We start from the raw sequence: 129,932 nt of genomic DNA on the forward strand, positions 1-129,932 counted from the left end.
TTTACTCATAAGTGTCAGATGTAGAGTGATACCCTAGTTGGATTACTAGTGTTAGCTCAACACTTCTTTCTATCAATTCAATCACTTCTCATTAGAAACCTAAACAAAATGAAACCTCACCTGCATTTCAGATGACAATATTTCTTGTTCCATAGCAATTTTATAATAATAGTCACTAGGATGTGTGAGTAACTGATTATATATTCTTCTCTTTTCAGCATACGTTTTCTTCGACATTATTTCACCATTGTATATGTTTATGCCACGATCTAAAAGGCGATTCATGCATGATTTTTTATCTGCCTGTAAAAATATGATCCTGCAAAAACACAGGATATCTAGATAAAATTAGATTTGATACATCAATATTTTGTAATTGTAATTTGGCTTTAAACTATTGAAATCATTAAAATAAATTGTTGAATTCAGGATCAAAACTGAACTGAATCAGCAGATTCTTAAAATTAACATTTTTAAATTTCTTAAAGTAATAATTTTCCCTTAATCCTAGTTAACATGAAAATAAAAAGGAAATCTCCCAAGTTAACAAGAATTTTTTTGTAAAGCATGCAATTAAAAAAAAAAAGTACTAACAATATTTCATTTATGTCAAATGAATAAGAATCTTTTTTAATGTTTCATTTTCTGCAATTTAAATTATGAAGCATAATAAACAAAAACAAAAAAAACATTTATGTCAACTAGTAGAGATTCAATTTAGTATAAATGTGCAAGATTAAAAGATTTTAGTTATCATGAAAATAAAATGAGAAACATAAGGCTTAAATTCAAGAAGGAAATACAGCATTATACAGTAACATGGGAATTTTTAAAAGCCTTGAATCTAGAGCAGCAAAAATGAAGATGTATGAAAGAGGCGAGACCAGTTCAAAAATATGAAACTGATTATGGCAGATAAAGAAAGCATGAGATTTGAGAGGAAGGTATTGTGAAGAATATTTGGGCCAGTGAAGGTTAATGAAGAGTGTAAACCTTAATCAATGGTAGGAACACAATCTCAAAGAATCAGATGGATGGGGTATTGTATGTAGAGTTGGAAATTCAACAATGTCAAAGATATTACTAAAATACTTAATACAAGGAAAAAAGAGACTGATCAAGGAAGTGGTAGGAGGATGAGGATCTGGTTTTGATGAGGTACTAGTAAATAAAAAAGATCTGTTGATAGAAAAACCTGGAGGAGCCAAAACTCCTCCAAATGGTGTTAACATCAACATATAAATAAAAATTGTTTGTCTATACTATACAAGTTTTATTATACTTTTAGTTAGTAACTAATTGCACATAGTTATTTATTAATTATTAATCAGTAATCAAAACCAGAAATAAATTTCCATTACTGTAGTAATGAAAACTAAAATAAACTAGTCTTCATTCTATTTTGAGAATGAAATTGAAAGTAACTTCACATTGAATCAAACACTAGGATTTGGTCAGCATATGGTTTGTTTTTGGGTTAGTATCACAATATTTAAGTCCTTTTCATTGTTGTCATTCTGTTCTCAAAGAAGCTAGATATATACGTGAACTGATAGATGAGACATCTCATAAATATGAAGAACAATTTTACTACATGCATTGTAGTATATTGGCTAGCCCAGTCCAACAAACACCCAAATTACAAATGGGTTATTTTTGTTATCCACTGTCCTAAATTAAGTGAATTTTCTTAACAAAAGATTATTGCTAAAGAAATTAATCATTTGATAAAGGAGAAAAAGATTATTCATTAAAATTACTAAACTATTTATAAACTATTTCAAGGGGGACAATAAGTTGATAATTGCAGCATGTTTTTCACTAGGGTAATGAAGTGAGTAGTTTTATTTAGTAATTGTAAAATGCTTTTATGTAATTAAATGTTTATCATGCTTTTCAACAATTTGATGGAAAATTCTTCTGCAATTGAGAACCTATGTTTTTAAAACATCTTAGAACAATTATGATCTATACTTATTTTTAAAGTTGAAAGATTTTTTTACATGACTTTTTTTTCTCTCTTAAATACACATTTACTAACTAATACACGCATTCAAAACATATAGATATGTTTGATATACATATTTAGTGATATAAGAATTTGTCAGTATGGATAATCTGTTTCACTATTTGCATAAAGCACTAACATTTTATTCTGTGAATTGTAACCAGAAAATTGACCAAATATCTTATTTGTAACAAAATGAACTGAAGAGAGAGATCACTTCATTTTTTAAAAATCAGCAGTAAAATGAAGAGGAATCCCAGAAATATTGATTATAGGCTTAACAGATGGATAGTGTATCTTTAATCATAAGGTGCTTTATTTTGAAGTCAAGTAATTTATACTTCTTGAAACTAATAACTACAATAACAACTGTTCATAATAATAACTGACTACAATAATAACTGTTCATACCATTATTAATTGCAGTTTTTTTTTTTGTAATATTTATAAATTTATAAAATTTTAGACATAATACGTATAGGAGTTTCCATAGTACCAAGTGTTTTGAAATCAGTTTCATCAAAGATAAATTGTTAAAGTTTAGACAGATGATGCAAGTACCTATTAGGAGGTGTTTCAATAGTTTCAAGTGCTTTGAAATCAGTTTCATCATTGGGAAATCCCGTTAACACCCATCCATGTCTCATACAATCACTCTCTAATAAACGATCCTGAATAAAAAAAAAATAATTTAAATTTTGCAGTTTCAAAAGCTACAAAAGTACTGAATACTTTATAACTAATATTGTATCTTCTACATCATGTGAAGCATTTTCAGATAAGAATTTGCTTGAAATCACATCAATTTAAGATAAGACATATAAGATCAAGTTCATTAGATCTACAAAAACATAACCTGGCAAGAGCAGAACCTTATGATTTAGATAATAATGGGCGAGAACTTAAACCAAACCACTACAGACTCAGTTGAGACATATTAGCATTTTATAAATGAAATTAAAAAATCAAAAAAATTAAATTAAATTCTGTATTTACCATTAACAAGAGTAAATATTTACAATGTTTATACAAAGATGTTCTAAGAAAGGACCCTGGAAGTTTTGTACTCTAGTGATCCAAATGAGAGTTACCCAAAACAAAAATGTTGCAAATACCAACAATTTCTCAATGAATGTTGTTTCTTTTAACGATCTATTAACTGAGCATAGAATTCTTTAAAAGCTGTCAATATTGTCAGTTCGTCACAAAATATTGGCCCCACTATAGCATTTCAGAAACAGTAAACAAGACATAAAATATAGCATCAGGTTAATCTGTTCATTGAAAATGTTTTCGAGAATTCAATTGCAACAGTTAAAACATTTTGGTTTGCACCATTTTTTTGGACCAGCAGAATTTCTTTATATACTGGCTATGGCCTATTGTTTGTGCTGCTCTTTGCTGGGATATTGGCATTTGGAAATTTTCCTGGGAATATTTGATGTTTTTCTGAATGGATCCAGAACATGCATATGCTTCTACTATGAAAACTCTTTCCTTGATCAAATAGGAATTTCAGAAAAAGACAACTGCAAGAACAAAACTATGATGCACTGCAGCATGAACAGTTAACAACTGAGAACAATAGACAAGAGAAGTAACATAAATAACCATTCATGGTACTAGTAATAGCAGCAATAGTAGCACCGTTAAAGATGGCACTCAAATAACTGCAGTTTGAGCTGGCTTGTTTTGGTTTTAAGTTGCTCTCCCATATAATGGTGTTCGATCTGCAGTCCATTCTAGCCTTACTATTGAAAGTGACAACATTTTTCACAGCCTTCTTCAGTGAGGTAAAAATATATTTAACCATTAGGCATGCCAAACCCAATAAAATACTAGATTGATGTTCAAACTCTACTCTGTTCAGTTTCCTCTGTTTCTAATAAGAGTCAGATCGTATATGTCTGATTTTCTAGTGAACATCATTTATTCTTGGACAAAGCAACTGTAACTGGTGCCTGTGTACCTTGCATATGTTACTAATAAATAAGCCATAAGATAACTGCAAACAAATAAAAAAATTTAGTAGAAAAATTGCACAAAATTTTTAAAAGCTATATGAGAAGCTATTTCTAAAGTAAAGACAATTTCATTGTAAAAAGATTTATTCCAAAAACTTTATACCTTTTATTTCTCTTCAACTGCATACCTTACACTACTTCTCTATATAATTGCCACATGAATTAAGACATTATTGTAGCCATACACCAGCTTCAATATATCCTTGTCATATTCTTCTGTCGCCAGTCCATTTAGCCACTGATTAACAGCATTTTTAAGTTCATCATCACCTGCGAATTGCTTGCTACTCAAAAATTCTTTCAGTTTCTCAAACAAATGGTAATCAGAAGAAGGTCTGGACTATATGATGGGTGATTGTAAATTTTTCCTCCTCAAATGTTCTCAGTAAATCACATGTCAGACCCACAACATGTGGATGTACATTATCATGCAGCAGAAGATGTAGTCTGTCTGTCAGCCATCCATATCGCTGATTTTGAATGGCACACCTTAATTTACTTGGAGTTTCACAGTAGCTAATGCATTTTTAGTGGTTCGACGTGGCATGAAATCAGTCAGCAGTACGTCAAACTGATCCCAAAAGGTTGTGGCCATCATTTTATATCCCTGTGGCTTGACCTTTGTCGGTCTGTTTGGTAATTGAAGATAACACCATTCACTTGTTTTCTCTCTGGTGTGTAATATAAGATATCCTTGTTTCATCATCGGTAACAATTGAATTATAAAGAACTCATCACCTTTTTCTGTGTGGTGGATCAAAAATTCCAAAGCACTTACCGTTAAGACGTGCTGCACCCAATGTGCACAAACCTTTCTGAAGCCTAAATGGTCAAACAATGTGACCAATAACAGCTCTTGAAACATCAGGAAAAAGAAGGGCCAAGTCAGAAATCATTGGGTGACTATCTTTTCTGATTTTATCAACAATGCATTTCAACAAGTCCTCAGTGATTATTGAGCGCCTCCCTGAACGTTTTTCATCATGCACATTAATTCTGTTATTTCTAAACCTTTCACACCATTTTGGACATTTCTTTCACTTATTACATTATCACCATACACAGCAACCAATTTCATTAAGCCTATGAATTTCAGCCGGCTTAATGTTTTAATAGTTTAAAAAACATATGACTCTCCGTGTATGTAACTTTGATTTTCCTATTCATTTTATAATGTAATAATTCACATGTAATCAAAGATACTACAATGCAATAACTTACAGACAACAATGCTGTGTACATTGCTAGTGTGGCCATAAACGACATTGGTTCACCAACCTTAAGGAGAAATTTCCCAGTGGTCTTTACTTTAGATATCCCTCGTATATTATTGAAAAATAATAGTAAAAAATCTCATTCAGGGGCAAAGGATCTTGACTTTGGGGGTGTGACTGAATCCTTTTTAATCCTGATTGCTAGGCTAGCAGTAACTTAGCTATTGGAAGGACCTCTGTAACTAATAGGTTTAAGGTTAGGATCCAAACCAAGAAGTACTTTACACAACTTTCTGTTCTCCAAGTTAAGGGGGGCTTCAGAGCAGTGTGTTTTCTAGTGGGGGAAGAAACAAAGAAGTTATGACATCAATTATTAAACAGAAGTCAGCAAGAAATAGAATGAAGATAAAAAGAGGTCTAAAATAAGGGGCATGCCTGCAAGCAGGAAAATTTGTTGGATGTAAAACTGGACACTAAGAAAAAAATAAAGGCTGGAGGCATTTTTACATTGATAATTAAGGAAGTTATGTTTTTTTTTTATGTAATGTATTTTTTTTTTTTAATAACAATACATTTTAACAAAAATGATGCACTGTAACTTTGTTAACTATAACTGAAATTGTTAGGTAAATTTTTGCAATTTGACTGTTGGTATTAAAACTACAAAACTGGAGGAATATACTCTGATTTCAAGGTAAAAAAATGTATTGAACAATATCATTAAAAGTTTTATGTCTTGAATTGCCAAAGAGAAAAAAAATATATTGTATGTTTGATTGCAATTACAAAAACCTTGAACTTGCCATTAGAAAAAAATGCACACCCAAGTAATTTTAACATTTAAATTAATTTTAAAGACAGCAGAAAAGGCCTACTTAAATTTGATTACTATCTACTTGAATATTTTATACTGATAATGCACTGAATAACAGAACAAAATAGAATGTTTTAACATTTAAAAAAGAAGACAAATATAAAGAAAAAAGCTAACTTAGGTATAGTTTGTACTAGAATTAGACACATTTATAACATAAGAGGAAATACAGAAAAACTAGCTCAGCAATACAGTAGTAATGAGTAGACAATGAGCTTAACCTATTGCTTTTAGATTATACATTGTGTATCACAAAGCTCTCCTGGGACTTTGTGCTTCGTCCTAAAGTGCTTCATTTATGAGTTAAATGGAGAGTTAAAAGGCTAGAGAATGATTTCGCTTGAATTTCAGCTACCTGGGTGAAATAAGGTCATACTAAAATTTGTAGGTCGTTAATTAAGGGGCAGAATTAGTGATTCCTTACAGTTTCAAACATGAAAAATTGAATAAAATAGGTCCCAGAATCGTATCTGCAATAGCCTTTGATAAATGTAGAAAGAAAACCATTTAATAGGGGTAAAAAGTTTTTATGTTTGTTGTACAGTAACTTCATTAAACTGGTAATAAACACATAAAACTCTTAAACAAAACTTGTAGAGAATTTAATTCTTTATAAAACTGTGTAAGGTAAGTTTAATATAACAAAGTTAGAAAAATTTGAATTTTATTTAGAAACTGTGTAAAATACAAAGTGTAAATACATACCAGTTTATAATAAATGTTCAAAAATGAGCCTGCTATTTTCAACATATTTCTTGGCACACTTCTGTATTGCTGCTGTTGCTCATTTAGTTGTTCAGGGCTGTCCATAAGTTGCTCAGACGCATCCATTATGCAGACAATTTCTCAAGAGAATGTATCTTTGTTGTTTAATAATGTTCATCCCCCAGAAGCAAAAAATCTAAAGGAGTTATATCAGGTAATCTTGGTGGCCAGGAAATGCATTCCACAGGGAAATGATGATTAGTGAGTGGAAACGGCACAAGAAAAGTGTGGAGGAGCATCCTCTTGCTGGAAGTATACTTTGCATCTCGGGCTAGAGGAGAATCTTCAAATAGCTGTGACAATTATTGAAGAAAATACAAGTAGACCTAACCATTAAAGTGGCCAGGTAATATAAAGGTCCAAACAGCTGATAGTTTGGGTATCTGGAATCATACGATTTGGAAGATGGAAGATTTGAAAGATTCTAATGCAGTAGCTGTAGCATTACCATTAGAGAGATCCAAAATGAATATCTCATCAGTGTATTTCTCTGTTATAAATAAGTACAGCATTACTTCAATGGCAAACTGATAAAACTAAAATAAAACACAATAAAACTAAAATTCACACAATACCTTCACTAATGACAGCACATTTCACAGTACCCAATATACTTAATGTACCTTATGGAATGATTTAAACACTAATACAGTACTGGGCATTGTTGATAAGCTGTTGTTCTATTTCCAAATTTGAAATAATGATTTTTCAAATAATTTATATTTCTGTCATTAATAAAAAAATTATTATCTACTAATTTAATTTATGCAATTATAAACATAGATTATAAAAATCTATGTTTTAAGCTAATAAATATTTTTTACCTCCAGTACACTTAATCCTAAATTTATGTCAATATTACCAGCTGAAACTCTAATCCTTTCAGCCAAATTTTTGTCCATAGAGCTAACACCTTGTAACAGTGTCCAGAAGTGAACTGAAAAAAAAGAAGATACTTCCAATTTTCCACTATATTTTTTAAATATTTTATATTAAAATACATGTTACAGTAACAACAACAAAAGATAAAGAAAATATTAATGTAATTTTAAGAAAGGATTTTAAAGATTCTCAATAGTAATTTTTAATAAATATTAAATGTTAGGGATGTAGGATGTAGAGGGTATACTGAAATGAAACTACTAGCACTAGATAGGGAATCTTGGAGAGCTGCATCAAACCAGTCAAATGGCTGAAGACAAAAAAAAAAAAATTAAATGACATAGAATTAATAAGAATTTCACACTGCACAACACTATGTAGAAATCTTTAATAATAAAGTTTTATGTACACTGTATGTCTGAGAATTATAACCCTGGACAAATATACATTGTGGACTTATTTTGAACATTTATATAGTCGAACCTATATATAACAAAATCGAGAATCCCAGGAAAAATTTGTTAAATAGGGTAGCGTTAACTTTATGTAATAAATTAACATTATCCACTTTGTGTATAACGCTATCTTTTCCAAAACACTAAGGCACTTCCATTTTGACATTGTATACAGCACACCAAAGCAACAGTACAATACTGTATAATGCGAGTAATGTAATCAAAAGACAGACCCAACTGAATTAATCCCAGGAAACATTATTGCTGAACTGTGTACATGAACTGAAAAAATGTCTTTTAAGAATTATATTTGTTATGTCTACATACTGTAGATAAATGAATAAAAGTTTGCCTAGTAATTTTAGTAGTCTTGTGTTAGTTAATGGATTTCAGGAAATTCCGCTATTTTAACGTACAGGCAGACAGCAACTGCAGAACACATGTTTAAATCCTTTATTAAAATTTTACAGTTAATGGTTTATAATAAGAAAATCTTGGGAATTTTTGCTTTACCAGTTTAATAAAATAACCTGTCATTCTGTTATAATGTCATTATTTTTAAAAAACATTTCGTAAAAATTACTGTATGTAATAAGCATACTGTATTATGTTAAGCAGTATGTCACAATTTTGTTATTCAAATGTATGAATATGTTAAATAGAGGTAAGTGTATATATATATATATATATATATATATATATATATATATAATGTCACAGTACAGTAAAAAATTTGTAATATTGAGGTTTGTTATAGAGGTTATACTGTATTAATGAATTATTTATCTAGTGGACAAATATATTCAATATAATATACTCAAACACATTCTATGTTACTCTTCTTTCTCATGAACTTGAGTTATTAACCAGCTTTTCAATATTTACAATAAAAGTAAAAATTCATACACTATTAAAAAAAATGGCCCAACTAGTATTGCAATTTCATCCTATAACAAAATGATAATTCTCCTTATACTGAAAACCACATTCCTGACTTGTGAATTGTGATAACTTGCATATTCATTTGAAAATAACCCTGGAAAACATGCTAATAAAGCAAACCAGGTAGTATATACTATTTCATGTCTCCAGCCATAATTCATTCACAAAAGCTGGTCGAAATAGTTTTATATTCAAGTCTTTTTTAACATGAACATGCATGGTTGATCGAGGTATATTAAATTTGACTGCTTGTTTACATATATATTTAATTGGAGACTGCTTAATCGAATTGGCAATGATGATAAATTTCCTAATTGCCCTTTTCCTAAAGCTATGGTTTCTCATGACAAACAACATCTCTTAGCTGACAAACAGTTATGTAGTCCTCTTTATTAACAAAAAATACTGTCAGCATGAACTAAATGCTGCTGAGAAAATGAATCACAACACGCTCCAGCTCATGCATCACAACTTATCCAAAGATTCTTTCAAAACACACAATTAAACAACTTCAGTATTCTCCTTACTAGACGTAACTCCCTGTGATTTTTGGTTCTTAAGTTTAAAACATATGGTGTTCACTAAAAATGAATTTGAAAAATGCTTCCAACTCAGAAATCATTACTGGGATAAGTATATTAGAAGGAGCCTACTTTGAAGGGGACATGCAAGTCATTTATTATTAGTCATTATTATTATTTTTGTTTTAATAAGCCAAGGTAGGATAATTTTGATCAACCCACCGGGTTGGTCTAGTGGTGAACGCGTCTTCCCAAATCAGCTGATTTGGAAGCCGAGAGTTACAGCGTTCGTCCTAGTAAAGCCAGTTATTTTTACACGGATTTGAATACTAGATCGTGGATACCGGTGTTCTTTGGTGGTTGGGTTTCAATTAACCACACATCTCAGGAATGGTCGAACTGAGAATGAACAAGACTACACTTCATTTACACTCATACATATCATCCTCATTCATCCTCTGAAGAATTATCTAAACGGTAGTTACCGGAGGCTAAAGAGGAAAAAGAAAGAAAAGGATAATTTTGATCACTCTCTTGAACAAAAAGCTCTTGTAAATTGTAAACTTAACTGCTCTACCTTCATAAGATCTGTCCTGGATAAATAAGAAAAATCTTTAAAAATACTATCAATATATTAAATGTACTATGTAAGAACAGAACCATCATTTAACAAGATTCTCATGTACAACAATCGCAAAATCAACATTCAAAACCTAGGTGTTTTAGACATGCATATTCTATTCTTAACGCACTTGAATGTTATGAAATATATGAACATAAAAAAGACACAGTATTACACTAAATAAACAGATAGTTTCAAATTTAATACACTTTTTAACCACACCCTAAGTAAATGTATTTTTGATTATCAAGTAAGTGATCACATCGACAGATGCCACAAAGAAAAATAGCAATACCAATGAAACAAGATGGTTTTAAGGGCAACTTAAAGTTTATACATATGTCTTACCTATTAACTTAAAGAAGATTGGTTTAATTTATCATTAAAGATTAATAGTTTCTTATCTTCATCACTGATTATCATGGACAAAAAAGTACAGGAAAAAATGTTTTCACCAATTCAAACTGAAATAAATGAAAAAATTTGAACAAAACATTGAACATAGCAATAATGCTTATTAGGTTGAACTGCAACATTAGTGTATAATACATCATTCCTTATTTTTAATCGCAAATAAAAAGTATTAAAATCATTGCATAATATTTACCATGAACAAGTTTAAATCGTTTGCTGAGCATGCTGGCAATAGTCCTTCTTTTCGAACCTCTTGTGCCAATTAATACAATTCTAAAAAGCATTGGAAGTCCAATAATTGGTAATTTATTTAATGCTACTTTACAATCGCTTACAATTCTTTCTAATGGTCTTCCTCGAATTATTATTGTCTGTAAAAATAAAAGTTCATTATATATGCCATTAAATTAAAATAGATGTGTAGATTTCTGTAACATTAAGACACCAAATCGCATTAAAAAAAAAAAAATTAATTTAAGCAATTTATGTGAATTATAATAATTTATATAATGTTAAGATATATTAATTTCAGGAAAGTATTACTATTGGCTAGTGTTCCTGTTATTATAACTCTTATTATTAACAATATTAAGTGGTTTCAATTCAGTTTCGTTCAGTTTAGACTAGGGGATGCTTATAAAAATTTACATAATATAAATGCATGCAAATGTAATTTAAAAAACAGAGTGTAGAAAATAATTATTTTAATCATTATAATTTGTCTGACAAATTACAAGTGATCACACTGTAGAGACATGTGAAGATAAAAGCAACAAATGACAATTATAATAAAAACTATAATATTTTTTAATAATTTAAACATAGTAGCCCCCCCTCTATTTTATTAATCATCAGTATTAAATAAATGACCACTAAATAAAATAAAGTGACTGAACAGAGCGCTCAAAAAGGAGATATGTAATTTGATCTTTAGATCTTGAGCCTTGATTTTTATTTATACCAAGGAGGTTCCTGCTACACTTTTTAGGAATATTTTTGTCACTAAAATAATGAAAAAAGTTCCTATAGACATGTTCCAATAATGATTTGTTTTTGAGTAGTGGTCAATCAAAAATTTTCCTCATATTTTTGGGCCAAATGTAAAAAAACAAGTACTGCTACAAGTGATTTTATTTTACGAGTCAATAAATATAGATTTAGTTATTAATCCTTTATGAAAGCAAACTTTATAAAGTAACTTTCAAATTTACTGACTTAAAATTTTATGCATGTCAACTAACACCTGTAACATTTGTTAATCTTTACTCTCACTAATTTTTATTAAAGATTATACTTTATTATCTGTTCTGGTGTTTAGTTCATTTAGTTTTTAAAGAGTATTAGAAAAAATCTAATTTAATCATTACATAAATGCTCCTTCATGTCACAATGAGAGACCTTAATGTATCCTTTTCATAAATGTTATCTTTTGAATATTCCATGAACTGATATAAAGTCAGTATATTCATTATCATTATGTTTGTATCTTGCATTAAGTATGTCTTTATTCTTAATACTGTAAGTCTTTTCCTTTAAATGAAAATTTATTTTTTTCTTTTTGCAACACAAATACTCATAATTTGAATATAATGATGTCTAATAATAAAAATGATTGTTTTCTCAAAGCTATTTTCTCCTCTTATTGTATTTTACTAACCATTTCTTATAATTAGCCTATATTAAAAGGGATGGCATGTTTTATAAATACATAGTAATTTTACAAAATTGTAATTTTCCTATGACTTTCCCATCTTAATAGTAAGGATAATACAGGTCATAAAAAAATACATTATATTTAAGGCATGAATTAAAAACAAAAAAAATAAGTAATATTTTACATAACTTTTTACAGTTTTGTTATATAATCAATAAATTTCAATATGTTCGCTCTTCATCACTCAGTAAATATCCATCTACATTATATTTCTGTTAAGATAATGTAACAGCTAGAAAAACTTGAATCAGATAAAAATAAGTAATTTTGAATTTGCGGGTAGATACTGATGATAGATATTGGGTTCAACAGTTTCCTTATAATGTACACACAAGCATGATATAAAAATCATCTGAGTAAAAATAAGAGTTGCTCTTCAATTGAATTCTTTACTCAGTCAACAAACAAGTCTGGAAATGACAAAGTTATAAATGCAATAGTTATAAATATAGCTGTATTGTAGACAAAAGAAAAGTAGAATGTAAATTAATCTGTACACAGATTAATTAAAGTAACTTTTAATTAGTTACTTTAAAAGTAACTAATTGGAAAAAAAAATATACCTGTACAATTTGTGAATATCTAGTAATTGATATATCCTACTTTATTCTTAATCATTTCATGTATACAATTTGGCACAATGAACAAGTGTACTACTTGCTTTTTTGATTTCATCATGAAATCATACTAATATTGTTACTTTTATGGTTTAAATTAAACTATATTAAATTTTTATGGTTCAATTCATTTTTGAGGCTTTTTTTTACTACTGTCCAAAGCTTTTTAATTGGGTTTAAGTCTAGGGAGTTGCTTGGCCACATGCAAAACCACAGGAACACCTTCAGAATCTTGATATATCCATCACTTTTCAACATACCATCTACTGGAAGTAATGGACAAGGGCTTTCATCAAATGTGAAACAACTCCAAAACTTATCTTCTGGGGATATTAACTGATTTTGTTGGATATGAGCCGGTGATGTATTTTCATCTGATGCTTTTCTAATGTATGGAACCTTTTGCCCCTGAAGATAAAATGTGACATCAGAAAACAACATTTTTCCAGTCTCCTATGGTTCAGTTAGCATATGATTTGGTCCACAAGAGCCTTGTTTTTATACATTGCTGGTGTTATAAGCTACTTTTTAGCTGGCCATTGCGCTTTTCACCCAGTTGTTAGAAGGTAACATCTAGCAGATCATGTTAAATCTGTCCCAGTGGCTGCTAATAATTTTTGATCAAGTTTATTTTTTCTTACTAATAACAGATCCTGTGTTTGAGTACTTTTTCTACATTTGCCTTTCCATTGAACTGAAAAGGAAACAAGTTCCTTAAACTGTTTTAAAATAGGATTCACTGTCCCTAGTCCAAGACCATACTCACAAACTATTTGTGATAGTGTAATATTAGCATGCTCAGAAAGAAAAATAATTTTCGAACACTTTGTAGGAGTGATGTCCATTATTATATACTCAAGACACAAACAAAAATACGAAAAGATAATTTTGTAATAAAAGATTAAATAAACTTGAAAACTGCAAAATAACCATAGAACAATACTTGCATATTATTCAGAATCCTTAAAGAATAGGTGAGGTCAAGCAGTGTAGCCACAACATAGAAAAAACAAACATTCTGATTAACTTATGTGTTACTGTATTTATGAAGTAGAATGTTGTCAAAAAAGTACAGAAACAAGGTAAACCAAGAGGCATTAAAATAGATATTGTTGTTACAATAGTTTGTGAAGGGTTCCAAAATTGAAGCTTATAAGAAATTATGACATTTGGTAATAAATAGCACTGAATACAATATTTTAAACCACACTCTTCAATAAGCAGCTGGGGAGAAAGATAGAGTAGAAGTTGCTCCAAAGAGCATTCTTTTACTGCCAAGAAAATCCTCCAAGGAGAGTATGATTGAAGGAGTGAAGGTGAACAGGAAGAACAACGACAATGATCTCTAGGAAGTGAAGAAACAGAAATCTGTAAGACCTCCACAAAAAGTAATGTAGCGGCAGCAGCAGCACAGTATGAAACAAGTAATCTTTTTTTATAATAAATTTGATCCATAGAAATAGTGTTAAAAATATTTTTTATAAACTATATAAATTTAATATTATGAACATTATTTACCAACAGTGAACTTTTATATAATGCTCTCAAATCATTGGACTTTCGTTTATAATCAATCATCATCGATTGAAACTTTTCATACGACCAATTTGTTTTATTCCATAAACCATCAACAGTATCTGTAAAATAATTATTTTTCCAAAGAGAATAATTTTATTTCTACAAAAAAAGAATACGTAACATTACAAATTAATGATAATTCTATATTGTAACGTATTTCAGTGATCACACATTGTTTTTGGAATAGCTCAAAGTTCTATACTAGGTTCTATTTTTTTTTAATCTACATGTAATAACATAACTGATTCAATAACTACCACATGTTTAACTATTCAGTGGCAGCAATGTTCTTCAAAGAAATAATGATCCTCTTAATTATTACACTTGCAACAATTGACCATAACAAACCAATTTACAAGGGTCATTCAATAATTAAACAGACAAATAGCTATTTTTTTGTCTACTTTTCTACGTAATCCCCATCAACTTCTCGGCACTTGTCCCATATTTTTACAACTCTTCTTATCTTCTTATCCCCTCAGCAAAGAAATCCTTATATTGATTGAAGTCAGTTTTGTACTTTTTTCTTTACCTCTTCGTTGTCATTGAACCTGATACCATACATAGTTTCTTTCATTGGATTAAACATATAAAAATCTGAAGGGGTAAGGTCAGGGCTGTAAGGAGGATGAGGTAGGAACTCCCAACTCAGTTCACCAATAGTTTCCAGCATCAGTTGTGCCATTTGAGGTCAAGCACTGTCTTGAAGAAGAAGCACACTTTTCCTCTGCCATCCTGGACATTTACATTTCCTCTTCAATGTGGGTTTGCCTTTGTTCTCAATCACGGTTGAGTAGTATAGGCTGTTGATAGTATATTGTTCCTCCAAATTATCATAGAAAATCAGACCGTGGGTTCTCCAAAAGATGGTTAACATGACCTTACCAGCCAATGGTTGTATTTTAAATTACTTACAGACAAGTGTTTCAGCTACATGCTTTGATGCTTGGACTCCAGCTCAAATGATGTTCATCAAAAATTCAAATCCTGTCCAAAAATGCATCACTTTATTATCGAAACGATTTTTGAGTTTGATGCACATGCGAAATCTCTCAGCTTTGTGATGAATGGTAGTAAGCTCTCTGGAAACCCACCTTGCACAAAGTCTTACAGTAGTTTAGTTTGTTTTGATAGATGGAATAGGTTGTGCCAATACTTACTCAACATTTTTCAGCAATTTGTTCAAATGTAAGTTATCAGTCTTCTTGGATAAGTGAATCAATACAGGAATCTAACACCAAGGTTGACAATGTTACCAGATGCCTGGAATGGTGCTTGTCGGTTATGCTTTTGCAGCCACTTTAAACTTTTACACTGATGCATAAAAACTTGCACAGTTCATGCAACTACTGTCATATTGTTTGTTCATCTGTGATAGTATTTCGACGGTTGTACACTTTCCAAAAGTAAAAATCGGGTCACTGAATGCTGTTCTTCAAAAGTACTTTTTCAAGCAGACATGCCATCGTAGCTAAGACTTTTGAGGTTATGTTTATGTAAATATTAATCGAAAAGTTGGCTAACAATACTCTTTGCAAGGTTGCCAACTAACACTTTTAAACATTTTCAATTCACTAAGAGTTTCCTTTCTAAAAATATTTGTTTAATTATTGAATGACCCTCATATACGTCAATGCCTTAGAAGGTGAAATCACAATAAAACTATAAACTGGCAACTATAATGTTAATAATGAACAAAAAATAAATTTTTTTGCATTATTTTTGACAAAACTTATACTGGGACTTAAGTTACATCAGAAAAATTGCTTTGTGCAAAGATTTATTTATAATCAAATATTTAGCTCATTATGTCCATTGTGGCAGGAGCTCCTATATAGTGTTTCAGTATTTTTATATAGGATAGCAAGTAATAAATGAAAGAGAATACATTTATGGAATCCCATTCCTTTTCAGAAAATAAATTTCACTGGACAATTCAAGGATGAATTGTTCATTATCTTGCAGAAACCACTTTCTAAGATTAATAAACACTTCCTGGGGATTTACTTATAAAGAAGCTTTTTACTGTCGTTATTTACATTTATTTCTTTAAAATATGTCCCAGCAAAGGTCAAAATTATAATAAATAAAAAATCAACAGATATCAACAATAAATCAACAAGTCACAGAATCAAGATTTTTGACAATAAACATATACAATATAATAAGTCCTAAGTCAAATTTCTTATCAACAAAGCTTCTTTTTTAACACTGGTATCTAATAAGTATCAGCATCTAATAAAATAAATGTAATAAATTACATTAACATGTAACAATGTACATTTTTTTCAGTATTATCTGTATTTGTTACTTATAAAACTTATAGTATAAGCTTTGATTAGTTGAGCTTCAATAATATATTTTTTTTATTTTCGTACCACCATTCAGTTGATAGGTCTGATACTATTCTCCACTTCATATTCTACAATCTTTCAACCTCAACAATACCTACTTCTATATCCTATATCAGCTAGTATCTATTTTTAAAGATTTCTATTTAAGATTTTAGCTTCTGAAAAACTATTATCATATCAATTAAATCTAAATGTCCACCATACTAGCTCATTTGCTTACAAACTTTTGTACACTTCTCTCCCCTTCTGTTCATCTTAAGACTTTTTAATTTCCAGTTTTATTGACCCACCTAATTAGCAACATTACATTTTTAGAGCCTTTTTATTTCCTTTGCTGAATTCAACTATCCATATTTCATTACGATGGTCTTTACACTGATATTTCAATTTTGATGTTCTGTTTGCAAAAGGTTCATTCCTGTAAACATTTTCTTTTATGTAACCCTAAAGAAAGGGATTTAGATGGTCATAATCCGTGAGAAAAAACTTGCACAAGATGTACTGTGTACAATCTTGTTTGTACAAAACTGTGTGTACTGTTGTACAATCTTGTTGCAGCTAGCTGTCATCTGCCTTTGCTTTTAGTTACAGCAAGTCAGTGGAAAGAGGTGTGATGAAGTTACTGGGCTGACTGTTTTGCAAATAAACTACCATGCATTAACGAACACTGTATATTGCTGTGAAGGTTATCAATGGTGTCAGTTGCCATGAACTCATCCAGTGTTGGTTTCACTTTGGGAATACCAGGTTAATGTGCGAATATCTCATGACTTCTGGCGATGAACCAATATATCTACTGGACAGTGTAATATCAGCTGGTCAGTCATATTCACATTGAAAATATACATTGTGCAGTATTAGTCACAAATTTTTATATGTAATTACTTTTTTTTCCTATCTTCTGTGAATCTAATGAAGGTGAATTCTCTACAGGGTCATTCTCTGTAGTTCTGGTTACACAGTCATTTATGCGAGACCATATATCATCACTAAAATAAACAACTAAACACACGAATACTGGTAAGAACAAAATGCATGAAATGTTGGCAAGAAGTTGTCAACTACTTTCACAAAATCAAACAATATTAAAGAAATTATATTTAAAGCAAAAAGTAACTGAAAATTAAAAAAGAAATAAATAGGGCTAATTTTTCTAATTATTGTGGTAAAGGGGAAAATATAACCTTTCAGCTTTATAAGCTATCTATTTCTATTTTAACTATCCTATCTACCTTGTTATTCCTGTTCTAAACATCTAACTTTTGGTACCTAATACATTCATCAAGTATTTGAAAAAAAATTACATTGCACAAACTAATAATGTTAAGCTTAAACATTATGTAAATACACATACAGGCCTAAACATTCACGTTCACATTTTCATGAGTTCATAAAATGTTCATGAAATTTTCTGAAGATCAAATTTTATTGGTTGACAAAAAGCTGTTTATTCCACATTCTTTGTATTTAAAAAAATCAAAATATTTGCGTTCTCAAAAATATTTGTTAAATAATTTATAAATTCATAAGTAGACTGCTTTAAAAGGGATGAAGATTAAACATAAACAGCCAATTAAAAACTTCATTCAGTCTTCAAATGATTGATAAAGTAGAGAAAATTGAAAATTTATTATTGTTTTTTACTTACAGTCTTTTGGATCAAAAACAAATTCTAAGGTATGTGTTGGAAGGACACCACACCTCTGTAATGCCTTCGCTTCAGTCCCTGTACTTGGAAAACCTGTAATGAATTTATAATTAAATATTAACTATACTAGTTAAAACAAAGTTTTATTTATATTCAACATTTAAAATAGTACTGCACTATTAGATCTGGTTTACAAAACAGATTTGATATTCTTCACATCTGGCCAGATGTTTAAAGCATGAGCATCCCAGTCAGACAGGAGGATTTCCTTCCATATAAATTAAACAATTACAATGCTCAGTATCCAACAGAGTTCCAAATTAAACCTTTCTTTCTAATGTACTGACCAAGAATATGCAATGCATTTCAGGCATGTTAGTGAAAGATGGGTATGAAATATACATTGAAATAACAGATTAACAAATAATTATCCTGCTAAAAAAAATGTACTGACAACTATCAAAAAATTATTATTATTATCTCAACATAAGTGACAATTTTTTTCTACAATACTCAAGCTGATATTAATCACAGAGCTTGATATTAATCACAGAGTGGGCTTGCAGGAGTGGGATATGCGAGTATTAATAACTTTCTTTTTATAAAGACTGAATCATATTGATATTAGTTGTTGAATTGCTTTAAATAAGTGAAGTTATATGCTTGTAAATATGAAGATGTATGGAAAAACAAACCCAATCTTGTAATTACAGTAACATTAACTCAAAATATTCTTGATCAGTGTTTAAACTTTTGACTGTGATGTTATAATTTCAACAAGCAAATAAAGAACTTATGACGATGTCACACACAGACCTCTTTGCTCAAACATAATATGAAGTTTTTTTTAATGAATCATACACAAAATGATATTTCTAAATGATTTTAAAAAAATAATAAGTTAGTTACCAATACTTAAATCTCAAATAATCTCTTTTTTAATTGTATTATTCTTTAAACTTTTTGTTCTTTACTTTTACACAATATTACATTTTACACTATTATTTATAAATTATATCTTTGACTATACTATTCTTACACACTATTTTCTTCTGGTAATACAACCTCAAATAGTCAATCCATTCAAAGTGTTCCAGAAAAAAATAATTGGTTGCTTGATCACAATCTCAATAAAAATTCATAATTTGGGGGTGCATTGATAGTTAAAGTATTTTTTTTTTAATTTTTATTGTACCAGGTTAAGAAATGAAGGCCATTTTTGTTCTAAGCCTCATGATCTCTTTCACATTCAGCATCTACAATATTATAAATTACTCAGCACTGAGTTGTCCTAGGCTTTTCAAATCAACTTCATTGTGTTGAGTATATTCTATATATTCTAGACTACAAATTAAAGCCCTGTTTATGTACCTAATATTATTTTGTTCTGTACGCTTTGTAGCCCAAAGTTATCAAATGTGAATGAACAAAATTTAATTTTTGTAGGATAAATTTTTCAAAGAAGGAATAATTTCTCAGCCTCAATTTTTTCTGTGAATTTTTTTACAAGAGTATAGTAGTTACTTTATATGAAATATCGATAATGAGTAGCTTATCCTTTAAAAAAATTCAGAGTTTGCTAAAATGTCAGAACACATCATCATGATCTGTTACTGAATTTCATCAAGTTGCAAAGTAGTGCCACTGACACTTCAAAATAAGCACATAATTGCAAGTATTTATGATGGCCAGTGGTGAATTACAGTGAATAACATGATGATGATTGAACCAAGATGGGTATGTTATATTTTATCATGCACCAGGACCAAGAACTACATTCCAAAAGAATGAAAAGGCCCAAGTTTAGGTGCCAATCAAAAATATATTGAAGGAGCCAATTTCCCTGAAATTCACCACCATGTCTGGGTGCACTTTTAACATCACACCCAAACTTTGTGAAGAAATTTCACATCTGTTAAATCAACATTAAAGTAAAAACTGATTACAGGTGAGAAGACATTTTATAGTTTCAGTTTATTAATTGTTAAATTTAGTGTTAAAGTAGTCCAGGAAATCAATTTCTTACACTTTACCTGTCTGCTGTTTGAATCCAGTTTTGATGATTTCATTATGGCCTTTAATTTACAATTATATAACACTGCAAACATATTTATCACACATAATTTAACACCTATAGTACAGCTATCAAAAATAGTTATCTTAGGCTGATAAATGTTTAAATACATGTGTTATTGTACTCTTATGCCCACATATCCTGGATATGGAAATCAAGCATTTTTTGCTTGAATTAAACATTTATTTCGAGTTGAATCTTCAAGTTAAAATTTATACTGGAGTTTGATACTGTAGAGACCTTAAATGTGTACAATTCTTACAATTTTATCTGGTCCCCTAACAGGCATTGCAGCTGAAAAATTGAAAAAAACATTAATTTAAAAGGATGAAATTTTTAAAGGGTAAAATATTCACCACTGATTTTTTTACACTTAAAAGCACAGAAAAAATTGAGGCTGAAAAACTGTTCCTTCTTTGAGAGAATTCCCTACAAAAATAGAATTTTGTTCTTTCGCATTTGATAATTTTGGGCTACAAAGCGTATATGAACAAAATCATATTATGTATGTAAATAGGGCTTTAATTTGTAGGCCAGAATATACTGAACACAATGCAGTTTATTTGAAGGACAACCCAGGGCTGAGTAATTAAGAAAATCATTGAGATCCCTGCAAACAAAAAAAATAGTGTAAGGCTTAAAACAAAAATGGCCATCATTTTCGAACCGGATAGTAAAGTTTTTTTACAAAAACACAAGTAATAGTTTAAATAATAAATTTAATTACCAACAAGAATCCAGCCCTTTGTTTGGCACACTTTACTGATGTATTTTGATGTTGCTTTGGCCAAATATTCAGGATTATAAAATGGTTCTATATCATTCTGTAACAGTTAAATAAACATTGTAATTTATTATAGATTTAAAAGATTTTACTTCCAAATATAAACAATGTATTGCAAAATCTTTTATAGAACATAACTGTAATTTAATGTAAGTGAACTAATGAGTAATATCATCATAAGTACTTGACCTGTTAATACATACACTAAAAAATTACAACTAAAAAAAGTTAACTGTCAATAAAAAAATTGTTTCTTACAGAAGGTGCATGTAAATTTATTTACAAATTTTATTAGTACTAAATTAGTACTAGATCTCACTTAGAGAGAATTTGTTCATAAGCCCTGGATTAAAAGAATCTCTAAAGATTACTCATTATTAGACAAATAAAAATGCAGAGCCTGAAATTAGATAAGAAAAGTAAGTTATATTCATGATATTTCAGCTTTGCCTTTTTGTTTATCATATCACTGAGAACAGATTTGAAGACATTAAAATAAAAATATTTGAAGAATCTTTCTTTTTAATTCCAGCTTACTAAGTGAAATCTTAAGTAAAGTATGACTGTAGATTACCTATACTGATCATTAACTAACAGTATTACTATTAATTAAAATAAAATATGAACAGCATTTTTTTTACCTTTGGAACAGAATATTTTGAAACAACCTCTGATAATGTGATTACTTGGATATCAATTTCCTTTGCTAAACAATTACTAAGCTGTTCAAGAGCTGTAAATCATAAAAAAAAAGTATGAATGACTGCATTTTATTCAGTAATGAGTAACACTCATTGTTGTCTGTTATTAGGAAACTGACAATTCATCAGTTGTAATATCAGCAAAGCTTAATTGTTCACTTTCTGCAACAAAAATCATTCTTAACTTCTCAAAGTTGTGAAATCCTTGGCTTAGGAAGATGGAAAAGATCTTAGAAAATTTGTGGATATTACTCAAATAATTTTAATAGTAAATAAAAAATGTATTCCATTGAATTTATTTTGGACCTGGGTGGTCCAAGATAAAGCAAACCAGACATGTAAGGAGAAACTGAAAAACATTAGTTATTTGACATAGCAATAACAAATTGAATGTCATGTAGCGAGCTGTGATGGACACTGACCTTGAGCAGAGAGAGGAGAAGAGCAGAGAGAGGAGAAAAGCACAGGAGGAAGAACACTACCTATATCTGTGAAGGATATAAGTCGTATACTCCCTCCCACGCCACCAACACTGCTGCCACCACCCCCACCCACCCGCACAACCCCACTCCTCTCCCCATCCCTCACTCCTCTCACACACACACACACACACGCACGCACACACACACACACACACACACACACACACACACACACACACACACACACACACACACACACACACACACACACACACACACACACACACACATGCACACACACGTGCACACACATGTGCACATACACGCACATGCGCACGTGCACGCACGCACACACCTACACACGCACACACCTACACACACACACCTACACACACACAATATATATGCCAGCATACACAACATGCCAGTACAACCTAAGGACCTGAACCTGAAACCGTACAAGATCAAGGCATAGTGTTAAAGCCTACAGACCATGATAAATGTGTGTTACTGTATGAATCAAAAGTGCTTTACTTGACCCAAACCTCTACTTCATGACTGATGTGTGGTTTCATGTCAGTGGCTACATTCCTTCACCAAATTCTTGATCTTGTTCTGTTGAAAACCAACGACAAATATTCAAGCTACTGTTGATGATGGACTGGAATGTAGTGTGCTGTGCTGAGGACAAGAATCATTGGATCCATTTTCTTCAGAGACACAGTGAACTCAGTGTATTACATTACTGATCTTCCAGCCCTAGGTAGATTTTGTTAGAAGCAATGCAACTGGTAAAAGGAGGCTGAAAACAAGCTTTTTTTGCCGCACTATCTGCGCACTCATTGCCTGAAATTCTTTTATGACTGCGAATCCAGTAGAAGTTCACTTTGCATTACATCTAGTCATTTGCAAAATTAAATATTGAATCTCAAACAACAGGGTGTCTGGAGTATAAATCACTAATTGCCTGTAAGGAACTCATGGAATCTGAGCAAACAAGAACATGTCAAAATTTTGGACTAACCAAATGTAAGATCTTATTAATGAAATACACAGTTCTACAATGAAAATACTGGCGATGCTGGGAAGGCCAAACATGAATGTTCTGTTGACAACCACAACCAATAAAATTAACACTTCAATTATCAGTTTCTAACATCAGGATTCATGCTATTTATACCATAAAATTTATTTTGCAAGATAACTGAATTTGCATTCTTTTTATTGTGCTGATAAAAATCAAAGCAGTAATTAACAAGAGAAGGGTGTCAAGGAGAGCATCTGTAAAGACTGGAAAACATAATTGTATATTTAGAGATGAGAAAAGCCTTGAGCTCTGATGCCTAGTGGAGCAGTAGATGATGGCCATTCCTGGTATCCGATTATCATGCTGGTTCAAGAATAACACATCAAAGGTTGGACAAGTGTCTGGCAACAACTGATGCCAGACCGACATTTCATGTATTAACAGCAGGATGATGCAACAGATCACAGTACATGCTTCCTTGGAAGCAGTGCACTCAGTTTACACACCTGACAGGACTGTCTCGAAGGATCTATGGCCTCCATGGTCACCTGATCTATCCAGTTGGGGAGTTTTATTTGTGAGCAAACTTGAATGGCAAGGTTTACAAGAACAACTCTAAACTCTTGATGCACAGGAACAGAATATGTGCAATGCCATCATCGACAACCAGTGGGGCAAGTTACAGCAAGTCACACTGAACGTGAATCATGGGATCAAACTGTGCCTGGGCCATCGTGGCCAGCATTTCTAGCAGTATCTGTAGAGACAGAGGAAACCACCAGTTAAGTAGGTATTTGTCTTTCATTTAATTGTGTATCACCTTACAGTTTGTGTTCTTTGCTTGCTTTGAGTTTGGTTTATTTTGGGCCACTCTGTACTACTGCTGTAGATATTGAAAGAAATAACATATCACTTCTATACACTTCTATAAGTGTATAGAAGTTAAAATTAATTTTTTTTTTTGCTCTTACTAGCCTGAAATTTGAAATAGTTACATTACAAAATAATCTACATATTAAAAACATGATGTATTCCAGTAGCACAGATGTTACTTTGATTCATTCCTCCTAAACAGGGGGCTGATAGTTTGAGGTGCAATCAAATCAGTTACATTTTTCTCTCCAGCCTCTAGTTTATTGTAGGATTACATCTAGCATTTAAAAAAAATAATCTTTTTTTAATATCAAATAATGATTGTAGCAATAGGACTTGACAAATACATTAGTAGTGTCAAATTCAAATGAACTGCCAGTTTCCTCCTACTCAGTGTACTTATTTTTCATGAAAACTAACAATGCCACTACTACTTTAGTGTGTAAACATTTAATTATTAATGTAATGATTTAATATTCAAAAAAAGTTTGAAACTTGTGATTTATTTTACATTAAGTAGACAACATTAACAAGTACATTCAATTAAAATCATTTTATCGCTTAACGTAAAAATAAAGCATATTTTAACACTACTTTTCTATAAACTATTTTATAAATATTCATAAACTTAAATTTTAAACAGCATATTACGTTTTGATGTTTTAAATAAATGAATTCTTGTTACAATGAGCAGGAATATCACATGATTGATAAGAACTATCATACAATAGTATCAAATCATTTCAACAATTCTCCTCTGCTTAGTAAATATATTCTTTCACATTTTAAAACGCTCACATAATATGTTTTTCACATTAAAGGTCTTGTCTGATTTTTCCTATTACACAGGCTTCATTCATAAGATCAATTGGGGAAAAACAGGTCTGCGCTGATGGTGTTATCTTTTTAAGTTTCAGTACTCATAAATACTTGGTCATGACATGCACAATTATTACAAGTTAAATGTATTAATTTACATTCATTAAAAACGATTAAACTTTTTTAAAAGTTATTAGGTCATACTTATGTTAAGTAAATTTAATTGTATAAAATTACCCACACAACTTAATTTATACTGACACCTTGTATTTCAATCTATTAGTATTGATCTCTAAGTTATTAAGGAACAAAAGAAGTTTAAGGAGTTCAAAACTGAGTCTGACAATAATTTGAAATGCACAATCCATGGACTGTGAATTCAAATCAAATCAAATACACTTGCACTATTTAAGGGGGTTCGCACCGTCCTACCTATCTTCCCAATGTTAAATTTGCTAAAATTCCAGTACACTTTTCTCAAAAACTACAGTAGGTATTAACATAATTATTTTTAAATTTTATTCCTTGTTATGTTTATCTATACACAGCTATGGAGTTACTTTTTGATATTTTTAAAACATGAAATTATTATTATGAACTTTTTTCAGTGTTTAAAAAATTACACTTTTTTTAACAAGTTAGAAAATTAGTCTGTACAATTGGTAAATATTTTATTAGAAATCTGGCTCCATAGCTGTTAAGATCACTGTTTTCTGAGAAAATTAAAATAAATCATTGAGATATCTTCTGGGGGCTGAGAAAAGGGTACCAAAAATATTAAAACACATGATTTTCAAATAATTGATGTTCAAGTTTTCAACCTACCTGATAACTAAATTCAGAGAGCACCAACATTATAAGATGTTTTATTTGCATCCTCTTCTTGCTCATATTTATCTTCCAGTCAATGTCTTGCTTGTTGAATACTAATCTTTTTTTTTATTTCAAGGACTGAACTCTCTGCTTTCTTGATCTGTACTTCATCAAATGATGTTAACATGTTATGCAGTTTCTCCCCAGCCACCAATCCCAATGTTTCTAGTATAAAACATTTTATGATGTTCCTCATACTATATGAACCATACAGCTTCATAGATACCTAAGTCTAGTCAATTCTTTACCATAAAAATATTTTTTGAGATCCTTGTCTAAATAATTATTATTGAGAGACTAGCTCGCATTTTGTGTTCCACCATGAAGACACCGTTTTAGCAGCAAAAGGTTTGCTAAATCTTGGAATATATGTTTTATCAATCATAATTTTAGTAGACAAAATGAATGTGTTGACCATGATCACACCTGTTCTCCACTAGACACAGTTTGTAGATATTTGCACCAAGTAATAATGCACAAACCAGATACAGTGTAGTGTTGCTGAATCCCAAAAGAAAATATTCAGCCCATATGGCATCTGAGATTATTTCATCTGAGATTATTTATCCCAAAAGAAAATATTCAGCCCATATGCCATATGAGATTATTTCTTCATATCAAAAACTTTATTTTTCTTTCTCATAGAAAGAAAAGAGAAAAGCAAATAAACCATTGGACCAATCTTTAACCTTGAGAAAATATGAATAAATTGCTTTTTGTTTCATCCTTCCAGAACCAATAGTATTTTCTACTTACGATTTTTTTCCTAAAATCACAAAAACTTATGTGCACACCGTTACAAAAATGGCCGCCACAGGTAAACTGCTTAAATAAAAGATTTTAAAAAACATCGTTTTAGGGTCCTGAAACATGTAGGAAACAGGTGGGTAATTTTCAATTTTTTTTTTTACTTTATCAAGCAACTAGCTTATGTTTTTTTTGGAACACTTCAAATGGACGGACCCTATTATATTTATACTACAAGTAAGACCCCATTTCTTTTGTCTTCAAAAACGTTCAATGGGCTATTAGAAATTTTACATACACTAATTTCAGAAACAAGTTGTAATTGATAATTTATGTTAACTATGTCATAAATATAAATTTATCATACTGGGGCAAAAACTGCACTTTTTTTGTAAACACTAAATTCACTGCTACAACTTTATAAGAATATTACAATCACTTATCAGGAGTACTGCAAACGTTTATTACTTCTTCCAGAATCGTCCACAATTTCTATAGCAACTTTTTGTTTCCTTAAGCTTTTACCTATATTTTTATGTTTCTGTTGAATCCTTTTACCCTAGGAATTTTTGAATAGTAAAAAGCTAAAACTTATTACAAAGATTTATTGCGAAACAAAATTAAACTTTACATCACAAATCAACATTAATGCAATTCGTCACAGGTTATTAAACATACATGCAGAATAATGCAGTCAAATAATTACAAAAAATATGCAGTGAAGTGTATCATGTACAATACCTAGAAACACAAAATAAAAAACGTTTTCCAAATATCATAAATTTATATCATTTTAAACAGAAAATGCACGAGAATTTGAAAATGCAAAAAAATCTATATTTTTTTTAATTTTTTCGGTGCAAACCCCTTTAAATGCGGAACCAGAAACAACTTTTATGATTTAAAAAAAAGCAAATTCTATTACATCAAACTACTAATATCAATGCAGGTAATTTTCTTTAGTAGATTGTTTATCATACTGTATTAAACTGTAATACAAGATTTAATTATGTTAAAAATGAACTAAAAGAAGGACTTCTCCACTCCGAATAAATCATCCTGATTGAATTAAAATTTCCTTGATTGATTTTAATTTCCTTTCAGATCTGGAAAAAATTTTTCTGGAGCCCTGTATGTTTCCTTGAACTTATTAACTTAATAAATGAAGTCTGTATTAATTAGCAGTTATTTAAAAATTGATTATAAGTAAAATAAGGCCAGTTTATTCCACTTCGACAATCGCTAAGTAATGAAAAGCACAATAGATACTTTATGCAAATGGCCAAAATTAACATGTAAATTAATTAGTAAATAGTGTAGTGAAACTGACATTACATAAACACTGTGTACTTTTTGAATTTTCAATTTTTTCTTCCAAATCAGTGGGTATTTGCAGAGAAATTATTAATATAATATAACCTACGGTCAAGGTTAGCGAGCACAGGTGATATTTGGTTATTTATAATTATAAGTATTATGCTTATGTTTGACCTCATTCAGGTACACTTGAAAGGCCTATATTTTAATAAAATCAATGAGTAAAATAAAAAAAAAATGTTAGCTTACGAAATGAGCTATTAGATTAAATTAAATTTTTATAAGATTATATTTATAATTTCTCTGCAAATGCCTCCAACTACTCACAGATTTGGAAGAAATCAGTGAAAAAATTGAGCCAAACACTCTATTGAATACATAGAATTACTGATACTGGATTACTAGCATCAACTTAATAGCATTTAACAATCAGCAAAAAATTCATCTAACAATCCACTTTGCTACAGAATGTGATTAACTGACTTAAATTAGTTGCAGCAGTACTGTATTATACTACAATAGCAAGCACTACACAGTTGGGCATTATAGGAAAAAAGTTCTATCATTTGCTTAAGCTAAAATTTGAAACCACCATGTATGTTTTAACCTATATGTGGAGGTGCAATTAACATAACTTTTCTTGGAATAGTTTTCACATTTACATGATTATTCAGCAATTCATTTTTCAAAAATGTTATTGTATCAGCAGGGCGTTCTTTTAATAAAGCGACACACAAATCCTGAAAAATAATACACAACTCGTTAAAGAACACACAATATTCTTTACATATGAGGAAGGCTCAGAAAGTTCTCGGCATGACAAAGAAAATAAATAATTTTTCAGAAATTTTTTTATTTATCAGTTTATTCACCTTGCAATCCGACACTTTAGACCAAGAACTTTCAAACTTTTTAATATCCTCAGTATAATGCGATTTGTCAACCTCTGCAAAATAAGCAGTTATTTCAGCTTTGACCGCATAATTTGAAATAAATCTTGCTATTCCTACTGATTTGAAAGAGGAAGTATTTGCTGGGAGCCAAATGCGGTGCATATGGAAGCAATTTAAAGCATAGGTAATGGATTTTTCAAAAACCCAAGAAGTATGTGCAGGCGTATTATGGTGGTGAAAGAGCACTTTCTCTTTACTCAGATGTGGATGTTTAGACTGAATACTATTTCCCTTCAGTGGTCCAGAAGTGAAGTGTAATACCTTTCAGTGAAAGTTCTGCCATCAGATATTCTATGAGCACCACACCATGAGAATCACCCAAAAATGATGACCATGATTTTTCTGCAGATGGAACCGTTTTGCCTTTTTCGGCACAGTTTCACCTGCTCTCACCCATTTTTTGTTCTCTGGCATGTAATGGTAACCATATTTAATCTATTATTACAAAACGTCAAAGAAACTCTGTGGAATTGCGTTTAAATAAGTCTTAATACCCTTAAGAAGTTCTGACTGTTCAAATGCGGTACCCATTGAGCTTGAAGCTTTTCTATTCCCAAAACTTAGTGTAAAATGTAATGAACACAGTCTATCAAGACAACAAGTTTGCATACCTTCATTCGGCAATCATTTAATACAGCATTGTGGACTTTTTTTATGATTTTGTCAATCATAGCAATTTTTGGGCATTCTGGGAATACATCATTATATGCATGTATAACTAACTATATTTAAATTAAGTAGCTCCATTTTACTGTCGAAAACGAAGGGCAAGAATCCTTTAAAGTCATATATAACTCTGTATGTTTGTCAGAGTTAAACCCTACTTAACAAAGTACATTAAAACTGATTGATCTTCGATTTTACCTATTTTTCAGGAAAATGTAAAAACTAGTTAGCTTTACTTGATCCTCACAACCAAGCAATTAAATGCTCGCATCTGAAACTTCACAACATGCTATATAAAGGATCATATTTGACAAATATAATAATAATAAGGTAATACTTATGCCACATCTCTGTCATGCCGAGAATTTTCCAAACGACTCTGGAATTACAAAAATTTTTAAACAACACAATGAAATGACAGTTCACTTTCACACAGTAGCATCTTAAGATACTCATTTTAACTACTACCATGTTAGGAAGATATTTTCTGTTCTTAACATAAACTCTGCTTCTTTAGAGTTGGTGTCATGTTATTTTTAAAAAAAATTAAAAATAAATAAAAATTAGATGTAATACAAACTGTCAAATGAAGCAATTTTATGTTTACATATACAGTTGAGATGGTTCTCCAACTTTATATTTCAAGATACTTCAGTTGATATATACAGTCAGTGTTATGTATTTAAGGTTCTATGACCAAAATGTACAACTCTCATGAGACAAGTCACAATAAAAATGACATAGTAATGCTCAAAACAACAATCCTTTGCTACACTTACCAAGGAGGAGTTGTGTAGTTTCCTATTGCCTTTTCTACTTTACTATTGCTCATCAGCATACCAAGTCCACTGAATTCCAGGTTTAATTCAGTAGTATAACTGACACCTTCACCCAGTTCACAGGGATAGGTTAAACACTATCATTCTCAATGAAAATAATTCAAAAGCTCTTATATCTCAGATGCTTTACTTACTAGTATATCACAGCCATAAGAAAGATTGTGGTACAAAGTGTAAAGGAATTAACATAAGCTTTCTGTCAATAAACGTCACATTATTGTCCCTACTCAATATGAGAGTAATGAGAGTAATTACTCATTACTCCCCAATGAGTAATAATAACTCATTAGGGAAATTGTTAGAGAAATCCATGAATTTTTAACCTAATATCAAGACTACTTAATCTAGATAACACCTCCCAAAAAATATTATACAAAAGTAATTTATTTAAAAAAATTTTGTTAACTACAATTAAGGCCAGTTTGCTGCTTCAGTCATTATTTTTATCTAAGTTGAAAATTTGTATAATCTTGTTTTATTATAAAGACAATAAATTTTATCATTTATGACAATATTCTGAAAAAAAATTGCTGAAAAAAATTTCAGCATGTATGACAAGTAGTAACGTGAGCATGATGAGAAATAAGAAAGACTCATGTCATTTGAAGGTGTTTACGAATATAATAAAATGTTTTTCACACACAAATGGATGTTGCAATACTTTATTTACACAAAATAAAAAAAGATCAACTAAAATAAATAGTTCATTATACTAACATAAAAAGATCCAGGGAAAAATAGCTCAAAGATTAAAAATATGCGTGCAGCCTTTACGTCAAAAATGAGTTTCGTGTGAACTCTGCTAATGAGGTCTTACAGGAGATGTGAGTTATTTTACAATGAATTTGATTTTAAATTCATTTAGTGTGGAAGCAAGACAAAATATATTTGTAAATTTTTTTATGAATTATTCGTTTAGGTTTTTGATCTTTAATACATTATTTTTTGTATCCTATTATTGCTGTTAGTTTTTTCTGTATCCAGTAATTTATAAATTTCATTAAGGTTCATATAAACTGGTACAAATCACAAATTATCAAGAGTAAAATCATATAAAATGTGTACTCTGTACAGTGTTCCTTTTTATTGAGTACTTTGTTTTACTTTTTTGGAATTACTGATTTTAAGAATGAATCAAACCAGGCCTGGTGCACATTTTTCTAACTTTCCTATTGTATGTTTCACCAATAAAAACTTCATTAATAATGTAAATAAAATGAATTGCAGGATCTAACTTTTTGTGAACATATTTTATAACACAAAGCAATTTCCATGAAAAAATTACAAAAGCTTGTAAACAGAACAAATAGATATGGTATTTATCGTTATGAGATAAAATTTGAATCAAAATGTTTTGGCAATTATTAAGAAAGATGACGCACATTCAAAAGCCTTGGCATAGGCGATTGTTTTTATCACTTCATTTCAAAATATAAAAAAGGGTTACTCCAATGTAGTTTTAGACATATAGAAAACTTATAATGAAAAATCAAAAAAATATTTATTCCTGTAAAGGCGAGGGTAATGTTTTCAATCTGTATCAATACTCTTCTTGTTTAACTTTTTCTCTTTTAAAATACATAATTTTATTATTCGTTCTTAAAAATATTTCACTGAAATTTGTATAGATAGATGTCAGTTATTGATACATAGTAATGAAATTTTAACATGATTTAAGTCTTAACTCCGTAATTGGAAGGCTAGTAAATAATTGTATACTGTAAATTATTTGGTTCAAAAATATCGTATATTACACTTGTACAATACTAATTACAAAATTTTTAGTGAGGCTAGTAACTAATGAGGGACTTAACTCGGGAGAAAAATCAGATTGTCGCTTTTTTGATGTTATGTCATTTCAATTAGATTAAAGTTTATAAAAATATAGTAATTTGATTCTAATTTTTGTGTCAATTAATTTTATTCTGTTTTAAGACATTAAGAAAAATTAAAAAGAAATCCAAAATCATTATTAATATTATTATAGCAAAAAGATGGTAAAATTTAAAAATTATGATAGAGTGATGTTTTTCCTTGTTTAGTGATTATTACCATGATCATAACATATGCCATCAATGCCTTTTGAATAATTCTTTCTAAATAAGATATATATATATATATATATATATATATATAAATAATAAAAAGTCATAATATTTTTAAGTAAAATATGTCTTTTTATTATATTTAATTCTAACCAATCAAGAGGAAAATTAACTTGATTACCAATTTTTTAAATACTTTTTTCCCATCAAGTTTAAGTTATTTTAACATTTTCATTTCAAACGGAACTAATCTATGTAAACGTTAATCTAGCACTACATCAAAAAAGTGAAACTATCTGTAAAAATATCATGCTCTATTAAATATCGTAATCAATAAAACAAAATAACACTTACATAAAATAAATCATAAATTCTATGAGTTTCTAAATATGGTACAAATTTTGATGGAAATTTTAATGGTCTCATTGTAGCATCAATAGCTCCAGTCATGACTACTTTTTATTGAACTTTTAAAAATACTCAATTATACCTATGACAAAAAAAATCTATAAAAAAAGGGCAAAGAAAATACCAGCTCACAAAAAAAAATTCTGTCAACAATTACTAAAATTGTATATTATACGGTGCTAAAAAGATAAATCAGCAAGTAAACAGCTGACTGATGAAATAGTTTCTTTTTCTTGAAAACTGAAATTATTATCTTCTTCATAAGAACACCAATATTTGCATTTATTTTGTGAATTAAAATATCGCATTATATTTTAACCTATATGTCTGCATTCATTTATGCAAAATTAGTGAAAAGTTAGGAACACACATCCACCTTTTTTTTCTCGTTCTCGAGAAATTAAAAATACGTTACACTAAAAATAAAAATCACTGTTCATAACTATAACACAAGAATATAAGAAGCAGATTCCCGATTTGTATGATGCCTACTACAGTACAGCCCCGATATAACGCCGCTCGATGTACCGCGGTTATAGAATTCGGTGTGCCTGAAGGCACTATACGTGTTTTGGGTGAAAGAAGAAGGTAAATTGCGTTCTTTTATTGATTCGGTAGATGAAACAGTCTGACTTGATCGCTAAAAGGTTATACTCGTATGCCAGCCCACGTTGCTTCAAACACGTTAATATGAATTCATCAGCGGTTATTTTTAAAAACAGTAAAAATGCTTTGAAAACGTGTAATTTTTTTTAATGTTGTTTAACGACAAATTTGAGCCTTGTGTTAAAAATTATTTAGGAGTTCGAAAATTGGAAGAAAAAGCTTTATTACTTCTTGACAATTGCCCTGCTCGTCCGCTTACTGACTTGCTGAAATCTAAAGATGGAAAAATAAACGCAATGTTTTAACCCAAGAACACCACATCTTTGATGCAAGCATTAGACTAAGGAGTTATTCGGGCATTTAAAGCTTATTACCGACGAGAGCTACTGACCGCTATCGTTAACTCAGAATTACATGTAACAGAACTTCTTAAAACTGTGTCATTAAAAAGTGCTATGTACAGCGCTGGAACAGCATGGAGTAACGTAAATCCTATTACAGTTAAATATTGTCGGTCGGTATTGTCACAGAGTAATACAGAAGACGTTGAAACAGGAAATGTTAATATTTTTACTGACGAACACGCACTGGAATTGTCCAATTCAACCGGGCACGAATTGTCTGTAAGTGAACTCAATGAGTGGGTTCAAGAAGACAATCAAAACCTTTGTCCATTACATGACCGACAAGAAATTGTAAACTCCGTTCTACAACCTGATGATAATTTGTCGGAGGAAGAAGGGAAAGGTGTTACAGAGGTCGCTGTTACGGAGAGGTTTACACCCTCAATAAAAGACATTCTGGAAAATATAAATAGTGTAATAACATGGATGGAGCAACAAAGTGACATTGATGATTGTTATTTATTGCAGTTACAAAATGTAAAGTCATATTCAACCGCGAAAAAAAAAATCTTATTTAAAAAAATTATTTACATTCAGAGGAAAAATGTCGTATCTTACGCAGTTAACTTGTTTCTACCAACATGGTAGAAACCCAAGAACAGTACAATAAGTACACATTGTACTGTATTGGCTTTTTCTATTAAACCATTATTGCTTGATTTTTGCTATTTTTTTAATTGACCGCCTTGAGATTTAAAATTTATTTCTCGAAATAACGCGGTTAGCGTATAACGCGGGTGTCACTTAGTCCCCCGGTAATAGCGTTAGCGGGGTTACACTGTGTTATTTATGTATTACAATAACACCATGTAACCATTGAACAGTTTATCGTAGATGTTGGAATGTACCTATGACATGCAGCGTTAACACTAATTGTTAACACATAAATACGTATAAGGTTTTCATTAAATTTGGAGAATCAAGATAAATTTCCAATACTTTCTACGAGTTGCTCATAACGGGTAGAACTGAAGATAACGAAGTAAACAACAAGCAACATATATACCAGTCCCTCCAATATCAAAGCGACTATTCCAGGATGCCTTAATATGTGGCCTATAAGTCTGTCTCTTCTTTTAACTATATTTTTCCAAATGCTTTCTCCATCAATTTGCCGCAATATCTCTTCATTTTACACTTTATCCATCCATCTGATTTTTAACATTCGCATATAGCTCCACATTTCAAAAGCTTCTAATATTTTCTTCTCAGATACTCCGATCGTCCAAGTTTCACTTGCATATAGCTATGCTCCAAACATATGTATATGTTTGGAGCATAGTTATATGTGTATGGAGCATAAATATAATTTAAACCTCAGATTTAAATTAATTTTTGATGTGAGTAAATCATATTTTTGACTGAAAGCTTGTTTCGCCTGCGTTATTCGGCATTTTATATCGTTCCTGCTTCGTTCATCTTTAGTAAATTCTACTTCCCAAACAACAGAATTCTTCTACATCCATAATCGTTTCTCTTTCAATTTTTATATTCAGTTGTCCAACATTATTTCTTCTAGATTTCATTACTTTCGTTTTGTTCTTGTGTATTTTCATGTGTTCTTGTGTGTCCTTGTCGGACTTCCTTTCTTATTACGGCCTATTTCTTATGTTATTTGAATTTATTTTAATTGAATTTTTGTTCAATTATTACTGTTGCCCTTTAGTTCCTGTAAATGTTAGCAATTCCATTCCACGTTATCAAATGCCTTTTGTAAGTCTATAAGTGCAATGTATGTCGGTTTGTTTTTCTTTAATCTTTCTTCTACTATTAATGTGAAATAAACAATTATAATTAATAACACATCATTGTTCCTGAGGATGGATTAATAATCCGAAAGTGCTCGAACAATACTATTAAAGATTGTTGGTAAGTGGAAACTATTATATAAACAATAACACTTTTTTGAAGTCTGACGGAACTTCTCCTTTTTCGTAAATATTACACACCAGTTTGTATAATCTATCAATCGCTTTCTCATCTATACTGCACAGTAATTCTGCAGGTATCCCGTCTATCCCAGGAGCCTTTCTGCCATTCAAATCTTTTAATGATCTATTAAATTCAGATCCCAGTATTGTATCTCCCTTATTATCCTCTTTGACTTTCTCTTCTTCCTCTATAACACCAGCTTCTAATTCATTTCTTCCGTATAACTCTTCAATATATTCCACCCACCTATCGACCTTTTCTTTCTTATTATAAATCTGTGTACCATCTTTATTCAATACATTAGATTTTAATTTATGTACCACAAAATTCTCCATAATTTTCCTGTTGCTCCGTATATTTTACCAATGATCATTTCTCTTTCCACTTCTGAACACTTTTCCTTAATTCATTCTTCTTTCACTAATTTGCACTTCCTGTTTGTAGTATTTCTTAATTGTCGATAGTTCCGTTCCTTTTACCTTCTTCATCACTAGCATTCTTATATTTTCTACGTTCATCCATCAGCTGCAATATATCCTCTGATATCCAAGGTTTTCTACCAATTTTCTTTGTTCCGCCTAAGTATGCTTCTGCTGGTTTAATAATTTTCTTTTTAACACTCGCATTCTTCTTCTATATTTTCTACAATATTTCCTTCGTACACACACTTTACCTCAACATCATCATGGGCTATTGTAGTCATGTAGACTTAAAATTCGTTGTCAGTTTAGGTTTTGATTTTATCCTTATTACAATAATTCTATCGATAAGCTTTTTGAAATACTCTCTATTATTTTCCCTATCCTCTTGTTCATTATGAAACATACTCCTGCCTGCTCTTTATTTGACGCTGAATTAATTATTCTAAAATCACCGGACTAAAAGTCGTTTTCCTCTTCCTACCAAACCTCGCTAATTCCTGCCACATCTACATTTAACCTATCCATTTCCCTCTTTAAATTTTCTAACCTACCAACCTCTTTTAGACTTCTAGAATGTTTAACCAAGGAAAATTAAGACGTCTCCATCTTTGTTACATGAAAATGAAGACATCTACATTTTCTTGGAAAAAAGAGCGGCAGTTTTTCATTGCTTGCAGCTGCGCAGTACTCAGAAGATTGAGTAATGTTGATATGGCTGTTTAAGTCCTTCTTAACAACACCCCTTAACAACTACTGAAAGAGCTGCTGCCCTCTTTCAGGAATCATTCCTTAGTCTGGCTCTCAACAAATAACTCTCCAATATGATTGCACCTTGGTCCAGCTACTCTATATCACTGAGCACTCAAGCCTCCTCACCACCGGCAAAGTCTTATGATTCAAAGAGGGAGAGTGAGACGACTGGCAATAGATAGGGAATCTTGGAGAGCTGCATGCATCAAACCAGTCAAATGTAAAAGATTCAAAGTTGAGATTAAAAGTACTAAACCACCATGCTGTGACAGTACCAAATATATTGAAATTGATGTAATGATTACCTGAAGCTGGACTCTATAAAAAAATTTATTAACAGTTAACTTTCTGGTGATAAACTAAAAAAATTGTGTTAAAAAACGAGCAGTATTGTACTCAGTCTTCAAATTTTAATAAATAAATCCTTTGGTAATCACTGTCTTAAAATTATCATTTTACATATGAAATAAATATATAATTTTATTTAATTTTTATCAATTGTAGGTGGATGATATTGTCAAGCCAGACAAGATTAAGATTCAAAACATAAATCTAGGAACTTCTAAAAATAATTATTAGTTGAAACAGTTCCCAAATTCTTGAATACTACACAATGGCACATATTATCAAAAATGTGCTGACATAGATGATAATATTGAGTGAATGAACATAATTTATAATTACTGGATTCTTTTTAAAGTGAAGTTCTGGATCAGCCTCTGAATACTTGCAAACCAGTCAAAATTCCTGTTATATTTCACATTTAGCAGTGAACCAAAGCAAAGTATGTTAATTGCTGAGACTTTGCATTGAAATTAGACAGTTCTGTTACAATATGTTTTATGAAAATCTCCATCTACTCCAGAGTTGAATTTAAAATTTAAATCAGATTTAAACTTCAGATTTTAAATCAGAAATTTAAGACAAAACTGGTTTTGTCATGGCAAGTATAAAATAACTTTTTTTATATACTTGAATAAACATAATTATTAAATAATTACCTGGGTATTTAACAATAATTATGATATTCTAGCCTTTATATTTATATTCAGTTAAATAAAAATGTTCTTCTGGCAGTACTTAACATGATAGGGGTATCCTGGATTGAAAAGTCTGATTTAGCAAATAGGTCTTCTAAATGTGATTTCTCATCTTTGGCTCTTAAATTAAATTTAATTAAACAGAAATATTTATACATTAACCATCAATAACCATTATATTGTTAGATATAATGGCACACTATTAATAATTTTTCTATGACGGGGAAATTTCTTTAAAATAAAACTAATCAGTGATATTAGTGTTTTTGTGTTACATACACTATATCACAAAGTTCTCCAGGAGCTTGCTTAACCTATTCTACTCATGAAAATAATGTAAAAAGTTCATATAAACATATGTCCTAAAATGCTTCATTTGTGAGTTACGGCTATTTGAAAATTTCAACTATCCTGATGAAATGAGTTGTACTAAAATTTGTAGGATGTTAATAAGGCGCAGAATTGATCATTTCGTATGGTTTTTGACCTGAAAAATTGAATAAAATAGGTTTCAAATCCGTATCTGCAGCAGGTTTTGAGAAATCTGGAGTGAAAACAAAAATTGGGGTAAAAAACCCTGCTTAAGTCCTGAATATCATTTTTCTTTTAGTGTGTGTTGTTATTTTGTGATAAAAATGTTCAGATACTCTAATAAAATAATTACAAGTTTAGAAGAACCAACTTCTGTTATGAATTCTGATCTTCATATTCAATTGGACAACAATGAATTGAAAGATAGCGGAAAATGACGAAAATGAGAAACAGTGCCTTCTGCATCCAGGCTAGCAAAAATCTATTGGTGAGTCCAGTAATTTTGATGTATTTTTGCTAATTTTTGCAATTAATGAAATTGAAGTGCATTATAGTTCTAATTCTGAAGCTGATCAGAATGTAGAAAACAGGTCTAATTTTTCCGGGTTTTCAGAGCCCAGAAATTGAAAATGTAGATAGGTCTAATCTAACTTTTCAAATTAGGCCTAATCAAAGTAAGCCTAAGAAATTAGGCCTAATTTCCAGAACATAAACAATGAAGAACTTTCTTTGCACATCTATAGTCTCAAAAACTTCCCCTGATATTAACTTTGTGCACAGGTGGAAAAATATAGATAAAGAAACAGTTTTCAGATTATAATTTAACACCCTCTGTAAATTAAGTGTGTTTACGAACTGTTATACAGCCACTGATATATTTCTTGCTTTTGTAAAAAATATATTTAATAAGAGCATACCAGATAAATTTATATGGTACACAAAATAATAAAAATCTGATTTTGAAATATTAAGTACTTTTAAATTTATTCATATTTGGTTATTGGATACCACAGTCTCCCAGTTCCAGATCTTGGTGTTTCCATAATACAAAATGCAATGGTTCATAATTGATTTGGCATTATTCTAAACAATATTATTCATCTTATAATTCTAAGATTCCTAAAGATAAAATATTTATTAATTCTTTCATAACACACACACATACGGCTCGCAAAGTGTTTGTATGAATTTATTACACTGGTGAAATGAGGTTACACTGATTTCCTGAGAAAAAGCATTCCAGAGATGAATATGTTATATTGAAAAAAAACCTTTGTAAATTCATAAAAAACCTAGTTAATAATTTTTTTTCAAGTAATATTAAATAAACTTTTTACAATTCTTTCTAAATTTTGTTATATTTTGTTTATTTAAATACCTAACAAAATTTAGAAAGAATTGTAAAAAAAGTTTATTTCAAGAGTTAAAAGCCAGAATTGAAATTATTTTAAATTTGTCTTTAAAGTAAATATATTAATATTTTTTATTGGTGAAGTAAGTTAGTTGAAAACAAATTCTTTTTACCCTTTTAATTTTTTCCAAAAAATTTTAATAAACCATTTTTCATCTTGTGAATTGAAATCACTGTAAAAAGTTTTACTAGCTATAGCTGAAAAACAAATCATTTCCAGACAAATGTTTTAACTTTTCTAATAACAAATAACTTCAATGAAACTGGTGGATTCAGGGATAAAGTTTTGGGAATCATTCAGTAAAAACTGAAACAAAAATGTAGAAATTGATCTAATAAAATGTCTTGTGTCAATTATTTGGGTATTATTACTAACAAACATTCAAACATTTTTCTCTTGGATTCCAAGGCAAGTGCATTAGAGAGTCAAATGTTATTTTTCCAGTAATTAAATGTTAGTGATTTATAAAATATAATATTTATCAGTAGTATATTTTACACTGTAAAACACAATTCTTTGAAAACTATTTTCTAATGTTATCTAAAAAAGATAATCATTTTTATTTATTAGTGAAGGCAAATCTGTTTTTTCTTTTCATTCCTTTATAGGTGTGTAGAATATATAAGTTAAATTCTGTTCACCACAAATGTGTAGTTTGTATTAATTAAAGTAAAATTGTTACTTTTCAAAGTCTACATTTCTTGTCTACATTTTTATACATATTGTATATATTGCTCTCTGTTGAAAAGTGATGCCGATTCTTTTATTAAATAAAGTCTTTGAAATCTTGTGATAATTATTTTATTGTAATTGTAAATATCATTATTTATATGTATAACATTAATGATTATTTTATTGTAATTGTAACTATATTCATTTGTATAACATTACAAAATGTAATGAGACTTGTTGAGTCCTTCAGACTTGTAGTAGAATTGTGGAAGATTGGAAGAGGACTTCAGAAGGACTGTATGAGAACTTTCTGAATGAAATGAGGAGCTTGCTTATATACTGTGTGCAGAGCCGCTGAATCGTCAGGAGCCGAGAGAAATCTAAAGAGCCTAGTGATACCGACAGAAGCTGAGTTATGCCGATGATAGCCGAGTGATGCTGACAGGAGCGGAGTGCATGTGTAAGGAGCTGTGTGAACTGTACATTGCCGCTGAATCGTCAGGAACCAAATGTGAATCCAACCAAAGCTGAAAATCTTTAAATTTTAAAAGTCTTAACCTAAATGAAAATCAAAGTATCTCATTTACAGCGAATTTTAAATAACATGAATGAAATCTTCTAACTTTATTTTATTGTTGTATAAAATTTAATATAATTTTTGAAATTACTTTTGTTTTATATGACTAATTTTACTTTTATGCTTATTCAAATGAGTTTCAGTTAATTTATAACTATGTTAAGATTTGATAGTTTTTTTAATTTTAATAAAACACTCATTATTAAGTACTCTCATTTAAATTATTTCTAATTTTTTACCAGAAATTGCATTACAAATTTTACATTTAATCATGCTGTTGCAGTAAACATGCAGAAGACTAGCAATACTTGAAGCCTTAATTTATTATTAATACTAATTTATTTATTCACTTATTTATTATTACTAATGTTTTCCATTTATTACACAAATACAGGTGATCATTAAATTTTACTTCTCACTTCTGGCAACTATTCTTGAGTCATTGAAGCAAATATATTCATATATCTAATCTAAAAATTTCTTTACCTTTTAGCTGCAACAAAATTTCACTCTGATTTCCAAAGGTTGAAAATTCTACAAAAAAACGTTCCAGTGATTTATCATTTTTGCCAAAAAAAGCTTGGTAACTATTAAAAAACTGGTTAATAAATAATACTTTTTAGGTTTAAGTTCTTAAACAAATGTAACAAAATTATCAAAGTAAAAATATTTATTATATATTTATTTTCTTATTTAAAGAAAAGTAATAAAATATTTCTAAAAGGATCTGTTTTATGAGAATAAAAAAGCTATTAAAAGGTACACAATCCTATGAAAAGTTATTGTCCTTAAGAGATAAATTTTATTTATTATTTTTATTTGTATTTCCATTATAATCCTATCTTTGCGGTAAAGGTTGTTTACTGATAAGTTTAAAATTTCTATACTAAGTTATTTGACTGAAAAAGTATAATGTTTGAAAAATAGATAGACACCGCTAAACAACTGCTTTATATCACCCAACTATATTAATTTATTAGATTGTGTAATTTTTTTTATAATGGATATTTTAAATTATTTATATAATTCTGTATATACTGTATGTTTTAGCCTGTTTTTTTGGATTTCCGTTTTATCTTTGTATAAATCAGAGTGCAATGAGTTCATTATTTTTGAGTTGTTCTGAAATTATACCCATTTGATCAGCTAATGGTTATAATTTTCCTAGTAACATGCAAGATCTGATCACTGGGAAAAAAATCAACTTAATGTAACAAGCATAATTTTTAAATATCATGTTATTTATACATAAGTAATGATTACATACAACTTTGACTGAAAAAGCAATGGAAATTATTTAAAAATGATGCGTTGAAAAAGCTGATTTATTTACCAGCAACGTCTGCTAGATCTTACTAATGTTTTGATTAAAATAGCTTAATAGATTTCATGCTAGTTATGAAAAAACAAACCAGCAGTAATGGAAGTAGTGGAAAAACAGTACGTGGAAGAATGAAAACTGTATATATATATATTTTGTATGTGTGTGTGTGTGTGTGTGTGCATATATGCACACACACACACACACACACACACACCAAGACATGTTTTTAATTTTTGTTTTGTATTTGCTGCTGATATACACGATGTAGACAGATAGGCTCAGTTATTTCAATCAGTAGTCAGCTGTTGTTAGCAACAATAGAAGGCATTTTATTGTTAGTTATAGACGAGTGCTACAATTCGTGATCCCACCATGTGTGAAGTAGGAGGAGCCAATTTTTGATGGCAAAAAACAATTCTGACCTGAAATTCACTGGCAAATTTGTGAAGTGAAAGTTTACAAATATTTTGATTGATGCTTAACTAAGGCAATGGTGCGTTCATTTCAAGAAGAGCGAATGAATGTTCATGATGAAGAATGAAGCAACAAGGGATGATTTGACAGAAAAACAAGAAAAAATTTAAGAACACAGCATTTCAGCATATCACATTGTCTTTGATCACAATTTTGATTTATGAAATTTTGACTGAAAAATTGGGTTATAAAAATTTGTGTGAATGCAGAGAGAAAGCAGCAGGCAATGCAATGGCGACATTCATCATTTCCTAGATCATATTAGTTCAAACAAAAACATTCGGTATAGAAGTTTACGGCTATTTTTTTGGTGGATAAAAAGGGTGATCACAGAACTATTGTGAATGCCAAGTTATAAAAACAAAAGATGTGGGGTGCTATACCATGGGATTTTGTTTTTCATGACAATGATCAGTCCATATGGCAAATGAGACTAGTGAGGTAACTAGAAAAATTGTATTGGAAAATCCTCAATCAATCTTACAGTGGCTTGCTTATCACAAAGGTTTGACAATGGTGATGTACATCACTGGAGATGGAACTTGAAGAGGGAATGAAGCTAGTGAGTAAAATGCTTTGAAAAATGTATTGAAGTTGAAGGAAACTTAGTAAATAAATTTAGATTTTTATGTAAGTAATAAAGGGTATTTATAATTTTTTCAGTTTTATTTCAAATCTGACCAATTTTAAAAACACTGTATTTATATTTTTTGTTCGTGGAATCTTACATTCTAAAGAATATAATTCAACAATTGACACTGACAAGTATTAACTTATTCCATTCAACATAAGTTGTTTTTCTACATCAATAGGAAGATGAGGAGAAAACTTTGTTAAAGTAGTATCTACATCAACATAAAGGTGTAAAAAGTAGTGACACGGTCTTGACTTCTTGTTAGCTAACTTCACACCATAGTCAATTTAATATCTTGGAAAGTGTTTTGGAAACCTCAATCAGTTAAATAAGAGATTAACATGATTGAGTATTACTGTACTTTGCTCTATAAAACAAAGTGCATTACTTTTATTGCTGCATAACAATGGCAATATATGTTATTACTTACAACAGTAATAGATGTGTTGGTACAAAAAAGCTTTATGTAGCGCTGACTTACAGCTCCCTACTCCCTGTAAAATCACCTTCATGTAGCAGCTGATTTAAAGCTGCCTGTTCCCTATCTGTAGCTTAAATCTGTAATTCAAATTAATTAGTCAAACATGGTGGTAGTAAGATTTAATTAGCAAGAAATTCTGTTGAGAATATTTATTTCTATAAACATAGAGAGTACTACACAATGTGGTAAAATAAAGTTAATTATTACAATAAAAATTTTAAATGCTGAACTAATTATAAAGACTTTCTGAATCTTCACTGACAGGTTTTTTCTTTGCAGCTTGTCTATTTATTACTACATTCTCAACCCTTTCAAATACTTCATTAATTGGTCCAGTTGAATCTACAATTTCTGATCTATGTTCGCTATAATCTAACATGTACTGTAATCAGATTTAATAAAAAGAATAAAATTAAAATTTACTATTTTTATATTTTTTGTAAATAAACTATTTTATTTTATTCATAAATTAACATTATAAAATGGTGCTAACACTTTTAATAATAAAAATATCTAATTAATAAAAGTGAGTCTTGACTAAAGACCTAAAAATTTCTTTTAGGTTCATGCATTATATTTGATCTGTGTTATATATGTCTGTTCATTCAGCATGTTGTATTTGCAACAACTGCACTATTAGGTCAGATCTAACCTTGGTAAAAGTAAATCACCTCATGGAAAGACAACATTAAAAGATATGGTATTAATGTTAACCAAATACATATGATTTTTACATGCAACACATAAAGAATCTCAGGCTTTATGTATTAAACAGGCACATATAATGCAGATCAAATATGCTACAATCACCTGGAAATTTTTTCTCTTATGGTTTTGTTTTGTGTTATATGTGATACTGCTTTGTCAAATGTATTGTTTGAATACTTTTCATTATATATTTTCAAAATATAAGCTGGAAGAGGCTGTGCTAGTTGAATGTAGTATTTGTTTTTTTTTTTTAAATAACTATATTTTGTTATAGTCATTATTTCAGATATTTATATTAATGATGTGTTTCTTATGATGAGTACTTGCTTCCTTTGACATGATTAATCTTTGAACCAACTTGCATGTAAGAGAGCCATCAAAACATTACAAGAAACACATCATTAATGACCAAATCAAATAAAATTACTATACTAAACCAACCATTCAAATAGATTCATCCATTTTTAGTCCTGAAATAAACTTAAATTTTGAAAACAAATATCTAACATAGTAGTGTTGCATTGTCTTTACGTGTTATCAAATCTCATACACTCCTTGCATTCATCAACAAAGTATACCTCTAACTTTTCAAAATAGTGAAGCAGACCATGCCAACATGAACTTTTCAATATTAACAAGGACCTTCAAATGTGAAACGACCCCAAAATATTTTTTTCTGTGGATATTTAACTAATTGTTGGATATAAGCCGATGATGTATTTTCATCTGATGTTTTTCTAAAGTATGGAACCCCCCCCCTTCTTTCCCCCTGAAATATGATTTGTCTGAGAACAAATATTTTTCCAGTCTTCTCTGGTTCCATATGTTTTGGCTACAAGAACCTGTTTTGTCTGTTGCTAGTGTTAAAAGATGCTTTTTAGCTGGCCAATGAGCTTTCCATCCAGCTGCAGTAAGTCAACGTCTAACAGTTATCACAAGTAAATCTGTTCCACTGGCTGCTAATCCTCAATGTCCACAGCAGATAATTTTGGATGACGTTTACTGTTTTTTTCACAAATAACCAATCCTGTGTTAGAGTAGTTTTTCTGTTACAGCCACATTTGCCTTTCCTTTGAGGTGAAAAGGAATCAATTATTTTAAAATAGTATTCACTGTTCCTAGTCCAATACCACATTCAGAAGCTATTTGTCTTTTGTGTCATACTGATTTGCTCAAAAAAATAGAAACAATTTCTGAATTCTTTCTTGTAGTTCTGGCCATTATTATATATTCAAGACACTCAGAAAAAAATATGATTTTGTAATAAAAAATGAAATAAACTTCACAAAACACTATTTACAACATGAAGATTGCTAAATAACCAAAGAACAATAACCTCACATTAACAGATAACTTTAAGAATAGATGTGATATTCCTTGATCACACCTATTATTATTTCTATAGCCACAACATAGAAATAATAAAAAAAATTCATATTTTCAGATTAATTTGCACGCTACTGTACTTAGTGACATAAATTAACTACAAACATTTTCAAAGAAGATTATTTGTTTTCTTGTGTTACTTTCACAAGAAAACAAAAAGATACACAACAAAACAAGGCCCACACAGAGATAAACATTACAGTCCAGGTGTATGACATCGATTTTAAAATCAGGCTCACATCATTATATAGAAATGGAATATATGTAATGAATAGTAAGCCTATATCATACATATCTTACCCATGTTAAGTCATAGAAATCAACATGCTCCAAAAATGTAAGATACCACAAGAAAAATGATAAATGATTCAAAATGATACTACCACAAGAAATTTGATGAAAGGAATGTATTATTTAATGATAGATCAAATGTATTATTTGATCCCATTTTGAATTTTCTAACCATTAAGTTAAACTTGCAACAGTATCATCTGCAATTCTGCTGAGGATGAATTGGGTCATAAAGTTATTAAGTAAGAATATTTGCAGGTAGTTAGTAAGTGAGTTGCGAGTTTATTATTTTATAAAATTACTTTATTTTTCTTAAATAATGGAAAATAAAAAGTTTTATGTGAAAGTATTCTGTTCTGGCATCATTTAATACATAGGTTAGTGACCCTGGACAGTTACATTTTGTACAGGTCTCATTGCTTTTTGCTGGCCTCTGTGGCATGAATGGTAGCATTTTGGCCTTTCATCTGGAGATCCCGGGTTCAAATCCCAGTCAGGCATGGCATTTTCTCACACTAAAAAATTGCCATTTCATCTCATCCTCTGAAGCAATACCTAATATGGACCCAAAGACTAAAAAAAAGATTTCATTGCATTAAAATATTCTACAGAGCCTGTGAAGAAGTGAAAATTGTTATTCCATTTTATTATGTAAATGAATCTTGAAATGATGTCAGAAATCTAATTGCAGGGATGGCAAACATCTGTGATATTGTAGATGATACACATCATATCTATGAATTTGTCAAGTAGTTTCAATGTTATACATTTAATATTTTGCAATTTCTGTCACTCATTAATAAACCACAATATTGTCTTGCTCATTAAGTACATAAAAATGTCTAGAAAGAGGAGCCCCCCCATGCATGCTTACTGATAAATAGTGTTTCACCACTGTTTTTATGTCAGTGCAAAAAGAAAGGACATGAATTCTATCAGGGAATGTATAAGCAACAAAACTAAGGTTTTCTTATGCTATGTCATACAAATTCAAGAATCTTAACACATCCTCTTAACTCAGAAAGTCATGGTGATTGTCTTCTGAAACCAAAAAGGTCTTGGTTGCATTTATGGCAACTGAATGCATAATTTATGCATCTTTTGTTCATTTATGGCAAAATAAAATGTAATAAATTCACTATTTACTGTAAAATACTGAAGGGACTGCAGTAGGCAATTATGAATTTGTAGAAATGCCTAAGGTCTTTTTTGTCTGTGATAATGTCCTGCTTCATACAACTAGTCAAACATTTTCTTAAATTTTTCAAGTGGGAAGTTTTTAACCATCCACTCCATAGTTCCTACTTGAATCTTAGCATTTTTCTCTTTTTCACAACTCATTAAAACTGAAGAATTCCTGAGAAGATATACACTGCTTGTTAGTGACAAAGAACTGAAAAAGCAGTCACTGCATTCTGAATGGATTGATGGTGATGAGCAAGTAAGAGCATAAATGCAACTACATGGAAACATATCCTAAAAAATATAGAAGCAGATTAAAATATGTGTTAAGAAATGTAATTTAGTTAAATTTGATAGCTGTTTGGAAACATAGCCTAAAATTTGTAAAAGTAAAATAAAAAGTATTGTATAGAAAATTTTGTTAACGAGATCCAAACTGTCCTATACCATTCTGTCTAACAGGAAATTGTTCCTTATTAAACAATAAAATTCAATGTTATTTACGGTGTAGTCAAGAGAATTGATATTTTTCATGAGATGTGAACATCTCCAATCTTGAGCAGGTATCTTTTATCTTTTTCTTTGTAAACATTTTTATATTATCAACATCCAGAAAAAACATAACAAAAACAAAAACTAAAACAAAATAAAATATTATAAAAAAACAAAAAAATTTTATGCAAAATATAAGTATTATCATAGCTAACATATTAAAAAAATTGCAACTACTATCAGAAACAAAATCTTAAAAATAATAATACTTTGAAATATATATTTAATAAAACTAGAAGTGCTCCTTCTCAGATAACAGAAAGAATAAAAATTTAACATGAAATTCATAATTATAAAAAAAAAACAAAAACAAAAAGACGTCAAAAAAATAGAAACGCCTGGTTTAAAACTTCATAACAAATGCAATCCACAAGGATGTGGCACACAGTCAAGCGGCAGTTGCATCATACGCATAGCAGTGTTTACTGCTGATATCAGATACCCGTGAGTGACTCTGGTATGTCTTAACTGCTATCGACAGAGGATCCATTCCTCTTGAAGAATTTTATTATCTTTAATACACCAGTGTTTATTATCCCACTGCAGAAGTCCAGTCATCTTGCCAATTTGCTTGAAGAGCATGTTTTACACAATTAATAAAATCGCATGTACTAAGTGGTGAAAGACAATTGACCACATGTGTCTTTAGTAGCAAAATCTGCATGTTCATTACCCGGAATTCCAACATGGCTAGGGATCCAGCAGAAACTCACTTGTGTGTTGCAATGGTTCAATTTGGCAATAATGTTATAGATTTTGGTGACAATAGAATGTCTAGAGTACAAATTTTCTAAAGCTTGAAGTGCACTACATGAGTCGCTACAAATAAGGATATGACAATATTTTGGGTTAATCATATTCAAAGCCTTATTGATAGCATACAGTTCAGCAGTAAAGACACTTGTAATACTTCGTAGACCAATCATATAGGTTCTGTGTATTAACTAGAAATGCACATCCTATGGTATTATTTTGTTTCAATATGTGTTTCTATTGCGTCTGGATTTTTCTTGGAGAGAAAATGGAGAAAGGAGCTCTAGATTTTTATTGCGTATGGTGAGGTCAAAAATAAATTCTATAAGGTTGTTTGTCTACGGAGGATATGAACAGGGATGAGTTGAAAATATAGGTGATCTTGAGCAGGACCTTTTAAATAAATTACACACTTTAACTTCCTAATATTTATGCTGATTAACATGATTCTGGCTATCAAAATTACTACTTATCACAGATTATGAAAATAAAAAACTAACTAAACATTAATTTAAGATTATATGTTGATCTACTGTAGATTACATCGTTCTAAGGGATGTTATTGTAGAACTTGACAAACTATATGCTATATATTAATTGTATCCTGTATTTTTTTTGTTTGGTTGATTGACTTATCATTGGTCTGCAAGTAAAGTAACCTTCCAAGGAAGAAAGTAATAGAAAGGTTCCCAAAATTTTTTCTGATGATACGTTCTTATACTGATAAGACTTTTAATAACAGCTGGCATTAGCTGAGACTAGGTCAAATCTATCTTCAGATGATAACTATAAATTAATGCCATCTGCAATTAAACAAACTTATGTTTCAAACCGAAATTGCAATTTCAGCCTTTATCAAAGTAATGGAATGTAATATTCCTGTCTTGTCTTTATTCTTTTATATGATATGTAATGTATGAAAATTATAATCTTCATTCGTTTTCATTTCTTCATTCTTAAGAAATATAGAACAAATATTATTCTTTAGAAAGAATAGATTTTCTAAAGAGGAAAAGGTATTTGTAGTTAAATTGTACAATATAAGGTATTAATAATTTCAATTTATGGCCAGTTCCTTTGTTAATCAGAAACATAAATTAATAACAATTCCAGTGTAGTAAACTGGAGTACAAAAATAATGTGCAATTAAACATTTCATTCTGTAAGAAACAATTAGTTTAAACAATGATAACAAAACTATTAAAAACGTAGTAAAAATTAACCTTATCAGTCAATCTAGATAATGTAAGATGTATCTAGTGTCAACACTTCTAGTTCAACACTTCTTTCTATCAATTAAATCATTTCTCATTAGCTTTAAGAATTTTTTCCTCAAATAAATTTCAATGATTTTCTCAAAATCAAAAAATGAAAACTCACTTGTATTTCACCTGACAATACTTGTTCCATAGCGATTTCAGCATAACAGTCATTAGGATGTGTGAGTAATTGATTATATATTCTGCTCTTTTCAGCAGAATTATTTTTCGACGTTATTTCACCACTGTGCTTGTTTATGCCACAATCTAAGAGGCTTTGCTTCATGCTTGCTTTTTTATCTGCTTGCAAAAATATGATCCTGCAAAAACACAGGATATCTAGATAAAATTAAATTTGAAACATCAATATTTTTTAATTGTTAAATTAATTTTAATTAAATCCCAGAACAAGAAGCTTCGGCTTTAATTATTAAATCATTAAACGAATACGTTAATTCAGCATCAAAAACTGAAAGAAAACTAAACTGAACCAGGAGATTCTTAAAAGTAATAATTTTCCGTTAATCCTGGCTAACATGGAAACAAAAAGGAAATCTTCCAAGTTAATAAGAATTTTTTTCAAGCATGCAATTAAAAAAAAATAATAAATATTAATATTTCATATATGTCAAACGAATACAAAGCTATTTAACTTTTCATTTACCTACAATTAAAACTATGCAACATAAACAAAAAACAACTTTTACCAAGTTTTTTTTTATTAATTACAGTAAATGAAGGAAAAACAAAGCACATGAAGATTTATGATACGCTCAGACAAGTACTAGTGTAAATGTGTTTCAGGAATTAACAGACATTAGCTATCTTAAAAATGAAATGATATACAGTATCAAGTAATGAAAACAAAAAGGAAATACAGCATCAAACAGTAACAGCCTTGAATCTATGGCAGAAAAACTGAAAATGTATGAAAATGGTGGGACCAGTTGTAATATATGGTCAATTTTCTTTTGATTTTTGTAGGCAAAAAACGCTTCTGCATTTTCACCACTCATACACAATATATATGTTGTAATTAACAAAGATATATCACATTATATATCTCAATTAAAGTAATAAAATAATCTGTTTTACGGCAATTGGCATGAATAGCTAGCTAAAACTCATTAAGTAATTCAAATACTTGAATGTAAACAGATGGCTCTAAGAAAGAACATTTCATTATCACTTACAACAGTTTGAATGTTAGCCCCTAGGTTTAACTTGCAACACATTGCCTTCTCATAATCCTCTGCACTGATGTAACTGAATGCGGTGATAACTCATCTGTAATTTCTGATAGCTCAACGTCAGCCAAGTCACAACAGAAAATAACCCCCTGCTGAAATTCAGTATTTTATGGAGCTCCACTACTGCTCTGTCTTTGCCTATATATTTAAGGGCTAACATTTTTTGGCATTGTTCCTGATTATTTACTTCAATAAGCAGGCAGGACAACACTCCTGAACTTTTTAACAGATTTTGGAGATCCATGTTGTTATAATACTCTTATTTATCAGGAAGGAGAAACGTTACCATAAGATTTACCTTTCTCGCTGTAACTCAGTCCAAGAAACCATACACAGGAAAATTCCACCCCCTCTATATCGTTTCTTGACTCCTCACTGCTAGTTAAATGTTCGGCTGACAATGTCGACCAAAATTAAAGTAACTACTACTGGGGTTGTTGGTTTTTCAGATGGACCAACAAAAACCAAAGAATTTGTAAGTGAAATCAACATACAATTCCCATAAGTACCAGCAATATAACAGACCAATTCAGCAGAGCGCATGCATACTGGAACTAAAGCTGAATACAAATGGGTTCGTCCAGGTGCCTAGAGGTCATCGTTTGAGACTCACTATGTAGAGCCATCCACCCATCAGCACGATAGTCTCCATCTTGGGTTACGATTGTGTTTTGAAAGATGTGGCAACACGTGTAAGTGTAAGAAGAAACAGAATAAGATGTAGGTGTGTAGGGGTATGTATTGTAATTTGTGTAGTGTTCTTGGAGTAGTGTTCTGCAGCTCTAGGTGTAGTGGGAAGAATAGCTGCTTAATAATGGAAAGAGCCATGGGGATACCAACCCCCATAGTCTTAAAGAATAAGACTACCTATCAAGAATGTACGGCTCAGAAAAATGGAACTGATAAGACAGATAAAGAAACCGTGAGGAAATTTGTGAGGTGATTCTGAAGAGTATTTGGGCCAGTGAACGTCAATGAAGAGTGTGAATGCTTAACAAGTAACTTTGCTACAAATGATTAATTTGAGACCTTAATTAATGGTGGAACATAATCTCAAAGAATTAGATGCATGGGGTATGTATGTAGGGTGAGAAATTCAAGATTGTCAAAAATAATATTAAAAGAAAGACTTAATAAAAGGAAAAAAGAAACAAAACGAGGAAGAGGTATAAGACTGAGGATCTGGTATCGATGAGGTACAAGTAGATAAAAAAGATTTGTTGACAATAGAGAAACCTGGAAGAGAGCAAAGCTCACAAATGGCCTTAGCATAAAAAAAAAGGTTTTATTTATGTTAAAAAATAAAAATAAAAACCAATTATTTTTTGGTTTTTATTTTATGTTTTGAGAATTTTGTTATTTGGGAACTAGAATTACTAAAGATGGACAAAGCAGCAGTGATATAAAATGCCGAATAGCATAGGCAAAACGAGCTTTCAGTCAGAATTATAATTTGTTTAAAAATCAGGTGGGTGGATAAAGTGACAAATGAAGAGGTGTTGCGGCAAATCGATGAAGAAAGAAGCATTTGGAAAAATACAGTGAAAAGAAGAGAGACTTATAGGCCACATATCAAGGCATTCTGGAATCACTTTAGTATTAGAGGGTCAGGTAGAAGGAAAAAATTGTGCAGGCAGGCAGTATTTGGAATATGTAAAACAAATTGTTAGGGATGTAGGATGCAGGGGGTATACCGAAACCCACCGGGTTGGTCTAGTGGTGAACGCGTCTTCCCAAATCAGCTGATTAGGAAGTCGAGAGTTCCAGCGTTCAAGTCCTAGTAAAGCCAGTTATTTTTACACGGATTTGAATACTAGATCGTGGATACCGGTGTTCTTTGGTGGTTGGGTTTCAATTAACCACACATCTCAGGAATGGTCGAACTGAGAATGTACAAGACAACACTTCATTTACACTCATACATATCATCCTCATTCATCCTCTGAAGAATTATCTAAACGGTAGTTACCGGAGGCTAAACAGGAAAAAGAAAGGGGGTATACCAAAATGAAACGACTAGCACTAGACAGGGAATCTTGGAGAGCTGCATCAAACCAGTCAAATGACTAAAGACAAAAAAAAAATTGTAAAGTGTTATTAAGACATTAAATTTTATGCTTTTCAACAAATTGAGAGAAAATTTTTCTGCAACTGAGAACATATTCTTAAACATCTTAGAACAATTGTAATCTAAACTTATTTTTAAAGTTGGACATTTTATATGCAACTGTCTTTTTATCTCTCTCATAAATACATTTACTAACACATATACACATTCAAAATATATATAAATATATTTGTCAATATGAATAAATTGTTTCAGTTCTTGCATAAAGCAATTATTTTATTTTTCAAATTTTTGTGAATTGTAACCAGAAAATGTATCAAATTTAACGTATGAGTAACAAAATGAGCTGAAGTAAGAAATCACTTCATTTTTTTAAAAAATCAGCAATAAAATGAAGAATAATCCCAGAAATTTTAATTACAGCATTAATGGAAGGAAGGTATATGTTTAATCATAAGGCACTTTATTTTGAAGTCAAGTAAATTTATACTTCTTAAAACTAAACTAAGTACAATTAAATAGCTGGACTACAATAATTACTGTTTATACCATTATCAATTGGAGTTTATTCTTGTAATCAGATGTTTAAATTCAGTGAAGATATTTATAAATTGTTAATTTTAGACAGATGATGCAAATATACCTATTAGGAGGAGTTTGAATATTGTCAAGTGCTTTGAAATCAGTTTCGTCATTAGGAAATCCAGTTAACACCCATCCATATTTCATACAATCGCTCTCTAATAAACGATCCTGAATAAAAAAAAAAAATAAAATTTTGTAGTTTCACAAAGCCACTAAATTACTGAATATTTTGTTAATTAATATGGTGTCTTCTAAAAGGTTTTGCCAGAATCATAGCAGATTCATTTTCAAACATTAAGATCTAATTTTTTTAGATCTGTAAAATGATAACATGGCAAGAGCAGTACCTCATGATTTAGATACCAGAGTTACCCGAAATAAAAATGCTATTGACAATGCCATCAATTTTTTGTTGAATGTACTACCACTTCTTCATGATCTATTAGCTGAAAAAAAAGAGTAACTCCCTTTCAAAATCTATTAACTGGGCATAGAATTCAGTATTGACAGTCACAAAACTGTCTGTACTGACCGAACTGTCAAAACTATTAACCTCACTATAAGATTACCTGCTTATAAGAGTATACATAATACTACAATATTGTGCATTGTTGATCAGTTATTTTATTTTAAACTTTGAAATAATAATATTTCAGATAATTTATTATATTTCTGTCATTAATAAAAACAAATTATCTAAGTAATTTTGATTTATTTACTTTTATGTTACAATGCATAATTTCCAGTCTTTTAAAATTTTTTGACAGTAAATTTTACTTTACAAGTTTTTTTACATCACAAAAAAAGAATTCTGTTTTTGTTTAGATTAAGTACTTTTCTGATAAATGTAGTAATGTGTTTCTAAATAAAATTCAAAATTTTGTAGCTTTTCTTTGTTTCATTCAACTTATCGTACATAATTTTGTTCAGGATTAAATTCCCTACAAGTTTTGTTTAAATGTTTTGTGTGTTTATTACTCACTTAACATCAAACATAAAAGAACAGGGTTTTTACCCCAATTTATTGTTTTCACTCCAGATTTCTCAAATGTTACGGCAGATATGGTTCTGGGACCTATTTTATTCAATTTCACAGATCAAAAACCATAAGTAATCACTAATTTTGCCCCTTAATTAATGTCCTAAAAATTTCAGTACAGCTTCATTTCACTGGGCTAGTTGAAATCTGAGTGAAACACCTTTCATTAGCCACAACTCACAAATGAAGTATTTTAGAACTATATGAACTTTTTCCATTATTTTCATGAGTAGAATAGGTCAAGGAAGTTCCAGGAGAACTTCACGATACAGTGTGTATGCACAAAAAAAAATAAGGAATATTAAAAGTAAAATTTGTGCCTAAATTAAGATTAAAGGTACAATAAATTTCTGTAACGACACAGTGAACAAAATTATTTTAACAAAAATGAACAGTTTTAATAATAAACTAAATGTAGTCACAAAGTTTTATAATAATGAATACTTTTTTTTTGAAAAAATTAATACCATATTTGCTGAGCATATGGTATTCTGCATGAAAATAAAATAAATGTTAAAAATCCCTTTCTTACACTCCTATATCTCAGGATGTCAACAGTAAATGATTTAAAATTAAGTCATCCATTTACTAACTAACCATTCTTAATTATTATTTCCATATTCACAAGAGAATTGGTATATTACTAATTCTCAAGCATAACATGTATAAGTTGATATATATCAACAACATAAATATTTACGAGATATGCAAAAATGTAAAATTGACAGTTTATTTAATATATGAAAACAATAATATGTGAAAACTATCTAAATCTAACAGACAATTCTATAAAAAGCTTTCATTCATAGAGGTAATAATAGATGGAATAAAGTGTATCCTTTTTTAAAAAAGGTATTAATCACCTGCTAATTTGAAGTTGTTTCATGACTGTTGCAAAGATATACAAGAACATTGAATTGTAAACATAACTTACATGGATGAAGTACAAAATAAACTACAGCACAGAGCTTGCACAAAAAGTGAAATATTTCAAGTTAATAAGTGCCTATTGTGAATATTTCATTAATTCAATTTATTAATATTTTTAATAAATAACTTTTGTACATACAGACATTGCGCTGAAACAGGTCAAAATGAATTCAGGGATGGTAAAAATGGATATTTCCATTGAAATTTGAAATCTTTCGCTATCACAATAGTTCATTTACTTCGTACAGTAAAAATTTTGATAAAAAAATTTTTTCTTTTATAAAAGTTAAATTTTTTTTATAGATACCCCCTAAGCTAGTCACCTAAAAGACAATAAAAATTCTCTTTTTTATAGTTTGCATTTAAACAAATTAATTTACAATACAGTTTAATCAAACATTGGGGATTTTTAAATTTCTATGGTCATTTATTACAGAGAAATTAAAATTTGTTTAATAAGCCTATTATTGTAAAAGTTTTTTCATATAGGTATTCTTAGTTTTCAAGTAAACTGGAAAAACATTTCACAAACTGCTGCATTCCACAAAATTGTGAAAAACTCATTTTTTAAAATACTTTGTTTTCAATTTGACCAATTTATATGTAACTGCCTCAAGACAGCTGAAATTTTGTGAAATTTATGTTTGTACTTCTTTTCTTATTAAAAAAGAAAATATAAGTTTTAATACTTTTTGGCAATATTTAGGTACTAGTACAATAATACACATAACTGAGATCTTTCCAGCAATAAAAACTTAATTTAATCATATACTTCCATTCTAAACCTTTAATTTTGGCTAATTTTACTGGCTACAAAAAGTATTAATTACTTCTGATTTGTTGTGTATGCTATAACTAATAAATATTTTTTACCTCCAATATATTCAATACTAAATCTATGTCAATTTTACCAGCTGTAAGTATAATCTTTTCAGCCACACTGTTGTCCATAGTACTAACACTTTGTAACAGTGACCAGAAGTGGACTGAAAAACAAAAAAAAAAAATACTATCACTGTTTCACTAATTTTCACAATACGTATAATATTTTATATTCTGTTACAGTAACAACAAATGGTTAAGAAAATATTAATACAATTTCAAGAAGGATTTTAAAGATTCTCTAGAGTAATTTTTAATAAATACTAAATAAAAATAATAAGAATTTCACACTAACCCAAACACTGTATTGAAATCTTTAATAATAAATCTTTACATATATTAATATCTCAAAAGTTATCCTAGGCAAATATACATTGTGGACTATTTTTAACATTTATATATATTTCTACTAATGAATTATTTGTGCAGTGGGTATGTTATGCACAAAATTGTGCTGAATTTACAGGTCCTTGAAATCTTATCTTCAGAGTTACAGTTTAAAATGCTTCCAATATACTGTTACACAGATCATTTATTGTATATATCAATGTTGAGATACATAAACTTTAGTTATTCATCACACTGAGTCATTGGGTGTAGTAAGGTTGCAGTTTCTTTGTTGCCATTGCTGCAAGGCTTGCAATACTAGTGAACTATGGCCAATCTAGCAGCCTAGAAATTATTAATTTAAGTATTTGTGTACTCTAGAGCTAAATGAGCTGTCTTGCTATACACTAAAATTTAATGTCATATAAAAAAAAAAAAACATTTTGTAAAAATTACTGTATGTTACTACATACTGTATTATGTTAATATGCAGTATATCACCATTTCGCTATATAGAGGTATGATTATGTTAAATAGTAAAATTTATATGTAATTTTATGATTTGTCACAGTAAAAAATTAGTAAAATTCAGGCTTTCGTAATATCGAGGCTCGTTATATAGAGGTTTAACTATATTTAATGAAATATATTCAAACACATTCTATGATACCTTTCCTTCTCTTGAAGCTTTCTTCTCAACATTTGCAAATATAAAAGTCAAAATTCATGTACTACTAAAAAAAATTGCCAAAACTAGTAATACAATATCATCCTGGCCCATATCATGACATGTAGTGGATTCCAATTCATGCACAAAGTGAGAATTCTATGCTGTTTCATGTCTCCAGCCATAATTCATTTGCAAAAGCTGGCAAATGATTTCAATTTAAGTCTTTTTTAATATGACCATGCATGGTGTCCTAGGTATATTAAATTTGACTGCTTGTTCATCTAAATTTAATTGGAGACAGGTTAATTGAATTGGCAACGATGATAAATTTTTCAATTGCCATTTTCCTAAAGCTGTACTCTCTCTTTTTTAAAGCTGCATCTCTTAGTTAACAAACAGTTTCTGAATAGTCCGCGAGGAGTGGTTTATAGTAGCTGGTTTTCTCTGTGCCCCTGAGGTATATAGGTCTGCAGAGGGTGTTTAATCGAGACTTGACCATGGTAGGATCCCAGGTGGCCAGGGTTACAGCTTAAGCATTGGATTGGATGGAGGTAGGCGCATTGGCATCATGCCACGACTATTTGGGCTCCTGCTGGTGGGGGTGGCCATGCCGCTGGGGTATGTTAACCCGTATGACTGGAGTGCGGCTTCCCTCCACCAGTGGCAGTCCTGACTTGGTAATGCCACGTGAGACACCATGATGGTGCCAGGTGGGGGTTCGGGATGTGTCTCTGGCTCCTGCACAGACTGGAATGTGGTTGTGTTTTCCTAGTTAGGTGATCTAAATTGGTCGACTTATTTGGATGTAGGTCTGAATTTTTATGTTGCGTAAGACATAATTTTGATTGGTATGAGTGTAGCATTGATTTAACTTTAAACTTGTTCATTTTCTGAGGCATTCACAGTCACATACAGTGCTGTCAAATCTGGATTAGGCGCGGGGTTCACGCTTCTGCAGTTTCAGTCAGTTAATTTGAGGGAATCATGTTAGGTTGGATGTCAAGACGTCTGTTTGATGCCTACGTGAAGGCGAAATTTGATATGATACTGATGCAAATGTCTGCCGAGGCATTTACATCAGTGGCATCCCAACCGAGGCCTGGCTGATGACTGTGAGATGTAATCAGTTAGAGGGTCTAAAGGCAACCTCCAGTAAAGCCCGTCATGGCTTGGAATGAAGGGGGTGTGTAGCGACCAGTAACGTCACAAGGTGGGTGTCTTCCTCCTATGGGGTTGGGATGACAAACAGTTATATAGTACTCTTTACTGACAGCTTATCCTTAAGGAGCATACATGTTATGAACCACGCCTTAATAATCAAAAAATGCTGTCAGCATGACTTCATGCTGTCAAGAAAATTCATTATGACACACTTCAGCCCATGCATAAAGGAAAGATAACTCAAAAGAATATAACAAAAGAACATATGGTGATCATTAAAAATAAATTTGAAAATGGTTCCAACTGTGAAATCATTGCTGCGATAAGTATGTTACATCAGAAGGAGCCTACTTTGAAGGGAACAAACAAATTATTTAATTAATTAAGTTAATTATTTTTGTTTTAATGAGCTAAAGTAGGACATATTTTGATGACATCTTGTTAACAAAAAGCTCCTATGAATTGGAATCAACTGTTCTATCTTTATAAGATCTGTCCTGGATAAATAAGAAAAATCTTTAAAAATACTATCAATATATTAAATGTACTATGTAAGAAAAGAATCAACATTTAATAAGATTCTCATGGATACCAATCACAAAATCAAACTGATAACCTACATATTCTAGACATGCATTTATATTGTTGACACACTTGAATGTTATGATATATATGAACATACAAAAAGACACAACATTACACTAAATAAATAGACAGCTTCAAATGTAATATACTTTTTAACCACACCCTAAATATATGTATTTTTGACTATCAAGTAAGTAATAACATCAACTGATGCTTCAAAGAAAAACGGTAATACCAATGAAACAAGATGGTTTTAAGGGCAACTTACAAGTGTTAACATGTCTCTTACACATTAGTTTAAAGAAGATTAGTTTAATTATTCATTAAAGATTAACATCATGGACAAAAAAGTATAAAAAAAAAGTTTTTATCAATTTGAACTGAAATAGATGAAAAAATTTGAACAAAAAATTGATCATAGCAATAATGTTCATTTGACTGAACTGGAACTCTAGAGTAGAATACCTCATTTACACTCACTTCACACTCATTTACATATGTAATCACAAATAAAAAATATTAAGATAATCTGATCTCATTTACTGTATAATATTTACCATGAACAAGTTTAAATCGTTTGCTGAGCATGCTGGCAATAGTCCTTCTTTTGGAACCTCTTGTGCCAATTAATAAAATTCTAAAAAGCATTGAAAGTCTAGTAATTGGTAATTTACTTAATTTTATTTTACAATCATTTATAATTTTGTCTAATGGTCTTCCTTGAATTATTATTGTCTGTAAAAATAAAAAAAATAAAATTTCATTATATACACTATTAAATTAAACAAAATAGATACATAGATTTTTGTAAGGTTATGACACCAAATCGCAACTCTTAAATTACAGATTTTTTTTTTAAATTTAAGTAATTTATGTATGAATTATAATATATTATAGAATATGAAGATATGTTAATTCCAGGAAAGTATTACTATTAAATTACTGGTAAGTGTACCTGCTGTTATAACTTATCAAATGGTTTCAATTTAGTCTCTAAATTTGTTTACACCTTTAGGGGATTCTTATAAAAATTTACATAATATAAATGCTTCAAATGTATTATAAAAAACAATGTTTATAAAATAATTATTTTAATCATTTATATAATCTTTATAATTTGTCTGACAAATTAGAAGTATCACATTGTTGAGACATATGAAGATAAAAAAGTAAAAAAGTGAATTAAAACTGAAACTATTATATTTTTAACAATTTAAACATATTATCTACTCTATTCTATTAATCATCAGGTCAATAAATGGCCACTAAATAAAATAAAATGACAAAAAAATAAAGTGAACAAAGCTCAGAGATTGAGATATGTAATTTGATCTTTAGATCTTGAGCCTTGATTTTTATTTATTACATGCAAAGTGTTTCAGAAGGTTCCTGCTAAATTTTTCAGAAACATTTTTGTCATTAAAATAATGAAGACATGAGTCCAGTAATGCTTTGTTTTTGAGTATTGTCCAATCAAAAGTTTTCCTCCTATTTTGGGATCAAAAGTAAAAAAACAGGTACTGCTACAACAAAATTTTATTATCAAAATCAATAAATTTAGACCTAGACGTTTCTGAAATAATACCTTTCTGAAATCAAACTTTTGTGAATACAGCACTTCCTCTTTATTTAAGGAATCAATGACCCCAAAAGGACCTATTTTCTCAAAAATAATTCTTTGTTCCATAATACAGAGACATTTTCGGTCACTGATCAGGCATCATCACTCCTTTAGTAGTCTAAATTTGTTTAATGCATAAACCTAACAAACTAATATTCTTACATACAGTGAAACTTCCTTTAACAGATACATATCAACTACAGACTCCACTTAATACCAGAGACTTTCAGATTCCCTGGCAGTTTTATATTGGTATTAATTGATAAAATACTACTCAATAAGAGACGTTCTTAATAATCAATGGATAATGTTCTGAAATGGACATTGAACATGTTATTCATGATTGGTGTTTACTTATAGACTCATCAAAAAGACTCTTAAAGGCAGTGTTGTTGTGTAAATCTTAAGTTTCCTTCTACACCAGTAGCACATGCTGTAAGAATCTTTTGTCAAAGATTTTAAAAGCTATTAGTATGATGAAAACTCTTGGCCAATCATTACTGACCTGAAAGTGATAGGGGTTCTTCTCGGTCTGCAGAGTGGCTTTACAAAATATATATGTTTCTTGTGTTTGTGGGATAGTTAGGCTACAGATAAACACTACGCAGTTATACACTGGCCAAAAAGAAATCAGTTTACTCCAAGAAAGGAAAATATTGTCAATAATCCCCTTGTCGAAGCGGATTGTATTATTTTAGCCCCTCTACACGCAAAACTAGCCTGATGAAGAATATTGTAAAAGCATTAGATAAATATGGAGATGGCTTTAAATATTTAACTACGGTTTTTTCACATTTAAGTGAAGCCAAATTAAAAGATGGAATTATTCATTGGGCCACAAATAAGAAAATTAATGTGCGAAAATATATTTGACAGCAAATTGAATCCTAAAAAACTAGCACCATGGAAGTCATTTAAAGATGTCGTTACTGGTTTTCTTGGAAACAAAAAAGCTGAAAATCATGATTAGCTCATAAATTAACTCTTAGTGAGTAAAAACTAATTTAGGCTGCAGAATGTTAACCCACCAGGTTGGTCTAGTAGTGAACGTGTCTTCCCAAATCAACTGATTTGGAAGTCAAGAGTTCCAGCATTCAAGTCCTAGTAAAGTCAGTTATTTTTACACAGATTTGAATACTAGATCGTGGATACCAGTGTTCTTTGGTGGTTGGGTTTCAATTTACCACACATCTCAGTAATGGACGAACTGAGACTGCACAAGACTACACTTCATTCACACTCACACATATCATCCTCATTCATTCTCTGAAGTTGGACTTCAGAGGATTATTATTTGGACTTTTTCCCTTTAAACTTTGGTGACATCAATGACGAACAAGGAGAAAGGTTCCACCAAAATATACTGCAGATGGAACAATGTTATCAAGGCAGATCTATGGTATGATGTATGATGTATGATGGTATGATGGCAAATCTATGGTGGGTGACTATTGCTGGATGATAAAAAGAGATGACTTCACTGAACACAAAAGAAAAATAAGAAAAAAGAAGTTAAGATAAACATGAATGTCTGCAAAATAAAGAAGGAAAATTTTAATTGTAATTATTATTTTTGTATTCTATTATTTAAGAAGTTTCTCAATAATTTAGTCATATCTAAAAATCTGAGGGTGATGATGAAAACTGATTTTATTTTAAGATTCAATAAAAAAAATACATTCTAATTCACCTGCTTTTATCTCAGTTCCAAATTATTATTTTTTTTTTTTTTATTGATCTGTGTAATTAGTTAAGCAAATGTTCATTTCCTATAATGCCAGGCCTCTCGGTTGACAATTTGACTTATGAGTGGATTTGTAGGGCTCGTGTTAATAACATTTTGGTCTCTGGTAATTTGATACATGAGAAAGCCCTAGAAAGTGCTTAAGAAATCTGTTATGATAAGTTTAAAGCATCAGGGGGTTGGATATAAGTTCTGAATTAGACAATGTTTCATTTAAAAATGTTTGGGGTGAAATGTCTGGGGCTGTAGAGGAGAATTTGGTATCTGAGTGGAAGGAAAAGTCAAATGAAATATGTGTAAGTTATAATGAAAGAAGCATTTTTAATTGTGATAAGATTGGCCTTTTTTCCAGGCTTTGCCCAGTAAAACAGTGTCTTGAAAGAGGAAAAATGTTCTAGGGGGAAGAAATCAAAAGAAAGACTGACTGTTATGTTGGCTGTGAATATGTCAGATGAATTTAAAAACCATTAATAATCGGCTAAGCTGTAAAGCTACGATATTTTAAGGTCGTAAACATAAATTCATTAGAAACTGAATGTTATTCAAATAAAAACTCTTGGACATAATAGGAATGGACATAATGATGGTTGCTAGATGGATGATGGATATGATGATGGATGCTAGGGACATAATGATGGAATGGTTAAGTTTTGATCATAGAATGGGAAGGCAAAATAGGAAATTCATGCTATTCTTGGACAATGCAAACTCCCACCCTAATGTTAGCAAAAAGAAATTAAAATTTATATATCTTCCCTTAAATACTTTCACAGATGTCAACCACTTGATCAGTGGATCATTCAGAAATTTTAAATTCAGTACAGATAAAAGGTGTTATAGTACTTATTGTTTAACAACGTATGAAGTTACGGATGCATGAGCTTCTTAACAGTATTAGTGTCTTGGATGGAGTTTTATGGATTCTTATGGCAATAAAGTAGGTTACTACTGTGACAGTGAGAAACTGTTTTGTAAAAGCCGGTATTAAACCTCCACAAAACTAACTTCAATTCCCAACATTGAAAATCTTACTGAACTAAATGAAAATTCTGTGGAACAAAGTGAATTACAAGAACTTATTGAACAGTTTGGAAACTGCACAAAGAGTACCTGAATATTAACAATGCATACAACACAGAGGACATATCAACTGACATCTGGTGATCTTGTTGCTGCCTCAGACTACTGATTACTTCCAAAACAAACGATAATAACTCTGAAGAAGATGATGAACCCGGACTTACCATTACAAGTAAGGAAGCGACAGAAGAGATTAGAAAATTAAAGCAATATTTCTTTCAAAAAGGATTACCAGAGAGCGTTATTTTAATATCAGAAGTGCAGTCGCTTATTGAAAAAAATATGTACCAGGACTTACGTCAAACTAAAATAGACAGCTAGTTTAAAGCATCTACAAATAAATAAATTGTACGTATCTGTATTTGATTTTTACATTATTTTTTGTACATATATTCTGATTAATATTTTTGTATATTACTGTAGTTTCTGTAGTGTACATTGCTTTCTTATTCCATTTTAATATTGTGTAGTATTTTTTTTTTTATTCTAGTATGATCATACAGGACAGTTTAACTTTCAGAAACAATAAAAAAAAATTGAATTTTTACAAAGTTATTTTAATTAGAAACTATTTTTTTTTTTTTAATTATAATTTACATGAAATAAAAACGCAATTCTTGCTCTATTCAAAGTGCTTTTGTTCTCTACAATAAGCAAACATAATACTGTTTTCACCTTTTTTTTCTAAATAACAGACATATTGTTGTTCCTCAGCCGTGTCCAATGTTGAGAAATTTTACTGATTTATTACAAATTATAAGCTACAGAGGTACAGAATTATTAAATTGTAATAGCACTTTACATTTTAAAACAATTAAATAAACAAAGCAACAATTAGGGAATTTTAATTATTTTTAACAATGACATCCCATTCCAATAATTTCAGCTATAAAAATACAATAAAAATTATAAGATTTTAATTTTAATAAATCAGTGATAACATAATCACATAAAAGTTAAATTATTCATAATAATAATAGTTATATCTAAAAACTTTATAAAAAATATCAATTTTTCTGTTAATTTGTTTACTTGAATCATTTTCGTTACAATTTCCATTGTAAAATGAATGTATTGTCTGTTATCTGTTCAAAATGAGATATAATATCTGTTCAAAATGTAATGCAGTAGTTACTTTATTCTTCCCCCCATGATTTCTACATTATGGATTTGCATTTCAACATCTATGTTTTCGGTAAAATGTTTTCTGCATAACAATGATTTATATCAATATTGATAGATTTTTTCAATGCTCTATTCACATTTCTTTTTTTATGCTACAGCACCTGGTATTCCTTTTCTAAACCATAATTACAATGTTTATAGTTCAAATAGTCTCTTTTTCAGTAACTAAAATCATGCTTGGTTGTGTCACCATCAGTCATCATAGCTGTTCTATCATCAACTTTAATGACTCTCAGCAAATTTTATGCACGTCATCTAACAGTTCTAACATTCACATCGTGGACCTTTACTCTGACCAGTTTTTATTACAGATTCTTCATTATCTTACCTGGTGTAAAGTTTAATTAGTTTTAAGAGTATCAGAAAACATTTATAATTTAACCATTGCTTTGGTAGGCACTATGCATTATAAAGGCTCCTTCACGTCACAATGAGGGACTTAATAATACATCTTTTTCATAATTTGTACCTTTGTCCTTTTTGTACTTATTTTTTTGTATACTTTACATTTTGAATGTACCACCAACTGATATAAACCCGGAATACTCATTACCTTGATGTTTGTACATCACATTACACGTATCTTTATCCAACTACCTTTCATTTGTTTTGTGGGCAGAAAGATGGTGATGAGATGGCTCCTAAGAGATTCTTGTACTGCCCTTTAGCTAGAAGGATAAAAAGTTGTCCAAGGAGGATATGATTGCAGGGATGAAGAATCTTGTAGAGGCTATGTCAGGCCAATGTCTTCTCCTGGAAGGAGACAAGACATTAATGGTCTGTAGAAAGTGGAAAGCAGAGAAATTTATAAGACTAACACAAAAAGATAATAGTTAAATATGACGACACTCTAAGACACATTTTCTAAAATAAACTTGATTCACAGAAATAGTGCTCAAGATATATTCTTTACCAAACATAAAGTTTAATATTATGAACATTATTTACCTTTAGTGAATTTTTATATACCGCTTTCAAATCTTTGGCCCTTTGTCTATAATCAATCATCATTGATCGAAACTTTTCATAAGACCAATTAGTTAATGTCTTATTCCATAGATCATCAACAGTATCTGTAAAGTAATTTTTTTTTTACCAGCAGAAAATAGTGTAACGTAAAAAAGATTACAAACACTATGATTAATAAAAAAACACTCTCAAGGGATCAAATATTACACCTTATACTCATGCTAATGTAATCTATTTCATGTGAAAGAATAACCAACTGAATCAATATTATGATTAATTAAATTTTTCTTTTACAATCTTCAGATATTTCCATTTTAAAATAAACTAATAAATGATTATTTAACTGTCACATGGGTGTTGGTATCAGCCTCTTAAAGTATGCTATAAAAGATATTTAATTTTTAGATTTTATTTAATAAAGTAGTAACATAACATGTTTTAGAAATTATAGTTATTGTTTTTGGAATAGCTCAAATTTTTATACTAGATCCTCTTTTCTTTAATCTATGTGAAATGACATAACTGATTATTTACCACATATTTACTATATTTACTTGTAACAATGTTCTTCAAAGAAATAATGATCTTAATTTAATTATTACAGATATGCATCAATTAACCATAAAAAACAGAATTGTTCAATTTTTAATGTCTCCATTTTATATGATAATGATTCAGAAGGTGAGATCATAAATTAGTCATTAAAACTTTAAACTGGCAACTACAATTTTAATAGATTTTGTTTAAATTATGTTTGACAAAAAATTATTCTGGGCTTAAGTCACATCAGAAAAATTGCTTGTGTAAAGGTTTATTATCTAATTTTAGCTCCTTATTTCCATTGTGCCAGGGGCTATATTAGTGTTTTATTACTTCCATACAGCATACAGAAGCTGTAAGATAATAAATCAAATGAGAATATTCATAGAATTCTGCATTATTTTTCAGAAAAGAAATTCACTAGATAATTCAAGAATGAAATTTTCATTACCTTACAGAAATTCTTTCTAAGATTACTAACGTTTCCTGATCATTTACTTACTACTTATTACGCAGTCTTCCACAGCAGTTATTTACATTTATTTTCAACAAATATGTTCCATAAAAGGGACATGCATTTGAGAGCTAAGATTTATGACAACAAACGTAGATATGTGGGTACCTAAATGGGGGATGTTAGGCAAAGATTTTAGACTGTAATAAATCCTATGTTATATTTCTTACAAACAAAGCATTCATAACATTGATTAATTCTTAGTGCACAAATTAACAAAAAATAACAGCATCTTATAAATTACGTTAAAAAATAACAATGTGCATTTTTTCTGTATTATCTGCATCTTTTACTAATAATAAATAGTGTATATGGTTTGATAAGCTGAGTTTCAGTAATGTATTTTTTATTTTGGCACCACTATTCAGTTGACAGGTCTGATGCTATTCTCCATTCTCTCTGTTCTACAATCTTTTAATCTCAATAATATGTACACTCTACATCTACAAGTATTTGTTTCAGACATTCTGAACATCTCTTTTCTACAGTTTTTACCTTCTATAAACCATCTATTACTAGATCAATTAAATCTGGATGTCCACCATCCTAGCTTGTTTCCTTACAAAATTCTTCAGACTTCTCTCATGTTCTGTTGATCTTAAAATTCTTGATTTTAATTTTACTGTCCATGTAATTAGCAATATTACATTTCTATGATTTTTTTTTCTTCATTGAATTCTACTATCCATGTTTCATTACTATTGTTTTTAAATGGTCTTTAGACTCTTGTACGATATTTCATTTTTGATGTTCTGTTTGTGAAAGGTTCATTCCTGTAAACATTTTCTTTTATGTAACCCTGAAAAAGGAACGTGGATGGTCATAGTCCATGAGGAAAGATTTTCTAATCAATAAACTTGCACAAAATTAAGATTATATTGTTCAGTATGTGTGCTGTTACATTATCTTGTTGCAGCTAGCTGTTACCAAGTTACTGAGTCGGTTGGTGGATGTAAGAGAGTGTAGAGACGTCTTGTGCTGCTCTACATTTTAGTGAGTTTTGGATGGATTTTTTTTTGGGTTATCTGTAGATAAGCTCAAAACTGTAGTTTTGAGCTTTGGAATTTGATGGCAGAATTTTTTTTGAATGTGTTGAGTAATGTGAAATGATTTTTGGACGACAGATTGTTTTTTTATTATGAGTTTTTTGTTTTAGACTTTATGGAGTAGTGAAATAAGATCTATAATTGAGTACTGCTGCACAGGTTTCTGCAGGATTGATATTGGTGTAAGCAAGGACTTTAAAATTTTTTCTGCTTCATGGTGAGTTATACTGCAAATTTTTTAAGTTCTGTAAAAGAATATAAGGGGAAACCTTTTTTACTACATCTCAGTTCCTATTGGTCCTATCAAAAAATCCTTCTGGTTCAATACATTTTGGGTCATTCTCCATCTTTTGGCAGGGTGATCCAAAATTGACGCCCCACCACAAAATTTTAAAAGAGTAACCCGCACTCTTCAACTCCTCATTTTGCTTCATTAATTTAATCAGCCACAATGAACACTGCTTAATTTTCACTTTAGTGTTGGCATTAGCCACCAACAACTAGCTAATTTTCCAACCTGCATGCCAATCTCATCTAACAATTGTTCAAAAGCACATAGCGCAGCAGCTGCACTACCTCTTCGAACTCCCAGGCACCAAGACCAAGTAGAGGTGGCTGTGGTGGAGATCCCACTATTTTCTTTTGAGGAGATATGGAGAGCTGTGAGGCGGTTATCTAGACAAAAAAAGAGTCTGTGGACTGGACAGCATCCCAAATGAGGCAGTTACGGCTGCAATTGAGGTGGTGATGGGTCAGGTATTGCATGCGTTTAACCGAATATTGCTTTATGGTAATGTGATGGATGAGTGGAAAAGAGGCAAGGTGGTGCTGCTCTGGAAGGGAGAGAGTATGGTGGAAGAACCAAGCAACCTTTGACCACTGTGCCTTCTCAGTTGCTTAAGAAAATTGTTTGAAAGGATGATTGTGGAGAGACTGTTGGAGGAGGTTGGTTTGAAAGGAGGTCTTATTGACCTTCAGTACGGGTTCAGGAAGGGGTGCACCATGATGGATGTGGTGGAGAGGGTTATGAGCTTGGTGGACCGAGCTGCAGCAGGCACATGGTGGACAAAGTCTTTTCCGGCAGTGGCATTGTTGGATGTATGAAATGCATTTAACGCTCTGCCGTTTGGATGTGTTCTGGAAGAGTTACAGAGAAGAGAAATCGGTACCTATTTGGTGAGAATACTCCAGAATTATTTTTTTCAAATAGGGTGGTGGTTGGGGTAGCTGAAGGACAGGTAATAGAGGCCACAGTGGAGTGTGGAGTTCTGCAGGGTTTGGTGCTAGGGCTGACTCTGTGGAACCTTGCTTATGATGGCATCCTCAGGTTGGAGTATCCTGAGGGTATCCATATTACGGGATTTGCTGATGATGTCTCTCTAGTGTTCATTGGAAAGACGGAGGAGGAAGTGATGCAAAGAGGTAACTTGGCAATCAGTGCCGTGGATAAGTGGTTGAGTAGAGAAATCTCAGTCTTGCGGCATAGAAGACAAAGTTAATGGTAATGGCAGGAAGGAGGAATGTGGAAGAAATTACATTGATAGTTGGAGGGGTGGCTATAGAGCCAATGAAGAAGGCTAAATATTTGGGAGTTTGGCAAACGCACTTTTCAGCCGCATGTGATGGAGGCAGTTAATAAGGCCAGTAGGACTCTTATCAGCTGTCTCCAAGCTTAAGAGTAGGGTTGGCGGGCCGAGTACATCCAAGCATAGGATGTTAGCTGTGATGGTGTGATCCATCAGCCTGTTTGCGATCTCTTTATAGAGTAGAGTCTTAGAGAAGAAGAAGCCAGTCAGGAAGTTGGAGGTGCTGCAGAGGCGGCTGGCTATTGGAGTAGCTTGTGCATGTTGGACAATCTCTAGAAAGATGCCTCCTCTTGAGTTATTGGCTTTGGAGAGAATGGAGAGGTCGAAGGAGGAGAGTAAGAAGACTGCAGGAGAAGAATTGTTAGAGAGGTGGCAAAATTGATGGGAGAGAGGTCGGGCAGTGGACGTGGAGGTTGATCCCATCCATTAAGCTGTGGTATAGAAGGAGACATGGGGTGCTGTCATTTAAGCTCACCCACGTTTTGACGGGCCATGACTGTGATGTTAGAGGCTACAAGGCACATCTCCCAAGAGACTGAGTATTGCTTGAGGGCGGGGACAGTCTTGGGTGGTAAGGGGGTAAGCTAGCTGTTACCAGCCTCTGCTTTTAGTTAAACTTTATGCCATATTCATGGTATTACCTCACATTACAGAGGTAGCGTGTCTTTTTGTGTGTTCAAATTCAGTAAAGGCAATTCAACCTCAATCAGATATTTTTATTACTCATCTACTTATTTCAGACATATGTGTATCTGTTTCTGACAAACATAATACATGTATTAATTGCTTTTGGGTTCCTATCTGTGTAGGAATTCCAGGTAATGAAAGAACTGATGTGCCCATAAAGAAAGCATCTACTCACTCAATCTTCACACAGTGAATGACAAGTTGAGATTATATATGCTTCGTGATTTTACAAACCATGTCAGTGGAGAGACATGTGATGAAGTTATTGGGCTGGCTGTTGTAAATAAACTACAATGCATTAAAGAACACTGTATTGCTGAGGAGGTTATTAATGTGGTCAGTTGCCATGAACTCATCCGATGTTGGTTGCACTTTGAGAATATCATCCGGGTTAATGTGTGAATATCTAATGACTTCTGGCAATGAACCAATATGTAAGCCAGTCTGACATGTTCTCACTGAGTGCAATATTAGAGTAATCATGTATTCTAGTTGATATGACTGAGATAGTTAAGTAAAGCTTTTTATTTTTATTCAATTGCTAATAGAATTTTATTGTAGCCAAACAATAATTTATGTGTATATATATATATATATATATATATATAAAATCAGGCTCAAGGAATGAAAGTTATCTCATTCTGTTTTATTTTCTTTCTCTTTTGGCAATGATGTGGGAATTATTCTTTTGTTTTTGTTATTCTCTATTTTTTATCTAAATCTTTGTGTTCATAAGCTGAGAAATAAAAATGTAGTTTTTGGAAAGTAGCAATAACAACCATCTTGGTTATTAACCCCCAAAAAGCTGTAGCAGTGATTAAATTCTGTCCATCAATAATATTTGCTGTTATTGTTTCCAGGAATAAAAATCGGTCCCATTATTTTCTTCCATGAGGTCACAAATAAATTTTGATATGTGACTTTTCTTTTATTCTATCTTCTGTGAATGTAATGATAGTGGGTCCTCTGCAGAATCATTCTCCATTATTCTGGTTCCATAACCATTTAAGTGAGATCAGGCTTAATCACTAAAGTAAACAACAAAACACCTGAATACTGATAAAAAAAAACATGAAACGTCGGCAACAAGTTGCCACAATTCATGTAAAATGTTTTACTACACATACATTTTTTTTTCTAATATTTCTCTAAGTCAACAAGAAAAAGTTAATACAACTTCTTTTATAAAATCAAACAATACTAAAAACTTGTATTTAGTAAAATTAAACTATATTAAGTAAAAAACTGAATATTAATAAAAGAATTCAAGAGGCTTTTTCTAATTATTGTAGGGGGAATTATAACTTATACAACTTTATAAGCTATCTATTTCTATTTTAACTATCATATCTGCTTTAGGTACCTAATGTACATACACTTACAGGCCTACACATTCAAGTTCACATTTTCATGTGTTCAATACATATTCATGCTATTTTCTGAGAATCAACATTTATTATTTAACAGATTCAACTATTTGTTTGTATTTGTGTTGTTCTCAAAAATATTTGTTTCATAATTTATAAGATCTTAAGAAGACTGCTTTATAAAAACAGCCAATCAAAACTTGACATTCAGAATTTATTTGATTGATAAAAACAGGGAAAGTAAAAAAAAAATATATTTTTTAACTTACAGTCTTTTGGATCATGAACAAACTCTAAAGTGTGTGTTGGAAGGACTCCACACTTCTGTAATGCCTTTGCTTCAGCCCTTGTTCTTGGAAAACCTGTAATGAATTTATAGTTAAATTGTAAATAGTATACTAGTTCATAACAATAAGAAACTGATAAAAACAAAGTATTATTTATACTCAACATTAAAAAAAAACATACTGCACTATCAGATATGATTTACATAACAGACTGATATTACAAGGATATCCCTCCTTGTAAATAAAACAGTTACAATACTCAGTCCAACAGAGATTCAAATTACTTACACCTTTCTTCCTAGTGAACTATCCAACAGCATACATTACATCTCAAGTATATAAGGGAAAGATGGGGGGTGTGAAATGGTTTTTCTGTAGGGCAAGCCTAAATTCTCCTAATATATATTGAAATAACAAATAAAAATAACTGTGTTAAATAAAAATGTACTAACTAACCATGAGAAAATTATTTAAACCTTAATTCATAAACCACACTTTCTAAAAAATTATCTAGACATAAGATACATAATTTTTTTATGATACTCAAGCTGATAGTCACAGAGCCTTCTGAGTGGGTTTATATTAATATTAATAATAACTTTCTTTTCATAAAGAATTAATCATATTGATATTAGTAGTTAAACTGTTTGAAATAAGTAAAATTATTTTATAAATAAATATGAAGCTGGATGAAAAATAAGCTCAATCCTGCAATTACAGTGACATTGTAGCTCAAAATATTCTAGCACAGTGTTTATACTGTTGACAAAATGTAATAATTTCTACAAACAGTGAACTTGTGACAAATGTCACACACAAACATCTTTGCTCAAACTTCATATCAAGCTCTTTTTTTTTTGAATGATTAAAATAAAGTAAAATAAAATGATATTTCTAATTGATTTTAAAAAAATCATAAATAAAAAGATAATCAAAAAAACTAGTAAAAAAGTTATTCTCGCTAAACAAAAAATTGGTTCTACTATCAAGTTTTTAAAGTACAATTATCTATACAGTAGTCCCCCTGCTATCAGTCCCCCGTTTAACCGACATACCGGGTTAACCACCGAATCGCCTAAAATTACGGTTTAACCGACTCTTCGGGTTAAAAGACCCTCTATTTTTTTAATAAAATAATTAATTTTTCAACTCATTTTTTAAAATTTTTTTATATAATTTAATGTAATTAGGCCCTATACAGTACAGTACTGAATTAGTTATATGCGATAATAATAAGTCCCAAATACAAAGGAAATATTTTTATGAAATGTAACATACAGTACACGAGTAGACTTTACACTACTGTGTGACACAGTGTCTGACTCGTATACTTCATCAGTCTAAACATAAACAAATAATTTACGCTGTTATTTGTCGCATTAAGTTTTTCACAACATCGATGCATTAAGCGGTTTCATTTAAAGACTTTTTCAATAAGATGATATCATAACTGAGTTATAATCTTGAAGAGAAGGCTCTTCTGAATTATCAGTTGCGTTTTGAATCGTGTGATGTAAAGTGGCGTCTATGAGTGAAAAGTTATTTTATACAATACGTACAAATTATAGCATTGCGAAAAATAACCGCCATTTTAAGTAACAAAAATACAGTATGTAGAGTATTTTTTTCGCGTACATTAAATTTTAGTTTAAGTTCAGTACAGTAACTTAATCAAGTACAAGATTTCTTTTTATTTTATTCTATTCAGTATAACGTAATGAGTTTCTTACGTACCGATAGGTGCAAAGTTTTTAGTTTTAGGTAACCTTTAAAATCCCGTACAGTTTACTTTTTACCTGTACTTATGAGTAGCAAAAATACGTGGGGAAACTAAACTGAAAGTATTACAATTAGACAAAGATCGATCTGTAAAATCAGCGACATTAGATTTAGGTGTTGGTGAAAAACAACGGTTAAACACGGTTGAAGTACATTTTACGCAGTAAGTCAACCAGGTGCCTCTTCAGTCGAGGTGTACTTTAAAAACCCTGTGTTAGTTTTACAAGACCAAGCACTGTGGATGTGGTTCCTCCAAGAAAGAAAATGAGGAACACCTCCCGGCGAACCTCTGTTGAAAGAAAATGCCATTATTCTGAATGGAAAAATCGTTTCAGCAAATGGTTCTTGCAACACCACTACTATACTAGCAACTTCTTTATATCAAGTGAAGGATGGTTACATCGTTGGAAAAAGCGCCATGGAGTCCATACCTATATCTGGCGAAAAATTAATTATCTGTAGACTACGCCGCAGCGGAAAAATTCAACTACTTCATGAAAAAAAAAATCATTGATGAAGAAAAACTTGGTTTAGAACTGCATAATATTGATGAGACGGGCTCTTATATAAGTCGCTGCCAAATAAAACGATGGCCCTTCGGGATGAACACGCTACTCCAGGATATAAGAAATCAGAAGATCGGATAATTATAGTCGTCTGCTGTAATGCAAGTGGGACTTATAAACTTCCATTATTTCTAGTAGGAAAGTCCACAAATCCGAGAGCGCTGAAGAACATTAATAGAAAGATAAGTGCTTCGTTATTTAAAGAACGGTTTCATCACGAATTCGTTCTTAAAGTAAAACAACTAAGAAAATTAAAAATATGCTTCAAAAGAAGACGCTAATGTAACTTTGCCTAATTAACTAAAAAAAAACTACAACTTGAGACGTAATTTACAATGTAGTCATGGCACGGAATGATATCATCCATGACAAAAAGTAAATGCTAGAAAGCAGCACTTACCAGAAATTTGTGGCGCGTGTAGCAGTAGCGATGCGGATGAGGCGCAAAATCCAGATCCTGAATATATTGTAAACGCGGAATTTTTTAACGATTCAGGGAGATAAACACGGAAAGCGCAGCGATGACACGAATACCGTGAACAAATGGATATGCAGTGACGAGCTATTAGATAATGAAATTATGAACGACGATGATATTGACGTTTTTGAGAAAATCAAACTAATAAGGAAAACGAAGAAAAAAAATGTGATGACGAAGACGATACAAAAACAGCATACAGAAGCAAAAAATGTTTTTAACACGGCTATACGTTACGACGAATAGTAACCTAATCACACAGTAATATACTATGTTACATAAAAATCAGATTTTACTAAAATACAAGTAATAGTTTAAATAATAAATTTAATTACCAACAAGAACCCAGCCCTTTGTTTGGCATTTTTTACTGATGTGTTTTGAAGTCACTCTGGCCAAATCTTCAGGATTATACAATGGTTCTACGTCATTCTGTAACAATTGAGCATTGTAATTTATTACAGATTTAAAATAATTTACTTACAAAAATATAAAATGTATTGCAAAAATCTTTTATAGAACTTAACTTAATTTAAATGTCAGGAAAAGATTTTTGAAAGTGTATGTTTGGAGTGTCGCTTTATATGGAAGTGAAACTTGGACAATCGGAGTATCTGAGAAGAAAAGATTAGAAGCTTTTGAAATGTGGTGCTATAGGAGAATGTTAAAAATCAGATGGGTAGATAAAGTAACAAATGAAGAAGTATTGCGGCAAATAGATGAAGAAAGAAGCATTTGGAAAAATATAGTTAAAAGAAGAGACAGACTTATAGGCCACATACTAAGGCATCCTGGAATAGTCGCTTTAATATTGGAAGTACAGGTAGAAGGGAAAAATTGTGTAGGCAGGCCACGTTTGGAATATGTAAAACAAATTGTTAGGGATGTAGGATGTAGAGGGTGTACTGAAATGAAACGACTAGCACTAGATAGGGAATCTTGGAGAGCTGCATCAAACCAGTCAAATGACTGAAGGCAAAAAAAAAAGAACTTAACTGTAATTTAATAGAGGAGAACTAATGAGTAATACCCCTCATAAGTACTTGACTTGTTAATACATCCACTAAAAGAAACTAAAACTTCTATTAAACTAAAAAGTACCCGTCAGTAAAGACATTGTTATTTCTTACAGAAATCACTTGTATAATTTATTTAAAAATTTTATCAGTACTAAATTTTTAAATAGATCTACTGAATCATAACACAAGATCTCACTTACAGAGACTTAATTTTTCTTAAGTCCTGGATTCAAACTAAATTTTCTTTTGTAATATGTTGTTTAATCACCTAAGGCTACTCACAATATTAGACAAATAAAATGGCAGAGCCATTTTAGAGTCAGAGTCAGAGTCAACTTTGCTTTTTTGTTTGCTACTGAGATAGATTTGAAGTCGTTAAAAAAATTTGAAGAATCTTTTTTTTAATTCAAGGTTATATAAGCAAGTGAAATCTTGAGTCAGGATAAATAAAGTACAACTGTAGATTACCTGTACTGATCAATTACTAAAAGTAATACTATTAATTAAAATAAAATAAACAATTTTTTTACAACACGTTATTTTTACCTCCTGAACAGCATATTCTGAAACAATCTCTGATAATGGGATTACAATGATATCAGTTGCTGCTGCTAAACGATTAGCAAGTTGTTCAAGAGCTGTAAATCATAAAAAAAAATAAATAAATGAATGACTGCATTTTATTTGGTAATGAATAATACTCATTGTTACTCATCAGGAAACTGACAACTCATCAATTGTAATATCAGCAAAGCTCAATTGTTTACTCTCTGCAGCAAAAATCACTTTCTTAATTTCTCAAAGTTGAAATACAATGCATGTGAACTCCTTGGCTTATGAAGATATACTGATGGAAAATATCTTAGAAAAGTTGTATTTATTACTCAATAAATATTTTTAGTATTAGATCAGAAATAAAAAATTTATTCCACAACAACTTTTTTATTTATAAAATAACTTTTATACTATTGCTATTGGCATTAAAAGAAACAACACAGAAGTTTTACATTTTTAGTTCTAAAAGTGCAGAGAGTAAGTGAATTTTCTTTGGCTCTACCAGCCTGACATTTGAAAATAAACAACTAAGTAAATTACAAAAAAATTTCTACACATAAAGTGTACACATGAAGTATTAAAGGAGCATAGTTGGTTAGTTATGTTATAATGAAACATTCCCCCTAAGCAGAAGGTTGATAGTTGAGGCCCAGTCAAACCAGTTATATTTCTTTCTCCAGCCACCATTTTATTTTAGGATCACATCTAACATTTAAAAAACTTATTATTATTTTTTTCTTAATATCAAATAATGACTACAGCAATAGGACTTGAGTAAAATCAAATTCAAATGAGGAACTGCCAGTTCCCTCCTACGATGAGTGTACTTATTTTTAATGAAAACTGTGACTATGCCACTACTAGTCAGTTCTGTAAACATTCAATTGTTAATATGATGATTAATTATACAAAGAACCCTGAACTTGTGATATATTTTGCATTAAAGTAAAAAAAATATTAACATATATGTTCAATTGAAAATATAATTTTATTACTTTCTTAAACATAAAAATAAAGCATGTTCTAATATTTCTCTTCTATAAACGATGTTCTATTTATTAATTTAAATTTTAAATAACACATTAATTTTGATGATCTAACAATGTATTATTGTTACAATGAGCAGGAATATCACACAATTTATAAGCACTATCACACAATCTTTCTAATCATTTCAACAATACTCCTCTGCTTTTTAAAACACCTACATAATAAATACAATAGTTCTTGTCTAGTTTTTCTATTGCACAGGCTTCATGGATAAGCTCAATTGAAGAAAACCAGTTTGTGCTGATCCTGTATCATTTTATATTTCAGTAATCATGAATACTTAGTCGTACAATATTTGGTGTAAAATTATTAAAAGTTAAATGTAGTAAATTTACATTCAGCAAAAACAATGAAATTTTTTTAACAGTTAAATCACACTTATGTTAAATATAACATTAAGTACAACATTCCACCATACAATTTAATTTATACTGGCACCATATATTTCAATCCAGTAGTAATGTTCTCAAAGTTATTAAAGAACTAAAGAAATATAAGGAGTCCAAAAAAACTGAATCAGACAAATAATAATTTGAAATCCACAGTCCATGGACAGTGAATTCAAATCAAATACTCTGAGTATTTAAATTCAGGAACAATAAATCAATTTTACAAACTTAATGATTTTTAAAAAAGCAAATTTTCTTACAACAAATTATCAATACAAGAATTTTGTTTAGCAGATTGTTTTATCACACTGCATTAAATTTTAGTAAAGTATTTAATTATGTTAAAAATGAACTGAAATAAAATTTATGTTTAAAACAGCAGAAGTACTTTTCCACTAAGAATAAATCATCTTGACTGAATTAAAACACAATCTATCAGATTTGGAAAAAAACTTTTTCTGGAGGCCTTGTTTGTTTGCTTGAATTTTAATAGTAATTAAATTAAATTGAAAATATTAACTTAATTAAGTCAGTATGAATTAGCAGTTATTTAAAAATGGATTATAAATAACATAAGGCCAGTTTATTCCACATTGCAGAACTCAACAATCACTAAGTAATGAAAAGCACAAAAGATATTTTATGCAAATGGCAAAGATTAACATGTAAATTGATAGTTAAATAGTGTAGTGAAACAGAAATGACATAAAATATCTAATGAATAAAAATGAGTGGCACTGGATTACTACTAGCAATATAAATAGCACTTAACAATAAGCTAAAAATCCATCAAACAATCCACTTAGCAACAGAATGCCATTAATTGACATCTTAGTTATTTGTACTAAATTACTGTTTTAGTACCAGTAAATTACTGTTTTAGTTATTACCAGTACTGTTTTATACAAAAATAGTAACGCTGTACAGTTGAGCATTACAGGGAAAATTCTATCATTTTTACACAGGTTAAAATTTAAAAACAGTATATATGTTTTTACCCATATGTGTAGGTGCAATAAATATAATTTTTCTTGGAACAATTTTCACGTTTACATGATTATTCAATAATTCATTTTTCAAAAATGTTACTGGGTCATCAGGCCGTTCTTTTATTAAAGCATCACACAGTTCCTGAAAAATAAAAATTCATAACTCATTGAACCTTCTTTACATATGAGGGAGAACTAAGAAAGTTCTAAGCCTGACAAAGAAAATAAATGATTTTTCTGAAATTTTTATTTATTTATCAATTTAGTCACCTTGCAATCCAATACATTTAGACCAAGGACTTTTTAAGAATCCTAAAGTAATTTGTAACTGATCGAACTTCAACTTTATCCATTTTTCAGAAAATGTAAAATTTGTTTTTTTTTACTCAATCGCCACAAACAGGCAAGTATCGCTTGCATCGAAAACTTTGTAGCATGTCACCTAAAGGATAATACTTGACAAAAATAATAGTAATGAGTAACACCTTCACCTTGATCTCCAGCAACTAAACACTTCATTTTCACTGAAAATAATTCTAACAGAAGCTCTTATATCTTAGATGATTTTTATATTACATCACAGCCACAAAACTATTGCGGGACAAAGCAATTAACAAACTAATTAATGCAAGCTTTCTATCAATACAGAACATATTTTATGTATATTGTCCCTGCTCAATATGAGAGCGCAATAATTAACTCATTGAAGAAATGTGTAGAGGAATTTTTAACCTAATAATATGAACAATAATTAATGTGGAGAACCAGAGCAGAAATATTATGCAAAAGTAATTTATTTTTTAATTTTTGTATTTTACAATCTAGGCCACTTTGCTGCTTCAAGAGTTATTTTTAATTTTAGTTGAAAATTTGTATAACCTTGTTTTATTACAAAGGCCTTTTTTTTTATCATTTTGGCAACCTTCTGAAAGGAATTTTCAGAAAAAGATTTGTCACTAACAAAGAAATAAAACTTTTGTCACTTCCACCAGTAAACATTACTGCTTTTTGAATTTTTTTTTCTTTTAATGAAGCTGTGCAATCAAACTACTGTAGTTCTGCAGTGGAAATTATACTGTCATGAGTATGACATGAGCATAACGAGCAATGGACTCTTAAAGTTATATATATACAACCATGATAAAATATTTAGTATGCACAAATGATTGTTGCAATACATAAACAATAAAATAAATACAACTAAAATAAATAGTTCATCAGACTAACATACATAAACAAAGATGCACGAAAAAATAGCTCTTAGATTGAAAATATTCAAATAGGATTTAGAGTCAAAGATGAATTTTGTGTGAACTCTACAAATATTACTACAATGTTATTTTACAATAATTTTTTTCATTTATGGTGTGATTTCAGTGTGGAAGCTAAACCTATTAAAAAGCTATTTGTAAATTTTTCATGAATTATTTTTTTAGGCATCTAATTTTCTTAAGGTATATTTTTCTGTACCAGCTTTTTTTTGCTAGTTTCTAATTTAATTAGTATTGTTAGTTTTTTGTATCCAGTAATTTACATATTTCTTTAAGGTTCATATAAACTGGTACAAATCACAAATTATCAAGTGTAAAATCATATAAAATATGTACTCTGGTACAAGTGTTCCTTTTTATTGAGTACTATGTTTTACTTTTTTTGGAATTACTCATGCTTTTTGTAGAAACTGATTTCAGGAATGAATCAAACCAGGGCTGGTGCACATTTTTCTAATTTTTCCTATTAGATGTTTCACCAGTAAAAACTTCATCAATAATGTATATAAAATGAAATGCAGGATATAACTTTTTGTGAACACACTTTACAACATAAAGCAATTTCCATGAAAAAAATTACAAAAGCTTGTAAACACAGATCAAATAGATCTGGTATTTATCATTTTGAGATGAAAAGTAAATCAAAATATTTTGGCAATTATTAAGAAAGATGACACGCATTCAAAACCCTACAATCTTGGCATAGGTGATTGTTTTTATCACTTCAATTCAAAATATAAAAAAAGGTTACTCTAATGTAGTTTTAGACATATAGAGAACTTATAATGAAAAATCAAAAAAAAAAATTTATTCCTGTAAGGCATGGGTAATGTTTTCAATTTGTTCAATACTCTTCTGGTTTACATTTTTTCTCTTTGTAAAATATATAATTTTATTTTTCATTCTCAAAAATATTTCACTGAAATTTGTGTAGATTGATTTCAGTTATTGATACATAGTAATAAAATGTTAACCCAATTTAAATCTTAACTGGGCAATCTAATTGTACACAGTAACAAATTATTTGGTCCAAAAATATTGTGTATACACTTGTATAATACTAAATTACAAAATTTTTGGCGAAGATAGTAACTAGCAAGGGTCTTAAATAGGGTGAAAACCCAATTACTACTATTGTTGATGTTATATCAGTCATTTCCATTAGAATAAATATATAAAAATATAGTGATTTTAATTCTAAATTTTTTTGTCATAATTGATTTTATCCGTTTTACAACGTTAAGAAAAATTAAAAAATTGATGATTACCATGATCATCATAACAACATAATATGTTATTATAGCATATTATGCCATCAATGCCTTTTGAATACATGTCATCTTTCTAAATAATTACCAATTTTTGAAATACGTTTTTGCCATCAAGTTTAAGTTACTTTCAAATGTTCATTTCAAACAGAACTAATAATCTCTGTAAATGTTAATCCATCACTACATAAAAGAGTGATAAGTGAAATACTACATAAAACATTTTTACATAAAGGTGTAATCAATAAACAGAATAACACTTACATAAAACAAATCATAAATTTTATGAGATTCTAAATATGGTACATATTTTGATGGAATTTTTAATGATCTCATTGTAGCACTAACACCTCCAGCCATGATTACTTTTAACTGAACCCTTAAAAATAAACAACTACACCTACTATTCTATAAAAATACAGAAAAGCAAATAACAGCACACAATAAAAATAGAAAAAAGATTTTAATCAGCACACAAACAGCTGACTGAAAAAAACAGTTTCTTTTTCCAGAAAACTAGAATTATTATCTTCTTTATAGGAACACCAATATTTGAATTTATTTTAGTTTTTCAAAGTTAAAAATGTGACTTAAAACATTACAATATATTTATCCTGATCTTCAGTATTTTTTTAACAAAATTAGTGAAATGTTTGGAATAAATTTAACCTTTTGCTGGTTATTGAAAAATAAAAATTTTGTTACACTAAAATTAATAAAAAAAAAAATCTGATTTGGACACCAAATGACTTCCTTGTAAAATTGTTAAATTACATATACACAGTTTTTTTTAATGAAAAGTACATAAAAATTTATTTCATTAATAACTTTTAATATTTTTCATTTTGTTTATTGTTATTTAATTTAATTATTATTTATCGTAAACATTTTTTGGCATCAGAGGTTAATAATTATTAGTAAATATATTTAAATTTAAAAAAAAAAATTAAAAAAAGGAGTAAAAGTATGATTCGAACTGTTCTGCCTTCCCCTTCTAAGATCCAAATAATTCATTAATTAAAATTTCATATGGCTATAACTGTGGAATCAATGAAAATAATTACCACTTATGAATATTGTTGAAAAGCTCTCAATGAGGGCGTATTACTGCAGTTAAGAAAAAGTCCAAAATTAATTTTTTTTAATTTTGGGCTTTTTTGGACACTTTTGGTAAAGTCACTTGCAATCAAAAAGGGGAGGTACACAACTAGATATTACAACAGTCCTAAATCCAAAATTTCAGCATCCTACGGCTAATCGTTTTTGAGTTGTCCGAGATACTTACGTCCATACACACATACTTACGTACGTACGGACGTCACGCCGAAACTAGTCAAAATGGATTCAGGAATAGTCAAAATGAATATTTCCGTTGAAATCTGAAAACCGAGATTTTAGGTGATCGCAATACTTCCTTTACTTCTACAAGGAAGTAACAATCACTGCTCTCAATTACAATACAAGATTAGAAGTAGTAGATTCGCGATTTATGTGATGCGCAATATCATGTGCATATTACATTAACGACATGTAACCACTGACCAGTTTATCGTACATGTTGGAATGTACCTAATGCTGTGTCAAGCATAGGTTTTAATAAAATTCTGACTGTTAATATTTTTATATGCAAGATTTTTATTAAATCCCGAGAATCAAGATAAATTTTTAGTACTTACAAGTACGAGTTGCTCGTAACGGGTAGAACTGAAAGTATCAATGTAAACAATAAACCGATTGACAATCATTTGATTTACTCATATATTCAGATGCGCAACTGTAAGATGGTGAATCTAATATTTATACTCTTTAGTTGTGTTAACTAATAATAAATAATTCATTTATTTATGCGTAATGTGTTCATCACAGACCTTGATAAATTATAAAAACATTTGAGATGGAATATAAAATTATACCTTATAGTCGGTAGAACAGTGCATGACTCTGGATTCTTATTATTCTAATTATTATATATTAGACTGTTATATTATCTTACTATTATTCTATTATTATTCTTACATTTAAAACTGAAACAGACGATTATAAGATCTGTAAAATATTATATAAATATTACAAAGAAATTACTATTTTTTTGATGTTATTGAGGGATTTGATTGCATTCACTTAGAGGGCTAGTGCAAAATACGCGTGAAATAGATAATTGAGAACGTTTGGTGAAGTAAGTGGAGAGATTAAGAGATTAGTAGTGAATTAAAGTTGTGACAATTAAAAAATTAACATAACAAATTCAAATTTTCTTTAACAATGCCTTTGAAGGAAGCAGCTAAAGTGTAAAAGAGACAAGAACCTAAAAAAGAAAGAGATTTAGGAAAAAACTAAACCGAAGAAAGAAGCAGTACATACTGAAAAAACACCAGAAAGAATTATAACATAAAAGAGATATTTATAGCAAAACGAAAGTTAAACTAATTTAAGTAAAAGAAAAAGAACAACAGAAATGGTAGAGCCATAACATAAATGGTGGGGACGATTAAGCGGGGTGGGGTGGTGAACTTCTTTTGTGTTTTTGGATATTAATTATTTAAATGTTTTTGCAAAAATGTAAACTAATGAATGAATGTATATTTTTAAATCCTATGTAAAACTATTTGTAGTAAATCTAAACCATCTGTTTCAATAAATTTTTCAAAATCTATGAATTTTGTTATTTTTATTGTAGTTATTAACATATAATGTTTCAGTGAATCAGATAATTTTGAAAAGTTTTAAAATACGAGAAAAAATTTTATTTATAAAAACACTTCAACTATATTGATAAAATCTTTTTCTTAAATATTATAATTCTTTAGGTAACAACAATTTTGTTACAGGCATTTGTAACAAATTTAATTGTAAATGTAAATCTGCTGTGTTCCCTTGTCCCTTGTTACTCTTTTACAGCATTTCCATAGAATTCGGGTAATTTCTAGTTGTATTCAATGTTCCAATTACTGAATTATGAGGATTGTTAATTCATTAAATACATGAGTTTTCAAATACTTAGAGAAGAAAAATAGGTAATTCTGATACTATTTATATCATCAAAACTTTCTTATAAATGCATTTGTCTTTTTAAACAGTCGTTTAAAAACAATTAGATATACATATTGTAGCAGTATTTAGTAAAAAAAATATACTTAATACAATACTATTTTTGTTGTCTTCAACTTGATTATAAAACAAAAATAAATAAGTGTAAAAAAATGAAATCATTCTTTTACATTCCTTACATTAATGTACAATTGTAAATATAAAAATCCTTTTTTGTATTTCTTTTTTTTTTCTTACAAAATTGATGATACATACATCCAGTTTACATATTGACATTTCAGAACATTTTTGATGACAAATTGAACATTAACAGATTATTAATTATAAGTTAACTAGCCGGTCAGGAGCTCTGTCTCTTTGACGCGCCAGTGTTCATTAAATTCTTGCTTGTGAGAATGATAAACAAAAATTTTAAAGCCTGTTCAATTTATTAAAAAAATGTAAGTCTTTTGTAATTTCTTCAGAGCAACAATTTGGTCAGTACAGCATCCGAAATTTTGAAGATATGTTAACTATTCTATAAAGTGGATAATATATAAAATATGATAAAGATACAGAAGTATAAGCGATTGCACATCAGAATATCAATTTTTTAAAACTGAATATCAAAAATTCCTCATACTTAATGATTACAAAAGAAAAAGCTAAAGTTCAAATGAAATAGTTTGAAGTTCAAAAATTTTAGGATGGGTACAAATACGACAAAATACTGCACACAACACATAATTGTTGTGTGCAGTATTCACGCATAATGAGAAACAACCTATTTTCATTCATATTCCATTTAAAACAAAACCAACATTTGGTATGAGGATTTTATTTCAACACAAAAAAATAACTGGTAACCGTAATTTCTTCCCTTCGCGTTAAACGTTTACCGCTGTTTATATAACTGAAGTTTTGTTTTTTTATTGTGCACAATAAATTTTCTATTTTGTATAAATTTGAAACATAATTAGCCCGTTTTGTTTGTTAACTTATATTTTCTATCTTGCTGTCTATTTGACCACTATCAGTTATGAATGTTTGTACTGATTTTTGGCGTAACATACAAGATAACTATATTTTCTATCTTGCTGTCTATTTGACCACTATCAGTTATGAATGTTTGAACTGATTTTTGGCGTAACATACAAGATAACTATATTTTCCAAAGTACGTAAGTGCACTTTATTTGTTTATACAGAGTGATTCAAAGAAACGGGGAATTTTGAAAGTTGTGTTGGTAGCCGTGGGCGATTGGTACCACTTGATAAGTGGCGCCAGCCTCTCTAACCAAACCTGCCATTTAGTTGTCATGGATCCTTGGAGTGGTGCGCAACGTGCATTTGCTATCAAAGCGTTTTACAAAAACAATGACAGTGTGGAGGGAGCGCGTAGAGAATTTCGCCATCATTTTAATCTGGGACGGCACGACCGTGTTCCATCAGCACATGCAATTAAAACATGGATATCTAATTTTGAGGAAACTGGTTTGGCAATGAAAAAAAACCTCCAAGCCGTGAGTGAACCGTCCGTACACCATAGAATGTTCAAGCTTTACAAGATGCTGTCACACGAAGTCCACATCGGTCAATCCGTCGTCTCTCAGCATCTTTACAATTGCAAAGTTCAAGCGTTTGAAGAATGTTAGTGAAGGACTTGCAATACCATCCATACAAGTTGCAGATCGTCCAGGAACTGAAACCAAACGATGCAGTTGTGCGAGCACAATTCTGTAATGTAATGCTACAGAAGATAAATGATAACGAAGAGTTTGTTCACGAACTGTGGATGTCAGACGAAGCGCATTTCCACCTCAGTGGATTTGTTAACAAGCAAAATTTCAGATACTGGGTACAAGAAAATCCTACGCAGCTACACCATCGTCCGTTGCACAGCCAGAAAGTGACCGTGTGGTGTGCTATGTCATCTTACGGTGTTATAGGCCCTTATTTTTTTGAGGATGACAACGGTCTTGCGATTACAGTGACGTCGGCTCGTTATGTAGCTATGCTTGAAACCTTTGTTGTGGTACAACAAAAGAGATTTCCACCAATTCTCAACACAGCCTGGTTTCAACAAGACGGAGCAACGTCCGTACTGCACGAATATCGATTGTTTGGACAACGTGTCATTTCACGAAATGGTGACATTAGATGGCCTCCCAGATCGCCTGATCTCTCAGCTTGCGATTACTTTTTGTGGGGTCACCTTAAAAGCAAAGTGTTCCACAGTAGACCTGCTACAACGGAAGAACTGAAGGCAAAGATCCGAGAAGCAATTGCGGAAATTCCAGTTGAGATGTTACGTCAAACCATGAACAATTTAACGAAGAGACTTCGTGAGTGTTTACGTAGAAGAGGAGGTCACCTGCAAGATGTCATCTTTAAAAAATAAACTAAAATGTATGTTTCCTAAAATGGCAACATTTGTACAATTACATGAAATAAAATTCATTTTCTAAAAAAAATTTTTCATTAACGTTATTTAATTTTTAAAATTTTCCGTTTCTTTGAATCAACCTGTATAAGTGGACTTTATTCGTACCATTTTAATCAAAATCAAATTCTCTACAAGTTTTGTTTAAAAATGACATTTTTATTATCAGTTTAACAAAATTATCTTTCACAAAAATAAATTAATGTTTTTCGATTCCAATCTTTTGTTTTACCCCAAATTTCTCAAAAAGTACTAAAAGTTCTGGGACCTATCTTTTTTAGTTTTACAGATCAGACTTCATATAAAAATCAATAAATTTACCTCTTCATTTGGTTCCCGAGAATTACAGTTATTTTCAATTTTATCGTAGTCAGGGCGAAATCTTCGCTAGCCGACACTCACTAACGAAGCGTTTCCGAACTTAGGTTTATATGATTTTTTTTCTTTATTTTCAGTAGTAGGAAGTTAATTACATTCTTCGTGAATTACCTGCTTATATATAAATATATTAGCATCTGCGTCTCGGCTTCAACCGCACTATATGGTTACTAGCGTTTTCAAAATTTGCTCATGAAGTTTTTTTTGTTACTACTATTTTCTTTTTTTTTACAAAATTATAATTAATTTGAAATGTTTTAAAATAACTGAAGAGAACAAAGACAATTTACTACGGTATCATACTCTTTCAAACCAACAGAATTCCACCAATTTTACAAACAGAAAATAAAATATTGAGATCAGTGCACTAACAGTATGAAGTATTTTTGAAGGTTATAAGCTAAAATAATATTTTAATTACCAAATAAATATTTTTTTAAAATATTTCTTTATATCCAACCCTTGATCAAAATCTATCGTTGAAGACAAAGAAAGACTGCAGTATATATTCGAGGTGTGATCAAAATATACAGTGAATAATTTTTTATTAAAAAAGTAATAAGGTTACATAGAATTCGATTTAATCTCCTTCAAAGTACTGTCCTTGGCTAGCAATGCACTTATCCCAACGTTGACTCCATGACTGGAGGCATTTCTGTAAGGCGTCTTTCGGAAGGGCTTTCAGCTGCTCGGTCATGGCCCTCTCAATCTCAGCAATTGTGTCAAAACGTTTTCCTTTAAGCACAGTTTTAATTTTTGGGCAGAGCCGAAAATTAAAGTCGCATGGTGCTAAACCCGGTGAGTATGGCGGATGTGGACAGATAGGAACACTTTTTTCGGCCAAAAACTCGCGAATGAGAAGTGAGGTGTGACACGGCGCGTTGTCGTGGTGAAGAAGGAAGTCATTGGTCCATTTTTCTGGTCGCTTTCTTCGTACGTCGTTTCGCAAACGTTGCAGTACACCCTATAAAATTCAGAGTTTACAGTTATTCCCCTTGGAACGAACTCTGATCGCACTATGCCCTTGTTTGCGCTCATACGTCACTCAAGTAGTGGGGGTATACACGCAAACTGCTGGACCGTCAGTCGTCGCGTAATATCAGCCGTGTACGCAACTCGCTCGTCTAGCGGCATTATTAACAATTTTATATCTCATTTGTTTTATTTTATGTAACTTATTCTAATTCACTCAAGTCTATTTATGACATGTATAAATTCGTATTCTAATCTATTTACAGTCCACTGTAATTGTTTTATTAAATATATTTTGTCGGATGAAAATGTGAAACCAGTAGTCCTGGACCAAGCCTCAAGGCGAAATATAGTGTTTTGTAGTAGTCGCTCTGCTGTGAGTGTTGACCGGCTCGCAATGTAAATAACAAAATCGTCAACAAATAGAGAATATGAGACAGGAGCCTGTACCCAATTGGTAATACTGTTTATGTCCACAGAAAATAAGGTGGCACTTAATACACTACCTTGAGGTACTCCATTCTCCAAGACGACGCTATCTGAGAGTGAATCGTCTACACGAACACGAAACGTTCGGTGATTTAAGAATCCCCGGATAAAAGCAAGCATATTGCCCTTGATTCCCCGTCCCTTGGGGGTATTAAGAATACCACATCGCCAGGCCGTGTCGTACGCCTTTTTTATATCGAAGAAGATAGCAACGAGGTGTTGGCGGTTTAGGAAGGCGTTTTGTATGGCTGTTTCCATTGACACTAAATGGTCAATGGAAGATCGCCTTGTCGGAAACCACACTGTTCCGAAGATAGAGCTATAGCCATGTTTCTCCAAGAACCATGTAAACCAAGGTTTACCATTCTCTCCATTATTTTACACAACACGTTTGTTAAAGAAATAGGGCGGTAGCTTGAGGGGTCGATTTTGTCTTTACCAGGCTTTAGTACTGGTATAATAAATGCTTCTGACCAGCCGGGCGGAAAGACTTGTTCGGAAAATAAACCATTGTAAATATTCAAAAGATGTTGTAGTGCAGAGTTAGGAAGGTGTGGAAGCATACCAAGGCGAACGTTGTCTGGTCCAGGGGAAGTGTCACGTGAGTTCTTAAGTGCGTGTAACAATTTCTTAAATACGAATAGAGTGTTCAATTGACCAACCGAATCACCAATGTTTAACGACAATGTTTCTATCTGTACTTTGTACCTTTGAAAATCGTTATTGAAAAATCGAAGATGATGAAAGGAGTTCTCCATCAATGAGACCGAGAATAGATTGTTCGGCGATCCGAAATTTGCATGGATTTTTTCCACACAGTAGACGTGGGAGTAGTGCGTGAGATGGTGTTCACATCTTTCGTCCATGAATTCCTCTTAGCGTTCAAGAAGACCCGACGGCATACCGCTCTAGCTCCGCGGTACAAATTTAGATGTTCAGTTGTAGGTCTCATTAAATTTGCGTAGTGCTTCGCCGTCGATTCTTAATAGCACATTTGCAATAATCATTCCACCATGGAACGGAAGACGTTTAGGATTACCCGATGTTTGTGGGATATATCTGCTGGCAGTTTCAGGTATCATGGACGTAAAAGAGGAACATTGCTCAAGGATGTTCGCACCATCGTCATACTGTGATTGGAAGGCTTTATGATATCCATTCCAATCCGCCCTTTCAACAATCCACCTCCGTGGCCTTCTCTTAACCTCGTGGTCTACACCGAAACCAATAATAATTAGTTTGTGATCACTGCCGTTAAAGCCAATCAAGTTGAGAGAGTAAATTCGGTGAGCGTACGGAGAGATCGATGTTAGACATAGTACCAGATGATAAAGACATGAATGTATGAGATCCATTATTCAGCAAATAAAGGTCTAAGTCTTGTCTCACTGTGTACTATATTTCCTCGAGTGGAGCAAAAGGTCGAGCCCCAGGAAACACGGTGGGCATTGAAGTCTCCTACTATTAACGATGGAGATGGTATTTGTGTGAGGAGATTAGAGATATCCAGAGCACTGAACTCAGTGTTCGGTGAGAGGTACAGATTGCAGATATGCAACTTGAAGGGTATGTGCTGAGAGATCTTTACTGCAACAGCAGGATCGAGAGTGGTCAGTTGAATCCTTGTAGCCGACACCTCATCCTTCATGAAAATACCCACTCCACCACTCTCTCTAGTGTCTGCTATACAGTGTATCTCTCATAGAAGTATCCTCCGAGTGCTATTGGGTCATGTTGTAGAAGATGAGTTTCCTGGAAACACATGATTATCGGGTCATGTACGTGTGCCAGTAATCTAATATCTTCAATGCGGGACCGAAGAGCTCTAACATTCCACTGAATAATGTTCATAAGGGTAAAAAAATAAAATAAATATACTTAGGAAACCATATAAAATTTAGTTGTATGTGATTCGGTTTTTCTTTTTCGTATTCTTTATTTTAGATAACTCCGATGCCCTTAGGTCGGGAGGTTCTTCAACCATATCCTCCAGTAAATGAGGTGATGGTGGAGGGCACTTATTAGAATGGGATGCCGCTATTGACATCCCAGAGGGGGTGGTTATGTGGGTTCCCTTTACGGGGAGCTTATTAGTTGACTTACTGCCAGCTGTGATAGCCTCTGACCCGTACCGGTAGGATTTTGGGAACAGGAACTTTCGCATGGATCACACTGTTTGATTCATTTACTGCGACGTAAGACTTTTTATTCATCTTTTATCACCTCTGAAATAGTGGTCGTAAGCGAAGAAACTTCATCAGAAAGCATCTGAACGAGTTTCTTAAGTTCATTGCAGGATCCGCACTGCTGATTATTAACATTTGTAGGAGTTTGCTTTCACGTAGCGGTGGCGAAAGATACATCTGGTTTGACCAGGTTCCGTGAGTTAATTATCTTTCTATATTCCCTGCGTGCAGCCGGGAAAGATAGCTTCTGGTCAGTACAGATTTTGAGAATTGCCTTTTCTTCTTTAAAGGTTAGGCAATCTCGGGGGCGGGCTATGTGAACCACTGCAGTTCGCACATTTTTCACTTTCCTCGCAGTTAGTGTCATTGTGACCTTCGTTAGCACATCGAGCACAGATCTCGTTCTCGAGCAAGATGTTGTAGTGTGACCATACCCTTGGCATCTGAAACATCGCAGTGGGTTGAGTATGAATGATCGTACCCGAAATGAGAGGTAGCCCACTTTAATCTTCTCTGGTGGAACAGGAAGACTGAATGTCAGTATAAGAGACGGTGTCGGTTCTTCTGTTCCGTTCTGCCGTTTCATTATACGTTTCACTTCTACAATACCTTGAGCACGAAGTTCGTCAGCAATTTCACTTAAATTCATTTCCAGAAGATCACGACAAAAAATTACCCCTCGGCTGGTAGTTAGGGTCTTATGACATGTCGTACTTATGTTTATGCCGCCCATATTGGTGAGACGTAATAGGGAGCGACTCTGCTCATCGTTAAATGTTTCCACCAGAATTTTTCCATCACGTAATTTCCTAATGTTCGGAGAACATTAGGAAATTGGAATTAGTGACATTATATAGAACATTAGAAATTAGGAATTGGTTCCCTCGGAGAACCAATACAACCGGCGACACATTTGTTAATCAGAAAAGATGAGACCCTTAGAAGGGAGCCACCTTCCTGATTATTTCGAAGAACAACAAAGCGAACATTCTTACACCTGACAACATCTTCGTCTGCTGTAGCAAGGTTATTCTCGTCAGACGAAGCTGACCGAGGCCTTTTCACTAGACTGAAATTGGTGGTTTTTTCAGATGGACCACCAACCATCACAAAATTTATCGAAGGAACTGAAATTTTGGTCCCACGAGAACCGGCGATATAATAGACCACTCCAGCAGAGCGCACGCGTATTGGAGCTAGAGCTAAATATAACTGGGTTTGCTCTGGTGCCCAGAGGACATCGTTCGAGACTCACTACGTACTTGGTGTAGTATATGTGTATAGTGTAAAGTATTCTGCAGCTCAGTATGTAGTGGGAAGAAAAGCTGCGGAGGCTAGGCCCGTAGGGACGCCAACCCCCAAAGTCTTAAAGAATAAGACTCCCCGTAGGGGTCTATACTGTTAGGTATAATGGCACACTGTAAATCATTTTTGTATGATGGGTAATTTCTTAAAAATAAAACTTATCAGTGATTTGAGTTTTTTGTTTGTTATATGTACGTATTACTAAAATGTGATAAATTTGTATTTTTATTTGAAATAATTTATAAATATTGCAAATTATGGCTACTTATATTTTAACTGTTTAGTGTTGGATAAATTTAATTGCGTAGTTCACTAAAAGTTAGAGTTAGGTTATATTGTTAACGCCTCTATCGGTACAATTTATTAACAGATAAAAACTATAATCTTAACAGTGTAACAATCTAACAATAACTTTATTGAATGTTGTATTTATTATAGTTTAGGGAGTGATGTGTTAGTAATGTAATACTATATTTATTCATTCTCTACACACAAACACAAGTGGACGCTCACACGTGTATCTGATACATAAATGCGAAAGTTTATGACAGTTCTGTCCATCAGCAACAGCATCACGCGATAACCAACTGACTGATTGGTTTCGACCTTTGAGGATACATTCCTGTTATCCTGGGAAGATTTTACGATTGAGGCCATAGCCCTCTTGGAAGTGAAGTTGTGAATTTTCCTGTTGTACGACGACCTAATAGTATTTTTGTTTTCGTTTTTCGATGTAAAAATAACAGACTATGCGTTTTATAATTAGTTTTTATAATGCGTTTTATATTCTATTTTCAGCTCTATACCCCCCTTGATCCCTTGATCTCAGAAAGGGGAACCAAAAGCGATATGTTCGTCTTCAGCACGCGCGTATCAGAGCTTCTACCTTAAGAATGAGGTTATTATTTATTGGTTCTCACAACCATGAGGATAAAGATTACAGCGTGGGGGATTCAGATTTAAATTTATTGAACTAAAAACAGCTATTTTTAATTTTTTTAAATTCATAACATCTGTTTTGTTTTTCATAATAAAAGTTGATTTTTCTTTTGTTTTGCGTACACTTTACTAAATCTATTCTCTACAAGTTTTTATAATAAAATTTACGCATTTATTAGTCGTTTAATAAAATTATTATTGTACTTCAAACAAAAAAAAAACGTGTAATTCGTCACCGAATTTTCTGTTTTACGTTGGATAAAAAAACTAGAGAAGATATAAAGAAAAATATATAATAAGTTCCGGAACCTGTTTTATTAGATTTTTCAAATCAAACACATAATAAGGAAGTGCCAAGTATACAACTTACATTTAACGCCATAAAATTTTAATATGACTTAATTTCACTGAGGGAACTGAAATACAGGCGAAATTTTTCGTTAGCCATAATTCGAAACAATATGTTTAATATGAAAATATATTTTCGGACATATGTTTGTATGAAATTCTGTGTATATTTTTGCCCAATTTCAGAAAGTGTTATAAATTTGTAAAAATTAAAAACAGCTATAATAAATAGGCTCTTTAATACTAGAATAACGTGTCACAGGGAGAAATCTGTCATTTTCAAACAATGAATTTTCTACAATAGTTGAAAATTTTATAACTTTGTTAATTTACCAATAAACAAATAAAAATCTCTATTTAACTTTGTAGAAAATTTATTGAAAAGATTGTTGTAAATAACGTCTATTAAAAATTAAACACAAATTTGAGAAGTTTAATTAGAAACAAAACACACAAACTGGAACGGAAAAATGATGCGATTTTAAATAGAACAAATCATACAAATGCTAAAAATTATAAAATAAATTTGAAAGACATCCTTCTAAAACATATTAATTTTTTTTTATTTTTTCATAGATTGGCAATAATAATAGTTGATAAACAATTAAGGCGTCTAGCATTTGAGTGATGTTCGTGTTATTGCTCAGTCAGTCATTCACAATGGGTGACAGCACAAATTTCTTTACATTTGGAGTTGACGTACATGTTATTAATTTATGGTAAGTAAATAGAAATGGATTGACTGTTGTACGTGAATACCGGGAAAATTATTTATATCGAAAAGTACTGGATCGTAAAACATTTGAGGCGTGTTCGAGAAACGGGTATACTTAAACCACGATTCGATGCTGGTCGTGATCGTTTTATGAGAAATGCCAACGCTGAAGAAGCCATATTGAATGTGTACAATTATTTCCTACCTCATGCAACAGAAGGTTATCATATCGCTTTCAGTCAATGTGTGGCGAACGTACGGTAGCAACAATTACACCCATTCCATAAAACACATGTGCAAGAATTATTACTACCTGATCTTGTTAAACGGTTGAAATTCAGTTGATGGTTAATTAGAAAATGTGAACATCATCCTGATTTCCAAAGTAATATTCTAATTACTGATGAATCCTGTTTTACAAGAAATGGCATTGTAAATTATCGAAACAAAATTGGGCAGAAGAAAATCCCCATGAGACTACTACAAGTCATTCATTTCAAACCCACTTTTTCTCTTAATGTGTGGTGTAATATTCTTGGTGATAAATCTCATAGACTCTTTTTTCTTACCGCTAAGGATCATTGGAGAGCGGTACTTGCATTTTTCGCAAAAAAAACCTGATGAAACCCTTGGGAAATATTCTACTTCCACTTGGGAAATATTCTACCATTGAGTGCCAATGTGGGTTTTCAATGATGGCGCATCTCCTCACTACTATCATGATGTGACGAAACATTTAAATAACACATTTAGTAAACAATGGATTGGTCGAAATGGACCCCGATCTCACGCCAGCGGACCTTTACCTTTGATTTTGGATGAAGTCGATAGTCTATTCCACTCGTACTGGCACACAAGAAGAATTGAGGCATCGTATAATAGAAGTTGGAGCTGTTGTTAGGACTAATAATGGTACTATTAGACGTGCCAGGTTAGCATGAATTCACGGCGCTGAACAGAATGGCGGTTACACTGGCCAATTGCTTTTAAGAAATATTTGCAGATTTATCAAGAAGCCATTTTTATATTTTATAATTTTTAAAAAACAAAAAGTATGTGATTATATTTTTTTTAAATCTATTTTTTCTGTTCGCTTTCATTTACATAATGTTGTTTAAACTATGATGAAAATTGTTACGTTTAGAATCGTATCACTTTTCCGATCCAGTTTGTCTGTTTTGTTTCTAATTAAAGTTGAACTTCTCAAATTTGTTTAATTTTTAATAACGTTATTTACATCAATATTCTCAAATTAAATTCTCTACAAAGTTACCTAGAAATTTTTATTTGTTAATTGGTAAATAACAAAATTATTTTACTTCAAACCTAAAAAGTGTATTTTCCGACAAAACGTTTTCGCGTTTTACCTCGTTTTTCTTAAAACCTAAGTACAATAGCGGTCTCGGAACACTTTTATTCTATTTCTTAGATTAAAAACCACAAGGAAGAATCAAATTTACCCCAAGATTGTATTCCGTTGATTTGTACCCCAAGAATTCTAGTAACAGTTTTATTTCACAGAGGTAGTAGAAAGCAGGGTTAAATATTTTGGGAGTCGAAACTCGCTAACGAATCATTTTCTGATCTACGTTTATATATATATTTTTTTTTCTATAGAATCATCTCGCGATGGATGGTTGGGAATTTCGAATCACTCTGTATACAACCCTATATCCATTTACAGATATATGTTTAGCTGCTTGTCTGAGGTCATAGATAAATAAATCAATAAAGTTTTTTTTTTTTGCTAAGACTTTTTTCCTAATTCTTGCAACTTTTTTCTTACAATATTAGTAAGAAACATTTCAGCATTTTGGCAATTTAAATTTTCATCCACACAGTTAATTTAATTAAGTTTTCATCTAACAGAAAAAATTACTGTATCAGAAAAAAGTTTTTATAACAGGGCAACCAGGAAATGTAAGTCTTAAATGAAAAGGATGGGTTTCAAGTTGTTAATAACTTTTGGAATTATTGCAAGAGAGAGAAAGAGCCATTTTGTCCTGCTATCATACAATACAGTTTTATACATATTGATGAATTTTTGAATGATTTTCCTCAATTTGTTCATAACACATGTAGAAATGCTGGTAAACCTTGTCGATTGTTATCTGTAGTGCCACTGAAATAGTAAAACTTTTTCAAAATCTAATTTCCTTCATTATTCCTAGTGTTCTGAACTTACCTGTGTTTTCCTTCTAACAAAAAATTTACCTGTGTTAAATTTTAAGTCATAAAAACACTTACATGTTTAACAGAGCAAGTTCACTGGCCCAATTAAGTAATTATTAACACCTTTACCATCATATTATTTCTACATTACCTCTCATGATCAGAAACATTAACTTTTTGACTAGTGATTTGATGAGTCAAATAATACTGATATGAAATGAGCTTCATTTACTTCTTTATTGGCCTGATTTTGTCAAAAAAGGCATAATAATATTGATGATTATTATCTTTCTCTTTGCCTACATTTTAATTTATTATTGAAAAGATTTTTTATGATCGTTGTTGTGTAGTCCCTAAACTTAAGTTTGTGGTTATACACAAATTGCGGTATATGAGTGAAGGCTATACTTCCAGTGCTACTAGTAATAACCGAAATTCCATTTCATCTGGGTTTTTTGCATTTAGAAATTGCTTAAACTGCTGTTGGAGACATTACTGGTACTTTGAATAGCATCTTTATGTTTTATCATTTTCATACAGCTAAATATGTCTACTGTACTACCATATGAAATTCAGAATTTAATTTAAAGTATTCAAAATTACTATTATATCTTTAATGAAGGTAAATTTAAAAAAAATATAATTATTTATTAAGCACTTAGACTTAAGACATTGTGTAGATAAAAATGATGAATTATAACATTATAAAAATGGTAGCAACCACTGTAGCTTATACTAATAAGAAACTGATAAAGCAACATGAATATAAGAAAAAGAGCACAGAAGTATTACTAACATCTTTTAAAGATAAGTAAATAATGTTTCCCCAATTAGCAATCAGGATCAGGAGTGTTACATAGCTAAACTAAAAATGGAACAAAATTCATAAACTATAGATTTTTTTATGAAGGACACTTAAAAATGGGACACTGCATAAATTTCAGATACTTAAATAAAAATATTGTAAACATCCATTTGCACGTGGAAAAGTACACAAATGGAAACCCTACCGTACTTCGGAATTCTTCTGAATATACTTATAAAGATTAAATTCATTTTCTACAGACGATTAATTTTTTCAGGACTAGAAGAAATCACTATTTGATTTAGACAAAAATCTTCCAAGAACACATCTTTCAAATCTACTGAGAGCTTTTCAACCTTCAGCTGGTTCACTTTTCTTTCTGGAGTAGAAAGTGGTACAGACTAATCCATTCATCCTAGCTCTATTTTCTCTACCAATTGGATTGGTTTTGCGACACAACAAAATATTTTGTAGTTCTTTCAATTAGATATTACTGAAGTACCAAATCAACTAAGCACAACCTATTCTTCAAAGAATATGCTATATATATGCTATGTTGTTTATGACAAGTTTTTGTAACACAGCCACAGTTTCTATATAATCAAGTTAGGTATTTAAATGATTAATTAAAATATTTAACTTTCTTTGGTAATAATATTAAACACACATGATACAACTACTAACAATATGTAAATTTTACTTAGCAGAATAAAATTAATATAAAACAATCCATACATAAGCACTTACATAATGGACCACTTGCAGAAATGTTCCCAACAATACTAATACATTTTTCCTATTATAATAATATCATGGATTATCTAGTCATATTTTAAAGATTACATATTATTTATAAGTTCTCAGTAGAATAAAGGTAAGATATTCTTTTTACTTCAATCTGTGTTCTTCTAAAAAATAGTCTACTTTTGGAGGTGTTTCAATCATCACTTCTTTTGTTAAAAAAGAACAAATTTTAAAAATGTTAAGTTTATCACAAATTAAAATCAATGTTACATTTTAACAATATTGTTGCTAAACAATTATACACAGTGTGAATTTTACAAAGTTTTAATCATTGTAGTTATATGTGATTGTGTAGTTTTAAGTGCTACAGCTTCATTGTTTATAACAAATACAGATAAATATTCTTTAATTACTTGGAAAATTTTAACAAAGTAATCAGCATCTTCTTTTTTTACAAATTCAACTTCAGCATGTTTTTTTAAAGTAGAAAGTAAAAAAAAAATGTCCAAGTTAATATTCATCCCATTTTAAGCTTCTTCAATCTATTTAGTAACTAAAGGGTTGTTTAGTGTTTTTGTATAGTTGGATATAGTACTGTTCTCCCTCTATGAATCATGAGACCTTGTCGATGGTGCAGGGGCTTGAGTGTTTATTGTTACAGAGTAGCTGGACCGAAGGTGCAACCATATCAAAAAAGTATCTGTTGACAGCCAAACTAAGGAATGATTCCTGAAAGAGGCAGCAGCTCTTTCAGTAGTTGTTAAGGGTGTAGTTGTTCAGGACTTAAACGACCATTTCAACATCACTCAACCTTCTGAGTACTGTGCAGCTGAAAGCAATGGAAAACTACAGCTGTTTTTTTCCAAGAAAATGTAGCTGTCTGCATTTTCATGTAACAAATATGGAAGCACCTTCCTTGGTAAAATATTCTGGAGGTAAACTAATTCCCCGTTCTGATCTCTGGGTGGGGACTAAGGAAGTTGTCACCAGAAAATTAAAAAATAACATTCTACGAGTCAGGGCATAAAATGTTAAAGTCTAACAATGGTTGGTAGATTAGAAAATTTAAAGAGGGAAATGGGTAGGTTAAATGTACATGTAGTAGTAATTAGCAAGGTTCGTTGGGAAGAGGAAAACAACTTTTTTTCAGGTGATTTTAGAATAATTAACTCAACATCATATAAAGGGCAGGCAGGAGTAGGTTTTGTAATGAACAAGAAGATAGCGAAGAGAGGACAGTATTTCAAAAATCTTAGCGATAGAATCATTGTAATAAGGATAAAATTGAAACCTAAACTGACAATGATTGTTAACATCTACATACCTACAAGTGCCCATGATGATGATAATGAGGTAGTGTGTTGACAAACAAATTGGGAAATTGACAAAGAAAAGGGGATGAAAATCTGATAATAGTTGGAGACTGGAATGCACGCATTGGAAAGGGCAAGGAAGGAAATATTGTGGGTGAGTACGGGCTGGGAAAAAGGAATGGAAGAGGGGAGCGACTTATTGAGTTTTGCACGAAGTATAATTTAGTAATTGCCAACACACAGTTTTTAAAAATCATAATAGAAGAATATACATATGGGAAAAGCCAGGCGATACTGCAAGGTATCAGATAGATTATATCATGGTTAAGCAAAGATTTAGAAATCAACTCGCCGACTGTAAAGCATATACTGTCCTGGTCAATGTCCTGCAATAGGCATTGATAGCAACCATAATTTAGTGATAATGAAATGGAGACTGGGATTTAAAAACCAAAAGAAAAAGTGTCAGATGAATTGGCGGAATTGAGAGAAAGTTAAGAAAATTTTTAAGGAGGACATTGCAAGAGGTCTGAATAGAAACGATAATGTAGAAAATATAGAAGATGAATGCGAGGAAGTTAAAAAGGTAATTCTTAAATCAGCAGAAGCGAACTTAGACGGAACAAAGAGAACTGTTAGAAAACCTTGCATATCCATCAGCTGATGGATGAGTGTAGAACGTACAAGAATGCTAATGATGAAAAAGGTAAAAAGAACTATCGACAATTAAGAAATACTACAAACAGGAAGTGCAAATTAGCGGAAGAAGAGTAGATTAAAGAAAAGTGTTCATTAGTGGAGGGAGAAATGATCATTGGTAAAATAGATTGAGCATACAGGAAAGTTAGTGAGAATTCTGTGATACATAAATTATAATTTAATAATATGTTGAATAAAGACGGTACATCGATTTATAATATGAAAGAAAAGGTCGATAGGTGGGTGGAATATATTGAAGAGTTATATGGAGGAAATGTATTAGAAGTTGGTGTTATAGAGAAAGTCGAAGAGGATGAAAAGGGAGATACAATACTGAGATCTGAATTTAATAGAGCATTAAAAGATTTGAATGGCAAAAAGGCTCCTGGGATAGATGCGATACCTGCAAAATTACTGCACAGTGTAGGTGAAAAAGCAATAGGTAAATTCTACAAACTGGTGTGTAATATTTACAGAAAAGGGAAAGTTCCATCAGACTTCAAAAAGAGTGTTATTGTCATAATACCAAAGAAAGATGGCGCAGAAAAATGTGAAGAATACAGAACAATTAGCTTAACTACTCGTGCATCAAAAATCCTAACTAGAATTCTGTACAGTAGAATTAGAGAACAGTGGAAGAAGTGTTAGGAGAAGACCAATTTGGATTCAGGAAATGTATAGGGACAAGGGAAGCAATTTTAGTGCTCAGATTAATAGTAGAAGGAAGATTAAAGAAAAAAAATCAACATATATGGCATTTATAGACTTAGAAAAGGCATTTGATAACATGACTGCTAAAATGTTTAGCATTTTAAAAAATTTAGTGTTCAAGTATAGAGATAGAAGAACAATTACTAACATTTACAGGAACCAAACTGCAACAGTAATAATCGAGAACATAAAAAAAAAATACGAAATAAAAAAGGGAGTCCGACAAGGATGTTCCCTATCCCTGTTACATTGAAATCTTTACATAGAACTAGCAGTTAATGATGTTAAGGAACAATTTAGATGTGGAATAGCAGCGCAAGATAAAAAGATAAAGACGCTATGATTTGCTGATGATATAGTAATTCTAGTTGAGAGTAAAAAAGAATCACAATAAACAATGAATGGCATGGATGAAGTCCTACACAAGAACTACAACATGAAAATAAATAAGAACAAAACAAAAGTAATGAAATGTAGTAGAAATAATGTGGATGGACCACTGAATATAAAAATAGGAAGAGAGATTATGGAGGTAGATGAATTCTATTATTTGGGAAGTAAAATTACTAAAGTTGGATGAAGTAGGAGTGATATAAAATGCAGAATAGCATTGGCAAAACAATCTTTCAGTCAGAAATATAATTTGCTTACATCAAAAATTAATTTAAATATCAGGAAAACATCTTTGAAAGAATATGTTTGGAGCATAGCTTTATATGTAATTGAAACTTGGGTGATCAGAGTACCTGAGAAGAAAAGATTAGAACCTTTTTAAATGTGGTGCTATAGGAGAATGTTAAAAATCAGATGAGTGGAAAAAGTGACAAATGAAGTGGCATTGTGGAAAATTGATGAAGAAAGAAGCATTTGGAAAAGTATAGTTAAAAGAAGAGACAAACTTATAGGGCACATAGTAAGGCATCCTGGAATAGTCACTTTGATACTGGAGGGATGGGTAGATGGAATAAATTGAGCGGGCAGGCAACAATTGGAATATATAAAACAAATTTTTAGGGATGTAAGATGTAGAGGTATACGGAAATGAAACGACTAGCACTAGATAGGGAATCTTGGAGAGCTGCATCAATCCAGTCAGTCAAATGACTGAAGACAAAAAATAGTACTGCTGTAAGAAAGATCCGTGTTGTTTATGATGTCTTTGTAGTACATTAATCTATAGATTCACACTCTTTGTGCAGTCATCTTATGACTGTAATGTGTATAAAGCATTAAGATACTTGTCACAATTGCTTTCAAAGAGTAAAATGATTAGGTTAATTAATAATCCTTTTTGTGAAACGTAGAAGAGTTATTTATAGGGTTGAATATGAACTATTTCAGTGGGCTTTGCAATGCTGTTTATATACATCAAAATATATATTTAGCTTAGTAAAAAAAAAAAGGTATTAGGAAACAATTTCATGCTTTACTTACCAAATTAAGCATGATGTGGAATGTAGTGATATGATATTCATAACTGATATGCATCATATCACCCACAACCATCAAAATATGCATGAAATATCCAAGCATTTATGACTTAATACGTTTAGCAATGAAATTAAATTCAAACAAATAAAATAAAACAAAAGTATGGAATCTTTTTCTTACATTTCTTCACTATAATTAAAATCATATTATAAATTTAATAAAGCCAACTTTCAGTTTAAAAATATGTATATTTTTTAGAAAATCAAAAAATATAATGGTACCACTTGTATATTCTTGAGTAAAAATATAACTAATTTTGGGATACTTGAGAACAAACTTAAATAAGTCCCTGCAAACAAGTATATTAAAAGAAAACTTATTAAAATAATAAAATATCAAGTATATTAAACTGAATTTCCATTACTCAAAAGAGTAATCAATAAGCAAACCTACATCAAATTGTAAATTAGTAGAAAGAAATTAATAACTAATATTTTCTAGAATTAATAAACTCATGTTTAAATTTCATTAGATTACCTTCAGTAATAATAACATCCATGTAAACAAACTGAGGATCACTTTCATCAGACAAAACTCTAACAACTGAAGACTGTTTATACAACCACTTAAATTCACCCCCACCATATTTAATACGTATTCTAATTTGGATACGTCCAGTAATCTGTAATAAAGCACTTTCAATTTTACTTCTTAAATCACTGATTCCAGTTTGTTTTAAACATGAAATGTATAGCATATTTTTCATTACAAATTTAACATCATCATCCACATTAATATTTAAGCCGAGTTTACTCAAATCACTTTCATTATTAATAATATCACATTTATTAGCAACATGTATAATGTTATTTAATAATCTTTCATTAACCTGCAACCTACTTAATGTACAAATAACATGTTTGCATTGGGCCACAACATCAGGATTGCTGATATCAAGTACGTGTACCAGCAGATCAGATTGTATAGCGTCTTCTAGTGTTACATTAAAAGGCTGAATCAATTCAGTAGGAATATCAGATATAAAACCTATAGTATCTGCATAAAGAACTTTAATATTAGAAGGTAATAAGCCGCTATGCATCGTTACATCCAATGTAGCAAATAATCTATTTTTTGGTTTTAATTTATCCTCCTCTGTCAGTGATTTTATTAATGAAGTTTTACCAGCATTTGTGTAACCTACAACAGCTATTATAGGATACTGTTTTTCCTTACGTTTATTTCGTAATAATTGTCTGTGAACTTCAAGTTTTTTCACTTCTCTTTTTAATTTTTGTTCTCTTAGGGTTAATAATCTTTTTTTAACTTCTAAGATAGTTTCACCTGAACCACCAATTGAAGATATTGCTCCACCTCCTCTGTCATTAATATCTTTAATACGATACCACATAAATGGAATTTCGGCCAATGCTACTTGAAGTTTTGCTTCTTTAGTGACAGCATGCTGGCGAAATATTTGAACTACTATATTATAACGATCATACACTGGAACACCAAAAAATTCCTCTAAAAATTCATGTTGACCACGTTTCAGTAGATTAATACTAAGAAATACTCCAGTTATCAATTTATTACCAGCAATTCTTTCTTTTAATGAACTTAAATTACCCTTACCAAAAAACTTGGTTTTTTTAAATGATGTCAATGAAATCTTTTCCTTGTCAACAACTTTCCAGTTTTGTAAAGTTTCAATTAGTGCAATAGATTCATTTAATTGATATACTGGGTTAGTTAAATGGTTTTTCCCTACTCCCCATTTAATATATGGTTGAATAACAAACACCTGATGGCCACATTCTGGTGTTCTAAACATTCTCTTTACAAGTTCCTCATATTTTTTAGTTTCTTCCTCATCTTTTTCTTCTAATTCTAAATTATTTGTAAAGTTATTTTCAATATTCTCCACATTACTCAACATTTTATAGTTAGATTCATAATTAGATGATAATCTTTTACATACTGACGAACACAACGATGGTTTACAACTGTTAGTACAAATAATTTTCAAACTTTTACAAAAATAAAAACAATTTCTCATTATTACAAGGGTATAAATATATATATATATATATATATATATATATTCAAACATTTACATATATCACTAACTAAATTATACAACAGATAATATAATGCAGCGAACTTGACCACACATCGTACAATACATTATATCATTAAGTGTGAGGTTAAATTTTATATTTTACTATAATACGTCACATAGCGGTTTATGAACTACTCAAATCATACGGGTCTAAGAACTGATTCCACACAAGTATAATGATAGTTCATTAAGGTAGTCTGATGACCAGTTATGCGTACAATTAACAAATATAATGCTTAAAAACAAAATGTATCATTCTGCAAAATGAACAAGAAATATGACACGCGTATTAAAATAGAAATACTAAACATATTCAAGAAAAGTCACTTCATATCATGTCTAGCATAACTTAACTGAAAGGTTATCTATACTATTATACAGAGCTTTTCATAATGTTCTTAGCAGTTACAAAAATTCAGTACAAAAAAAGTATTTCACTTACCTAAATGAGAGTTGTACGCGGTAAATGTTCAATATGTGCTCCTCTGGTGACACGGCACACATCAATACGAAAGACTAGCTCTTGCCAAACTCGTTCTAACATGTCATTTTCGATAGAGTTGATTGCATTGATTATGCGATCCTTTAGCTCAGCGATATCGTGCGGCATTGGTGGGATAAACATCTTATCTTTCACGTAACCCCAGAGAAAGAAATCACATGGTGTGAGGTCTGGTGATCTTGGTGGCCACAGCATAATGTGTTGGTCTTCTTCAGACGCACGTCCTATCCAGCGCAGAGGTAATGTTGTGTTAAGGTACTGTCGAACCTCGTTATGAAAATGGGCAGGACAACCATCTTGCTGGAAAATGAAGTCGTTGAGTAGCTGAGGCATAAGCCATAATTGTAACATATTCAGGTATATCATGCCGGTTACTGTCTTTTCCATAAAAAAGAACGGCCCATACACTACCTCACGAGAGATCGCACAAAAAATGTTTACTTTCGGAGAATCCCGAATAAGTTCCACATAAACGTGTGGGTTTTCAGTTCCCCAAACTTGCACGTTATCACGGTTTACTTCGCCACTAATATGGAAAGTAGCTTCATCGCTGAAAATTATTTTGTTTAGAAAACCTTCATCAAACAACATCTTTTCCTGTAACTGTAAAAAAAAAATCGAGCCTACGTTTTACCTCCATCAGAAAGACGCTGGATTAATTGAAGATGGTACGGTTTGCATAATAAACGTTTACGGAGAACTCTCCACACTGTTGTTTTCGGAATTCCTAATTCTCTGCATGCAGCCGCAGTCGATTTGATGGGTTGCGAATGAAACTTGCACGCACAACTTCGATATTGACTTCTGAGGTTGATGGACGACCAGTTGATTTTCGCTTGCACAAGCAACCAGTTTCACTGAATTGTTTATACCTGCGCACGAATTGAATTGTCACTTGGTGGCTCCTTATGAAATTTCAACTGAAACGCACGTTGCACAGAAATTACTGACTTTGACAAGTGAAATTCTAACACACAAAACGACTTCTCGTTTCCCGTGGCAGCCATTTTCTCTACTGTCGACGCCTAGCGAGCAAATGGTTTACTAATTGCCTAGTATACGTGGAAAAAACTATTTGAAGTACTCTTTCGTACAGTACTTATTTTATTCCTATGAGTAAAATAGTTTTTTGTTAATTTTTTAAGAAAAGTTTTTTTTCGAAACTCCGAAGAACATTATGAAACGCCTTGTATAATGAAGAGGGTTTTTCTTTGTACGGAGTAAACAATAAACTACTCGATCAATCGCAATCAACTTTGTACCCATGTTTCTTGGCATAACTGAAAAGGTTTTTAAATATATTTCATTTAAAAAAAATGCACATATATATGTAAATAGTGGTGATTTTCCGGTTGAACAACAAACTTTAATAAATTGAATTAATGAATTGCGAACTGTGAGTCTCTATCACAGTGTGTACTGGCTTTGAACTGAATGAATCAAATTAATTACTGGTGTATACCAACTCACTGCTACTCAAGTGCTCACAAGATTTAGAAATTACAATGTAAACTTTTTTATTGCCTGCAACTATCTAATTTACTATTGATTAGGTAAGTAAAGTAATTCTTCAATGTTATAAAAACATTTTAAACTAAAAACTATTACAGCCTTGAATGATATGGTTAAGTAAGTATTTCTGTATATAGTTTTAAAAGATTCATCCACTATAAGTGAATATTAAATATACAATTCATTTAGAAAGAATACAATTCACATTACTTATATGTGATGCACCGGGTTGGTCTAGTGATGAACTTATCATCGCAAATCAGCTGATTTCAAAGTCAAGATTCTAAGGTTCAAATCCTAGTAAAGGCAGTTACTTTTATATGGATTTGAATAATAGATTGTGGATACCAGTGTTCTTTGTTGGTTGGGTTTCAATTAACCACATATCTCAGGAAAGGTCAACCTAAGACTGTACAAGACTACACTTTATTTATATTCATACATATCATCCTCTGATGTAATACTTTACGGTGGTTCTGGAGACTAAGCAAGAAAAAAAGTGCAATTTATTCAAATATCTAGGTGTATTCAATTAATCTAGGTTCAATTAGTTATATCTAGGTCAATTCAATTACTTGTGTCTGAAAAGAAGGGTGTTTAATTGTTTATGTTTAAAGCAGGTTTCTGAAGAGATTTTTAAGCCATTAGAATTTAAATAATTTCTTATATTTGATTATTTAATTATATGTGTACATAAATATATTATTCCAGTAACAAATACAGTAATAATTAGTTAATCACATGTTATATTCAATAATAATAATTTATAATTCAGAAAGTATAATATCTGAAACATAAAAATTTATAAATGTTATTTACAAGCATACTCCTCTTTTAACATATATCATGAAAAATGTTTTATAGAATATTATATGCTCAATAATAGAAAAATACTTAAATGCATTATTATTAAAAAAATAAATGCAGAATCATTTGGAAAGGTGTAAGATCACGTTCAGTTTTTTGCTTTTACCTTCTATTAGTAGGCCCAATGATCTGTTCCATTTACATTTTTTATCTTTTGTAGGACACATCTATTTCCCTGTACCTTTCTGCCCGACTAATAATTTGGAAAATACCCTTCACCCAAGTATTTATTCTATGCACTTATTTAACTTTTAATGTTTCCCTTTTTCCTATCTTCACTACAATAGAATTTATTTATTTAATATTTCAAGTGTTGCGTTGTGGCAAGTATACTAGTAACTAGTTATATTGTGCACTAATATATTTCAAAGTTTGATTTTTAAGATTTTATAGAATTTTAAATAACCTTTTCTTTTAGTTTTCTTTCACAAGTTTTGAAACATCATGCTCCCTGGTTATACTATCTAAAAGATTAAGCCCTTTAGGTGGTAAGACCTGCTTATAGACAATAGTGTTTAATCTCCATTAACAATGCATGAACACCATTTTTTTAACAATGTCAGTTCAGTTCATGTTTGTTTCTTTGATAGTTTACATTATGAAATAACATTTCAAACCAATCCATAACACTGTTTGTCTGTGTTTTGAACAACTTTATTGTATTTCTATTCAATCAAACACTTCTTCATGGTAGGAATATAATTTCTTTATTGTTGTTTCCATCTTCATGATTGTTGATATTTTTATCAATGATTTGTTGAATTGCATTCTCTATTATTTCTTTAAATGTTGGGTTGTTTATTTGTTTATTGTTTACTGCAAAGAATTAAGTTCTCCTTTTAATTGATTAAAATTATTAAATCTATGCTAACAGAACAGTATCAGATCAATTCTTAATCTTCAATTCCTGTACTTCCCCTTTTTTCTTAGCAATTTTGAATCTCATTCTTTTTTCATATTTTTTGTTGCAATTCCACAAAATTAAATTTTATAATTAGAAAGAATTTTTTTAAATAATAAATATTCATGAAAAAGATACGAAGTCAGAGTTTAACTGTGATTAAAAGAGTATGTTGAAACCAGAGAGCATTCTGTTACCTAGAAATTAATTACTTTTCAATAATGTTGTAAATATAATCATAATTTATGTAAATATATTTAAGGAGGGGCTTATTCAATAATCACCTTAGCCTCATGTTGGACTTTTTGTACAGACTTTAATTTTAAAACTGTTTGAAATTAATGGACTAGTTGAGACAACCCTTATTACTAACCACAAAAAAATAAAAAATAAATTCGACAGACATAATAGCATTTGTAATTTTAACTTTTGGTAAAAAATGGTTTCCATTTTAGCACAACCATCATAACAGAAAATACTGAATACATTTTTAACAATTAACAGAACATCACTTTACCCTGCAAGTTATAAATTTAATAAACGTCATATTATATGTAGTTACTATTCATTTTTTCTGCTCATTTTATTACAGAAAGGGCACAAGCATTATTCAATACTAAAAATGAGAAGTTAACAGTTTTTTATAAAAGCCTTTTTGATTATCTTTAATTTTTGTAATCCACCGTAACACTTCACAAATGTAAGTAACAATGTTGAAAAAAACATTTAATACATAAATTTCTGATTGATTTTGTTGGTATTAATGCTAAGAGTAAAATGCTTGCGTGGAAATAAATAAAACTAAATGTACATTATCAATACATATTAATTAGTATAAAAGCTTAACAAATTGGTGTCACTTTTTAATTATAATGAATAGGTAATAAAATTATTACAATTTTTTTCAATGATACATAACATTGAAAACAATACCAAAAACCAAACAAAAAGAATAACTAAAATAACATTTAAAAAGATTACTTATACTATCATATGAAAATAAACATATTAAATTTAAACAATAAAAAGGTTAAATAACAAACAACCTAATTATAAACAATTTATAAAATAAATAATAATAACAAGCAAAAATTTTAAATAACTAATTTATCACTTTAAGTATAATCATATTATTATAATGTAATGTAAATAATTAATTACCTTCATACAGCAATTACCAACAAAAAAACTGCGGATTTTTTAGAGAATAATAATTTATTCAACTTTGCTCCAGAATTTAATATTTAGGAAAAATTATCACAGTACTAAAATAAATTAAAAACTTGGTTATTTTTGGTAACATAAATAATTAAATTTAGTAACAACAATGGTATTATTTGTAAATGTTAATTTTTAAAATAAAAATCTTAGCAAATACAATTTAAAAATTTCTAAAACTGGGTTATCCTTTTTTCAATCTCTTGCATATTATCAGCTCTCATGAAATTAAAATAAATCAGGGTTTTGAGTATAATATTTCACATATAAGTGAACAATTAAAACAGGGTAATGACTACTGTTCAGTTACAATTCTCTTTAATTCAGATGAAATTTGCTATTAGCAGTTAAGATTTTCCTTCCTAGTTTGGATAGCATTTAAGTGATCAGCATTATTGTCATCTTCTGACAAGTATTCGATGGGGAATATCAGATTTAAAAAAATGGAAGAAAGTTAAAAGATTTTAAAATTAAAAGAATAAAAAGGTGTAAATTATAGAGATTCTCTAACTGACCAAAAATATTCAGAAATGGAACAAAGCTCACATTGGTTATGACTGAAAGAATAGAAACAAATTAGAAAAGTGGTTCTCGGCAAAATGGAATTGGAGAGAGATATTTAATCTCTGACATACTGCTTCAAGAAAAAAAAAATATTAAAAAATGGAAGATAATAAATAAGAGCTATCTAATTAATAAAAAAGTAGCAGTATTTGTAATAACTAGTCAGCTTAACATGTCTAATACATATGATGAATTTCAATTATTAAGTGTTATGTAAATAATCAGTAACTTCAAATGTCTACATACAACTTTTTCTGTATTCAATTGTTCTGTATAGCAGCTATACAATGAAAGTGAAATCATACATTCTAGTTCAGTGAAGTTTGCGTTGTCTAAGTTATTGTAAGCCCCATTTAATTTTAAGAGAGGTTCTATTGTATAAGGGGAGAAAGAAAGAGAGCGAGACAAATTTTTTCTTTGTGATATACTTCAACTGCTATGATCATTTTGCCCAGACTAATAGAAAAATCTTTTGACGTTTCTGTAACAGAAAGGCTGTAGAGAAAAATTCATGTAACCAATTAAATCTGAAAGCAGCTAATCAAGCACAGATATACTAGTGCAAGTCTGTGTGTATGTACGCATATGTGGATATGTACACGCTCACACACACACACGCGCGCGCGCGCGTGCTCACACACACACACACACACACACAATGAAATGTCAACTTTTGTTGACATTTGCGTCTTTTGTTGATTTTGCTTCGTTAATTGTTAATTAAAAAATAACTAAATTACTTTTGAAGGTAATTTGAAGTGAGTGTTTGTTTTATTAAAATTTTCTAAATCATTAAAATTAATTTACTCTTTAATTAAAAAAACGCCATTTCAGTATTAACCATTACACACAGCTCAATTTCAGTAGCCACAATTAACTTTTCAAAATCCAGTATATGTTTCTCTTGAAAAGAATGTAATGAATAGGACCAACATCAACAATGTTGACCACTTTAGCTTTTGACACTTCCGTATCTATTTCATACTTCATTTTTCCTTAAGGATGTCTAAAAGTACATGCCAACCATTTCAGAATAATTTGAATTTATATTGGTGAGAAATAAAATAATAACAACGTTAGCAAAATGCAATATTTACATATATGGGTGAAGAAAACCACACCACTTGAATTATGTTAGTAAAAAAGGCCTACTTCTGATAAATTACCTCAGAGGTTTTTAAATTAAACAGAAAAAAATTGTACTTGTTTATTCTAAATAACTTTAAAATAACACTAAAATTACAATTGTCAATTTTTTTTTAGTGCAGTGCACAATTTTTATGATGATTCCCAATAAAAAAATAAATGCAGCAAAGAAAATACATTATAAAACTGCATAATTAGTGCATTGCGGATCTGGCCAATCATATTATAAAAGATTATATAATCACAGGGTAGGTTTGTTTTAAAATGCATTCTGATTATAAGAACCTGTATTTTGTTGGGAAGCAGATGAATGTAAGATTAATAAATTTACTTTCAACATTTCAGCTAATTTAACTATTGCCCCATAATCCAAGTAAATTCTACATTTAGAATATGACAGTCTTTTTAAAAGCAACTTTTTCTCTGTATATCATTATGCTAAAATGTTTAAAATATTTATTTGGATTTTGCTGAGAACAACATTTTCACAGAAAACTCATAAATAACTTAAAATTAAATATGCTGGAATTGTCATACATCTTTGGTTATTACCAGAGGTTACTTATTTTTATATTTGTAATGACTCTAGAAATTTGTTAAATTGTTACAATCAAACAAAAGAACATATCAGAATGAAAATTCTCCTTTTTCCTAATTAAGCCATTATTATAAAAATAATGCAATCATATTAGCTTATAATATTTAAGTATGCATAGTTTGTAAGCTGTGTGAAAGTAGTTCAATGTAATTTTACATTCAGACTAATGAAATACTTCAATTTGCTCACAATCAAGGATTGATACTGGAACAACAAACGATTATCTCAATTGTTATACAATAGTGTGTATTGACTATATACTGTAACTTCCAGTGATCCTTCAGTTGCTGGTTGACCCTGATGATAGTAGATGGATAAAAAATTAAAAGAATAAAAAACACAAATTGACTGACAGAGATGATGATTGGTTTTCTATTGTAACAATTTAAGGTGTGGTAATCTAAAAAAATAAGTAAAGGGAAAATGAATAATAAACGCACGTTAATAGGAGTGGACAAAAATAAAAGTAATTTATGATTCTTGTAATAAAGATGGACTACAACAGTTTACTGCAATAATATTAAAAGTAATAGCTTTTAATGTACAGATTCATACCCTTTTAGAAGTTTTTTTTATTTTTATTTTAGGCCTATATCATTTTATTTTATATCAATTTTTTGTTTAATAAGTTATGCAGTAAACATTAAACATCTACCTACTTCCCTTGATTCTAAGAATTTTTTAAACCAATTATATTTTATCTTCAGCATATCATATCCTATCGAATTCCTGTTACAGTCTACTGGGTTTGGGTGTTGTCTAAACCTTGCCAATGGTCTCTATCCATTCACAATCTTTCCCTCTCTATTCCTCCCAGTCACCACCTCTACTCTTCACCTCTCTCCTTACACCATCTTTCCACCTTCTGCTTTGTCTTATTGGGGTTAAACATTATGACAAGGTCAAATCCTTATATACAAGGTGAGAAACAGAAAAATCATCCGCTAATATCCAAGTTACTATTAAAGAAACATTTGTATAACAATATAATACACGCTGTTTCAATGCAGTTTTAGCCTCAGCCAAATGAAATTAAAATTTTAGAAATTACTTAATATAATATTAGAAGCTCTATACATTTGTAATTAGCTTATTTTATTAGATGCTGTAATAAACTCCATTATTTTATTATGTAATTTATAACATTTTAATTGTATAGGGCTGAAGATGCATCCAACAATATTAAAATGCTACCAACACTACAATGTAAATGGTTATTTTCCTGATCTGGTGGTTCTAAAAACAAACTATTAGTAAATAGTTAAATTTTAATAACTAAATCTTATTAAATAGATTTAATAGCTATTTATTAAATCAATAGCTGATAATATGTTAGTAATAATTTAGAAATAACCTTCAATTCTTTATTACCAGGAAATTTTTTTTCATGTTTCGAAGCTCTTCTTTATCATCAACTTTAACTGGGGATGAGTTTAAAGTTCTAACATGCGGAAAGTACACAAAAAAATTAAACTAAACACCGTTTGTCTTCATAAACATGCCCAATTAATAAAGAAAAATATAAATCGTACAGCATTTTAAAACGTGAAATCAGTATTCAGCACATATTCTCTCTGAGATTCAGCACTGGTGTTGATCTTGTTTAAGATTAATGTGCATTTATTATAATAACAATTTTTTTTTGTGAAAATAAAGATCAATTTATTTCCCGTCTTAAATGCTGTTATACATCCTCTATCAACCAAGTTTTACTAAAATAATCCATGAAAATGTAAACTATTTTTGTATTGACATTATGTTTGTAAAGTTAAATAAGCCTAACATTAATACTATATACTTTCATTTATTCAAATGAATCTATAAATCGTATATATACAATATATAATAATAATAATAATATATGTATGCTATCTATCATATCACATCAAATCCCCTTTTAAATAATATAAAGAAATGAAAGAAAAACTATAAGCAATATATATAAATATATATATATATATTACAACAAATTAACCACCAAATATAGTATAAGTGAGAAGAAATAATCAAATGGAAACATACCTTACAAATCTAAAACCATACTCAGTCTTTAGTTTCCTTTTATTATAATTTGCACATAAATTATTACAAAATCTTTGAAAAAATGATTCTGGAATATAAAAGAAAAAAGGTTTTTTTTTATTGCAGCAGAGGTAGATGATCAAAAGAACTTTACAACTGATAATTTCTATTTACTTAACGTATTTGATGATTTATTTATTTTATGTTAATAATCAACAAAATGTAGTGAATATTGTATTTGTATCATTAAATATCCTTCATACGATATCAAAATTTCATTAATACAGTATTATACAATATTATATTATATTAATCACATATTTATATATTTTAAGGCATTAAAAATACATATAGATAAAAATGCTCTTAAGAAAATATAAAGCACATTTAGATAGAATATTGTTGAAAGCACACTTAATATAATCGTTGTAGCTATAAAAACCATTTTGATGTTGCTAATATTATTAAATAATTTTAATCACACAAAGATTATTTTATAAATAATTATATACATTTTACTAAAATAAAATACTGGCTAAAGAAAAGCAACAATAATTATTGTCTCCTAATAACATAATAAAGAACTAATCATAATTATACTGATTAAAGTGCAATATATAACATTCTGTAGATTTAAAAATTTATTTTTCAGATACGGTATGAATAATCTAAGAAAAAATTATCTGTGCCCTTTTTAATTTTGTTTTTTCTTTTTAAGTACATTTAAATGGGACCAATCATGAATAATAACAGATTAGTGACAAATATGTATATTATACCAGCCTACTTTTTATAGTAAAACTACTTAGTTTTTTTTTAATTCTTTCCAATGGATATTTCCTCCATCAAACAATTACCTGCATGACATTAATGAGATGAATTGTGAGTAATGAGAACATCTCCAGCATAAGCCAGAAATTGAACTTGGAGTCCACAAATACATCAATCAAATCATCTACTGAGAAAATTTGAAAAATTTATGTAGATTACACTACATTTTATAAGGAGTAGGAACCTTGTCTTTACTTACTAGTTTATATTTTTCTATACCCTATATGGTACTTCTCCACAAGTGAAGGAATAAAGCATACAGAATGAAGAGGGAAGATGAGGATCAATCCACAGACAGATTGCATTTAATCAGGATGGTTTACTTCTTACCTGGACCTTAATTAAAGTTTTAATTTTTAACCAGATCTGAATGTCAAAATATTCCTTAATTACCAGTGTTCAAATAATGGTACAGTTGGCCTGTACTGGATAAGAACAAGTATCAAAGTGAAAAAATTCCGGTTTGCCATTAATAAATACCAATATCATTAAAGGAAGTTGATCCAGGAGCAATTTAATATGCTCTAAGAGGGTGGTTTACTAAATGCGATTTGGTTCAAGGCCACTGGTATTAGTTTCCAAATTTCAATTTTCCACGATAGTCCCCAATATGATGCGAATGAATCATATTGTGAGAAAGGTATACACAAAACTAAGAATCTATGAGGAATATCTCTTAAGTAAAGACCACTGGGAAATGTCTCTCTTTAAGGTTGGCGAACCTGTGTTCATAGCCACACTAGTAATGTACATACTGCATTTTGTCTGTAAGTTGTTGCACTGTAGTATCTTTGATTACGTATCTGTTATTATGTTATAATATGAACAGGAAAATCGACGTTGCCGTCCTCAATCACCAACCAGACTAACAAGGGTCAAGCTACAGCCATTTGGGCGTGAACTGATGGCTACAGTCTTTTGGGATCTGTTTGGCATACTGCTGATTGATTTCATCCCAAGTGGAATAACTATAAATACAGAAGCCTACTGTGAAACTCTATATAAATTATGGTACGTCATTCAAAATCAGTGATGTGGGCGGCTGACCGATGGCATCGTCCTGCTGCACATCCACATGTTACGGGTCCAACACGTGATTTACTGAGAACATTTGAATCGGAAATGTATGATCACCCACCATATAGTCCAGACTTAGCTTCTTCTGATAACTATTTGTTTGGGGAATTGAAAGAATTTTTGAGTGGTAAGCAATTCGCAGGTGACGATGACTTTAAAAATGCTGTTAATCAGTGGCTAAATGGACTGACGATAGAAGAGTATATGATGAGGTTATATTGTAGCTGATGTATTGCTACAATAAATGTCTTAAAACATGTGACGATTATATAGAGAAGTAGTATAAGAGAAATAAAAATATTTACAAAGTTTTTTTACAATGAAACGGTCTTTACTTTAAAGATAACCTCTCGTAGTATCAACAGATATATAAATTTGGTTTTATTTAAATCACTGAAATTCCTAACAAAAACAATGTTAACAAAATGCAACAGACCATTCTACTAGCTTTACATTCACTGGCTAGGGGTCATAAATCTGTTAATATATGTGGTCCTGGCCAGAGAGGTTCTGATATGATATCAGTTTCTTCAAGACCAAATTCAAGTGATGCAGAGTGCTTATCATTATGATGGTATTTTTTAAGCTGACATTAAACAATTCTTATCAAACTTTCTCACTTTGTACAACATTGTTGTTTTATTATACAACATTTGTAATTACAATAACCCATTACTATTCATGATGGATACGTTCTACTAATTTAACATGAATGATGCGATCTTAATGTTTTGGAGAAGGGAATTGCTTTCCTATATATTTTTTCAGTAATCTCTTATTGAATCAGTAAAACATACAATTGTTGTAAAAATAGTTGTGAAATCTTGTTCTAGTTAATTTTGTTATTACTAAATTGCAAACAATATATAAAAATATCCTAATAAAAAAAAAGTTTACTTAATTTTTTATAATTCATTTATAATATACTAATTTTAATGTATAATTACTAAATTTACGCTTACTTTTGTAGCCATTAATAAATAAAAAATTAAGGCAAACATTAAATGTAAGACATGTCAGTTTATCTGATGATTAAATAAAAAAATCACAATTTTTTTTAATTTTTTCCTCTTTGCTAGCAATCTCTAAATTTTAAACTAGAGATCATTACCATTTCAAGGTTCCTTCTGAATTTTATGCTTTATTCCTTGGATAGATCTAGCTTAGATACCTTATTTATCTCTTGCTAAGTACATAAATTAATTTTATAATTAATTTAATGATCATAAACTTACAGTATTTTCATTGAAATTATATTATTCTTCATATTGAAATTTTATTACTAATCTTTTTCTGTCACTTCTTTGCTAACATTTAAAATAATCATTGATTATTAAGTAATTGATTTAAAAATCAAAAAAATAAACAATAAAAAAAAAGAATAAGTAGATAAAACGCTTTATAGAAAAAACTAAACAATAAAATATATGTTAAAAAAAAATTGTTGTAAAGCTACAATTTAGAATATTTTGATAAATACATATTGCAAATGAAGTTATTGCAAATAAGCATGGATTTGAAAACATAATTTGTTGCAATTAAATCAAATCATATGGTATGTCTATTAAGAAGTACTTCACTCACAGAAAATTTTATACATGAGTGGATCTGAATGTATATGTAACTGATATATACTTTGGTTATACAGGTTCAATTATTAATAATGTATATTATATGTGATGTGTTGTTGGAATGTAGGCTAGAAAGTTGAGAACTGCCAAACTATAATTAGTATTATAGAAGGTATCAGTCATATAATCTTGAAATAAACACTAACTATTAAATATTTTTATAATAGTTTGTGTGTATTTAGTAAAAGTAAGATAGTACTGTTAAAAAAATGTTATTTATTGTATTATTCACTATTCTGATCTCTTATTTATGAATAAGATCTCTTATTTATGAATTTTGTCGTATGAAGTACATAATTACATTTAAAATTATAGTTATGATAACACTTTTCAATAACATGTAAAAAGGTACACAAGAAACAAATTTCAACTTTTTGTTATATTTCTAAAATAAAACTGTAAATTCTTACATAAGATTCATGTAATCCAAAAATGACACATTTATAATAAATAATTTATACTAGTATTACATTTTTTCTAGTAGTTTTACTAATACATCTTTTTTACCCCTTGAACAGATTAACCATGTAGGCCAGTAACAGTACGATAAATAACTAACCATCATTATAAAATAACATTTAAGCTTTGGCTTTTCTTTTTTATAATAGAAAAAGACTATTTAAGAAATACTAGCTAGCTTTAAGATTAAAACTTTCAAACTAGATAAAAAATAATATTAATTTAAAAGTAACTCCATATTTTTGTATTTTACACGCAATAAACCATTACATAAATTTACAGTAGATTTTATCAAAAAAGGAAAAAAGTTATATAGTATAAAGTACAATTGTTAAAAATATAATCTGCAGCTTTTTAACTGAACATATAATAAATGGGCTTAAATTGATTTATAACAGCAAAATTGAACTAATGTTTAATATCCAAGTTGATATGATATACCTTTCTGAGTTACTATATTATTTGTAAGCATTGTTCAATTAAAAAAATTATTTAAAAAAGTATTCAGCTACATTATCTAAATTTCAAAAAGTGACAGTGTGCAATCAGCATAAAAGTCTGGTAAATATTATAGTTTGATAAAAAAATGTTGCTACTATATCTAAACTGATAATTGAAAATGTCAAGATAACAAAAAAATTATTTACTTTAAATGCCACTGAATTAAAAGAATTTTTATACTGCTGAAAAAAAGTGATTTAATATTAGTGTTCATATTTATTACATTTATATTTGCCTCAAAAGTCACCATTCATGATACAATTAAAATGAAAACTTTGATTCTAATGAACTTTGCACTATACAATTTATTTTACTGCTGGATATCGTTGTTAAACAATGAGATTTAAAAATCTAATTTACATATAAAAAATGAAATAAAAACCCTACTGCAAGACAATCATGTAAATAATTTTGTAATGAAACATTCTGAAATTCCTTTTCTTTAAAGTTATTTCAATGGAAAATTCATCAAAGAAATCATTTTCATTTTTAAAATCAATTATTTATTTTTTTTACTGCATCAATTGTGAAACATAATAAGTAAATTATACATTGTCCAAACAATGTTCTAGATGGTTTATTTAGTGACAGCTATGAGATTCTTTATGTAATTTTACAATGTAGTTCTATAGACTTTAATAAATTAGCTCCCCTTTCTATATAATTATTATGTACTATTTTAGTATCACATGTATTATACTGTATAGTGTTAGGCCTATACAGAACTGTAGTGTAACAAATGTTAAAAATATGAGAACTAATCAATCATGGTGTTTATCAAGTCAACTAATTTTTTTTTTACATGACTATCTGATGAAAATTTCCAATTCGAAATTTGTGCAGACAGTGTACAATGGCATTACAAGAGATGGTCCAAAAGCCATGCAACTCAAATAATTTAAATATGTACCTTCTGGGAATAGGAATACGTATAGAAATTACTGTTACGCCACTGGGAATACTGATATTTTTTATTAATGTGCATTTACTTCCTAAGTTAACAGAAATTTTAAGTATTTCATAAAAATATTAAGAAGTTTATAACAAACTAAGTTTAAGAAACAATTATTCTAAAAATGTTGAAAAAAGATCAAGAATTACATGACTTATTAATTGAAAAAAAAAATTGGATACTGAGCAAAAGGAATGCAAATTTATATAATTCTGCATTTTAATTACACACAGAATATGGCTCTCCAGCACACACATTTTATGACAGTTAATTTTTTATTTGATTAAGTATAATTTATATATATTAAATAATATATATATATATATAATATATAATAATAAATAATATATATATTAAATAATAAAATGTAACCAAAAATGTAAAAGGAGAAAAGTATTTAAGAATGGTTAGTGACCCAACTTATTACTCCATGGATTAAGCTGTAATATGGATTATAAGTATGTTAAGAGATACAACTCCAATAGGAGTCATCCAATGCAAAGATTATTTAAGAAAAATTAACTGGTTTCCTTGCTGTGTTCACTTAGAAAACATACTGTTATATAAGATCATATTAATTACAGCTTATTATCTAGATCTGACAAAATTCAGCTAATGTAAGTTCTACTCTTTTTCATCAGTCAAGACCTCAGCTGACTTTCTAACAGAATATAATTAAAGTGATTGTCACTGGAGAATGATCAATTTGCGTAATACAGTCAAACTTTTATATAATGAAATTGAGAATCCCACGAAAAAATTTGTTGAATAGAGATTTCTTGTTATATAGTTGTAACAAGATTTCCCAGTCTAATTTGTTTTTATTACCAATGTTTTATCCCATTTTATGATGAATTAAAATTAAGTAGTTATTTTTCTTAATTCAGCTACAGAAAAAAATATAAATGTATTTTTCTGTCATGCATTACACATTGATCTTATACATTATATGTACTGTATAAAAACTTATGTATCGCAGGTAAGGACTTACCTCATACTTAGAATGGATATGCTATACTTAAAAAATCACCAATCCTAATTCAGTCTTTAGTTTTTGACAAATACTGAAGGATGTGATTTCACAATTATAACTATACGATTGCATTATGATTATATGTATTGTGACCATATTATTAAATATACTTTATATGATCTCACTGATGTTTCATGCTAGGTCAGATTAGGTTAGTGATTCTATTTGATTAATGCTATGATCATTTAATTATACATTTAAATGAATTTATTGATGTTTTGTCTGTTTATTGGATGAACATCCCATTTATTAGAAATATTATATAATCACTGTTCGGTTAGGTATATGTTTGGGCTAGGCTTATATTATAAAGGCAAGAAGTCATGGATTTTATATATATATAAAAAAAATAAAAAATAAATAAAATGGAAGAAAAAAAAGTTGGATAGAATTATCTTAATTGAAAGATCGTCGTTGCTTTGTTCACATTTCACATCCTGGCATTTTACGAGCAGTGTTTTGTTTCCTTTGACTGATTAACATTATTAGATTATTCAGTCGTGATTCTTTCATGTGTTATTATTTAACTTGATTATATGCATTGTAACAGTATTATCATTTATGGTTTATGTGTTCTTACCGATGTATCGTGTTAGGTTAGGTTAGTGATTCTATTTGATTAATGTAGTGATAATTTCATCTTACATGCTTTATGCTAATTTACTGATACTTTGTCTGTGTTATTGAATGTATAACCTACCTTGCTAGGTATATTATATTAGTATTTTTAGATTAGGTAAATTGTTTAGATTAGGTTTATATTGTAAGGGTGAGGACTCGTGTTTTATTTCCTTTAAGGTAGTAAGTTTAGCTTGTAAGAATGGTTTTTGCCTCGCTGGCATATTTTCATGACAATCGCCATGTTTTTCATGTTTCCAAGTAGTGTATTATTCTGGGTTTTTGTGTTAGAAATATGATAACTAAGTTGTAAGAATATTGTTTGCCTTATTGGCTTATTTTCATGTCGTGTTCGCACTGAAGGTTAAAGGTGTTTGCCTTTCCATCCAGGGTAATGGGAATCATTGAACGCCTTGCTGGCTGGTTGTCGTGTCATGCCTATCACCTTCATAATGTTTCCTAACAGGTTATAAGTGTATTATGTTGGTCTGGAGCATTCCAGACGTGTTGTTGGTACGAATGAGATTGTAAGGGGACCTACACATCTCGAAGTAATGCCTCTGGGTGATCCAGGGATGCATAGGGTTATCCAAAGGGGGGTGTATTTAGTCGGTAGTCTGTTGATGGCAGTTCAATTAGACCACCAGCAGGAGCCTGACACTTTGTACGTAAATGCATTTCCCCCTCCATCCCAAAAAAAAAAATTATATATATATATTGAAGGGTAATATTTACAGTATATAATTTTTAATACAGTATTAATTTATTACTTGAAAAGGGAGTAATTTTCTGTTGTTTTCTGTGTTTGAATAAGGTACTACATTCAAAAAAAGTTTCACATTTATTTAAATACCCAAAAATACTGTCAGGTACTTCATCCTTGAGCTGTGTTGTCCAAGCCTAATTATTTTAAATGATTGTAAAACCTCGTCATTGATAGGTTTTCTATCCTCTTGCTTCGCAAGTTCGTCATCATCATCATCTTCTTCTACCGGTTCAGAGGTGTTACTAATACTATGGAGTATGTCATTATTGTCTGTAAAATCAGAAACTGTAACCTGTTCATCACCAGTGATGAAATCTTCCAGTGTAACTTCGTTACTGACATTTCTATTTGTTTGGAGGAAATTTCAGTGACTTTTTAACTGTAATAGTGCCATATCATCTTCTTAATTCCACTCTTGTCGTGGTGGTACTGAAACCAGCTTTAGAAAAACAATGGAATATTGTTTTATTGCTAACATCATTGGTCCATATTTCTGATAATTCAGAAATGCACTCCCGGAGGTTAACTATATTAACAGGGACAGTCTCGTTGTTCTCTACAATGGTTACAATTTTTTCAGGATTCTTTTTCAAGAGTGCAATTTAAGATTCCTAATTACCCCTAGATCCATTGGTTGTATAACTGACGTTAAGTTTGGTGGGAAAAATATGACTTTTAAGTTATTTAATACAGAATTAATGTCTTAAGGATGTGCCGTACAATTATCAATAAAAAGTACAATTTTTCTTTTTTGTCTGGTAATCTGTTTGTCCAGTTTTTAACCAATCAGTTAAATGTTGGTAGTCATTCATACCTTTTTTTAAATGTGCAGTCTATCTATAGAGATTTAACTCCTTGAAAACAACATAGAGTTTTACTTTTGCCACCAAAGCACGGTTCATTTTTAAAAGTTAATGTTTTGTTGGGTATACATTTGAAAAATAGTCTTGTTTCATCTGCATTGAAAATGTGTTTTTGTGGATATTCTTCAAAAATCAGTTTCAATACAGTCTGCTTCCAAGTTTCACAGTTACTGGCACTAGTACTTTCTCCAGAAATTACTTTATGAATAACACATATCTTTTTTTAAACTTTTCTAACCAACATTGCTGGCCTGGAAATCTTTGTGTCCTAATGTGGCTACAAATTCCAGGGCTTTTTCTTTAATTAATGTCCCAGACAACAGAAGCTTTTTTCGCACATCATTGTCATCCATTTTAAAATGGCTTTGTCGATATCATCATACATGCTACCTTTTAATTTTTTTCATTAGATTTTCTTTACACTGGTCTCGTTCTTGTAGCATCATGTTCCAATTTTTTAGTTGTTGACAATGAACTTGGTGAGATTCCAAATTTTTGCACAATATTTTTTTTTAACTTGTCAACTTCATTAACTCGTCAACTTCATGTAATTTTTTCCAAAACACTAAGGCACTTCCGTTTTGGCATTGTATGTGGCATACTAAAGAAACAGTACCGTACTGTATAATGTGAGTAACATAATCCAAAGGCAGACCAACTGAATTATCCCAGAAAAAATATTACTGAACTGTAAGTATGCACTGAACAATAGAGGGAGTATGTTTTAAATGTTTTCTAACAATTCTATTTGTTATGTCTACGTACTGTAGATAAATGAATAAAAAAGTTTACACAGTGCTTTGCATTAGTTAGTGGTTTTCTAGAATTTGACTACTTTAATGTATAGGCAGACAGAAACTGCAGGACACATGTTTAAATCTTTTGTTAGAATTTTTTATTAATGGGTTTATTGTTAATGGATTATAAGAGAATCTTGGGAATTTTTGTTTTGCAAGTATAATAGAAATAACCTGTCATTCTTGACTGTTGTCATGAATACTTTGTGCTTGTAAATTAATAAATTTAATGCCATTATTTAAAAAAAAAAAATTGTAAAAATTACTGTATTATTACATATCATGTTAATATGCAGCTTGTCACAATTTCATTATATGGAAGTGTGAATATGTTAAATAGAGGCAAATTTATATGTAGTTTTATTAACATGTCACAGTAGAGTAAAAAAAATTATAAAATCAAGGATTTTGTAATATTAAGGTTACTTATATTGAGGTTTGACTGATGTAGGATGATATCAACAAATTAATTAATACAGAACTATATTAAAAAACAATAATTCTACCCTTTCATATAATAATAATAATTAGAACATGACATAATGTAATTCAAATTTTGCAAGAAATTTACATGAATAACAAACAATCAAGAGGGCAATTGATAAAAATTGAATATATATATATATATTTTAAATAGAGCAAGTAAAAATGTTAATTTAAATTGTCATATAGTCCATAATTTTGATATTTAAAAAATATATTATTACTTCAGATATAAAAAGTCAATAAAATGTACGTTTATAAATAATCAAGAAAAAGAGAAATGAAAATTATTCATTTCTCGGTATATAAATGAAATATGAAAACCTACTATTTGATGACAAAAAGAATTGCTTGAATCTTAGCTGGACCAACATACAAAAAAAATTATCATTCCACACAAACTGTAAACAAAAATATTATTGTCTTCAATATTATTGGAAAGTTATCACATGATGACAAATTATGTTTACTGAATCATTCATGTTTACTAATATTCAATTTTTTACAATCTAATGATAATCTTGCTAACATCACTAATAAGTCTATTTAGTAAATCAGGTTTGTTATTTTGATAACATCCTGTTACTCTGTTAGAATCAGCTTCAATATTTAATGATGGTGAAATAGAGTTAAAAATATTATTTAAAATGACATAGCAAAATTAAGATAAAAAAAAAAGTACTGCAATTAGAAATTCTTGTTTGGAGTTATAGATAATTACTTCTGCCATTAATACCAGCTAACGATGATATGTCCACTGCATTAATACAACTACCTTAAACTGTACCAAATAACATTATATCATTTAGTTTTTTCAGCTTGTTATTCATGATGCTAGCCATTTTTAATGTGAAACATGGAAATGGAACTCTGTAACAACTCCTGAGATTAGTTTGTATCATTAAAGGATTAACTGTTTCTCTATCCATTATTAAATTAAGATAGAAATGGCTATCATTTATGTAATTTATTACTTACTACACACCTGATTAAAATAATTCCATTAAGCAAATTTATATATCTGTTAACTGAGCACATCCTCACACTGCTCATAATAATTTAAGAATTAATTTAAGTCTATATTAAAAACATTTTAAAGTTGATCATAAATGAATTAATTTATTTTGAACTGAATTATATCAATCTAATAATTTGTATGCCTACGCAGAAAGATAAGGTAACTTCTGGCTTACGATATCTAACCACAGCTGTGTAAACTTTAATTTGTAACCAATTATGGCAATTCTCATTACTTGAGAATATTGATCAAAGACTTTACACTTCCATTCAAACTAAGTATTTTCTACAACTGCATATGGAGTACCTTATTATAATTATATATTTATAATGACTTTATAAATTATAATATTTTAAGTATAATTTATTTCTTAAATAATAATTATTTTTTTATATGCCAGGTACATATTTTATAATGCATTCAATCATTCCATTGTTACACATAATATTACAGTTTTAAATTTATTTACAATTATAAATCTACATAACATGATTTATGTCTAATGTGTATAATTTATGTCAAAAGCAACAAAATATCAACGGAAAAGCAAGAACAACTTCAAATATGTGGTGCTTAAATGCCTATTCATTACAATTAGCAACAAAATGTTAAAAATAATACATGTAATCACACTTTTGTTAAAAATTCACATAAATACATTAATTATAAAAATTGAATGCTGACAAAATACACTTTGAATATGCTACACACAAGTTCTTGCCTTTTTCATTGTTATTTTAATGATTTTGATATGAAAAATTATTTATATTTTATAATGCAATATAAGCTAATATACATTCTTTATGAAAAAAGGCATCACATGGTGTTTTTCTTACAGTATATAATATATGTTCAGTATACTAAAACAAAATTCATAGTATATAACAAAACTGTCACATATTACAATCTTAAATATACATAATATTGCATACATTCATAATACATATATACAAAACAGATTAATAAAATATAATCATGGTCATATGTTATCTAATTGTCAGTGACTAACTTTTTTAATCATAATCTATAAATCTAACATAAAAAACAGTTTTTAATACAAAAAAAACCAAAATTAATTATTTAAAAAAAATAAATGTATTTACATTATATAAACTGTATAAAAATTATATTTTAACAAATTTAAATGGTAATTAATTAATAAAAATATGTTTGCAACACTAATGTTCTTTTATCAGAAAAATTTCCTAGTACTACTATTATTATAAAGGCAAAATGATGAAAGCAGTCTCTTATCTCATTTTTCCTTATTTATGAGAAAAAAGTAGTATCTAGAAGACATAAGACTTGGAATATCCATTTATTCATTTGTATGAAGGGGTATCAGGTTATATAAACGGTTTTAAGTGATTAGTATAAGATAGATAACAGAGCAAGTGAGAAAATATCTTGAGAAATTAATTCTGTAGACCTGAGGCAGAAAATAATAACATAGCAGCTAAAATTTCCCTTTGTTTTTACTAGTATAATTTAAATATAACTCATGTATTTTTTAGTAATTTTGTATCAAACAATTTTCCTTTTATAGAGCTTCCTAAAATTTATCTTACTCTGAGATTTGAAAACTTGGTTGCTGTACTGTTTGTCTAAAGTTAAAATATAAATAAATCAGCAGAACAGGAGAATATGGGATAAAAAAGATCAAATCACTGTTGATAAAAGAGCAATCATGTCACTTTGCTGTTACTATGTAACCTGGTACTACATACATAAATAAACAAGTTAGAGAAATACCAAATTAAGAGGAAGAAAAGATTAACAAGAGAGAAACAATAAAGGAATGTTACAGTTTTAAATTATAATGGTGTCTGATAAATTTTGTTGGAAATTGCATACAAGAGATTAGAATTAAAATTACAAAGAGAAAAGTAACATTCAACAAAATTAGACATCTGTTGATAACAAAAAATATATAAATTCGTTAAGAAAAAGATTTTTTAGTGTTATGTTTGGAGTGAATTATTAATGTTCAATGCATAAAGAGAAACAGTGATGAAAACAGAATTAATTAAACACCTAAGTAGTTTGAAATGCACTTATGAGGAAAAATGTTTATGATCAGATCAAAGGGAAGAGTAACTAATGAGCAAATGTTAATCATGTATATGATGTTTGAACGGTGATGAAATCATCAGTATAAGAAGAAAAGCTAATCGAGTAGGCTATATAATACAACTTAAAAACTAAGATTAAAAAACAGTTAAGAAAGAGAAGCAAATGAAAGAGAAATGTGGGTATGTTACACTGAAAAACTGAAAAAGCAAAATGTAAAGAAGTCCTACAAGAAAGCTCAAAACAAAAATAAACATGGTGAATGCATACTTTGCTATTGTTAATAAACATATTCAATGAAGAAACAGGTAAAATCTGTAAACTGTAGATGCACTGCATTCTCTAACTACACTAATTATTATGAATGACATTTCATTCATGGTTTTAATAGTGACAATTCATAGTAATTTACAGTTTTATTCATAATAATTCACTAGTAATACAGAATAATTACATTTATAACACACCTAATTAATTTCGTAATTACTTTATATGTGTACTTGTAATAACCATAATTTAAAGTGGTATTTGTAATATACTTTCAGCATCAGACTGTGTATTTGCAGAATATTCAGAAATATCTATGGCAGCCCTAAATTTAGTGAATGATCTAAACATGTGGAAGATGTGAATATTTTGTTATCTAAATTTACCTTTCCTGCCTCTTTTTTGTAAAATTCTTTGATTGATCATATTATGAAGCTATCTAATGAAAAAGGTATTTATAATTAATGCAAACAATAAACAGGTACGTAACGATCACAGGCATTTGCTGTTTTGCAATATTTTTATTTATAATGGTAGATGGTGAAAATTTTGCAAAATAATCAACTTTTATGATGATAAACTTTATTTTAATATCAAGTTTTTTAAACACATGTCATAACATTTTTAGTCAATCTTTTGGCAACACATAATATGTAAACTAATAAGCAGATCTGAGGTGTCTGACCAAATTTTCTTTGAATATCAGCACAGGCCTACTTTTCTATTGCAGAATAATCTGCACCAATTTGATGGAACCCTGCTTATGAAAAAAAATGTTGATATAGCTTTAACAAAAATAGAAAGAATAACAACAAGATGCTTAAGAGCAACTTTCTTACCTAAATCAGTTTATTTTGTAAGAATTACAGCACAAATTGTAAGAAGGCTAGTATATGTGAAGATAGAAAGAAAGAAACTGGCAGGAAAGATAGGTGATATTTTGCACTCCTTGAGTGCAAAATTTTGGTAATTAGAATTTAAGTCAAGAAAGTTAAAAGTAGTGCAGCCAAGCTGAAGTATTCTAGTAAGTCATCAATTTCAATTAAGGAACAAAAAGTTTAAAAATAGTTGGACTGATCTAAAAAGGAATCTGTAGCTGATTTCATCTTTACGACATGTAAAGTTCTAAACAGATTTAGAACTGGTACACTAAAACGTACATTAAAGATTAAAAGATGAGCAACTTGGAGATGATAACTAGGAGCTAATTGGACATGATCAAAACATGTACTAGATTGAACTGTATTTGCTTCTTTTTAATAAATTATTGTTGTGTGTTTGATAACATTCAAGTGTGTTAAGATATGATCAATTCTGATGAGTACTTGGCTGGCAAATTTCTATATTGAATATTTTTGTGTGTTCATTAAATCTTCTTTTATAACTGTAAATAAAGTATAAATTGATCAGCCTTTTTAAATTTGTTTTTTTTTTTTTTTTTTCTCTCAAAGTCTTTGTTTATGTATGAAAATGTGAAGTATTTTTTGTTTTGGTTACCACCTTCTACAAAAAGTAAAATCCCTTTTCAACAGAACACAACTGGCATATTGGATAACTAGTCACTTCAAAATGAAAAGTCCAAAAATTTATAAAATTTAAATGGTAGACATGTTAACAAATAAACAAGGAGGTGATGAAAAAACGTTTGAAAATAAAATGGTTTATTTGTTCCAAGGTAACGCATCTGTATAATCTATCTTATCAATTATTAAATAGTTAACTTAAAAACGCATCACAACTTTGGAACATTCACTATAATTATTAGATGTAGCACCAAATATTCCAAAAAAAAATATATATGTTAAAGGAACACTGATTAAAAAATGTCTTCCATGGAAGACAAAAAATAAATAATCAAACACATCAGAAGCATTTCAACTGAATACTTCTGATATTCAAAACATGTATGAAAAGATCCACTGACCAAAATCGAATGTAAACTGGACAAATGTTTAAAGGTCAAATTTTCTTCTCTTACTATATTTATAGAATCAATTGTGAAACTTTATTCAGACATCATACATGTTGTAAAAAGTAGTTATTAAACTAAGTAACTTGGTACTTAACCTAGTTAATAATGAAGTAAGTTTTTTATAGAAATGCGAATAATTTCCTAATATAAACATCTGCAATGGCTTTACCCATTGAGCTAGTGATGTAATTATGACAATGATTATCAAAATAAAATTTCCTAAAAGGAATGATTTCACAATATGGTAATTATTTACATGATCTAATTAATTATAGAAGGTTCATATGAATAATGCAGTGTATGAAATTTAAACAAAATTAGTTTTCTCAAACTAAATTTAAAAAATGTAATACAATTTCTAATAGAAATATGAAAATAATTTAATTACTTGGCGAATGATAAAAATTTCAAAATTAAAAATAAAGTATCAATTCTTGAATAAAATAATTGCTTAAAAGTGGGAACAAAATATACAAGCGGCCATTTCTTTACATAACTCTGGGTAAAAACTACATTCTAAACTGCTAAGAGATCGTATATAATTTATTAAAAAATCTACAACAAAAAATTCTATAATCAAAACTAAACTAATGAAGAACTTTCAGTAATATTAAAATAAAATTAAATA

The 129,932-nt window shown here is 30.2% G+C and overlaps 1 protein-coding gene across 2 annotated transcripts; it reads right to left on the reverse strand.

Annotated features, from left to right (window-relative positions):
• Positions 1–44,367: 44,367 nt before the first annotated feature.
• LOC142327987 (putative GTP-binding protein 6) lies at positions 44,368–104,714 on the reverse strand. 2 transcript variants are annotated; one of them, XM_075371414.1, is made up of 11 exons: positions 103,052–103,295; positions 79,309–79,441; positions 76,863–76,954; positions 75,633–75,729; positions 72,457–72,549; positions 66,427–66,551; positions 60,406–60,583; positions 57,097–57,209; positions 54,313–54,422; positions 50,473–50,671; positions 44,368–44,602 (listed from the first exon to the last, which is right to left on the reverse strand). In XM_075371414.1, the coding sequence occupies exons 1-11, from the start codon at positions 103,157–103,159 to the stop codon at positions 44,450–44,452; spliced, it is 1,401 nt and encodes a 466-aa protein (XP_075227529.1). In that variant the 5' UTR covers positions 103,160–103,295; the 3' UTR covers positions 44,368–44,449. The 2 variants fall into 2 exon arrangements, with proteins under 2 accessions (XP_075227529.1, XP_075227528.1); XM_075371413.1 differs by lacking the exons at positions 44,368–44,602; positions 50,473–50,671; positions 54,313–54,422; ... (4 more) ...; positions 76,863–76,954; positions 79,309–79,441 and having other exon boundaries at positions 75,647–75,729; positions 103,052–104,714.
• Between the last annotated feature and the right edge of the window lie 25,218 nt (positions 104,715–129,932).

This window comes from Lycorma delicatula, chromosome 7, assembly GCF_047948215.1.
Source record: "Lycorma delicatula isolate Av1 chromosome 7, ASM4794821v1, whole genome shotgun sequence".
Lineage (NCBI taxonomy): Eukaryota > Metazoa > Arthropoda > Insecta > Hemiptera > Fulgoridae > Lycorma > Lycorma delicatula.

Excerpts from the sequence above, each read along its gene's own strand:
- LOC142327987 (XM_075371413.1), bottom strand. The coding sequence starts at position 104,627 with ATGTTTGAATATATATATATATATATATATATATATATTTATACCCTT.